General features: G+C 42.8%; 2 protein-coding genes across 2 annotated transcripts; both read left to right on the top strand.

Moving 5' to 3' along the window:
* Nucleotides 1-8,479: 8,479 nt before the first annotated feature.
* Nucleotides 8,480-55,921, top strand: LOC147632672 (acid phosphatase 1-like). The gene is made up of 4 exons (XM_086807477.1): nt 8,480-8,737; nt 25,877-26,345; nt 55,190-55,399; nt 55,641-55,921. Exons 1-4 carry the CDS (start codon nt 8,602-8,604, stop codon nt 55,816-55,818), a joined length of 993 nt encoding a protein of 330 aa, XP_086663603.1. The 5' UTR covers nt 8,480-8,601; the 3' UTR covers nt 55,819-55,921.
* A 35,693-nt stretch (nt 55,922-91,614) lies between these two features.
* Nucleotides 91,615-103,359, top strand: LOC147632673 (mitochondrial import inner membrane translocase subunit PAM16 like 2-like). Its single transcript, XM_086807478.1, has 4 exons — nt 91,615-91,772; nt 101,406-101,493; nt 101,654-101,787; nt 102,775-103,359. The coding sequence occupies exons 1-4, from the start codon at nt 91,770-91,772 to the stop codon at nt 102,895-102,897; spliced, it is 348 nt and encodes a 115-aa protein (XP_086663604.1). The 5' UTR covers nt 91,615-91,769; the 3' UTR covers nt 102,898-103,359.
* The last annotated feature ends 26,278 nt before the right edge of the window (nt 103,360-129,637 follow it).

Genomic DNA, 129,637 nt, shown 5'->3' on the forward strand with positions numbered 1-129,637 from the left:
CCTTTAGACACACACAAGGCTCCTTTGGCCCTACCTCTACACATAGATGCATAGACAAGCCTAGAAGGTCTAAATCTGGCTCCAGCATGGGGACCTCTTCCCCATCATCTCTAAGCTGATTTCCTCAATTTTGAATCTTCTACAAAGGTTGTTTCCTCATCCTCTTCCTCTGATGTACTGCTCTCCTGAATTAACTCCCTTCCCTTGGCCATATCATACTTAACTTGTCTTCTTACAGGTTGGTCTAGCCCCAAAACAATTAGGTTCAGCTCTCCCTGTCTAGGACCATTTCCTGGCTTCTGTTGAGTCTATGGCACCTGCTGGTTTGGCATCTCCTTCCCTCTCCTAACATCTTGTCTGTCTTCTCTCTTGGAGTAGCAAAGAGTAAATGTCACCTCCCATCCTCCTGGGATAATGGCAGTGGGGAGAAATAGACCCCTCTCCATACAATTAAAGCACTAAACATTCATATTGGGTCCTTCTCTTTCCCTACCTCTTAAACAATCCCTGTCTCCTACCCTAGGAACGTTTTTGCCCCCTTGCATGAGATTCAAATTCAGATTCTCCATCTACTGAGTTAGATGATCGATGCTACCCTGCATGAGCTAATCAGTAACCATTGGAACCCTGGAGCAATCCTCCCTTCTTGTGCTTTTCTCTCCCCAGTCATAAGTGGTCTTCTTTCGATTTGGACCTCCCTTTGCTTTTGAGCCATCCTCTATAGCTTCCATTCTTTCTCCCTAGCAATCCTCAAGGCTTCTTCAAAATTCCTTGGCCTCTTCAGCTCCACTTTCTCCCTCAAATCTGCATAAAGAGACTTAATGAACATGTCCTTCTTAAGAAGAACAAGTGGGTGCTTGACTCCCAAAGAAATGCCCCATTTTCCCCACAAATCTTAAAAGTGGTCTACAAACCTGTCACAACAAAAAACATCAGACAAACTGTGCTTTAAACTTTAAATCTCCTGCCATAAAGCATCCGGGGATTCACTTTGTTTGTAGTGCTACACCAAAGCCACTTCAATGTCTTCATATGTTTGACCCTTGGCTGGGCTATGCAAAGACCACCTATTTCCTAAGGTTCTAAACATACTCAACTATTTATTTCAATTCTGGGGTTTGGGGTAGGCACATCTATTGGGCACAATGGTCTTGACACAAAAAAACATATCAACATTTTTTTTAATAAGTTAGTTATAATCCTAGCTTTTTGTTTGTTTTTTTATTTTAAAATATGGCATGGCTTTATAAATACTCCATGCAGTATGGTTGTGTGGGGCAGTAGGGTGACGTGGAAATTTTAGATGTCCTCATCACAAAAGTACGACAATTTTGAGATGTTGCACACTGCAACACAAATGTAAGACAACAAAGAGAGAGTTTTGACTCACTAATGTGAGTTTTAATCGTAACAATTGTAATTCATATTTGTTTGCTTTAACAAAGTGTTATCTTATTATTATGTGTTATTCTTTGTAGATTAATAGATGAAGAAGTCAAACAAGATGGGTTATGTGATGAAAACATTATCTTGGATATTGACATGGAGAATTCATTTTCAAGTGTCCGCATAATTTGAACTCTTCCAAGTGTTAATCTCCTTAAGAGTTTAGTGGAAGAATGTGAATATGAGGGTAAAACAATTGATCTCCTCAAGAGTTGGGTGGAAGGATGTGAATACAAGGGTAAAACAACTGATCTACCAAAGCTTTATGTGCCAAGAATTCTATTTATAAATTGGTAATGGAGGGATGGAGGGGATGGATCTAAAGTACGATGTAATTACATAGACAAAACCACATACGTAAACTAGATCCAACAAAAATAGAATTCTATTTATGAATTGGTAAATGGAGGGATGGAGGGGATGGAGCAAAGGTACGATGTAATTGCATGGACACAACCAAAAATAGATTTCTATTTATGAACTAGTAAATGGAGGGATGTAAAGGATGGAGCAAAGGTACGATGTAATTGCATGGACACAACCACATACGTAAACCAAATCCAACAAAACCTTTGTTCTAAGAAAAAGCTTTTATAGTGAAACCTTTCAATGTATGAATGAAAGATGTTTATTCTTTGCTCGTTTAAAGGTTCCAAATAGACTTTATTGGAAAGGGAAGTTATTGAAGGAGGTTGCTCCAATAGGCTCTCTAGCAATGGGTAGTTTTGGGAACTTAGAGTGCTTCTTTTGTAAGCATGTTCCTCTGTGTGTCGGTGTGTGTATACTACTTTATGCCCAAAGACACTTCACACACTAGACTATTTAAACAGAGGAGGATGCATACACATGAGGTTCCGAAAGGGATGCATAGAGAAAATTTGAGAAACACAAAAGACCTCGTTGCTCGAGTCATTAGCATAGACCACAATGCGGGTCCAAGAAGAATTCAAATTATTATTGCTAGGAAATTAATCTTGAAAGTATTTATAAATGAAGATACAAAGGTGGGAGAACTCATGTATGAGAAATAATTTTTTGAGATGGCATAAGAGCTCGATTAGTGAAGCTTAGCAAGTAAGTGATTTCTATTACTTTTATGTAGTGTAGTAAGATATTTCAAAATTCGATAGCACAAGAGATCCAAGGATTACTGAAGCTTAGTAAGTAAGATTCCTAGTACTTTTATGTAGTGTAGTAAGATATTTCAAAATTCGATGTTTATGGATATACACATTTGTGCAAGCTAAAGTAAATGGTCATGTATAGAGTCGAAAGATTATTCGACCACATGATGAAGGGATAGAAGAAATATTTTTTCAACGTCCAAGAGTTGTCAACAATAGCCACATGTGAGTTCAAGGAAGAAGATGAAGAGGCACAGATCTTATTATGAGGGAATATAAATTTAGTTATGGGTTGAGCATCGAGGGAAGCCTACAATTTTTTTTTGGATTCCAGAGCTAATCAGAATGTTATTCATAGGGTTTACAATAGTGGTGAAGTGATGGTTGGAAAAGAATTCCCATGCTTTTTTCATTGGAGAGATAGTCTTCATGTCCATACAAATAAATATATTTTCTCGCAATATAGAGAGGCACACATTGCAATGTGTGAAAAATGGAGGACAGATAAGACAAAAGATGATTGTCTTATATAATTCAAAAAAATATGTGCTTGGTGGTGAACAATTGATAAAGCTGCATATAAGAGCATTGCAAAACTTTATAGTAGCTGGCTGAGTTGGTGGCATTTTAGAGTAGGCCACTGGGTGGGGACACTTCCTTGTACAAGTGCATAAATGTTCTTTGTTTTTTGTTTTCTTCTCAAAATGAGACCATGTCAAGACCTAAGAGTCATGTGTGTTTGTAGAAGCAGCCCTCATGTTCATGTGCTACATTTATGGAAAGGGTAAACAACACTTTTGCTTGCAAGAATATATATTTTATGTTTTTGATGGTGCTTGGGAAAGATGTGAATAACCATATGCACATCCATCAAGTAAAAATAGCTCAACATGTTTTGAAGGACATGCTCACAAAAGCTATAAAGAGCTACCCTACTACTTCATATTAGGCCAGGCTTCCATTGCCTCTTTTGATGTTCTACTCCTTTTTGGTTGACCAAGAATACGTGGTACATCGTTATTTCTTGATGGTAGAAATAAGAGTATAGGCATCTCCATGTGGTATAAATTTTAACTTTTTGACTTTATCATGAGATGTAATCTAATTTAAATTCTCATAACTAGCACTATATATTTACTTGTTCTTGCTTCAGTATTACCCTTGGTATATTTTTAATGTTACATGATCTATAAAATTTCTTGTTTGAAAAGATAGGCAGTTTAATAAATATGTGAATCTCATTAGTGCCATTTTGCTCGCTCACACACGTTGATAACCCAATATTCTCACTCACTCGTGCTCGCTCCACAGACACACTCGAATTAGAGAAACAACTATCTCAAAAGTAAGAGCCACAAGTATAGCTAAGCCAAATGAAAAGGTGAAACACCTTGTGGAGTGTGCATCATAGTTGGCCTCCTTACTGATGATTCCAAGGGCCTCTCCTTGCAATTTCAAGGGTGAAACAACTTGTGGAGTGTACATCATAGTTAGCCTCCCTGCCCGATGATTCCAACGGCCTCTCCTTATAATTTCAACTTGTTTTTCTCATCGCCGCTAACCCTCTCTTTCTTACAATATGACATATATATTAGTGAAGATCTAATATAGGTCTCATACAACATAGATAGGGATGCACACCCCATTGTCATCATGGCCATATTTCATAATGATATTTATCTTACTGACTACACAATCATGTACAAATATTTATCTTACTGACTACACAATCGTGTACAAATATTCCCAACGCCCTATAGTCCTCAACCTTATATCATGGCATAGAGTACTCATGAACTTTACTATTCTTGATGATCGTGAAGAGATGTATGAACTTTTTATACCTTCCCTCCACACCAGCTATTTTTGAAACCATAACTAACAATTTTGCTTAGTTCTAGACATAGGGATGGCTCGAAGCATATAATACTCACAAGTTCTCAGTTTTATATGAGAGTCACTATATTATCCGTATGGTATACTAAAGGCCTATCAAAATATATATAGATTTCTTGAGCAAATATTAGAATCCTTAGTTTATGATTTTACTATTAAACATATTGAATATCCAAAACTAATAACCCTCAATAGATATTCATATATTGATTAGTACAACCAAGCCACCCACATTTGAAGAAGATACAGAGGGGGATAATACTTACAACTATAGTTATCCAATGCGTTGTCCTCTCACATCTAAACTCCTCCCTTCACATACACCTACCCCTAACAATACCGATGTCTAACCTACTAACTTAGAATCATCTTTTCTTCACTTTGACTTTCCTGCTGACACTCTCACTCCCAAGGATTCATTGGTAGAGCAAGGATGAGAGCAAGCGCTTCCACAAAGATAACACTGCCCTCGCCCACTCCTTAAATATCACATTATCCTAACAAAGATTTTGGAAAAGAATTACCTTTGCAAATTGGGGGCTACAAAAAGATAGAGACAGATGATGACAACCCCAAGATAGAGGAATTTGGCATCCAACCTGAATGGAGGAAAGAGTTCTTAGTAATTCAAGAATATGGGTAGATTTATAAATGGGCATCATTGACGGTTATAGTGGATCTGCTGTGCATGTCGATGGAAATAAAATACACCCCGATAGAGTTTATAGTAGAACAAAAAAATGATTCTGATGTTTGCTATAACTTCCCTTTGTTTGAGCCCGTAAGGTTTAACAACATAGAGAGCGAGAGACAATAGCTCCTAGTGTGGATAAGACGATGGAGAAGGAAACCCAATCCAACCATAGTCGTATCATATGTAGATTTATGAAGTTAATCGTGGTCCTCCTCGACCAGAAGGAAGATGCTATGGAGAATTGTATGACTTATAAATTTTATGCTTTGACATGAATAGGGGTCCTGATGAAAGTAGTTGCTAAAGGTTAGTATCTTTTTTTATTATTTATAACTTTCTTATAGCTTTTTCTTTGGTATGAGCATGCTTTTTTGTTTATAGATGTTAAAAATGTTTTTTTCTTTTCTTCTTTGATTTATTGCATCTTTTTTAATAGAGTTAACTATAAAGACCTGTTTACATTGTATTTGTAACTTCTTTTCTCACTAAGCAAAAATATGATTTATTATCCATAGGAGGCGTGAATCCTTGGGGTAGCCCTTATCTTAATTCTCTTTTCTCACATGTATTTGTGATTTTACTAGTAATGATTGTGTGTATAATTTGGAAATTTTTCCATGTCAATATCATACCCTCACTATGTATTAGCTCATTAATCATTCATATTTGTTTAACTAAAGTTCAATTGTTAGGCTATGATTCATATTTGTTTAACTAAAGCTCATTAATTCTTCCATGTCAATATCATACCCTCGCTATGTATTTACATCAAGCTCGTTAATCATTCGTATTTGTTTAACTAGGCTATGGGTTCCTTTAAATTTATACAAAATATAAGAAGTTTACAAATATATTGCATTTTTATATGCTTATCTACATTTTACTGCTTCAAAATAAATTGTATGGTATAATTGATAACTAATATATTAAAAGCATGCGGTGTACTTAATGGCTAATATAGATTATCTATTTTATGGCCAAGTACAGTTTTCTCAATAATATTGTGACATTGTGCATAGTCTTCACATTTGTAGAGGTATTTATAGTGGATGCCTTGGTACATTTTTTGATATCGACGTGATGCATAAAACTTTACTCTTAAACACCCTATTCTAGCATGGGGGGGGGGGGGGGGGGGCAAGATGAGCTGCGAGTGTATCGTGGATATGGGAAAATTGTTATGCGATTTCTAGTACATATTGATGGGTTGAGTCTACACTACAAAGGGTGGCACCGACTGTGATCGTGTGCGGCACACTGACTGACTGTGCATGACACTGGCGACAGTCATGTCATGGGTGCTTGAGTATACATACTTATATAGATACATGGCCAACACATTATTCTCCACATAGGTCATTAGTCATCATTATGAGTTTATTGCCTAGATATAGTCTCCATCTAAATAGTTCTTGATTAGCCATTGAAGCTCCCTTTCATAGGAGCACATGAGTGTGAGGATTTGCATCTATTGTATCACACTAGCAATACATTATTCTTCTCCATCTCTGTTATTTACAATTTAAGTTCAAAGTTTTATGATGTGAAAGATCTTACTTTGCACTTACTAGTGTGTGATTGGGTAAAATGTAGTTTGTAATATACATACTATATATATTTTCATGTAACATATAGCAATCATAATAATTCACATAAATACGAAAGAGTTATAATTTGATCACAATCCTCCAAAATATCCGGTTGAATCTTAATTTCCAATCATTCCTTCATCACAGTATCTATGGCATTATTGGCAACCAGAACGCTCACCACTTGTTCTCTCAAGGGCCTTTTCAATAGTTCCTAGCTCATAGTACTCGGCAATATAATCACTTATAAAAATCAAGATGGAATCTCCGTTGAAGATCAGCAAGATCAACCAACAGATCAACCAACAGATCCATATAAAAGAGCCATGGACTCATTCGTTGAGGACCAGCAAGGTCAATCAACCAGATCCATGCCCGGTTTCAGAAAACAACTCTTACTCCTTATTCCAATATCTTCCACGATGCACGTGTGGGTATCTTTGGTGACCCAGAGCCCGAGCACCGTATGGTCAGCACCCTCTAGGATCCTTCGCAGGTCACCTAGCGCTTCACTCATAGGCCGCTTCCTTGGTTCCTCATCCACCGTACCGGAAGCTCACCATTTAAATCGACGAACCGAGGCTGGTCAAGACCTCGGCCGACCTTGCTACGCGAGATGTCCTCCATTGACTCTCCGTACAACAGTTGCAACTTTATCAGCAGGTAGGTCTTCACGACCACATTCTCAAGATAGTCAAAATGCTTCCCTAGCATTGTTGACATAAAATAGTCATTTACAAACAAATCACAAATACAGTTTCTATAATGAATTCACATCTTTCCAGTTTGTTCCACATCAATCCATATTACTTAACCCAAACCCAATTCATAAGTGTATCCATTCTTGACCAGATACATAATTTTCCATCCCATCTCATCAGATTCATTCACTTCACATAACATCCATTCCTATCTTTCTTAATTTACATTACGTCTCATCACATCCATTTCTCATTACATCTCAGTCGTACCTACTCCATGTGCCGACCATTATGGGATTACTATCTCCTATAGCATTACATAACATCCATTCCTATCTTTCTTAATTTACATTACGTCTCATCACATCCATTTCTCATTACATCTCAGTCGTACCTACTCCATGTGCCGACCATTATGGGATTACTATCTCCTATAGCATTACATAACATCCATTCCTATCTTTCTTAATTTACATTACGTCTCATCACATCCATTTCTCATTACATCTCAGTCGTACCTACTCCATGTGCCGACCATTATGGGATTACTGTCTCCTCTAGCATTTAGCCTAGTTGGTAGTGTGCTATGCTCCCTATATGAGGTAGTACAAAGCCGCAATGCCTGAACAATACAATAAGAGGGTGAAGGCATTATCCAACAAGTAAGTTGTTCACAATCATAAAAGTGACTAGATAATAAAGTGTAAATTTATAGTTGTCACCTACGTTGATAGGTGCATCTTCTATTATATTATCTATATACTTAGTTGTGCTGGTGATTTTGTACACTGGTCATCAATCCATAATCTATTACCTTAGTTGCATACTAAGAAATTCAAAATTTTTGATGTTTTTATAAAAAATAATAGTTCTTTTAAATATTTTGAGTCTTTAAAAAATCATGTAAAATCACTTCATTTATTCTCCTCATATGCACACGGGAGTCTTAAAAGCACTTGAAATGGGAACCACCTTACCATGCTTTTACCCACATACTTATATATATATATATATTAAATGTAATATAATGTGAAGCATATATACCTGTTAGAAAACCTTAGAAAACCTGGTTGACGCAGGAGAGGAGATCTGCAACGAAACGAGCGTTTCGCCTAGTCGAGGAGAGGGTTTCTGAGTGATAAGAAAGAGCCATGGCATCAGCATCTTCTTCTGAAGCGGAGCAGGATCCGGAGCCCGATGAGCCCTCCACCCTCCCTTCTCCTCCATCCTTCAGATTCGATCAGAACAACATGTCCTCGCAGAGCCTTCTCAGCCGCAATGGTTCAGGTGGGTGCCTGCTTTTCTCTCTTCTCACATGATCTGCCATGTACAATGCACTGTTGCTAGCCAGGGTTAATTAACCCTAGGTTTAGACAATAAACTAACCCTAGGGCAAGGTTTCGCTTTGTAGCACTGCGCCAGGTTCAGGTTATCTAATCCTAGGGCCACGTTTAGTGAACCAGTAGTTAATTATGTGCTATGCGTCAGGGTTGGTTAATTTAATTCATAGTAAGAAATATTTCTGAGATTGAATCGTTTTGTAATAAATAATTCTACTATGTATTTTTTCTTAAAAATTATTTTGTTATATATGTAAGAGCACCTTCACAGAAGTACAGGTACAGATTCTCCCATTGCCATTCACGCAGCCCCAGAATACAAACCAAAGTACAGAAGGTGAAAACTGCTGTAACATCTGTAACAGCAGCAGCAACGTTCTGGAGGTCCTATGTAATCTTCAACATCAACTAGAGCAATAGATGAGAGAATTGACAGCATGAATCCATACATCATTGTCCTTGTAAAAGTAGTAATCCACCAACTATGGAAGGCAGTGAGTCAGATATCTTAAAACAACAGGAGACGTCCAGCAATCTGAGAAAACCACGAATCCCCCATTTTTAACAGCATAACAAGAGCACATCCTTGAGAAGCCATGAGGTAGGAAAAGACATCGTCTAACAATAGGACCTATCAATTCTTAAAAGAAAAACATACCATTTTCATATTATGTCCTAATCATAATTCTAAAATTAAACTCTCTCAAAGCATGTCATGATCTTTTTAGGGTTCGGCTATCTAACACTGTAGGCCATTGATGGCTAGGCTATCTAATCCTTGGGCCAGCTATACACTAGGGATATGCTATCTAAACCCGGGGCAATGTCTGTCAGAATGCACAGCGGAAATGAAGACGACTGCGGTAGAGAGCAAAACGCAGATGAGAGAGGGAGAGAGAAGCTGTATAAACTCTGTATATACACTAGAAAATACTGGTAATGGTCCAGGGCTGCTGGTCGGCCAGCCCAAAACAGGCCGACAGCAGTCCCAACTGCTCACGAGCAGAAAATAGGAGTCGGCCAGAGGTCATCACAGTCGGTCAGAGGTCATCACAGTCGGCCAGACCAGAAAATAGGCAGCCAGCATACTCCTGCCCCACGACCATAGAAAACAGGGGAAAAATGGAGAAACACCTAATGGTCGGGCACACCCACAACAGAGGCCCTAGTGTGTGTAACATGCGGAAGCTCTGGGAGTCTTCTTTCAGCCCTAAACACTCCTGGAGACATGCTGATGCAAAACGCAGATATGGAGAGAGAGTAGAGAGAGAGAGATGTGCTGGAAATTCAGTATATTGATATGGTACAAAAAGGTACCTCTACTATAGCCATAGGCTGCCTTGTACAAAAGGTGAACACCCAAAATCTTGTCCTACTCTAGGACCCTAAGGACCCAATCCCTAGAGGATTGAATGATTACATTGAGGAGCACCTCTGCCCTTTTATAGACCCTTTCGAAGACTTACTGCTGGTCGGCCAGCCTTCAACGCATATCACTCTTTAAACACTGTCCGACTGTGCATTAGATGCCCAGGCGCATTTCTCCATGCAGCCGACACTAAACTGGTACAGCCGACAGCTTATGTTCTCAGCCGACTATCCTTCCATCTCTTCCATGCCTTGATCCTAGTCTCACATGGCCAAATAGCATTCTGTACGCCATAAATCTTGGTCCTGGTTTTATCTGGTTCTCATACTCTTTATCTAGCTGCCTCTTCTGGACCAGTACCTAAGAATGTCCATGGCATCTTCCATGCACATGACATCTAAACTTGATGACGGGATTCCAACATGCTCTTGGATAACTGTCATCATCCCTAATCTTTTCCCGAAGTCCCTGTATCATCCATCCATCCTTGGCAACCCTTTTTCTCTGAAAGTCCGGCCCGTTCTCCAAACCACTCTCTCGGACGAAGATCTATGCATCTGTTCCATCTAGTCCACAATCCATTCCTGCCCCGACTCTGAACACTGTCTTGGTCTTCATTCCTGAGAAATGAGTCTGGCACTCTCACATCGCCCTTGGAGGATAATCCTCCCTTGGGACCGTTGCCCGAGAACCTATCTGGCTCACAGGACTACCATCCCCTTTGGCTTTGTGGAACACCACCAACAAACCTCCTGGGAGTTCTTCCCGCTTCTGTGCTCCTTGCCTTGGGCTTCGTATCCGTGTACTTTCCTGTACCTTGGACCTGTACACCATCATATGGGACTGAATCAGTGTTTAACTTTGCTGAGCCTGATGCTCTGATACCAATGTAACATGCGGAAGCTTTGGGAGTCTTCTTTCAGCCCTAAACACTCCTAGAGACATGCTGATGCAAAACGTAGATATGGAGAGAGAGTAGAGAGAGAGAGATGTGCTGGAAATTGAGTATATTGATATGGTACAAAAAGGTACCTCTACTACAGCCATAGACTGCCTTGTACAAAAGGTGGTGAACACCCAAAATCTTGTCCTACTCTAGGACCCTAAGGACCCAATCCCTAGAGGATTGAATGATTACATTGAGGAGCACCTCTACTCTTTTATAGACCCTTTTGAAGACTTGACAGACTAGCCGACTGCTGGTCGGCCAGCCTTCAACGCATCACTCTTTAAACGCTGTCCGACTGTGCATTAGATGCCAAGGCGCAATTTTCCATGCAGCTGACAGTTTTCCATGCAGCTGACACTAAACTGGTACAGCCGATAGCTTATGTTCTCAGCCGACTATCCTTCCATCTCTTCCATGCCTTGATCCTAGTCTCACATTGCCAAATAGCATTCTGTACTCCATAAATCCTGGTCCTGGTTCTATCTGGTTCTCATACTCTTTATCTGGCTGCCTCTTCTGGACCAGTATCTAAGAATGTCCATGGTATCTTCCATGCACATGACATCCCCCTATGCTAAACTTGATGACGGGATTCCAACATGCTCTTGGATGACTGTCATCATCCCTAATCTTTTCCCGAAGTCCCTCTGTCATCCATCCATCCCTGGCAACCCTTTTTCTCTGAAAGTCCGGCCCGTTCTCCAAACCACTTTCTCAGACGAAGATCTATGCATCTGTTCCATCTAGTCCACAATACATTCTTGCCCCGACTCTGAACATTGTCTTGGTCTTCATTCCTGAGAAATGAGTCTGGCACTCTCACATCGCCCTTGGAGGATAATCTTCCCTTGGGACCGTTGCCCGAGAACCTATCTGGCTCACAGGACTACCATCCACTTTGGCTTTGTGGAACACCACCAACAAACCTCCTGGGAGTTCTTCCCGCTTCTGTGCTCCTTGCCTTGGGCTTCGTATCCTGTACACCATCATATGGGACTGAATCAGTGTTTAGCTTTGCTGAGCCTGATGCTCTGATACCAATGTAACATGCGGAAGCTCTGGGAGTCTTCTTTCAGCCCTAAACACTCTTGGAGACATGCTGATGCAAAACGCAGATATGGAGAGAGTAGAGAGAGAGAGATGTGCTGGAAATTGAGTATATTGATATGGTACAAAAAGGTACCTGTACTACAGCCATAGGTTGCCTTGTACAAAAGGTGGTGAACACCCAAAATCTTGTCCTACTCTAGGACCCTAAGGACCCAATCCCTAGAGGATTGAATGATTACATTGAGGAGCACCTCTACCCTTTTATAGACCCTTTTGAAGACTTGGTAGACTGGCCGACTGCTGGTCGGCCAGCCTTCAACGCATATCACTCTTTAAACGCTGTCCGACTATGCATTAGATGCCAAGGCGCAGTTCTCCATGCAGTCGACACTAAACTGGTACAGTCGACAGCTTATGTTCTCAGCCGACTGTCCTTCCATCTCTTCTATGCCTTGATCCTAGTCTCACACTGCCAAATAGCATTCTGCACTCCATAAATCCTGGTCCTGGTTCTATCTGGTTCTCATACTCTTTATCTGGCTGCCTCTTCTGGACCAGTACCTAAGAATGTCCATGGCATCTTCCATGCACATGACAGTGTGTAATGTACATACAGGAGATGACTGCTAACACCCCCTCTCAGCTCCTGGATGTGGAACCAACCCCCAGTGAGTTGGAGTGCTGCCGGAGCATTGCCTAGGTAGAGTCTTCATGAAGAGGTTTGCTGCATTGTCCTCCGTTGAACAAAACTCTAGCAAGATGTCATCAGAAAAAATCTTCTCACGAACAAAGTGACTCTGGATGATCGTGGGTTCCGCCAATGGAAACCCAATCTCGCCAAGTAACCTCTGCAACCGCACCACCTCGCAAGCAGCACCACAAGCAGCCCGGTACTCTGCCTCTTTAGATGACAAGGCAATAGTTGACTGCCTCTTGTTGCTCCATGAAACAGCTCCTGAGCCGAAGGTAAAACAATAGCTTGATATAAATCTCCCTGTGTCTGGATCTCCTCCCCAATCTGAGTCACTCCAATCGTGGAGTTTGACTCCATCCATCATTCCCCCTCTAGGATCATAGAAGAGTCGAAGATCCTTTATGCGGTGCAGAAACCGCAAGATCCACAATCTTGTGTCCCAATGAGTCTTCAAAGGCGTCCGCAGAAATGAGCTCAACAGCCCCATTGGGAAGCTCTGATGTTCAGCAACCAAATCAATGAACTAAACCACTTCCGATACAAAGAGGCATCAGCCTGCTCACAAGGATCAACTGTAACTTCGGTATACCAAGTCCTGGAACCTACTGAAGACCATACAAGGCCTTTCGAAACCTGTAAACCGATACAAAGAGGCATCAGCCTGCTCACAAGGATCAACTGTAACTTCGGTATACCAAGTCCTGGAACCTACTGAAGACCATACAAGGCCTTTCGAAACCTGTAAACCACCCTCTGAACCCGGAACCTCAAAGCTTGGAGGTTGCTCAACATCCACCTCCACCTGCAAGTCACCATCTGCCACTTGCTTGGCTTTCCTACAAGTCCCCTAGGAAAGAGCTTCCTCAACTGCAAGAGACCCTTCATCCTGAATGAAACGAGACATCAAAGCATAGTTTACCTGTAAAGGCTCCTCCGACTGACCAACGCAAGAATTGGAGTGTTCCTGCCTGCTGCCTGTTAGAAGTCATCTCCTGTCTAGTTTTATACACCAGGGCCTTTGTTGTGGGTGTGCCTGCCCTTATGAGGTGTTTTATCATTTTTCCCCACTCTCCGCATTTTTTCCCTATTTTTCCTATTTTTTCTGTGGCTTGGGAGGCAGCCCATTTGCTGGCCAACTGCTGAACTGGTCCACGACCCCATGTCTGAGGTGGCCGACTGCTGATGATCTGGCCGATTGGATTGTGTGCTGGTCGTGGAGTTTTCACGGCCAGTCGGCTGCCCTACAGCAGGCCGACTACTGATGTGGGGGCATATAAATAGGCCCCCAGCCCCCTTGCCACTTGTGTATCATACCCGGGATTTTCTTGTGTATATAGAGCAGAGTTACACGCCTATATCTCTCTCTCTCTTGTGCTGTGTTTTTCTGCATGCGTTTTGCTCTTGTGTTCCCAAATCTGGTCATCAATCTCCGTTGCGTATTCTGACATGGTATCAGAGCCTAGGCTCTAGATAGTTCTTGGGATTTGTGTGAGCAAGAAGGGGACTGTCGTGTGGCTGATTGGTGGACTGTTTTGGACTGTTCGGGAAGAGGAGAAGCAAGAGGACGGCGGGCTGATTTGCTGGACAGCCACTTGTAGGTATTAGTTCTTCTCTGTTCCCACCCACACACTCTTTTCAGAGTACATCCCCGCAATGGTAGATCTGTTTGAGATGGCCGAGAGGCATGTGAAGATCCCGACACTCCCCACGTTCCCGGTGGACCGTCAGTTGGACGGGAACAACTACGGCATATGGAAGGTTATGATGGAATCTGTTCTGGAGTCTTACGACCTCGCCGATTTCGTCGTTGTTGGGGTTCCACGGCGGGAAGTAGAGGAAGGGGAGTTACCGTCGATCCGGAAGGACCGGGAGGCTCAGACACAGATGTGGGATCGTGTCAACGCCAGGGTCCGTTCGTTTATCTTTCTCAATTGCACACCGCAGGTAATCAATCATGTAAAGCATATGACGCTGGCCAGAGGTATATGGCAGCATTTGGCCTCTCTTTACAACAGGGTATCGCCCATGAAGAGGATTTCCTTGGAAGTATAGATGCGGGTTATGAGCCCTGCAAAGTCGGCAACGATGCGGGAGCATATTAACAAGCTGCAGGCTCTTCAGCAGGAAGTTCTTCAGGCTGGGAAGAAGATATCGTCAGAGGACATGGCCATAACGTTGCTGTCGCACTTGCCCTCTCAGTACTCAGCATTTATTCGTCTTTGATTACCAGTGGCAGGCTCAGCACCATCACGTGGGAGGAGCTTGTGCCCATGGTCTTGGACCAGGCGGAACGATTCACGAACCCTCCTCAGGGTGGAGGTTCGGAGGCCTTAACTGGCCAACGGTCGAAAGGCCGTAACATGGGCAAAGGGAAGGCTTCGTCGGAGAAGTCTTCTGAGAAGAAGTCCGTTACTGACGGCGAGAAACTAAAGGCAGAGAGGACCTGTACTGATTGTGGCGAGAAAGGCCACTATTGGAGGCAGTGTCCCAAGCGGAAGACCGAGAAGGGTGAAGATTCCTCAGCAGCAATCATGAAGACTCCGGCTTTTGTGCACCTGGAGGTGGTGGACACTGATGTTTCATTTTCATCAGGCAGGGAGGAGATTGGAGGACTCTCCGCAAAACGGATACTCGGGAGTGGATTCTAGACAGTGGTGCTTCCAGGCACATGACTCCTTCCCGTTCCGGTTTACAGGATCTCTGCAGGCTTTCTGGTCACATACTTACTGGGGATACATCCACTATCCCAGTTCACAGGGAGGGCAGGATGGAGATAGTTCCCGATGGCAGAGGGGGGAAGCATTCCTCCCAGGTGTTGTATGTTCCGGCACTTGGTTTTCATCTATTGTCAATGCAGCAGGTTTGCAAGACTGGCGTACGAGTGGAGTTTGATGAGCATTTTGTTGCTCTTCGGGACAAAGCAAAAGGCCAAGTGGTTTGGGAAGGCGGAGTGGAGAATGGAGTTTACAGGCTTTCAGCACTCTCTCTCCCAGGTCCTCAGGTTTGTGATGAGTGGCAGTCTGGTAATGGCCACTTAAGTGTGGATACGTTGCAGGTGCAGGCTTTCCGGGACCAGATGGTGGATAGCTTGCCAGTAGATGGCAGCAGTTGGCAGGAACTTTCCAGTATTGATGTTGGTAGTTCTTGTGTTTGTCAGTCAGAGGAAACTGAACAGGTCACTTATGCTCTGATGTCTCGTAGTATTTGGGACAAAGAACCTCCAGTAGATGAAGATGTTCTTTCCACGGGGACCTTTCGGAAAGCTAGGCAGGTGGCAGGTGATTACTTGCAGAAGGAGGTGGTTTCTCGAGGCTTTGTGGTTCCGAATTCATGGGGGGTGGTTGACAGGTTTCAGAAGGCCTTGCGTGGTCTTCATAAGGTTTCCAGGACTTGTTTTTGCACCGTAACAGGTGTTGATCCTTGTGAGCAGTGTGATGCCTTTTGACTCAGAAGCTGTATGGTTCATTGATCTGGTTGATGGACACCAGATTGGACGGGAGCTTCCTGATGAGGCAGTTGAGCTAATGTTTGCGGATGACTCTTTGGGAGGCAGGATTGCGTTTCCTGTGGTTTCTGCGGCATGCAAAGGATCATGGACTCTTGTACACAGAAGGGGGATTGTTGGATGGAGTCCGACTCCACGGTTGGAGTGACTCAGTTTGGGGAGGAGATCCGGACACGAGGAGATCTACTTCAAGCCCAGGAGTAGTTTTACGGAGCAGTAAGAGGCAGTCATCTTTTGCCTTGTCGAGGACAGAGGTAGAGTACCGGGCTGCTTGTGATGCTGCTTGTGAGGTGGTGAGGTTGCAGAGGTTGCATTGCAGGTTTGGGCTTCCAATGGAGGAACCCATGGTCATCCAGAGACACTTTGTTCGTGAACAGATCGTTGCTGATGACATCTTGCTAGAGTTCTGTTCGACGGAGGACAGTACGGTGGACCTCTTCACGAAGTCGCTCTCTCAGGATTTGCTCAGGCGGCACCCCAGCTCCCTGTGGTTGGTTTCACAGCCAGGAGCTGAGAGGGGGTGTTAGAAGTCATCTCCTGTCTAGTTTTATACACCAGGGCCTTTGTTGTGGGTGTGCCCGCCCTTATGAGGTGTTTTATCATTTTTACCCACTCTCCACAATTTTCCCCTATTTTTTCCATTTTTTCTGTGGCTTGGGAGACAGCCCATTTGCTGGCCGACTGCTGAACTGGTCCACGACCCTATGTCTGAGGTGGCTGACTGCTGATGATCTGGCCGACTGGATGGTGTGCTGGTCGTGGAGTTTTCAGGGCCAGTCGGCTGCCCTACAACAGGCCGATTGCTGATGTGGGGGCATATAAATAGGCCCCCAGCCCCCTTGCCACTTGTGTATCATACCCGGGATTTTCTTGTGTATATAGAGCAGAGTTACACGCCTATATCTCTCTCTTGTGCTGTATTTTTCTGCATGCGTTTTGTTCTTGTGTTCCCAGAGCTGGTCATCATCTCCGCTGCGTATTCTGACACTGCCATCATTTGGCAAGCCATCCACCATTTGGTCCCGAAAAGCTTGGTGCTGCAGCGTATCCACATGCAAGTGGTCATGACGAAACTTCCTGTCAAATCCCCGTAGGATCTCCTCGTAGAACGCTCCTGGTACAAGACTCCAAACTTGCAAACAAACCAAACAAACATGACGGGGGTACCTTGACAGCTGTGGGCAAGCCCACAAGTCTTGGCTGTCCCCACCGAGCCACGAGCTGAGCTAACTAGATGGATGACCGACCAATCTCTCCCTCGTGACGTCCCGTTCCGCCACGAAGCTACCCTCGCAGGCCTCGAGACTGCTGTCGGCCTCGGCTGCATGAAGCAGGTGCGCGTCTGCACTAGATCCAGGTTCCTGACCATCGAGCTCTCACAAAGACCCGCGAGACTCTATATGACTAATGACTAACCTTGGCCACCCTTTTGTAGGCTCTTGGCCGGCCATCAGGCGTCCACACTTGGATGCCCGCCCGTCCATACTTGGGTGCCCGTCTGTTCATACTTGGGTGCCCGCGCGTTAGGCTATCCCTAACTTAGGTCGCCAATCAGCCAGCCTAGCTCCAAGCTTCCCCAACCTTGAAGCTAGTCTTATGTGCGTGTAGCACACAGTAGATACACACTGTGCACATGACATACTCCCCTTCCTCTAAGAGCTCACTAAAAAGCAAGGGTAATCTCTCTTAAGAGTAGTCAATGTCTCCCATGTAGCGTCCTCCTCAACACGATCCTTCCACTTGATCTTGTATTCCGTGATAAGCGTATTACGCAATCTTCTTTCACGAAATCCAAGAATCTTTTCAGGTTCGTGTGGAACAAATGTCATGTCCTCGACATCTATGATTTCTTGAGGAGTAACTAACTGGTTTGTTCCACCCAGTACTTCCTTAAGTCTACTGACATGAAATACAGGATGAACTTTCACATTAGAAGGTAAATCCAATTCATATGCAACTGAACCAATCCGTCGTGTGATACGAAATGGTCCACAGTATCTAGGGGATAATTTCGGAGATCGACCTGTCCGTAAAGTCTCGGAATCTTTCGAAACTCGCAAATACACCATCGTTCCTTTAGAGAACTCTCTGGGTGAACGATGTCTATTAGAATAAAATCTGTCTCGGTCTTGAGCACTTCCAATAGATTCCTTCGCAACTTGTAACATTTCTTGCTGCATATCTTGTAAAAAATTACGTGCTGCATCATGCTGAAGTCTTGAGAATCCCACTGTAAGAGGTGATCTAGGTTGAAAACCATACATAAGCATGAAAGAACTAAAACCTGTACTCGGATGCTTAGTACTGTTATATGCAAATTCTAACATAGGAAGATAATCCTCCCATGAACTCTGGTTTTTGGATACATATGCTCGAAGCATATCCTCCAAAATTTGATTCACTCTTTCAGTCTGGCCATCAAATTGAGGATGATCTGAGGATCTCAAATTCAAAGTTGTTTCCAACTTGTCAAAAACAAGTTTCCAAAAATCACTCGTAAACTTAGAGTCCCTATCACTGACTATGTCTTGCGGTAACCCGTACAGTCTAAACAATTGCTCGATAAACTTCCTTGCTAATTGCGTAGCTGTAATGGTCTTCCGGGTCGGTAAAAATCTAGCCATCTTTTTTCAAGCGATCTACCACGACCCAAATAGAATCGTGGCCTTGATTTGTTCTTGGCAATCCGGTAACGAAATCCATGGAAATACTTTCCCATTTATTACGTGGGATTTGCAAAGGATGCAACAACCCAGCATGTCTAAAGCGTTCAACTTTATTTACTTGACAAACTTGACACTTGAGAACATAATCTTCTACATACCCTTTCATCTTTGGCCAATAAAAAGTGTGTTTCACTAACGATAATGTCCTGTGTATCCCAGGGTGTCCAGTAGAAGGGGCGTCGTGACACTCCTTAAGAATCTTGGACCTAATGTCCGGGATCTGTGGTACACAAATTTTGTCATTACGGAATAGTAAACCATTCCGAATCATCCACTGGCCTCCTGCAGCCTGAATGGTAGGCTGTTCAATCATCGAGTCTTGGTCAATCAATGAGCTCCCGTCTTGGATCTTCTGCCAAAATGGACCAAAATAACTATCAGTCCTGCAAAGCCCTCTCAATGACTGAAATAAGTCAGTAGAAATCTCGGTGAACGACAAAGTATTCACCTCTCTAATTCGACTAAGCGCATCTGCAACATTATTCATGGACCCTTTTCTTTAACGAATCTCAAAATCAAAATCTTGCATTAATTCAGCCCATCGAGCTTTCCTTCCTCTCAAATCATCCGCATCACACACATACTTGATTGACTGATGATCAATCAATACCTGGAGCTATATAAATAATGTCTCCAAACCTTGAGAGTGTGAATCACAGTATAAAGCTCCTTCTCAAAGGTTGGCCAACGAGAAGGAGCGTTTGAAGGACTGGTGTGTTGCTCCACCTCATGCTACAAGGTTACATGAACTAATAGGCAAAAAGGGTCTATATCAAAAGCAATAGGTCTACCATCTTGAAATAGAGCAGCTCCGATGGCATAGTCATTGGCATCAATTTCAAGAACATAAGGCCGACTACGGGTAATGCTAAGATAGGTGCTTCCTTGACTTTATCTTTCAAAAGTTTGAAGGCCATATCCAGATCGTTATTCCAAGTGATAGGCTGATTTGACTTACGTCCACAACCTTTCAACAAGTCGGTCATCGGTAGTGTGAGCTGAGAGTACTCCCGTACAGATTTTCGAAGAAAAACAACAAAACCGAGAAAACAACGAAGTTGTTTCGCTGTTCGCGGTATAGGCCAGGCCAGAACCTTCTGAACTCGGTCATAGTCAATGCTCAATCCATCTCTAGTGATTTTGTGTCCCAAGTAAATGATGTCTGTCATGAAAAACTCACATTTACTTAATTTAGCATATAGTCGATTCTGTTTAAGACAATCGTGAGGTGTCTAACGTGATCCTCAAGAGTACGACTATATATCAAAATATCATCCAGGAACACAATCACAAATTTTCCCAAATGTTTACGAAAAAGATCGTTCATCATTTGCTGAAAAGTGGCTGGAGCATTGGTTAACCCAAAAGGTAATACGAGAAACTCGTAATGGCCATACCTAGTTCGAAAGACGGTTCTTTCGACATGCCTTTCATGAATACGTATCTGGTGATAGCCAATATGTAAATCTATCTTCGTGAAATATTTCGCTCTTGCTAACCGGTCAATCAGGTCATCTGATCTAGAGAGAGGATAACGGTTCTTAATTGTCAGCTTGTTCAATCTCTTGTAATCTATACACATTCTCCAGGTGTTGTCCTTCTTTCTCCTAAGCAACACAGGTGCACCCCAAGGTGATTTACTTGGACGGATCTGGCCCATCCTCAAATAATCTTCGAGCTGTATGGCCAACTCATCCTCCTCAGCTTGGCTCATGTTGTAAGTTGGAACACTAACAGGGTGAGCATCAGGGATCAGGTCAATACGATGATCTACTGTCCTTTCATGTGGTAAGCCCGATGGCAGTTCCTTAGGAAATACATCTTGAAACGAATCAAGTATCTTCTGTAATTCTTTGCTTTCAAACACACTTAATTCATTGACATCCATAGAAGGTATGAGAAATGAAGAAAGTGGAATCAAGACACAATGGAAAGCAGTATACAAAGAAGAATCCATTATATTACCAAAATCAACTGTATTTACAAGAGGTCCCTGAGAAGGATGTATACAATCACCTAAGATACTATACTGGGTGTTCCTATGTTCAAAAGAAAAAATATGACTAGACCAATCTATTGGGACTTCAAGAGTATTAAACCACTCAATCCCTAATAACAAGTCTACATGTTCTAGGTGCATAATATAGCATTCCAGAGTATCTTTGTAGTCCTGAATCCGGATCGGTAGTGTCTCCACCTTTCGATACCATACTTGTCGACCTGAAGGTAGGCGTACCTCATCCGTATGATCGCTTGGCGTTGTATCAAGACCCAATTTCTGCACAAGTTTGTAATTAACAAAATTGTGTGAGCTGCCAAGGTCTAGAAGAATGTGGATTCTATGGCCATTCACTTCTCCATAAACTCGGAGAAGATCATGCAAGCCAAAAACTTTAGAGTGGAACATACAATTAGAACATGTACTAGGGCGAGAAAGTACAGTAACTGACGTACCTGTCAAAGACAACTGGTTAGCTGCCTTTGGCTTGGGTCCTGCGTTGGTCTTTGCACCCTTTTGCTTTGGGCACTCGTTATGCATGTGTCCTTTTTCTTCACAGATGAAGCAACGTCCCTCCTCCTTGAGCTTCAAAGTCTTAAGGAGACGTTTCTTCTTCGCTGGTGTCGAAGTTGAATTCTTCGAAGGTTGGTCCGAAGACTTTCCTTCAGTCGTGCTAGCCATTGGTGCGGAGAACTTCCTTTTGTGCTTGTTTCCCCGCTCGGTAACGGGTTTAGACTTGGAAGAGACCATTGTATCATCATAGATACGAGTGGAATGAATGGCTTTGTCCAAAGTTTTGTATTTGTTGTTTTTAATCTGTAAACGGTATGAGTCGGGTAAACCGGCTACGAAGAACCCCAAAAGAGTTGTGGGATCCATCTTCGTAGCTTTCATCTGCATGCCCCTAAATTTCTGGAGATAGACCTCATAAGTGAGGTCCTGCGAGGTCATGGTCAAAGTAGTAAACCGGACAACAACATCATAGTCATCCTCTTTCTTGAGGAATTCTTTCTTGAAGGCGTCTTCGAACTGTGCCCAAGTCATTGGTTTAGGGTTGAGTTCCTTCCACCAAAGCAAAGCTTTGCCTGAGAGGAAACCTGCCGCTAATTGGATCTTTTTCCCATCGTCATATGGATGGAACTGAAAATGAACTTGCCACTTATGTAGCCAAGTGTCCACTATCTCCTTGGTACGTTGCTTTTACTCGCTCCCCGAACTGTTCCGGAGTAATATTGGGGCCTAAAGTAGATGCTAAGGTATCCATACCCGAAAGAGTAGATAGGGTAGTGGTCAACAAAGAGATGGAGTTCTATAAAGCCTGCATTTGCACGGCGATTTGTGCTTGACGTTCCGAGGAAGAAGCTTCGAGAGCATCTTTAAATTCTTGGAAATCTGATTTTGACACATAATCATCGAAAAGATCGGCATCGGTGTCTTTCGTAGCCAGCAGGTCTTCACGTTCGATAAAGGGCTCCAACTTGGATTCTTGGGTCGACATCTTGAAGAGGGCAAGAGGAGAGAAAATATTTATCTTGCACAAGGAGAGTGCTAGAGAGCTTGAGAGCTTGAGAACTTGAGAGATGTGTGGCAAGAAGCCCACTAGAGGGATATTTTATAGACCTTCCGAAAAGCATGTGTGTTTATGCATTGCTTTTGTGTGCTTTTATTTTTATTTTTAAATAAACCATGCTTGAGGGCTTATTGTTATATTTAAAAAATAAAAAAAAACCATCCATGAAGCTTGGTGTATAAAAAAAACTTAAAAAAAAAAAACACAAAAGCTACATAAACTAGTTGCATAAAAGAAAAAAAAAACACATGCTTTTTATTAAAAAAAAAAACACTCTTGTTTTTTAAAACCCCTAAATCGAAGGTTAAAAAACGAAAGCAACTTGTGTTAAAAAAAAAAATGAAGTAAAAAAAAAAAACGATCCGGTGAATGTGTGCTTTCCGCGTTTTCCTGCAGCAACGATAGCGTCAGCTGAAGTTGCTGCTTGCGTGCACATACTTGCCCGCATGTGTGTACCTGCGTATACACGCGTATACCTGCCTGTGTGCCTGCCCGCGTGTTTGAGCTTGCGTGTGTGTACCTGGCCGCAACCGCTTGCTTGGCGTACTTGGCCACCTGCACATCTACATGGGTGCCTGCGCCTGCGCATGCGCTTGCATACAGGTAATCGCGTGGGCCCGGTTGTGCAAAACAGCCCACGTGCCCATGTTTACCTGCCTCGCTGCGTGTACAGGCTACTAGCGTAAACATGCTAGCCTGCCTACACAAACCAGCCCAGCTGTGTATACGTGCCCGGTTGCCTACGCCTAGCGATCTTCACACAAGCTTTACTTTCTCTCTTACAAACAGCAAATTGGTTTTTTCTACTTTTCTCTCTCTTGAAACTGTTTACATAGTTGAAAACACATCTAGCCCTTCTTCTTGCTAAGCAAACCAACCCATACAAGACCAACCCTTCTTCGCGGGTTGCTACGATGAAAAAGCAACACACTGAATCTGAAAAAACAGCAGTATGCACAGAAAAAACAGCAAGCTTCTCGAACTCATACCTTTTCTTCGACGTCTTTTTCTCTACCTACTGACTTGCTCGTTCACGAGGCTTGCTTTGATACCATGGTCAAATCCCCGTAGGATCTCCTCGTAGAACGCTCTTGGTACAAGACTCGAAACCTGCAAACAAACCAAACAAACATGACGGGGGTGCAGGCGTGACTCACCTCCCAACCTGGACAGCTGTGGGCAATCCCACAAGTCTTGGCTGTCCCCACCGAGCCACGAGCTGAGCTAACTAGATGGACGTACCGACCAATCTCTCCCTCGTGACGTCCATTACCACCACGAAGCTACCCTCGCGGGCCTTGAGACTGTTGCCGGCCTCGGCTACATGAAGCAGGTGCATGTCTGCACTAGATCCAGGCTCCTGACCACAGAGCTCTCACAAAGACACGCGAGACTCTATATGACTAATGACTAACCTTGGCCACCCTTTTATAGGCTCTTGGCCAGTCATCGGGCATCCACACTTGGATGCCCGCCTGTCCATACTTGGGTGCCCTCCCGTTAGTCTATCCCTAACTCAGCTCGCCAATCAGCCTGCCTAGCTCCAAGCTTCCCCAACCTCGAAGCTAGTCTTGTGTGCGTGTAGCACACGGTAGATACACACTGTGCACATGACACTGCCACACATCACCTAACCAAGAACCTGTAAAAGGGAGAGTGCCGAGAGTTTGTAAATCCCATTGCCTACTCCGCCTTCCCATACAACTTGGCCCGTCACTTTGTCTCGGAGAGCAACAAAATGCTCCTCAAACTCCACCCGTACCCCAGTCTTGCAAACCTCATGCACTGACAACAGATGAAAACCAAGAGATGGGACAAAAAGAACCTGGGAGGAATGCCTCCCATGGCCATGTCCTCTGAAGATATCTCCTTCCCAGCTTGAAGAACCTCCTGCTGAAGAGCCTGCAACTTGTTGATGTGCTCTTGCAATGTCGAAGACTTTGCAGGATTCATCACCCACATCTGCACTTCCAAGGAGATCCGCTTCATGGATGATACCGTGTTATACAGAGAAGCCAAATGATGCCAAATCCCTTTGGCCAGCGTCATATGCTTTATATGATTAATCACCTGTGGTGTGCAATTAAGGAAGATGAAAGAACGCACACGGGCATTGACACGATCCCATAACTGTGCCGGAGCATCCCGTTCTTTCCGTGTAGAGGGTAACTCCCCGTCTTCCAATTCCGGCCGTGGAACACCAACTACAATGAAATCAGCAAGTCATAAGACTCCAGGACGGACTCCATCATTACCTTCCATATGCTGTAGTTGTTCTCATCTAACTGTCGGTCCACCGGGAATGTGGGGGAGTGTAGTGATCTTCACGTGCTTCTCAGCCATCTCAAGTAAGTCTGCCATCTCAAGGGTTCACAAGGTCTTGTGAAGGGAGGGTGGGTGGGAAAAAAGAAGAAGAAGAGGCTGCAAATAATATGCAAGGTGGCTGTCCAACGGTGATGGCCGCCTTCTACCCGATCTCCAAGTCCCGAACAGCCCAAGCAATCTCCAATTAGCACCTCAAATCAACAAACCCTCAAGCTCCCATTGTTTGCAAGCTTCAAGCCACCTGGGGCTCTGATACCATGTCAAAATGCACAGCGGAAATGAAGACAATTGCTGTAGAGAGCAAAACGCAGATGAGAGAGGGAGAGAGAAGCTGTATAAACTCTGTATATACACTAGAAAATCCTGGTAATGGTCCAGGGCTGCTGGTCGGCCATCCCAAAACAGGCCGACAGCAAGTCGGCCAGGTCATCATAGTCGGCCAGACCAGAAAATAGGCAGCCAGCATACACGTGCCCCACGACCACAGAAAACAGAGGAAAAATACATGGAAAAACAGGGGAAAAATGGAGAAACAACTAATGGGTGGGCACATCCACAACAGAGGCCCTAGTGTATAATGTACAGACAGGAGATGATTGCTAACAATGTCTTGGTGGGTTAGGTAATCTAATCCTTGGAGACTAGGTTTTTGTTATGTGCATTGCACTTAGGCTGCATTATCACAGCTAATTGCAATACATTATAGTCAGGTTTAGCTATGTCCAACTAGGTCAGGTGTATCTATGTGCCATGCATCGGGGTTGGGATTTCTGATTTGCTAACCCCAAGGATCAAGACTAGTAAAATATAGTAAGCATAGTCTTGACTCTCAATTTGTATTTTGAACTGGGGATTTGGGCTTGGTATGGAGACCATATGCTGTCTTGTGGAATGTGCAGGCTATGAAAGTCAATACGGAAGCTTGTTTGGAAGCAGGTTCAGTCTCACAGATGGATCAGGGATCTTTGTATCTTCATTGGCATTGACTATCATTGTTTCAGCTATCGCCATTGTCGGCATTGTTCTCGTTGCAGTAATCATCACGCTTGCTGTGATGTTATCTTCTTGTGAACAAAACTCTACAGCGACTTTAGAAAAGCAAGGGTTTGCTGATCTTTGTTTCAGCTTCCGCCTGAATGTAGAGCTGAACAATGTCCGAGGATGGACAGTTCCTTCGGTATGTGAAAGCGACGTTTTCAATTATATTCATGGGGGGCAGTATACCAAGGATCTTGAAATGTCTGTGGATTCAGCCCGAAGGTATCTGAAGACTTTGGCAGTGGATCGTGATCAGAGTTATGCAATAGTTTTGGACATTGACGAGACTGCTCTTTCGAATTCACTCTATTATGAGAATCATAGTTACGGGTACGTTTCTGTTCTTTTCTTCTTTGGATTGAAGATTAAGGTTCACAACAAATATTGAACTGCAAGATGGACACTATAAAGATGCAAACAATTCTTCCTTAAAAAACTTACAACTATTTAGTGAGGTGACAGGTGTTCAACATTAGCAAAAACGTCAATTATCATTACAAACAGCCTAGGTCAACTTTCATACTATCCAGGTGTGCATACTATTGTAACCCTCAATTGTGCAAAAGTGGTGTTTGAAATCCTTTTGGAATTGTATGAGGACTTTAAGGCTCTGCCCCGCATGAACTAAGTCTTGGCTTAAGCTCAAGGACAGGAATGCTTGTTGCTGCAAGAAACATATTGATTTTGGAAGGGATTTACACATGTTACAACCTTCTGAGACTCAAGCATGTCCTCGACTTGGGTGGCATGGCGACATGATAGTACTGGAAAGTGCAAGTTTTGGGTCAGCAATGTGACTTGTGTATCTTGCATAGAGCTCTTGTGCCTATGTGCTAGGGTTTACAGAGTAAAGCGAGAAGAGAGCAGTGGATCTCAAACACAGCACGCACATAGCCCTAAACTACTGTATTCTATAATGTACATGAAAATTTTTACAACGGAATTTTCTAAGTACAAAAGATGACTGAAAATGTTGACCACAATACTCAGCCCAATGCTCTGCTGTAGTTTTTCCTTGGCCAGCCCTTGTACCAGAATCGCGTTGTAGTCGAGAATACTTGAGGAATGCAGATGAGAATGATGAACACCCATGCATGCTTATATAGTAACCCCCAGGTGCTAGTCAACCAGTAGAGCTGGTCCTCTTGAAGAGGACAAGCCCAAGGCCGTGTATATGCTGGCTGACTGCTGTTCATGCTGGCTGGCAAACACGTGGCACACTGCTGCCTGACGTGCGTGCGGCTGTGAGACTTGTATGCCCAGTTATAGGGCTGTATATGGAGGTGTGCCAGATTCTCCCCCACTTGAATTGCAGTTGTCATCAGCTGCAGGTTGTCCATATAAAGTGCATATCCATAGAAGGAAAAGATCCAAGTAAAGCTCATCCAAGGCACCCAAGATCTTGAACTTTGCGAGATTACTTTGTGGCTAGTGCAAAGGCTCACATTCCATCCACAGTGAAAGAATGTGCACAAGCGGAAGCAAATAAACATGAGACAGAGAAAGATTGCAAGCAAGAACAAGAGCTTTATTAGCTTGAGGTTACAGAGTACAAGAGCCAGCAAATAGGGCAATGAAAAGATGATTGAATGAATAAAAGAGAGCAACTCTTATATACTTGTGCATGAAGTAGTCGGCTGTAGAAAACAGACTGACAGAACTCCACGACAGCATAAGGAGAGATGCAATATTTTAACACCCCCTTTGCATCTTGAAGTGTGCAAAAAAAATAAGAAGAAAAGTGATGACGAAGGTGCGACCATGGACACCTCAGCATGGCCAGTACTAAGTACACCTCAGAAAATGCACATGTCAGCTTTTTGTCTTCAGAAAACATAATGCCACTATAAAGAGCAAAAGAAAATCTGCTTGGCTCCAAACTCAAAGTAGAACTGTGAACACATCACATCCAATAACCTCGAACAAATGAACAAGGAACACATCCTGTCCATAGTCTCTGCTGACCAATAGTTCTGGAACTCATCCGAACCATGAAGGAAACTTGGTTGATCCTGGAACTCATCCGGACCATCAAGTGAACTTGCTTGTCTTTATACTTGGAACTCTGACACACGGGTCCCATGCTCCAGATTTAATATAAGGGAGCTTTTGAAAGCCCCCTCTCTCGCCCACAAGCCGTTTCTGGAAGACAGCACGTGGGGGGATTAGAGCAGGCCACCAGTCATGTTCTATTTAGTCTGTAAGGCCTTGGGAGCTGGGGTTGTCACTAGACGAGTTTGTGTCAGTGTCATGTGACTTGTCTTTGCCCTTCTTTGAAGACTTGCCCTTGTCCTTGGCTTTGGCTTTGCCTTTGTCTTTTGACTGACAATCCTTTGACAGGTGGCCTTTCTTCCCACACTTGTAACACCGACTCCGAGATTTCTTTTGCACCGTTGCGAGTGCCTGATCAAGTCCAATAGACGATGAAACTTTCAACTTCCCTTGTGAAACTAGAATGGATTCCTCTTCCAAGAGGAGAGTACACAGATCATCAAACTGGAGGGAACGTGTTGTGATCCGAACCCGCAAAGCTCGGGAAACCATGTCATGATTTGCAGGAAGCCTGATGAGGAGGAGAGCAGCTAACTGAGAAGAGGTTAGGGCAGTACCCATTGCCACTAATTGGTCATGAATTACCTAACCTTCATCACAAATGACTGCATGGAAGTCCCTGCTGTAAACTCGAAAAGAGCTGACCCAATAGGTTGACAGACCGCATTGTAGAGTCCCGTGTATATAGATCTGTCAGCTTTCTCCAAACAGAAGCAGCACAATCCAATGTTTGCACGGCGGGGGAGACAAGTGCAGAGTGAGCTTTTGAGTCTTGATTCTCCCAAGCTGAAAGTTTTGCGAGAAAGGCATCCTCCTAGTCCTGAGTCCACTTCCTAGAGCTAGTAGGGCGTTTGGGCTTTCGTTCGTGGCCCTAAACAATCTCCCAGTCCCTTGTGCGTGAACCAGACCTTCATCTGTAGCTTCCAGTGATCATAGTTTGAACCACTGAGCTTGTCCTCCTTGTTCGTGCAGGGGGGACCCATGTCTGCCTCAAAGAAGCTATGTCTCAAACAACCTCTGTAACTAAGTAATCCATGTGCTCTCTCAAGCACCTTTCCACAGGATCCAACTAGGGACTAGTAGCCCCCTCTGAAGATGCAGGCTGGACAGCAGCAAAAGAAACCCAAAAAAACACACCACCGGGAACCTCCTACCGGAAGAGGGAGGGGATCTTGGAGGGAGAAGAGCTGATGTGCCACTTGTCTGATGCACTTACTGAATCTGCAGCTAGAACTCCTCCACTTGCCTCTGTAGAAGAAAACGCAGCCTGGGGGCTAGCCGACAGCAGTTGGAGGGCTTGTAGAGCAAAAAACGCAGCTAAGAAAGAAAAACGCAGCCACTGTTTGAAGGATCTACAGCTTGGAGAATCTAGGGAAGCAGAAAACGGAGAGAAGCAGATTGTGTAACAGCCAAAACCTAGGCGTATGATACCATGAAAGAATGTGCACAAGCGGAAGCAAATAAACATGAGAGAGAGAAAGATTGCAAACAAGAACAAGAGCTTTATTAGCTTGAGGTTACAGAGTACAAGAGCCATCAAATAGGGCATTGAAAAGATGATTGAATGAATAGAAGAGAGCAACTCTTATATACTTGTGCATGAAGTAGTCGGCTGTAGAAAATAGGCCGACAGAACTCCACGACAGCATAAGGAGAGATGCAATATTTTAACACACCCCCCTTCAGCACAAAAACCCACAAAGTAACCTCTGGATGACCAACTTTTGCCCAATTCAACACTTTTAATTTGTCCATGAAGACATTGGAGGCCATTGAGTATCCTTCTATCACCCATGGGAAGAACACTCCAAAGAAGGGCCTGAAAAAATTCTGCTATCCAAACTTCATTCACTAATGCATCTGCTGAGATGGATCACGATACTGTCAGAATACGCAGCCGAGATGATGACCAGATCTGGGAACACAAGAGCAAAACGCATGCAGAAAAATACAGCACAAGAGAGAGAGAAATAGGCGTGTAACTCTGCTCTATATACACAAGAAAATCCCGGGTATGATACACAAATGGTATGGGGGCTGGGGGCCTATTTATATGCCCCCATATGAGCAGTCGGCGTGCTGAAAAAGGTACTCCACGACTGTATCAACAGTCGGCCAGCAGCAAATGAGGCCCACGATTGCATACATCTAGTCGGCCAGCATAAAGAAGTCCACGACTGATGTCTGGGCAGTCGGCCAGCTACTGGTCCTCCAGCCGCCTCAAGGCTGCCTCCCAAGCCACAGAAAAAATGGGAAAAATAGGGGAAAAATGCGGAGAGTGGGGAAAAATGATAAAACACCTCATAAGGGCGGGCACACCCACAACAAAGGCCCTGGTGTATAAAACTAGACAGGAGATGACTTCTAACACCCCCTCTCAGCTCCTGGCTGAGAAACCAACCACAGGGAGCCGGGGTGCCACCTGAGCAAATCCTGAGATAGCGACTTCCTGAAAAGGTCCACCGTACTGTCCTCCGTCGAATAGAATTCTAGCAAGATGTCATCAGCAACGATCGATCTGTTCACGAACAAAGTGCCTCTGGATGACCATGGGTTCCTCCAGTGAAAGCCCAAACCTGCAATGCAACCTCTGCATCCTCACCGTCTCACAAGCAGCATCACAAGCAGCCCGGTACTCTGCCTCTGTCCGCGACAAGGCAAAAGATGATTGCCTCTTACTGCCTTGTAAAACTGCTCCTGGGCTTGAAGTAGATCTCCTCGTGTTCGAATCTCCTCCCCAAACCGACTCACTCCAACTGTGGAGTCAGACTCCATCCAACAATCCCCCTCCTGTGTACAAGAGTCCATGATCCTTCGCATGCCGCAGAAACCACAGGAAACGCAATCCTGCCTCCCAAAGAGTCATCCGCAACCATGAGCTCAACTGCCTCATCAGGAAGCTCCCGTCCAATCTGGTGTCCATCAACCAGATCAATGAACCATTCTGCTTCTGAGTCAAAGAGGCATCACACTGCTCACAAGGATCAACACCTGTTACGGTGCAAAAACAAGTCCTGGAAACCTGATGAAGACCACACAAGGCCTTTTGAAACTTGTCAACCACCCCCTCTGAATCCGGAACCACAAAGCCTCGAGAAACCACCTCCTTCTGCAAGTAATCACATGCCACCTGCCTGGCTTTCCGAAAGGTCCGCGTGGAAACAACATCCTCATCTACTGGAGGTTCTTTGTCCCGAATACTACGAGACATCAGAGCATAAATTACCTGTTCAGTTTCCTCTGACTGACGAACACAAGAACTACCAACATCAGTACTGGAAAGTTCCTGCCAACTGCTGCCATCTACTGGCACGCTATCCACCATCTGGTCCCAGAAAGGCTGCACCTGCAGCGTATCCACACTTAAGTGGCCATTACCAGATTGCCACTTATCACAAACCTGAGGATCTGGGAGAGAGAGTGCTGATGCACTGACAACAGATGAACCTATACGCCAGTCTTGCAAACCTGATGCACTGACAACAGATGAAAACCAAGTGCCGGAACATACAACACCTGGGAGGAATGCTTCCCCCCTATACCATCGGGAACTATCTCCATCCTGCCCTCACTGTGAACTGGGATAGTGGATGTATCCCCAGTAAGTATGTGACCAGAAAGCCTGCAGAGATCCTGTAAACCGGAACGGGAAGGAGTCATGTGCTTGGAAGCACCACTATCTAGAATCCACTCCCGAGTATCCGTTGCAAAGAGTCCTCCAATCTCCTCCCTGCCTGAAGAAAATGAAACATCAGTGTCCACCACCTCCAGGTGCACAAAAGCCGGAGTCTTCATGATTGCTGCTGAGGAATCTTCACCCTTCTCGGTCTTCCGCTTGGGACATTGCCTCCAATAGTGGCCTTTCTCGCCACAATCATTACAAGTCCTCTCTGCCTTTAGTTTCTCGCGGTCAGTTTCGGACTTCTTCTCAGAAGACTTCTCCGACGAAGCCTTCCCTTTGCCCGTGTTACGGCCTTTCAACCGTTGGCCAGTTAAGGCCTCCGAACCTCCACCCTGAGGAGGGTTCGTGAATCGTTCCTCTTGGTCCAGGACCATGGGCACAAGCTCCTCCCACGTGATGGTGCTGAGCCTGCCACTGGTAATCAAAGACGAGTAAAATGCTGAGTACGAAGAGGGCAAGTGCGACAGCAACGTTATGGCCATGTCCTCTGACGATATCTCCTTCCCAGCCTGAAGAACTTCCTGCTGAGGAGCCTGCAGCTTGTTAATATGCTCCCGCATCGTTGCCGACTTTGCAGGGCTTATAACCTGCATCTGTACTTCCAAGGAAATCCTCTTCATGGGCGATACCCTGTTGTAAAGAGAAGCCAAATGCTGCCATATACCTCTGGCCAGCGTCATATGCTTTACATGATTGATTACTTGCGGTGTGCAATTGAGAAAGATAAACGAACGGACCCTGGCGTTGACACGATCCCACATCTGTGTCTGAGCCTCCCGGTCCTTTCGGATCGACGGGAACTCCCCTTCCTCTACTTCCGGCCGTGGAACCCCAACAACGACGAAATCAGCGAGGTCGTAAGACTCCAGAACAGATTCCATCATAACCTTGCATATGCCGTAGTTGCTCCCGTCCAACTGACGGTCCACCGGGAACGTGGGGAGTGTCGGGATCTTCACATGCCTCTCGGCCATCTCAAACAGATCTGCCATTGCGGGGATGTACTTTGAAAAGGGTGGGTTGGTGGGAACAAAGAAGAACTAATACTTGCAAGTGGCTGTCCAGCAAATCTTGCTTCTCCTCTTCCCGAACAGTCCAAAACAGTCCACCAATCAGCCACACAACAGTCCCCCTCTTGCTCACACAAATCCCAAGAACTATCTAGAGCCTAGGGCTCTGATACCATGTCAGAATACGCAGCGGAGATGATGACCAGATCTGGGAACACAAGAGCAAAACGCATGCAGAAAAATACAGCACAAGAGAGAGAGAGAAATAGGCGTGTAACTCTGCTCTATATACACAAGAAAATCCCGGGTATGATACACAAATGGTATGGGGGCTGGGGGCCTATTTATATGCCCCCATATGAGCAGTCGGCCTGCTGAAAAAGGCACTCCACGACTGTATCAACAGTCGGCCAGCAGCAAATGAGGCCCACGACTGCGTACATCCAGTCGGCCAGCATACTGAAGTCCACGACTGATGTCTGGGCAGTCGACCAGCTACTGGTCCTCCAGCCGCCTCAAGGCTGCCTCCCAAGCCACAGCAAAAATGGGAAAAATAGGGGAAAAATGCGGAGAGTGGGGAAAAATGATAAAACACCTCATAAGGGCGGGCACACCCACAACAAAGGCCCTGGTGTATAAAACTAGACAGGAGATGACTTCTAACAGATACTTGCTCTCACCAACTCCAATGTATTCTGGTGAAAGAAAGCATAACAAGAAACAATAGTTAATAGAAGTGCTTCACCAAATCTATATTCATCAGTATTGCTAGGCACTTGTATGACTTAGACCACTATTTTCCTGTGGAGCATACTAGAATTCATACATCCTTTGATACACTGAAGAAAAAACTCTAGCTATTGTCGGCACTCTCTCCAAGGAACATGTGTACCAAGTGAAGAAACACCAACTGGCATATCCTCTTGAACCTCTAGTGAAGATATATTTGGTGACATGTCCTCTTGTGGTGTCCTCACAACATCAAAAATCAAAGATACTCCACTCAGCTCAATTGGTACATGAAAAGAGTCCCCTTGGAGAGGCCGCCGAACCAAAGTAACCACCATTGAAGCCAAAGATTCTCCACGTACTATAGAGGGCAATTGTGAAGACTCTCCCTGAGAGATTTGGCTGGAATCTTTCTTTGTTTTTGTGTGTGGCTTGATGCAATGAAGCACCCTGGGTGTGTGCTCAACCTCCTCAGATTTCTCCTCTAAGGTCCTTGGGCAATCCTACGTGATGCGCTCGATATAGTCACACTACTGGCCAGTTGCTTGGCTTGGAACTCATCTTAAGAGAGTCATGTCAGCGACACTCCCCCACTAGAACTTTTGTTATCCTCCGTGGCCTTAACAACTATGTCTTTAGGTAACTCCTTGTCCTCCTATGTTGGGTTGTTGAGTCCCTAACTTGGGACTCTCCCGCATCTTGAGGGTCACAGAAAGATGAACTGCGGCTGAAAGAGCACGGTGTTGATGTGCATGAACATTTGCGTTCAAAACACGGCTAGATAGTCGTTTGTCAATTTTCCCTATTTTTGAGTAAAGCGCTCCCATTGTCTCTTCATATCACGATGATAATCCACGAGAACAAACTCCTTCAAGATTGCCTTGCGTGATTTTCCCAACATGTGACAGAGTGGTGTTTGAGGTGGTCTTCCCACCACACAATGGCGGCACTTGTCAATGCCATACGCACTAAATGGAGCTGAAAACATTGAAACCACTTAATGCCGCCAACTTGGCAGCCATCTCACGGGTCCAATTGGTGACGGCTTCTCCATCCATCTTCCCGTTGAACTCGGGAGGCTTCAAAAACTTAAAAAACCGGGCGCGTTCGTCTTGTGACATTGAGGAAGAATGGCAACGTCCCGACGTCAAGCCGGTGAAGGTGAATGGAAACTATCCGGTTCATCCATACTTGCCTCAAGTGGAGTAAAGAATCCTACTCGGGGTGTTGCACCACGTCGTCTTCAGAATTGCTCGGCGCTTGTTGAGAAGCACAAGCTTAGGTAGTGTCATGTGCACAGTGTGTATCTACCGTGTGCTACACACACGCAAGACTAGTTTCGAGGCTTGGGGAAGCTTGGAACTAGGTAGGCTAATTGACGAGCTGAGTTAGGGAAATACTAACGGGCGGGCACCCAAGTATGGACGGGCGGGCGCCCAAGTGTGGACGTCCGATGACCGGCCAAGAGCCTATAAAAGGGTGGCCAAGGTTAGTTATTGGGATATAGAGAGTCTCGCGAGTTTGTGAGAGCTCTATGGTCTTGGAGCCTGGATCTAGTGCAGACGTGTACCTGCTTTACGCAGCCGAGGCCGGCAGCAGTCTCGAGGCCCACGAGGGCAGCTTCGTGGCGGTATGGGACGTCGCAAGGAGGAGATTGGTCGGTACGTCAACCTAATTAGCTCAGCTCGTGGCTCGGTGGGGACGGCCAAGACTGTGGGCTTGCCCACGGCTGTCATGGTTGGGAGGTGAGTCAGGCCTGCACCCCCTTCTTGTTTGTTTGTTCGTTTGTTTGCAGGATTGGAGTCTCGAACCAAGATCGATCATGAGGAGATCCGTGGGGATTTGACAGTGGTATGAGAGCATACCTCGTGAACGAGCAAGTCGGTAGGTAGAGAAGAAGAGGTCGAAGAAAGGTATGTGTTAAAAAGCTTGCTGTTTTTTCTGTGCATACTGTTGTTTTCAGATTCAGTATATGTTTTTTCTTCATCAAAGAAACCCATGTTGATGGGAGGTGGTAGTCTAAGTAGGGTCGTTGCTTTGCATGAAGAAGAGGTCTGAATCGTTTGTGCAGTCGCATGTATGTAGTGAGAGAAAAAAAGGAAAAAAGCAAGTTTGCTTTTCGTTGAATGTTTGAGAGAGAGAGCGGTTGTGAGACGGAGGCACTGGCGGCTGGCGGATTTGTGCGTTGGCAAGTTTGCAGGCGGTGGCTACCGCGGCTGAAGGCGCCTAAGGCTAGCCCAAGCAGGTGGCCAAGCAGCCAGGCTAGGCCGGCGCCCAGGCCAGGCATGGCGGGCGCCCAGGCCACGTGGCCTTGTGGCCAAGCTTGCGTAGCCAGCCCAGGCAGCGCCTAGGCCAGGCCGGCAGGCGCCCAGGGCTACGCTGCCGTGCTGCCCAGGCCCACGCAGGCAGGCGCAGGCGCAGTCTGGTGCGAAGGTACAGACGCCAGCAGTGCAGCAAGATGACGTCAGCAGTAGCCGGCAGCTCCAACCGACGGGTTAATCCCGGAGATAAGAGAAAAAAAAACGAGGAAAGCCTTCGCCGTTTTAGGTTGGCTTTCGTTTTTTTAAAAGTTTAATTGTTAGAGATTAACCCCCCCTCCCTCCCCCTCCCCTCCCCCCTCCAAGGTTAAACGTGTTTTATTTTTTTTAAAAAGAAAATTGAATATATATATATATATATATATATATATATATATATATTCAAGAAAAAAAAAACACAAAAGCAAAGCAAAAGCTAAGCCTAGCTTTTGGAGATTTTTTAGCTTTTGGGGCTATCTTTATAAACCTCTTAAGTGGGCTTCTTGCCACACATCTCTCAAGTTTTCAAGCTCTCAAGCTCTCAAGTTCCCTCGCACTTTTATTGTGCAAAGATCAAATTTTCTCTCCACGTACCCTCTTCACGATGTCGACCCAAGAATCGGAGTTGAAGCCCCTTGTGGAACGCGAAGGCTTGTCGGCTACGGAAGGTACCGATGCCGATCTTTTTGACAATTTTGTGTCAAAATCAGATTTCCAAGAGTTCAAAGTAGCTCTCGAAGCTTCTCGATGGAACGTCAGGCACAAATCGCAACCCAGATGCAAGCTTTGCAGAACTCCATTGCTCTATTGACCACTACCCTCTCTACTTTCTCGGGTATGGATACCTTGGCTTCAGCTTTAGGCCCCAACATTACTTCGGAACTGTTCGGGGGCGAGCAAAAGCAGCGCACCAAGGAGATCGTGGACACTTGGCTACATAAGTGGCAAGTTCACTTTCAAATTCATCCATATGATGATGGAAAGAAGATACAGTTAGCAGCAGGTTTCCTGTCCGGCAAAGCTTTGCTTTGGTGGAAGGAACTCAACCCTAAGCCAACGACTTGGGCACAATTCGAAGACGTCTTCAAGAAAGAATTCCTCAAGAAAGAGGATGACTATGATGTTGTTGCCCGGTTTTCAGTTTTGACCATGACCTCGCAACACCTCACTTATGAGGTCTACCTCCAGAAGTTTCATGACTTGCAGATGAAAGCTACAAAGATGGATCCCACTACTCTTTTGGGGTTTTTCGTAGCTAACTAATGTAAAACATTGGACGAGGCCATTCATTCAGCTCGTATCTACGATGATACGATGGTCTCTTCCAAGTCGAAACTTATTACCGAGTAGGGGAACAAGCATAAAAGAAAGTTCTCCGCACCTATGGCTAACGCGACAGAAGGAAAGTCTTCGGACCAACCTTCGAAGAGTTCCAGTTCGTCACCAGCGAAGAAGAAACGACTCCTTAGGGCTTTAAAGCTCAAGAAGGAAGGACGTTGTTTTATCTGCGAAGAAAAAGGACACATGCGTAACGAGTGCCCAAAGCAAAAGGGTGCCAAGACAAACGCAGGACCCAAGCCAAAGGTAGCTAACCAGTTGTCTTTGACAGATACGTCTATTCTGATTGTATGTTCAGTTCTAAAGTATTTGGCTCGCATGATCTTCTCCGAGTTTATGGAGAAGTGAATGGCCATAAAATTCACATTCTTTTAGACCCTGGCAGTTCGCATAACTTTATTAACTACAAACTTGTGCAGAAATTGAGTCTTGATACGACACTCAGCGACCATACCTATGAGGTACGTCTACCTGCGGGAAGGCAAGTTTGGGATCGCAAGGTGGAGATGCTTCCAATCCAGATTCAAGACTACACAGATACTCTAGAATGCTATGTAATGCATCTGGAAAATGTAGACTTGTTATTAGGGATTGAGTGGTTTAAGACTCTTGAAGTCCAGATAGATTGGTCTAGCCATATTTTTTCTTTTCAGCATAAGGACACCAAGTATAGTATTTTAGGTGATTGTATTCATCCCTCTCAAGGACCTCTTGTAAATACAATTAATTTTGGAAATATAATGGATTCTTCTTTGTATACCGCTTTCCATTGTGTATTGATTCCACTTTCTTTCTTTCTCATCCCTTCCATGGATGTAAATGAATTAAGTGTGTTTGAAAGCAAAGAATTACAAAAGATACTTGATTCATTTCAAGATGTATTTTCTAAGGAATTGCCATCAGGTTTACCACCTGAACGGGCAGTAGATCATCGTATTGACTTGATTCCTGGTGCTCATCCTGTCAGTATTCCACCTTTCAAGATGAGCCAAGCTGAGGAGATGAGTTGGCTAAACAACTCGAAGATTATTTGAGGATGGGCCAGATCCGTCCAAGTAAATCACCTTGGGGTGCACCTGTGTTGCTTAGGAGAAAGAAGGACAATATCTGGAGGATGTGTATAGATTACAAGAGATTGAACAAGCTGACCATTAAGAACCGTTATCCTCTCCCTAGATCAGATGACCTGATTGACCGGTTAGCAGGAGCGAGATATTTCATGAAGATAGATTTACGTACTGGCTATCACCAGATACCGTGATATGTATTCATGAAAGGCATGTTGAAAGAACCGCCTTTCGGACTAGGTATGGCCATTACGAGTTTCTCGTATTACCTTTTGGGTTAACCAATGCTCCAGCCACTTTCCAGCAAATGATGAACGATCTTTTTCGTGAACATTTGGGGAGATTTGTGGTGGTGTTCCTGGATGATATTTTGATTTATAGTCGTACTCTTGAGGATCATGTCAGACACCTCACGATTGTCTTATCTATTTTAAGATAGAATCGACTATATGCTAAGTTAAGTAAATGTGAGTTCTTTATGACCGACATCATTTACTTGGGACACAAGATCACTAGAGATGGGTTGAGCATTGACTATGACCGAGTTCAGAAGGTTTTGGACTGGCCTATACCGCGAACAGTGAAACAACTTCGTTCTTTTCTCGGTTTTGTTGTTTTTCTTCGAGAATCTGTACACACTACTGATGACCGACTTATTGAAAGGTCGTGGACGTAAGTCAAATCAGCCTATCACTTGGAATAACGATTTGGATATGGCCTTCAGACTTTTGAAAGATAAAGTCAAGGAAGCACCTATCTTAGCATTGCCTGATCCTAGTCGGCCTTATGTTCTTGAAATTGATGCCAGTGACTATGCTATCGGGACTGCTCTATTTCAAGATGGTAGACCGGTTGCTTTTGAAAGTAAAAAGCTAGACGACACTCAATCTCATTGGCCAACCCTTGAGAAGGAGCTTTATGCTGTGATTCATGCTCTCAAGGTTTGGAGACATTATTTACATGGCTCCAAGTTTGTGGTATTGACTGATCATGAGTCAATCAAGTATGTGTGTGATGCGGATGATTTGAGAGGAAGGAAAGCTCGTTGGGCGGAGTTAATGCAAGATTTTGATTTTGAGATCCGTTATCGGAAAGGGTCCATGAATAGTATTGCAGATGCGCTTAGTCGAATTAGAGAGGTGAATACTTTGTCGTTCACCGAGATTTCTACTGACTTATTTCAGTCTTTGAGAGGGCTTTGCAGGACTGATAGTGAAGGAGCTAAAGAAGCTCAGCTGAAACAGTTAGGGTTTCATGTGGAAGACACACACAGAGAAGAAGGGAGAGAGAGAGAGAGAGACATGTGGGGATAAGTCAACTCACAAAGTATGAGTGTGTGACTACCCTATCACACATGTATATTTGCTCTAGTGCACATAGTGCACTTAGTACATTAAAAGTACTAAGTGTACTATGTACTATAAAACTTATGGGCTTGTACACACTATAAGGGTGGGGGAATATCCTCTGTATAACCCAAATCAACCACTAACCGAGATAGCCATAATGCCTCCTTGCAAGCCTCTGTGGTTGCAATATACTCGGCCTCTGTAGTAGATAAGGGAGTGCACTTCTGCATCCTGGATATCCATGACACAGCACCTCCTGTGAATGTAAACACATAACCGGTAGTAGACTTCCGGTTATCTGGATGACCGGCATAATCCGAATCCGTGTAACCATGCACTAATGCATCCTGTTTGCCAAAGCAGATGCACATATCCTGTGTGCCCTTCAGGTATCTCATGACACCTTTCACTGCTTCCCAATGCTTCTTGCCAGGGTTGGCCATGTATCTAGTAACCACTCCCACTGCAAATGCAATGTCCGGCCTGGTAGCAACCATGGCATACATGAGACTGCCACAAGCTGAAGCATACGGAATCTTGGCCATATCAGCCCTGTCACTATCCGAGTGTGGGCTGTCCATAGCACTGAGTTTCACATATGGAGGCAAAGGAGTACTAGTCTTCTTCCCCCCTTCCATATTGAACCTCTGCAAAACTTTGCCCATGTATTCCTTCTGAGACAAATACAACACATGCTGATTTCTGTCCCGAAGTATCCGCATACCTAAAATGTGATTTGCATCACCCAAATCCTTCATATCAAAGGTTTGATGCAGCCTCTTCTTCAAGGCATCCATCTCTTTACGAGATTTCCCGGCAATCAACATATCATCAACATACAAGATGAGGATCAATAGACTGCCATCCAAAGCTTTCTTGGTGTATAAGCAGTGATCTTTGTCACTCCTGAAATCCTGGGATTTCATGAATGTATCAAATTTATGATACCATTCCCTTGGTGCCTGTTTGAGCCCATAAAGACTCTTTTTCAGCTTGCATACAAGCTTCTCCTTTCCATTCACTGCATAACCCTCTGGCTGTTGCATATATATCTCCTCATGGAGATCACCGTGAAGAAAAGCAGTCTTCACATCCATCTGAATCAAATCCAGATCATCATGAGCAACCAAAGCTAATACAGCTCTAAGTGTGGTCATTTTGACCACTGGAGAGAAGATCTCATCAAAGTCCACACCATATTCTTGCTTGAAGCCCTTAGCCACTAACCTGGCTTTGTATCTTGGCTTGGCATCAGGTGCAACTTTGAGCTTGTAAACCCACTTGCATGGCAAAACCTTCTTGCCTGTAGGCAAATGCACCAACTTCCATGTTCCATTTTTGTGCAGAGAATCCATCTCTGACTTCATAGCACGCTCCCAAAGAGCCTTGTCTGCCCTCCGTAAAGGCCTCCTTATAACAAGAGGGCTCCCCACAGTCAGTGAGCATCAAGTAGTCAACCCCTGGAACAAACCTGTCAGGGGGTCTGGAGGGTCTTGTGGACCTCCGTACCCAATGATCATCATTTGCAGGTTGCTGTCCAGCCTGCATATCACCTATTGGTGGCTCCTGTTCCATGCCATAAGGTTGAAAGATCATGCCCGGTATCTCCTCTAACTGTGGGATATCCATAGGGATATCTTCTGCCATCTCTGGCTGTCGATTTGGACCATTTTCAGCACCATTTAAGGGCTGGTTTTGTTGCTGTAATGGCTGATTTACAGCCCTTGAGTGTTGTCCATGATGTCCATCATCATCAAAGATGACTCTGCCAGGCTCCTGTTGCCTTGCAGGCTCCTTATACATGCATGTTTCATCAAAAATGATATCATTGCTGCGTATAATCTTTCTATTCACTGGATCCCAAAGTCTATACCCCATTTCACCTCTGTCACCATATCCTAGGAATATGCATTTGTGAGACTTAGGATCAAGTTTGGTGCGTATTTCCCTGCGTATGTGCACGTACGCAACGCAACCAAACACTCTCAAGTGCTTGTAGGACGGAGGCTTCCCTGTCCATACTTCCTCTGGCACTTTCCCACCAAGCCTCGTGTTAGGTGACCTGTTTATAAGATGAACGGCTGTCATAACAGCTTCAGCCCAAAAACCATGAGGTAACGCAGCATGTGACAACATAGAACGGACCTTCTCCTGAATGGTCCTGTTCATCCTCTCTGTTGTCCCGTTTTGTGGAGGATCATAAGGAGCACAGAACTCCCTCTTGATGCCTTTAGCATCACAAAAGTCCTGAAACTGTTTGGACATATACTCTCCACCATTGTCGGAACGCAAAGCCTTCAGTGTTTTGCGAGTTTGGTTCTCAACATGAGCAACAAACTTCTCAAACACTGAGAATGTATCACTCTTCAAACGAAGAGGATAAACCCACACCTTGCGTGTGGCATCATCAATAAAAGACACACAATATTTTGCCCCTCCCAAAGAAAGCTGAGGCATCTCACATACATCTGTATGCACAAGCTCTAACTGAGTATCTTTCTGTCCAAGAGCTTTCTTGTGGGGGCACTGGAGTTGCCTGCCATATATACAATGCTCACAAAACTGAAAACTTGAGAACTTTAGAGAAGGCAAGTAACCAAAACGAGACAATTGCTCCATTTCTTTGACACTCATGTGTCCCAACCAGCTATGCCACATAGAGATTTCCGGCAGCTCGGTTGCATTTACATTAGCATGTTGACAAACATCAGCATGCATGAAGTAAAGAGTGTCCACCTTAGAGCCTCTGGCAACAACCAGTGAGCCCTTACTAATCTTCCACTTTCCACTACCAAATGTGGTAACATAACCATTATCATCAAGCTGTCCAGTAGAAAACAGGTTCTTCTTGATCTCAGGCACATGCCTGATATCATGGAGCATAAGCTGTGAGCCATCTGAAAACACAAGCCTCACATCACCTCTGCCAAGAATCTGGCATGCATGGTTGTCACCCAAATAAACTACTCCTTCATTGCCAGCAGTATACCTGACAAACAAGTCTCTGCAACCTGTGACATGAAAGGAGGCACTTGAATCAATTATCCACGAGTGCATACCATGACCATCTCCTGCATGGAGTGAATGGGCATCAAGTGAAGACATGAATAGGACTTCATCCTCACTGTCACCTGCATGTGACACATTGACTTCTTCAATCTTGACTCCACTTTTGCCCTTTGGCTTTGCATCTTTGGCTTCATCTTTGTCTTTGTCTTTGCCTTTGCCCTTTTCCTTTTGATCATTCTTCCATTTGTAGCATTGCTTTTTGAAATGTCCCTTCTTGCCACAATAATGGCATTCCAAGTCCTTTTTGGAGCGGGACTTGCTCCTTCCCCGTTCTTGGCTTTTACCCCTTTGCTGGGATCTCCCACGTGCATTCATTGCATTGGACTTTCCAACAGAATTGTTCTTCCTGTTCATCTCCTCTTGAAGGAGAGCACCCTCCACATCTGCATATGACGGCATAGCATTTGAATTGCTAGTGGCTGTCCTGAATGTGTCCCAACTCTCTGGCAAAGTGCATAAGAGAAAGGTGGCTTTGAACTCATCGTCCATTGCCAACTTTTGATTGATGACCTGGCTGACAACACCATTAAACTCATTTAGATGGGTTGTCATAGACGCCCCTTCCTTCATTTGAAGACCTATGAGTTTCTTCAACCAATACACTTTGCTTGAGGCACTTTGCTGGGCATACAAGTCCTGCAATCTTTGCCACATTCCCCAAGCTGTCTTCTCTTCACGTAGGCTGAAAAGTAAAGAGTCTGACACAGACAACATGATAGTGGATCTTGCCAGCTCATCCATATCTTCCCATTCCTCAGCAGTAAGAGAAGCGGGCATTACACCCCTTTCTTTGATGGGCTTGTGCTGCTTCTTCTGGAGCAACACATTATAGCACTGGGTTTGGCAAATGTCATAATTATGTGAGCCTTCAAGCTTCTTGATGTGAAGCAATGAAGAGCTCTCACCTGTGGTTGCCATAGCAATATGCAACCTTTGACAATGCCCGACTCCCTGCAAGATGTGCAAACACTGCACCAAAGCACACACAATGCTCACAGTTGTTCTCCCAAAGTTTATCGCCCACTGCGGAAGCACGAATGCAACTCTCCTCCCACTGAATGTGATAAATTCACCAAAATCTGGTTGCTGCAGATTTATGACAGCACCTTAGATGTGCTCTGTTTCCCTTCCAAAATACTGTACAGCAGTACTAAGTGCTCACCAATGATGTACCAAATCTGTACCGGCAAGTACAGCAGCTGAAAATGAGCCTTTTCCTCACTCAAATCAATGTACAGCCATGCCAAAACTTGTACAAAGTTGTACCAAATCTGTACCAGCAAGTACAGTAGCAAGAAATGCTCTCTTGGCTGTCCAAATGAGTGAAAATCAGACCTTGACAGTCCCCCATAGTCACAAGGGAACGCCGTTCCAAGCTCTTGGAACGGGGGAACGCGTTCCATAGAGATAGCCGTTCCCGTTCCCGTTCCAAAATGGCACCGCAGACCATGTAAGAAATATAAGTGAACTATGTATCATGTAGAACACATCTATGCATTATCATGGCCACTACTGAGATGGTTTGAGGTTCTTTCTTTACTATGCCTCTTTCCAAAGCATTTACAGATATATAAAGTAAATTTATAAACACATTTATGCAATGATGTGGCGTTCCCGATTCCGTTCCCTTTTATTCAAGCTTTTCGTTCCCGTTCCAAACAGTCATCCGTTCCCCAAAACGTTCCCGTTCCCTTGTGACTATGCAGTCCCCACCACTACATACAACAGTCCCGGACAGAAATTAGGCAAAAGCCCCTTGACTGCAAGTGGATTTCTGAGGGTTCAAGGCATAAAAGTCTTCCCTGCTGCTTTGCCAAGCTCAACAAGCACAAAATCTTGAAAAGCCCCTTGATTCAAGATCAATTTTTGATCATGAATGGTACATTAATGCACATGAAGGCATCCAGAGTCTTCACAATGCTTCCCCCTGGCCACATATACATCCAATACATAAAAGCCCCTTGATTTACTGGCACATTGAGTGCTTGACAGGCATCAACACATTGCCCAAAACATCAAATGTCAGTGCCTACATGCAAATTAACCCAATTGGCACAAAAGCCCTTTGATTTGCACTCCAATTTCCTGCAATTTAGCCTGGAATGTGAGATTTCTCACATCATACAGCATGTATGAATGCCCAATGGCACAATTACATCAAATTGTTAACACCCAATTTCCTGCCAATTGACCCGGAATGTGACCAATGTCACCCAATGTTGCCAATTGTGCTCAAATCTGAGCCATTAGGACCTGTACCTGCTCAATTAGGTTGACGTACCGACCAATCTCCTCCTCGCGACGTCCCATACCGCCACGAAGCTGCCCTCGCGGGCCTCGAGACTGCTGCCGGCCTCGGCTGCGTAAAGCAGGTGCACGTCTGCACTAGATCCAGGCTCCAAGACCATTGAGCTCTCACAAACTCGCGAGACTCTCTATATCCCAATTACTAACCTTGACCACCCTTTTATAGGCTCTTGGCCGGTCATCGGGCGTCCACACTTGGGCGCTCGTCCGTCCATACTTGGGTGCCCGCCCGTTAGTATTTCCCTAACTCAGCTCGTCAATCAGCTTGCCTAGTTCCAAGCTTCCCCAAGCCTCGAAACTAGTCTTGCGTGCATGTAGCACACGGTAGATACACACTGTGCACATGACATACTCCCTTCCTCTAAGAGCTCACTCCTGAGCTCACTAAAAAGCCAGGGTAATCTCTCTGAAGAGTAGTCAATGTCTTCCATGTAGCGTCCTCCTCAACACGATCCTTCCACTTGATCTTGTATTCCGTGATAAGCGTATTACGCAATCTTCTTTCACGAAATCCAAGAATCTTTTCAGGTTCGTGCGGAACAAATGTCGTGTCCTCGACATCTATAATTTCTGGAGGAGTAACTAACTGATCTGCTCCACCCAGTACTTCCTTAAGTCTACTATCATGAAATACAGGATGAACTTTCACATGAGAAGGCAAATCCAATTCATATGCAACTGAACCAATCCGTCGTGTAACATGAAATGATCCACAGTATCTAGGGGATAATTTCGGAGATCTACCTGTCCGTAAAGTCTCGGAAGCTGGCTGAAGCCCATACGTGCAACCACCTGGCGTAGAGAGCCTCCACATGATACCCGCCTAGCTGTCCTGACTGGTTGCAGCCCACCTGGCGCCCGTAGAGCGGACTGTAGCCCGCCTGCCTGTAGCCCATGTGCGCAGCAACACCCTGTAGCCCTTGTGCGTAGAAGCCACCCTGTAGCCCTTGTGTGCAGTAGCCTGTGGAGCAGCCGCCCTGCTGTGGCCCATGTGCGCAACAGCAGCCTTGTAGCCTTGTACGCAGCAGCCGCCTGTAGCCATGTACGCAGCAGCCGCCTGTAGCCATGTACGCAGCAACGCCCTGTAGCCATGTGGTGGCCGCCTGGTAGCCATACGCACAGCAGCACCCGTCGCCTGTAGCTCATGCACAGTAGCACCTGACTCCACACGGTGACCACCTCAAGGGGATGCGCCATGCCACACGATGATGATCCACACGTCAACCGGCTCTCTTCAGCTCGCCACCCTTCGCTTAATAAAGAGGCGATTTGCTTTTCTCAAAAACGCCAAAAGCAACAAGACGCATGCTTATAAAAACATAATATTTTTAAGCCTTCAAAGGTTATTAAACCTTATAAACTTTATAATCCTATTTTGTCCCCTTTCACACTTGGGCTGGCCACCAACATGAGTTTCCTTTTCACATCACAGTGTCCATCCCATGCCTGTGCCCACCTGCTTGTTGTCCAGAGAGAAAAACACAAGGTCGTAACAAATGTCATCTAAAAAGATGAAGACACATTTACCAATGAGATCCCGAAAAACTCGAGACATCATTTTGTTGAACGTCGCTGGTGCATTTGTGAGACCAAAGGGCATCTCCACAAATTCGTAGTGGCTACGCTCGGTCTTAAAGGCCGTTTTTGGAATGTTGGCCTTGAAGATCTGAACCTGATGGTAGCCACTCTTAAGATCTATCTTAGAAAAAATCTTTGCACCATTGAGTCGTTCTAGTATGTACTCTATTCTGGGTATGGGGAATCTATTCTTCACTCTGAGCTTCTTGAGTGCCCTTTAATCCACACATAATCGTGGAGACTTATCTTTCTTTTGGACAAACAAAATGGGAGCGGCAAATGGTGAGGAGGATGGTCGGATAAAACCGGACCAGGGTAACTGAGCTAATTGTTGTTCCAGCTCGCTCTCCAATGCCTTAGAAAGGCGGTAAGGAAACTTGCTGGGAGGTTCTGAACCAGGAACCAACTCTATGCGATGGTCCTCAGGTCTACTGGTTGGGAGAGTGGGCGGGAGGTCGTCTCGCAGCATGATGTTGCTGTATTAAGACAAAAGACCAGCCATCCGTTGCTCCCTTGCGGGTGCTACTTGAACTGCATTAGATCGAGAGCGGACGTATAGTAACGCACGCTCTGCTCCTTTTCTGATGGCTCTTTGGGCCTGGATGTGGGAAATGAGGGGAATGCCAGGAATGCTTCGATCCCCGCGAATCATGAGAGGCTTAGGGAAGCCTTCAACGATGGTGAAAGTGTCCTGCCTCCAATTAGGAATGGGTGCATACTGTCTAAACCATTGGATCCTGAGGATCATGTCACACCCTAAGAGAGGGGAGACAATGAAATCCCGCTGGAATGTGGCCCGTTGAACTTCAAACTCAAATTGCAGAGCTGTATGAGTAATTTGCGTACGTAGACCAGGGGTAAACCCGTCAACATCCAAATGATTTGGAACCAAGGTACAGCTCATCTTGGTAGCCAACTGCGGAGAGATGGCATTGTCAGAACTGCCCATGTCGAAGAGGACAATGAACTGCTGTCCCTTTGAAGTGCCATAGGCACGGATGAGAGCCTTTGTCTTGCCCTCAACCTCACCCTCCTGCTTATCATCAAATACTACTGGTGGCACTAAATTCAAAGAGGGTAAATGTTGAACGGCATTTGAGGCCGATGGCGATGATTCTACGGTGGCTACTATGGAAGTGGATGCCGTAGCAGACTTTTTAGCTTGGAATTTAGAGCAATCTTTCTTCCCGTGTCCCACAGTGTGACAGAAGAAACAACGGTTCTTTGTTCGGTACTGTGTCTGTTCATCGGGCTGGAGATAACCTTAGCTTTTTCCTCAGGAGTCTTCTTGGGCGTAGAATCTTTCTTATGGTGCGATTGACCCGAAGAATTTTTCTTTTGGTCCTTTTGGTATTTGCTGCTTTGAGCCCCCTTACCCTGGGTAGATGACTACCTTTGGGGCTTTGGGGTAGACTACTTGCTTGGGCTTACCTGTCAGGATATGCAGCAGAGATGAAGACAAAATCAGAGAAAGTGCACTGCAGAAAAACACAGCAATAGAGAAGGAGAGAGAGAGGCGTGTAACTCTGCTATATATACACAAGAAAATCCAGGAATACCCAATACTACATGTGTGGGGGCAAGGGACCATTTTATATGGCCCCTATGAGCCAGTCGGCTAGCCCAAAAAGCAACCGTCAGCAACAAAAAGCTCACGACTTGCTCATATCTCTAGCCGGCCAGCAAAACTTAGTCGGCCAGCACACAGATGGAGACGTAGAGCAGCAGGGGCAGTCGGCCAGCATACAGAACACTCAGACCAGCAGTCGGCCAGTGTCTGGATCAGCAAGGAGCCACAGAACAGCCTCCCACACCTGGTAAAAATAGGGAAAAAATATGGAGAGGGAAAAAATGAGAAAACACCTAAATTGGGTGGGCACACCCACAACAGCGGCCTTGGTGTAAATATATAGACAAGAGATGACTGCTAACTCCCCCTCTCAGCTCCTGGATGTGAAACCAACCCTAGGGAGTTGGAGTGCCGCCGGAGCATAGCTTGAGGTAAAGACTTTGTGAAGAGGTCCACCGCACTGTGCTCCGTCGAAGAGAACTCTAGCAAGATGTCATCAGCAATGATCTTTTCACGAACAAAATGCCTCTGGATGACCGTGGGTTCCTCCAGTGGAAACCCAATCCTGCGAAGTAACCTATGCAACCTCACCACCTCGCAAGGAGCACCACAAGCAGCCCGGTACTCTGCCTCTGTCATCGACAAGGCAGTAGATGGCTGCCTTTTACTGCTCCATAAAACTACTCCTGAGCCAAGGAAAAAACTGTAGCCTGATGTCAAGGTCCTCGTGTCTAGCTCTCCTCCCCAATCTGAGTCACTCCCTTGGTGGAGTCTGACTCCATCCATCGATCCCCCTCCTGTGTAAAGGAGTCCAAGATCCTTCGCATGTTGCAGAAACCACAAGATACGCAATCCTGCCCCCCAAAGAGTCCTCTGCAAACATGAGCTCAACAGCCTCATCAAGAAGCTCACATCCAATCTGGTATGCATCAACCAAAGCAATGAACCATTCTGCTTCCGAGTCAAGGAGGCATCATTCTGCTCACAAGGATCAACACCTATTACGGTGGGATGCCAAGTCGTGGAAACCTGCTGAAGACCACTCAAGGCCTTCGAAAACCTGTAAACCACCCCCTCTAAATCCGGAACCATAAAGCCTGGAGAATGTGCAACATCCACCTCCTTCTGCAAGTAATCAACTGCCACCTGCCTAGCTTTCCAATAGGTCCCCGTGGAAAGAGCTTCCTTAACTACAAGAATTTCTCTGTCCCGAATGCCACGAGACATCAGAGTATAGGTTACTTGTAAAGTTTCCTCTGACTGACGAACACAAGAACTATCAACATCTGTACTGGAAAATTCTTGCCAATTGCCGCCATCATCTAGCAAGCTATAACTCCATTCTCCACTCCATCTTCCCAAACTACCTGGCCTGTTGCTTTGTCCCGGAGAGCAACAAAGTGCTCATCAAACTCCACCCGTATGCTAGTCTTGCAACCTGATGTACTGACAACATATGAAAACCAAGTGATGGAACATACAAAACCTGGGAGGAATGCTTCCCCCCTTTGCCATTGGGAGCTATCTCCAACCTGCCCTCACTGTGAACTGGGATAGTGGATGTATCCCCAATAAGAATGTGACTAGAATACCTGCAGAGATCGTGTAAATCTGAATGGGAAGGAGTCATGTGCCTGGAAGCACCACTGTCTAGAATCCCCCCGAGTATCCGCAGCGGAGAGTCCTCCAACCTCCTCCCTGCCCAAAGAAAATGAAACATCGGTGTCCATCACCTCCAGGTGCACAAAAGCTGGAGTCTTCACGGTTGCTGCTGAGGATTCTGCACCCTTTTCGGTGTTCCGCTTGGGACACTGCCGCCAATAGTGGCCTTTCTCGCCACAATCATTACAGGTCCTCTTTGCCTTCAGCTTCTCGCGGTCTGCGTCGGATTTCTTCTCAGAAGACTTCTCCGGTGAAGCCTTCCCTTTGTCCTTGTTATTACGGCCTTTCGACCGTTGGCCAGTTAAGGCCTCCGAACCTCTGCCTTGTGGAGGGTTCGTGAATCTTTCCTCCTTGTCCAAGACCATGGGCACAAGCTCCTCGCATGTGATGGTACTAAGCCTGCCACTGGTAATCAAGGAAGAGTAAAATGCTGAGTACTGAGAGGGCAAATGCGACAGCAACGTAATGGCCATATCCTCCGATGATATCTCTTTCCCAGCCTGGAGAACTTCCTGTTGAAGAGCTTGCAGCTTGTTTATGTGCTCCCGCATCGTTGACGACTTTGCAGGATTCATCACCTGCATCTGTACTTCCAAGGAGATCCTCTTCATGGGCGATACCGTGTTATAGAGAGAAGCCAAATGCTGCCATATACCTCTAACCAGCGTCATATGCTTGATATGATTGATTACCTGCTGTGTGCAGTTGAGGAAAATGAAGGAACGGACCCTGGCATTGACACGATCCCATAACTGTGCCTGTGCCTCAGTTCCATCCGAATCGAGGGTAACTCCCCTTCCTCTAACTCTGGCCGTGGAACCCCAACAACAATGAAATCAGCAAGGTCGTAAGACTCCAACACAGATTCCATCATTACCTTCCATATGCCATAGTTGTTCCCGTCCAATTGACGGTCCACTGGGAATGTGGGGAGTGTCGGGATCTTCACGTGCCTCTCAGCCATCTCAAGTAAATCTGCCATTGCGGGGTGTACCTAAAAAGGGTGGGTGGGTAGGAAAAAAAAAAAACTTAAACCTGCAAGTGGCTGTCCAGCAAATCAGTCCGCCTTCCTGTTGCTTCTCCTCTTCCCGGACAATCCAAAACAGTCCACCAATCAGCAACAAAACAGCCCCCCTCTTGCTCACACAGTTCCCAAGATTTATCAAGAGCCTAGAGCTCTGATACCATGTCAGAATATGCAGCAGAGATGAAGACAAAATCTGAAAAATCAAGAGCAACTACACTGTAGAAAAACACAACAATAGGGAAGGAGAGAGAGAGGCGTGCAACTCTGCTATATATACACAAGAAAATCCCGGAATACCCAATACTACATGTGTGGGGGCAAGGGGCCATTTTATATGGCCCCTATGAGCCAGTCAGCCAACTCAAAAGCAGCCGACAGCAGTAAAAAGCTCACAACCTGCTCATATCTCTAGTCGGACAGCAAAACTCAGTCGGCTAGCACACAGATGGAGACGTGGATCAGCAGGGGCGGCCAACATACAGAACACTCAGACCAGCAGTCGGCCAGTGTCTGGATCAGCTAGGAGCCATAGAACAGCCTCCCACACTTGGTAAAAATAGGGAAACAATATGGAGAGTGGGGAAAAATGAGAAAACACCTAAATCGGGCGGGCACACTCACAACAGAGGCCCTGGTGTAAATATATAGATAGGAGATGATTGCTAACCTTACCTCCGTTCAGCATCAGCTCCTGATTTGAGCGAGAGTCAGTGCCCGGCATAAGTCTGAGGCTCAAAATTTCGCATTGGGTACCTAATGGTAGTGTCTAGACCTCGAATAACCTGCTTGAGCTTATCTTCTTCCGATATGCCCAACTACTGGGCCAGTGTAATGAGCTTGTTTGAATAGGTCAAAACAGGGGAACCACCCTGAGTGCTTTGTAAAACTCATCCTCAAGATTGGTCATGTACTGTGGTGGAAGAAAACGGGCTTTGAGATCAGCCATGAAGGTGTTTCAATGAAAACGGACTTGGCTTGTGATGGGGTCTGTGTGAAGTTGTGACCAATGCTGCCACCAAGTAACAGCTTCTCCAGTGAGTTGGGGGGCTGCCACATGGACTTTGTCTTGTGGATCTGTGATTTTAGCTAATGAAAAATGTGCTTCAAATTGATGAGTAAATTGAGTAACTGCAGCATGATCACACTTACCATCATACTTACTAAAATTTGGAGAGGTTCGTATGACGGTGGTGGTAGGGGCGGTGGAGGACCAGGAAGGTGCTACCTGATGAGGGTGTGTAACATGCAGTGGAAGTATTCGTAATTAAGGATCCTGTCACACAAGTCTCACACCGCCTTCTGTATCCTGAGTTTCGCGAGTTTAGTAATCCACTTTTATGACTTCAAACTCTAAGAGATTTAGAGAGAGAGATAAACTGTACACTGTATGGGGTCCCGAATTACCCATTGAAGGGCCTCCTATCCTGTTACTGGAATAGTATTTGCTTTATTACTCTGAAGAGAGTGACTTTGGACTAACGATAAGCCAAACGTAAGATCTCGGAGGACCAAGAGTCGGGCTGAACTTTCACACAGCTGTAGAAGCACCAATGATGATCAATCTCAAGCCTATGCACTCTTCCCAATGGATGTAGGAAGGCTGCAAATCTTCACCAATAGGGTTGTAGCAAAACGATGATATGTGTGTATGCTGAAAACTGTATGTATGTTGAAAACGCAAGGTACTGATGTGCTCCTAGTGGCTGAATGCTGTAGATGCTGCGTTTTGTTGATAGATGGCTGAATGCTTCATGCGTTGATGCTCCTTGTGCTGAAGGGAAACACTTGACTCCAAGTAATGATGATGTGGAATGAGTGATGCAATGTAAAGCTATTTATATGAGCTTTTGATGCTGGTCGGTTGGCTACAGAGCTGGCCGAGTGCATCATTATTGCTACACGACTAGAATAATGTGATAAATGCTGAAAAATGGTAATTAAATACTGCTATGCATAATGGAGTTGATAGTTATATAGTCTTGTGGGTTGACTACCATGAGTATATAACATGCACGTTCCTAAAAGGTGAATTTGGGCATGTTCCTGGATTCATCTAGGTATATAATTCAGCCGTATTAGCAGACATGCAGATTTCACATTGTGAAGTTTTCGTCTGAGTTGCGGCTAGTTGATATTGTTCTTATTCTTTCTATCTTTAGTGGTGCATTTGCCCTATCAGCTACTTATTTGCTGTACTAATTCTTTCTATTTGCTACTTTCCTTAGTGCTAGGCTTCATTATGATTGAGTCTGCCCTGCATCTCCGGAGGTTTGACAGAAACTCAGTACGAAGGCCTTTGTGTGAATATATGCTCTTATGTGTGTGTGTGTGTGGAGTGCGTGTGTGAGAGCATATCTTGATAGCGTGGTGGCAGGTTCATGGCTTCCTAGTAGTCCGCCAATAATTGGGGGTGCTCTTGATAGATCTCCTCGTCTAGCCAAACGGCTTCGTGGTGGGTACCTCGATCTTGGAACTTCGTATAGAACTGACGTATTCTTTGACCGGAACCATGCTTCCAACGATGAAGAAGGATTTACTCAAACTCAATGACTTCTGCTTTGTCTATCACGTCTGGCTGTTGTTCATCTGAAACATTAAACACTTCTGGTCCAACATATGGTTTTAGCCAAGAAACATGGAAAACATCATGCATTGTCCAACTGTTAGGCTACTTTAACTTCATAGAGACATCGCTTATCTTTTTAACTATTGGAAAAGGTCTAAAACCCGATTGGTGGGATCCCTAGGACCATAGTGCTAGACCGAGATGCTAAGTTTACCAATCATTTCTAGAGGACATTGTTTGATGATTTTGGTACTATACTGAGTTTTTCCAGTGTATTTCACCCACAGACTGATGGCCAGACAGAAATCTACAACCAGTTGGCCTTTGATGTGGTGAAGTGTTATGTCCATGATTAGCAAGATAAGTGGGAATCATATTTGCCTTTAGTTCAAGCAGTTTTGAATGATTCATTTTCTTCAGCTATTGGCAGGACTCCATATGAATAGTATTTGGAAGACCATTCTTTCAGTCGATATTGACTAGAATCTCGTCTTCAATACCTGAAGCGAACACAATGTCTTGCGAGGAGATTTGGAATCAATTAAAGATAGGTTGGCTAAAGCGCAGGAGGTCTACACTCAACAGGCCAATAAAGACCTAAAGGATGTGAAGTTCTCAGAAGGAGATTGGGTGTATCTTTGGATTATGAAGCGAAGACTGAAACAAGTGGGCAAGCGATGCCCTAAGTTATCGTTTAGGAGCTTCGGACCGTTTCCTACCCAGAGAAAGATCAATGAGGTGTCAATGAAGTATGGAATGGAACAGGACAAAGTAGGGAACGGGATGGAAATTGAATGGCATGATGTCAAAATACATACACAATCATGAGAAAATAAGAACGGGAATGGGGGAAGGGAAACAGAAACGGAAATGGCACAGATGTTTCTTGTGACTATGGTTGTGCCCTATGTTACCTGTGTGTAATTGACAAGCTGAAATGAGGGATCTATGTGTAGAGGGTGGACTGCAAATTCTGCCAAAACAATGTGATGCAGAATGGAGGATTTGCTACACAAGCATCATGACCTACAACTTTCAACATTTCAATTGAGCTCCAGTCAAGAGATGTAACATCGACTACTGAAAACTGTGCCCCATACATGCCTGCTGATCTGATTAATGAAGCAAAGAGGAGACACCTTGTATCTGTTTGAAATGTTTGTGGAAGCACTGCCTCTAGACGTGCTGAAGATGCATATTTCTTGGCCAATCTTGCCTCTGCGATGGGTTTCTTATGGAATTTTGGGTTTGAGTATACCACACCTAAGTACGTATTCTTTTTCACTTTCCCTACTGGCTGGCTGTCAGTGCAACTCCGTATAATTTTATTAAGGTTGACACTCAAGTCTTGTTCTCTGCAAAAGGAGTGTCATGCATCCAAGTGTGTTTGGGGAGAGAGAGAGAGAGAGAGAGAGAGAGAGAGAGAGAGAGAGAGAGAGAGAGAGAATGCTATCAATGTCTACAAAAGACCAAAGGGTGTATGAGGCCAAAAGTGCTACAATGAATTCTTGAAGTAATTGTATCATGGAAGAAAAGGAAGACAAACTAACTACCTAGATAAAACCATCAGTCAGAAAACATGCTACAAGGAACCATGTTATGAAGTTGTGAAATAGCCCCTCAATGGCTGAGATGTGGTGTGGTAGAAAAATCAGCCCTCAGGTGAAGAGGGAAGGGGCGGTCACTGTGTGAGTTCAACATCTGTGACTCCATATAAGATCTCTATATTTATTGTCTGTGGCGGAGTGTCCCTGTGCCTTTGGAGCATCTCTCACAGATTTGGAGCTGCACTGCGGAGGGTTGCCTCAGCCTTAGTGAACCTCAGCCGTTGAGAGAGAGATCATTGATTGATTGTTTGCTGTGTGTACCAGATCTAAAGGCTTTGTGGATCGCATGTGGGGTATGTGGATGAACAAAACCAAGGCTCTGCCGATTGTTCCAGTGCTAGATCTATACCATGAACTTTATGCCGCAAACTGGAGCATCTTCTTTATTTCGGAAAGGCCAGAGAGTGCATTGGATTTGACTGTACAGAATTTAATCGAATCTGGGTATGAAGGTTGGACATCATTGCTTTTGCGGTATGGCTCCTTTTCCATGAAAGAAAATTTATTGAAGATGTGTTTTATTGTTTTGTAGGCTAGTTGCTTGTTCTCAGGCTTCCATGGTCAGGCCATGTCATAAATGCTTAGGCTAGTAGCCCAAGGCTTAAAGGGTCAAGCCATGGCATAAATGCTTTCTCAAGGTTCATGAATCATGATATTTTTGGTCTTCACACTATCTCTAGGTGTGTAAGGAGCATTCCTTGGGTCTTTTTTGCAGGTCCGTTGATGATTCTGGGTTAACTGTTCAAGCATACAAATCAAATAAAAGAATTGAACTTGAAAAACAAGGATATAGAATATTAACTGTGTTGGGGGATCAGTGGAGTGACATTGTTGGGCCAGCAACGGGGAGTCGAACATTCAAGCTTCCAAATCCCATGTATCAGATTCTTTAAGCAGTATTATTCTGAAAGCAGCTGTAAGACTCCAATGTTTGGAGCTAAGAGCTAATATTTTTGTTTTTTGTAATTTTTGGGTGATGAAAACTACTTTGAGTTACATGGCTTTTTTGGTGGAGCATTTCACAAGGCATGGATGATTGATAGTGAGTTTTTGGCAAGCACCCTCCATTCAAGCCACCTATAATAATGTTTCCTCTTCTTTTTATCATCTGAAAGCAAAAAGAAACAAGAGAAGGTTTTCTCTGTAAGGGGTCTACCTTTGGGTGCACACACTTAGAAAGAAAGAAAGTTATATTATGAGACCATAAGTAATACAACGGTACCATTGAGCCATGGAAGAACTGAAAAGGAACACATATGTGTGTGTATATTAAAATAGCAGATGATAATTATCTTATAATCCCTCCTCAGCCAGTATCAATCTCACGGGCAGAGAGAGAGAGAGAGAGAGGATAGTAAATCCTTTCCGCTCAAATTCTTGAAGCTTTCCTAAAGTATCAAGGCGTGCCTTATTATAAAGGCCAAAAGCAAATTGTGATCGGTTGGTACCCTTTGGTATTACAAATTATAAATCACGGGAGCGTGCCATGTAGGCTTCCTCTCTATTGATTAACTTTTCCTTGTACATAAGCAAGTCCTCATTCTTGACCACCGTTGAGTCTTCATATAACAAGCAATGTGTGTGTGTGTGTGTGTGAGAGAGAGAGAGAGAGAGAGAGAGAGAGAGAGAGAGAGAGAAATAAAGTAAAATAAATATCCAGGAAAGACCTCAAGAGTCTATGAGACCATACGTGGTACAATGATACCATGCATATACTAAGCCATGGAAAACGTAACTGAGAGAATACACTTCTCATCCAATACGGATTTGATGGCCAAGATAATATTTGGCTTCTATGATGAAAGCATGTCATGGTGTAGAAGAACCACTTCGATCTATATTTGCTCAGTGGAGGGTTGTGATGATCTAGTTCAGGGATGTTGACCCACAAATTAGATCAAGATTTATCACCAAGTGCCCTATAGGTCAGATTTTTCGACCGCTAGTCTGTGTGGTGGGCTTTGTTTGATGTGGAGGATGCATGACAATTGAAGAAATTTGTATTGACCCTTCGGGAAGTACATGTCGGGTTTGCCTCCTGGTATGTTGTCTTAGTAAAGCATCCCTATGATGTTTGAGCTCTAGTAAGTACATGCCCATGCATCTCTTTTGCTCATCAAATGGCACATGTACGATTGGACTAAACCCTTGCGGAATAGGTGGTAGAATCCACCTCTATTTGCTCTTCCCTGATGATTCCAACTGGTTGGACTCGTCTCTAGTTAGCCATCATAGATGACTTTATTGCCAGCCTCGGAAGGTGATCCCGATCAAGAGTGTATACATACTAAATGTAGGTGATGGTTTGAAAGAGGGCATCTATGGCAAGTGGGGCCACCTTGAACTCTGCTATTACAACCTTATGTGGCATGCGTGATGGCATCATAAACTGTAGCCTCTCTATGCTCTTCCAAGTAGCCTCCCCTAGCCTTGGTCCCCAAAAAATTGCACCATACGTGGTTGATGGCTGTACCATAGTGTTAAAAAGCTAACACTTGGTGCGAGGCTCTTGGAAGTAGGCTTGGAAACATTGCCTCTCTAGATTGGCTAGGGAAGTGTGGCCTCTTGCTAGTCGATCTAGTCGACTAGTGGGGATGACTAAAAGTGGGGACCCATAAAGGTCACTCCAAGGTTCACACACCTCTTGACAACCTCCACAGGAGCATCCCTATACAAGAAGGATAATCGTGATGCAACATTATAGGATGTGTTAAGGACCATGACTTTGGTCTTGCCAAGGTTTCCAACCAAGGTTGATGGTAAGGTCTCTCTCCATGCAAAATCTCTCTAGTGCATCTAAGTGTCTTCGTAAACCCTCAGCTGAAATTGAGATCAAGACAATGCCATATTCATACAACAATATGGGCACCAGTACATGAGCGAGCAATGATTCTCTGTTGTCCACAAAATACCAACGTCTATAAAGAGTGTAGGAGAGAGGAAGAAACCTTGTTTGACCAATAGTACTGCATATGTCCCCAGAGAGTCCACCTAGTTTGCGAACTCGGCCTATCACTGCCTTGTATAGGGCCATCATACCCCAAATCATGTTGTGGGAGTTCAGGTCTTGTAGATGCCCTAATAGGCAAAGCACTAGTATACATACTGTTTTCGTCGCGACCTGGCCTCCTCTATAATGACCCATACAATGAAGATATGATTCATGGTCGAGAAATTCCTCCTGAATCTCGCCTCACCTGATGCTTTGTACCCGAGCCTCTCAGCCATAGAGTCGATCTCTACCTCTAACATTGCTCCATAGATCTTGGCCAATCATGATGGTCATGTAGTTATCTAGATCCATGGGGTCTCCTACTTTATGAACGGGCACGATGGTATTTGTGGTCCGCGATAGAGGAAAGCCTTCATAGAGAGCGCTATTGAAGAGATTCGCAAGGATGGGAGCAAGCACATGATGTTGGCCATGGGCAAAGTGGTCCACATGCAGATTTTCATGATCTTTTGCTCTCCCATTATGCAACTTTTTTAGTACTTGAGTGACATTCGTGGCATTGAAGAGGAAAGGCAACGTGGGTCATGTGACGTCACATGAAAAACATGTCAATGCAAGGTCATTAGATGTTACACATTCAGATGTATGGAGACCGACCAAGAGACTACAACAATTGTAGGTTGTAGGTATTTTGTTATATTCATTGATGAGATCACACTAGGAAAGTGTGGGCTTATTTCATAAAGGAGAAAAGTGAGATGTTTGATCACTTTCATACATTTAAAACCTTGGCCAAGAAAAAAAAGGCATGCAAATAAAGTGAGGTGTTTGCTCACTTTCATACATTTAAAACCTTGGCCAAGAAGAAAAAAGGCATGCAAATAAATTGTGTGAGATTAGATGGTGGGGGAGAGTATTTCTCCAATAACTTTAGTGATTTCTTGAGAAAGGAGAGAATCAAGAGAAAGTTTATCTGCAACAGAATGGTGTTGTAGAAAGGAAAAATAGGCACATTGTAGAAGTGGCATGTGACTTGATGCCTGAAAAGAATATGCCAGATTAGTTTTGGGCAGAAACAACATCACTATTATTTACATTATGATTGAGACTCCCACTGTTGTTCATGGTATGATGTATGAACATAAGTTTACAGGCATAAAACCAAATGTGTTTCACTTGAAAGTGTTTGGGTGTTTGCATATGTGCATATGTTCCCAATGAAGTGAGAACAAAGTTGGATCCAAATGTAGAGAAATGCATCTTATTACTTATGCTTTTGGAGTAGAAAGTTTATAGACATTATAACCCTATCACTCGTGAGATGTGAGTAAGAAAAGATGTTGTCTTTAATGAGATGTGTAGTTGGTATACACTAATGAAGGCAACAAAAGATGTAGATGTAAGAAGCATAAGTAGAGTGGTTTCTACTCTACATGTGGGGCAACCTCATTACTTCTTACATCTACAACTTCTGTTGCCTTCAATGGCACATACTAGCACATGTGATTGCTTCTCTACATGTGCGGCAACATCTTTTGATAGGGTAAAGGTGTAAGCTATTACTAGACTAGCTAGAGCCAAAGATGGTAAAGGAAGTTAGGGGATTTTTAGGCTTAACAGGATGGCATCAAATTTTAATCCACCGATATGCCAATATTGTTGAGATATCGAGCTCATCTAGTGAGGCGGTGGACACTGATGACCCGCCTGGGGGATAGGCCCCACACTTACACCACTGGCATGGTTGGTGAGATCATAGGTGATATGCGGCCATGGTTGGTGAGATCATGGGTGATATGCGGCCAGTGGGATGACAGGCTGTGTGACAACCATTCTAGAGAGACTGGCATAGTTATAGCACCAGCTCATTTAGTTGGGTTCACACTATAGAGAACCATAGTATGTATTTAGTTGAGTACCTTTTCATATGTGTCTACTCTTATCTTTGTATATGGTGTGTTGAGTGTTGAGTGAAGAAGCAAAAGATTTTCAGTCTCTTACCTTGTGTGCTCTTTTTTTAGGGTTTTGTGTGTGTGTGTGTGTGTGTGTGTGTGTGCAGAAGTTTGAGATGAAGGATCTAGGGGAGCTCAAATATTTCTTGGGCATTGAGGTGATTAGGTCACCACATGGTATTGGATTACTGCAAAGACAGTATGGCTTGGACATGTTGTCCAAGTATGGTATGATAGGATGTAAGTCTATCTCAGTGCCATTGGATCAGAATGGCAAGTTGAGTGCAGATTCACGAGAGATTTTAGAGGATCCTACTATGTATAGGCATATAGTAGGAAGCTTGATCTACATGACGATCACCAGGCCATATTTGAGCTATGTTGTTGGGTTGGTGAGTCAGTTTATGCATGTTCCTCGGAAGCCACATTTGGATGTATTCAGACGCATACTGAGATATGTGAGGTCTACTTTGCATTGTGGACTATTTTATGAAACTGGGATAGAGATATGTGTACATGGGTACACAGATGCTGATTGGGCTGGTAGTATCTCAAATAGAAGATCTACTGGTGGCTTCATGTTTTCTTATGGGAGTGCTGCTGTGACTTGGAGCAGCAACAAGAAGCAGCCTATGGTTGCTCTTTCCAGTACAGAGGCGAGTACAGAGGTGCTGCTATGGCAGCATGTGAGGTAGCTTGGTTGAGAAAGCTACTTGCATATTTGGGTCTATCAATGAGGTAGCTTGGTTGAGAAAGCTACTTGCATATTTGGATAGACAAGTTGTCATTTTCTGTGACAACATTAGCAATATACAGTTGGCCAGGAATCCAATTTTTCATGCTCGCATGAAGCATATAGAGGTCCACTATCATTTTGTCAGAGAGAAGGTTTTGGTAGGAGACATTGACCTTGTTTATGTCAGCACTCACACAGGATCAGGTCGCTGACATCTTCACCAAAGCATTGGGTACAGAGAAGATACGCAGATTTAGGGCTTCGCTTGGTGTACATGACATGGAGTTGAGCTCGAGGGGGAGTGTTGAGATATCGAGCTCATCTAGTGAGGTGGTGGACAGTGATGACCCGCCTGGGGGATAGGCCCCACACTTACACCACTGGCATGGTTGGTGAGATCATGGATGATATGCGGCCAGTGGGATAACAGGCTGTGTGACAGCCATTATAGAGACTGGCTGTGTGACAGCCATTATAGAGACTGGCATAGTTATAGCGCCAGCTCATTTAGTTGGGTTCACACTATACAGAACCATAGTATGTATTTGGTTGAGTACCTTTTCATATGTGTGTACTCTTATCTTTGTATATGGTGTGTACTCTTATCTTTGTATATGGTGTGTTGAGTGTTGAGTGAAGAAGGAAGATTTTCAGCCTCTTACCTTGTGTGCTCTTTTTTTAGGGTTTTGTGTGTGTGTGTGCTTTCAAAGATACAGGGGAGAAGGGAGCTTGAGCTCTTGCAAGCACACACACACTCATAAAACCCTAATAGAGAACACACAAGGTGAGAGGCTGAAAATCTTCTTCTTCTTCTCTCAACACTCAACACACCATATACAAAATCTTCTTCTTCTTCTCTCAACACTCAACACACCATATACAAAGATAAGAGTACACACATATGAAAGGTACTCAACCAAATACATACTAGGGTTCTCTATGGTGTGAACCCAATTAAATAAGCTGGCGCTATAACTATGCCAGTCTCTTGAATGGCTGTCACACAGCCTGTCATCCCACTAGCCGCATATCACCCATGATCTCACCAACCATGCCAGTGGTGTAAGTGTGGGGCCTATCCCCCAGGCGGGTCATTAGTGTCCACCGCCTCACTAGATGAGCTCGATATCTCAACATTAACTGCACTTGTTAAAAAAGATACTCTATTTCGATGGACCCCTATGTGCTAGAGTGCCTTTGATGAGGTAAAGGTTGCATAGTAACAAATCCTATTTTGAAGCTACCAAAGTCTAGCAAGCTTTTTAAAGCATTCTCACTGGTGCTAGTGGATTTGCTATTGGTGGAATCATAATGCAATATAGCAGATGAATCCCAAATGTTGAGGCCACACTAGAGAAATTAAATTGTACACATGCCTTAAAGCTTTGGTGACATTATCTTGTTGGATAAAAATTCAGCTTGGTAACTAATCATAAGAGATTAAAATGGATCTTCACTCAAAGTGATCTCAATATGAGGCGAAGAAGAAGATGGATACAGACTGTTCAAGTGTTCAACTTTGAGATTAAGTATAGATCAAGGAAGAGGAACGTGGTTATAGAGGAGAACGTGGTCAAAGAAGATGGATACAGACTCTTCAAGTGTTCAACTTTGAGATTAAGTATAGATCAAGGAAGAGTAACGTGGTTATAGAGGAGAACGTGGTTGTAGATATGCTTAGCAGAAAAGCCTCCTTTCTTACGATAAGTATGATTTCCAATCCCTTACCCACCGCTAAAATTAAGTATAGATCAAGAAGGGATACAGACTCTTCAAGTGTTCAACTTTGAGATTAAGTATAGATCAAGGAAGAGTAACGTGGTTATAGAGGAGAACGTGGTTGTAGATATGCTTAGCAGAAAAGCCTCCTTTCTTACGATAAGTATGATTTCCAATCCCTTACCCACCGCTAAAATTAGGGTGCTAAAATTAGGGAGAAAATTGTATTAGATGAATTCTTTGCTCCTATCACTGCCTTACTTAAGCACGAGATCAAGACTACCCAGGAGAAAGAAAATTCAAGGGTACATGTTAGAAGATGATTGCTTGTACTTCAATAACTAGCTATGTGTTCCCCAAAAGTGGAAATTTAAAGAGAAGAATATTGAATAAGGCTCAAGACAACCCTATAAGAGGACACTTCAGATAGTTAAAGAATTATTTTTCAATAAAGAAAAGTTTCTTTTAGTTGGGCTCAAGAGTGATGTATTGTAGCATGTCTTTCAATGCTTAACGAGCCAAAAGGTTAAGGTTGTAAAATTGGCAAGAAAGTTACATTCTGTAGACATTTCCCAGATGAAATGGGAATAAATATGGAATTTATCACCGTATTTCCTTCCATGAATATAGGATATTACTCTTTCCTAGTATTAGTGGTGGATCAATTAACAAAGATTACTGACTTAATCCTTGTAAATAAGACATACATCTTCAAATGTTACTAATATATTCAGATTGCATGGATTTCCTCGGAGAATTAAAAGTGATAAATATGCCAAATTTATATCTTGATTTTGGACCATATTTTTTAAAGACATCAGGGCTTAAGGATATCCAATACCTACTTATAACAGAAAATTATGAGATGGATTGCTCAGTTTCTAGAGTGCTCTTGAAGGACATGGTATGTTTTGCACTCCAAGGAAGAAAAAAATTCTAATTTGAAAAGACAACAAGGAATTCAAAGAAGGTGACGTGGTTTTGCTTCACGTAAGACCTAAGAGAAGTTCTCTCTCCTTGGGAAAGTACAAGAAGTTATTAGTAGGTATTTTGAACCATATGTGATTACTCAGAGGATTGGAGAGATCAAGCTTAGTCTTTCCCTTAATGTCTTTCATGTTAGTCTACTAAAGAAGTACGTCCCAGATTCTATTCATATTTTGGATGGCAAGGAAATTACTTTTCTGGCTCAAGGACAAGTAGAACTAGAATTGGAAGCGATCTTTGATGTTAGAGAAAAAGCCTCCTAGAAACATGATCTTAAAAGAATATTTGATCAAGTCCAATTTTTTCCCAACCAAAGATGTCACTTGGAAGAGAGAGGAAGAATTGATGAAGGATTTTTTCTGGTTTTTGTGAGATGAGGACATCTCAATAATTTAAGTGGGAGAGAATGTAAGATACCTCCTACCATGTGATGGGTTATTGCTTTGTATATGATGCATATTCTGGTGACTATAAATATGGATAGAGAAGTGTCAAAATGACAAGGAAAGATCAAGACCCTGAGAAAATAAAATTAGATAAATGATTAGGGTCACTTTTGAGTAGATTAAGGCAGTGTGTGTACACATTTATTGGGACCCTCCCGTGTGCACACGTGCACATATGCACCCCCGACACATTAATTAAGTTAAAGAGGGAAAATACCTTTAGAAAATGTTACAAAAAAATTAATAAGTAAATTAAAGAGTAAAAATTTGATTAATAAAATATTCCCCATACACAAATAAAATATTCCCCTCGACAATTGTAAATGGGAACATGTACATTAATTAAACCTATGCTAAAGTGCAAAATATTGGCCTTGGCAATTGTAAATGGGAATGTGTCTAAGGATAAATGGGTAAGGTCAATAAACTAAGGTTAAATTCTGAGGCCAAGAAAATTAAAATAAATGAAGAGATAACTATGGAGACTATTAGTTGGAGTGATCCGTGTATGTAAAGTACTAGTTCACGTGTATGTGAAGTACTAGTTCACTAAGTGTAAGAGTTAGTTGCACGAGGTAGAGGTTGTTACATGAGAAATGAATGGTTACATGTATAGTTAGCTCCAGTTGTATGAGATATGATGGGCTACCAACCATGAGTTAACTAGCCCTCTAGAAATACATGAAAATTTAAAGAGGATGCGAGATTGTATTATGCATCATTTTCAGTTTTTGCACTTCATTACCTAGTACAATTATTATTTTGCACTTTGGATACCTCAATTGCATGTCTATAAGGACTTGTGAAGTACTCCAACACCTAGGGAAGCTCAAAAAACTCTTGTACTTCTAGGTGGCACATTATTTCATCTTTGGACTCTACTCAAACCCCTAAAGCTAGGCAAGTTGTTTTTGTGGTGTGGTTGTGTAGTGGAGTGGTTTTGGAAGAAATCTCCACTGTTTTTTCTAGTCAATTTTGATGTTTGTATCACCAGAACCGTTAACGTGAACGATCAGGGTGATATTCTGTTTTTCTTTCCTTGTAAAATTTACAAAAATCGTAAAAATAAGGAGCCATTGATTGTGTCTTAAACTCGTATTACATTCTTTATGCGTGGCACAATCATTTTGGAAGCATTTGGGGATAGGTATTTTTCACCCAAACTCATCTCAGTCAACGTGGGAATTTTTCACATGAAACTACGGGAGACAAGTTCACGACATGAACTACTCTCTTCAATCTCACCGCGTGAAATGCTCTCGACATCATCGCTGCAATTAGTGCCACAATTCACGGGATTACCTTGCTAAAAATAGGTAGCCTTATCCTAACACCTCTGACACCACAAGGCTGACAAAATTAAGAACCGTGAACTAGCAGAAAACGTTCACGACGTGAACGATTCATATTTCACGACGTGAGCTAATTCAGATTCTTTCGTGATGTGAACCGATTGCATTTCACGACGTGAACGATTCATATTTCACGACGTGAGCTAATTCAGATTCTTTCGTGATGTGAACCGATTGCATTTCATGACGTGAACCGATTGCATTTCATGACATGAACCGATTGCATTTCACGACATGAACTATTTCTGCAGTTTCACATCTTAACCAGATCTAGCTCACAAACCTGGTATTGTCAGATTAAGGTTAAGGAAGTTCTTGAGACTAGTAAAAATTATAACAAGGTAACGTGGATTTGTGAGTCCAAGGCAAAAATTTTAAACACATGAAAGTGCAAAAAATTGTTCACGACATAAATGTTTTTCTGACTTTTCACATCGTGAACTATTCTCTGCAATCTCATGGCCTCAGAAAACAAGTTCACAATATCTTACTAGAATTTAATTGGGGTAGCAAAATAGCTTATCAAATCATATTCACATGCACTTGAGGTGTAGAATGCTCATCAGAGATGACCTCACTCTTGACGATAGTGCAGCAAATCACCTAGGATCTTCTTATCAAAAGACTATTGGTTCAAGCCACTCAGTAAGCACTCAATTGAGTGTCTTAAGGAATCTAACCACCGTCGAGACTAGTAGTGAAGAATCCATGGAAGAAGGGTTGCGATACTCTAGGTTTGGGGAAGAGGAGAAACCACCCTCCCCTACCAGATCCAGTGGTATCATTGATATAGCCTGAGTATTTTTTGGTCTCCAAACCAGCACGACGAAAAGGCACAATTCGTGGGCACGGGTCCATTAACCAGCATTGGACTTGGTCAAAGAAGGCAAGAATTACCTATCCAACCTTCAAATTCTAGGCTGTCAAACACTGGCACCCCCCGAATGAGAAGAGACATGGAAAGTGCAACCAGGACACGTCAAGTATTCTTCTCAACTTGAGAGGAAGTAGAATTAGATCTGAAAAGGATTGAAGTAGAATGATAGCTATATGAGAATTGAGCTTAAGGTAACAAGAGCTCGATACTCGAAGGGCTAGGGCCAAACAAAAGGAGATGGGAAGTGTGAACTTACTTCAATCACGTGGAAAAGAGCCGGAAATAGTCATGGGCAGGAGTGAGGGAGAAATTCCAAACTTAGAACCCATTGATGAAGAGCCAAGATCGAAGGAAGGGTTTGTAACCGTAGATGAAGGGGATAATCTACCAAGAGAAGTGGGTGAAGTGGAAGACCATCTGTACACCAAGAAGGACATCGAGAAGATGATCAATCATCCCACGTTCTTACAAGACATAGAGCTCTTAATTCTACAAAGGCGTACGGAGGTAACTAATGATGATCCATTCCAAAATGAAGTGGCCGGACCATCCTATAGACCAGAAATGCCTAGAATGGCCAATGCTGGAAGAGGACGAGGTCTAGGTAGGGGGGAATAGCTGCTCAAAGACCACGGGCGGATCCAACCATAGATCTCAATGTGGCCACAAGGACGAATTTGTTGAATATGGCTATGGAAATGGGCCAAGGAATGGTCAAGGAACTAGGCACTGCCCTAGAATCTAGACCCTCCCAAATGAAGCCACACATCATTTCAAAGCTCATCCAAAAATTCTTTGGGGATGGGGATCCGATTCAACATGTCGAGATCTTTGAGTCCACATGCAAAGCCTACGAAAAAGTAAGCGATGTAACCATGATTCATGCTTTCTCCCTGACCCTAGAAGGAAAAGTGCATAAATGGTTCGAAACCCTCAGACATCGCACAGATGATATAATCCCACGTTCTTACAAGACATCGAGCTCTTATTCTACAATGGCATACAGAGGTAAGTAATGATGATCCATTCAAGAATGAAGTGGTCGGACCGTCCTATAGACTGAAAATGCCTGGAAGGGCCAATGTTGGAAGAGGACAAGGTCTAGGTAGGGGGGGAATAGCTCCTCAAAGACCATGCGCGGATCCAACCATAGATCTTAATGTGGCCACAAGGACGAATTTGTTGAATATGGCTGTGGAAATGAGCCGAGGAATGGTCAAGGAACTAGGCACTGCCCTAGATTCCTGACCCTCCCAAATGAAGCCACACATCATTTCAAAGCTCATACAAAAATTCTCTGGGGATGGGGATCCGATTCAACATGTCGAGATCTTTGAGTCCACATGTGAAACCTGCCAGGCAAGTAAGTGATGTAACCATGATTCATGCTTTCTCCTCCCTGACCCTAGAAGGAAAAGTGCATCAATGGCTCCGAACACTCAAACCCAAATATAAGATTAATTTCAAGCAGCTCAAGAATGTGTTTGTGCCAAGCTTTGCCAGAAGTGGCGGCAGATGGAGTCTTGTGGCACAGCTACACAACATCAAACAAAAAGAAATGGAGTCGATGGATATGCGAGACTATGTGTCTCGATTAAAGAACTTGAATTCAAGGTGCAATAAGGTAGAAACACCACCCTTTTGACATGATAAAGCTCGTGGAGTAGCAGATCCCAAGATGCAATCAGAATCAATTTGCAATTTGTATTGTCTATTCTTCCAATCTAATGAACAATTGGTAGCACTTAACCATGATCGACCGAGAATAGCCTCTACCACTGCCTTGGACTTACTTGCCACATAAAAGGGAACTGACATCTGGTGATCCTGAATGGACATCATAATGACACATTTTCCCTCTATAGGGTTATCTTCACCTGAGAAGCTTCGTAAGTCAATAGGAATGTGCACAAGTGTTGGTTGTCCCAAGGCCATCCATGTGTCAAACGAGAGAACATTATAATCTGCACCAGAGTCAATTAAGGTAGAGACAAAGTAGGTAGTCTCATGAAGATGAAGACACACTTGAATATTGAAAGGATTGGTTCATCAGTAGTAGCCAACTGTAAGGCCAACATAGAAGCTTTGCGATGCTCCTTGGCTTTTGCAACTCTAGCTTTAGCCTCTTCTTGAGCCTGACATTTAAGTAGGTCATGTGCTTCTTTCCGTGTGTGTGCAGCATGCATTTGTTGAAGCATGGCTTCAGTTAATGGTTCATTGTATTTCTTGAGACGACTTCCATTAATGAAGTTAGGCATTTGCTCACCTTCTAGTGTCTCTAAACGCACTGCAACACTTGGAGTAAGCTCATTAATTACAAACGATCCTAGGCCACGTTTCTTGAGCTTTCTCTTATGCTTCTTAAGTGTGTACAAGAGCACAAGGTCCCCTTTTTTGAATCGGCCAGTTGTTACATTTCTATCATACCATTGCTTTTGTCTCCTGCTCTCGGCATACATCCCCATTACCGCCAATAAGCGGGTCTCATCAAGCTTTTCCAATTCATCAATGCGTTGTGAAAGCTCATGACCAATCCAGTCCAATTGTTTAGCAACTCGTAGAGTAGGTACAAGAAATTCAATGGGAAGAATTGCATCTAGCCCAAAAGCAAGCTCAAATGGGGTTGTGCCCACAGATGTTTTATAGGCTGTCCTATATGCCCAAAGAACTGAGAACTTTTGCTCCCAATCAGTCCTATGTCCCTCAACAATCTTTATGAGTGCTGTGCAGAGAATCTTGTTAGTACTCTCAGCTTGTCCATTGGTCTGGGGATGATAGAGTGCAGAACGCTTGTGAATTACCATAAATTCTTGAAGCAAAAACTCTATGACCTCATTCACAAAGTGCACACCTTGATCACTAACAATTTCAATAGGTAAGCCATAGCGTGTAAACACGTACTCATACAAGAACTTGGCTATGGTTCTGGCATCATTTTTAACTGTAGCCTTTGCCTCTACCCATTTGGTCAAATAGTCAGTTGCGACTATAATATATTCGGCATGCGTGTGACGAGCTGGAGGTTTAATGGAACCGACAAAATCAATACCCCATTTTACAAAAGCACGTGTGCTTAACATAGGCCGCAATGGCATATTGTCCTTTGTGATGGGAGGTTTGGTCCTTTGACAATCGTCACAACATTTTACATATTCTTCGGCATCCATTTGTAAGGTTGGCCACCAAAGCCCAGACCACCTAATCAACTTAGCTGTGGTATTGCCCGAAAAGTGTCCACCCCCAACACCTACATGTGCATGAGTCAAGATTTTCAAGTAGTCAGCTTCACATACACACATGCGTAAGTTGCCATCCTTGCCCCTCTTGTAGAGTTGGCCCTCTATCAGCATATAGTTTGCCGCTTCAACTTCAATAGCATGCTTTCTATATTTAGGAATTTTTTGATCAGTATGACCATGCTGAAGATAGTCCACAATATACTTACTCCAACTTGGTGTAGTTGAAATTTGGAATAATGTGACATTATGAATTGGTTGTTGAATTTGACATGAAGCATAGTTACGAACAAATTTTTCAGCATCCGCATGCATGGTAGGCCACCATTGCCCATCCTGAGATATACGTCGCACACAAGTAGTAGCTGATGCATGGATTCCACCGATACCCGCATGTGCCCATTCCAAGATCTCCTCATATTGGTCAGGGTTAGGTATAAGCCGCAACACTCCATCATTACCCTGACGATATAATCTCCCTGAGATTAACTTGAATGGTCGCCATAGGTCCACATTAGGACCCGCTAGTTGTATCTGCCCACTTGTCAAAATTTCTAAGATGGATTCAGACCATTTAGGAGCTGTCTCTCCAAGGAAAAGTGTTGAATCTAACATATCATCATCCACACCCACAGGAGGTTCGCCAGAGGTGATTCGAATGATCTACCCTAAGATGAGTTGTTCCTTTTCGGACTGCCACTTCAAAATCAAACTCAAGAAGGATGACAAACCACCTCACAATCCTTCCAGTTGCACAAGGCTTATTGACCAAATATAGCAATGCTTGATGGCCCACAAAAAATATGAATTTGTTTGCCAAAAGGTAATGGCGAAACTTTTTCACTGCATATATCATGGACAAACCTTCTCTTTCTGTTGTGGTATAATTCTTCTCAGCATTGTTCAACTGTCGACTAGCATATGAGATTGGAAAATCCTTATTATGTTCTCCCGTCGATTGAGCCAAAATACATCCAATTGCAAAGTTTGAAGCATCAATATGGACATGAAAGATTTGGTTCCAATCTAGTGCCCGTAAGATGGGTGCAGTCACTAATGCTTGCTTCAACTTTTCAAAGGATTCCTCACACTCATCAGTCCAATTAAACTTTACAAGAAGAGCATATAATGGTCTGGCTAGGACAGCATACATGTAGATGAATTGATGATAATAGCCACAATGTCCCATGAATGTTTGTACCCCTTTAGGGTTGATAGGCCGAGGTAATGAGACAATGACATCAATTTTATCCATATCTGTTGAAATCCCATTGCGAGAAACAATATGGCCCAAAATTTTTCCTTGTCTTACCATGAATTTGCACTTGTCAGGATTCAAGCATATACGATAAACTTGACACTTTTGAAACACAAGTTTGAGGTGTTCTATGTGATCATCACGCTCTTGTGAGTGAACACATAAATCATCTATGAAGATCTCAAGAAATTACCTAAGGTACTCCTTGAATACATGACTCATTAACTGCTGAAAGGTTGCTGGCGCATTTGTTAGACCAAATGGCATAACACGATAGGCAAAGATGCCATCTTCAGTAGCAAAGGCTGTCTTGTGTTGATCCTTTGGATCAATTGACACTTGATTGTAACCGGAGAATCCATCCAAGAAACTATATGCCTTTTTCCTTGCAACTCGTTCCAGAACATGATCCGTGTGATTGGAAGTGGGTAATGATCACGTACAGTAGCTTCATTTACCTTCTTGAGGTTTACACATACTCGAAGTTTTCCTTTTTGAGGTTTACACATCCGTGATTGGAAGTGGGTAATGATCACGTATAGTAGCTGCATTTACCTTCTTGAGGTTTACACATACTCGAAGTTTTCCATTTTTCTTGGGCACCACTACAATAGGGGAGACCCATTCAGTGTGTTCAATCTCATAGGGGAGACCCATTCAGTGTGTTCAATCTCATAGATAAATTCTGCCTCTAAGAGCTTGTCTATTTCTTCTTTTATCTTTCGTGCAAAATTCTCATTGTAAGTATAAGGACGTTGCTTGGAAGGCTTTGCATCCTCTCGCAATGGAATTGTATGCTGACATATGCTTGGATCAACTCCTTTGAGGTCTTTATAACTCCAAGCAAAAACATCGCGATACTCCTTTATTGTTTGAATTAATAACTTCTCCTCATCTAAGGACAAGTCTGTGGCAATCCACACATAGCGAGGCTCTTCTCCTGGCGGCTTAGCAATATCAATTTTTTTTGCATCTTCTGGACCATCATATGAAACCCCTGGCATGCTTAGCTTTTGTCGCATGGGTTGTTGAAGAACAATCTTCCGATCTTGAAGAGTGTATTGTGTGAAGTTGGGGGGAACATTGAGACCTTGTTCTTGTCCACTTGAGTCGTCACTCATTGAAGACCATGCGGTTTTTAGCTCTCCTTTGCAATCTTTGCACTTCCGACATTCTCTTTTGAATCGGTTTTAGACTTGAGTTTTGGTTTTTGTTTCTTCGTTTTTTTGTGATTTTTGCTAACAGTTTTTAACTTTTCTCCTGGTTGGAATCCATCTGATAGTTTTACTTGGTCTTTGATACTATCTTGTGCTTGGACGTAGTATAGATATCCATTCTTTCCTGAGAAGTGAGGTGGTGGTCGAGAGTGTTCATTCTTAAACTCCTCCTTTTCTTTTTGTAGTCTCTCACGTCATTCCCTCTCTTCTTGTTTATGGATTCTCTTATGGCTCTTACAGCATTTACGTTTAGGTCGGCTTCGAGGGATCTCTACTTGAACCTCCCTTCCTCTCAAGAGCAGGCGTGCCTTTCCTAACTCTTCCTCAGGGATTATCACATCATTATCAAAATCAGAGTCCCATCCATCTTCCTTATCAGTATCATTAGCAGATTCGAGTGTTAAATCCTCCACTGAGACTTCCTCTACATGCAGTGCTGTTGTGGATGCATCCACAGTGCTGTTGTGGATGCATCCACATAGTACAAAACATCTAGAAGGTCACGTGGTTGTACCATTCGTATAGGAATAATGTCATATCCATCTGAGTTACAAAACTGAATCGGCTTAGGTAAAGCACATGTCGATAATGTTGCAAGGACATGACTCCATTCTAGTGGATCAATTAAGTGCTCAGGGAAGGGTTGTGGAATGTATGCCTCATCTGATACACTTCGATTACCCTTAAGTCTCTCAGTGTTGAAATCCCTACATGAGGCTCCACACATCCACAGATCTTCTCGCCCATCTGACAATGTAACTCTTGAGCCCTCAGATGAAGCAGAATCAAACTCATCTACTGGAGACCTTGTTACATCATGATATGAGTGATTCTTTAGGTTGACCCTTGTGATGACAGAATCATGTCGGAGGTACAAATAATTGTATCCCCAATCTTGAATCATTTGAAATTGTCGCATGAATGGTCTACCCAATATCACTTCATAGTTTGGATGTTTTCCAAAATCCACTACTGCAAAGGTGTGCTCATATTCAATCCCACATGTGGTGACCAATATGTTCTCAAGCAGCCCAAGGGGATGTTCTAAGCTTCCATCTGCTAGCTGCAAGCGCATCCTGGTACTCCTAATAGCTGGTTTGCCCCAATATGTTCTCAAGCAGCCCAAGGGGATATTCTAAGCTTCCATCTGCTAGCTGCAAGCGCATCCTGGTACTCCTAATAGCTGGTTTGCTCCACTTTTCCCAAATGGACCTTGTCACAATGCCCACTCCTGCACCACTATCAAGTATTGCAGTTGAAGCTATTTTTCGCACTTCTAATGGGAGGGTAGCATTTCCCTGATCGTCCTCACAAAATTTTCCTACTTTGTTGATAGGAACTGGCATAACATGCTTTGTCTCAGGGTGTATAGTACAATGATGGTGACCCTTTTGTAGCAATACCTGCTCTGACAAACATGTGGCAATATCATTCCACAACTCAGGTCGAAGCTTTATCAAATCAAGCAAAGGTAAGGTACAAGCCACTGGTGCTGACAAAATAGCTTGCACGATACCCATATCCATCTCCTTTGTCAACCTTCTATGCATGGAGGTTATCCTCAAGGTTTGAGAACAGTTCTCATATTCTCCCAAATATGATGGTAAGGTTTTCATTGTATGCTTACTTCTAGGAGAAACAATTGTTTGAACTTCCTCCTGGATGCTTGGGCGTCTAAAGTTGTTTTCTGTGCCCCTGGTAAAATCCACCTCAGAGAATGGAGGTGAAATAATAGAGGACATATTCTCATTAACTTTCTCATGAACTACTGTCCACATCTCATTTGCCATGTCCTCGTTAGCATCAATAACTTCATCATTGCATGGGAAGGCAAGGCTAGGTGGTGGTAGAATACCTTCTTTCAATGGGGTGGCAATTGGTGTAGACTTCTCGCTATGAGGTTTGTGAGATCAGCTCACTTTTCATTTCTCAACTTGATGACACTTCTGGTATGGTTTCTAATGTTGGCTTAAGAGAGGTTGGGCCCCGAGGGATAGGTGGAGGTGGGCCCTCAAGTATTGATTGAGCTTCCCTAATGAGTTGCTGATGTACAGCTAGATTGATCTTCTCCTCACGAGGGTTTGGGTATTCTTGAAGCTTCTTGGGTAGCTCAGATAAAGCTGCAATGCGACTCCTATGAGCATCAATGATGGCATCTAGAGTCTCGTTCATCTTATCCACAAAAATAGAACCCCCAGAACTATCCTCGATCGTACTAGCCTCATCATGTTTAGCACTAGGCCTAGGTTGAGGTTGATGCTCCTCATGCACTTCTTGGGATGTAAAAGCTTGATCCCTCATGTTTTGTTTAGAGACTTCTTGAGAACTAGTGGATGTACTTTTAGTTCACTTGTTGCAGTTCTTTTTCCTCCTAGTGGTCCTTTTTCTATTGGAATGTAGGGTCTTGTCCACTAGATTTGCCTTTGCATCCCTAGTTCGGGGTGCCTCATCAGTTTGCATTTTGGCATTTCGTGTCTGTGATCTAGTCATGACTCTAAGTGGCATGACATCCTCATTCTCAGGATGAAGGTGGCGATGGAACTGCCCCTACAAAATTGAGTGAGACCTTTGGTTGAGAGGTGTCTTCCTCATGTGGTTTCAGCAAACAATCCTTTGGGAAGTGTTCTACACAACACCCTAGACAATATCTTTCAATTGGTGGAAACTGTGGTACTGTTGTATTGGATCGAGCTCCTTGCCTTGAGCGATGTGGACAATCACAAGCCCAATGGGGTTCTCCGCACTCATAACAGGTAACAGGGGCCCATTAGTTTGGCTTCTACTTTCCTTTGCTGCCATTGACCTGAGGGGCCTGGAGTCCTAGATTGGTAGCCACCTAGCAATATCAAAGAATTTTGTTCTGCTGGTTGAGCCTCTAGTGCTTGGCTTGGATATGCGGGACTTTCAAAGAGACTTTCCTTGGATGAATATGATGCATATTCCTCCTCCACATAGCCTGGGTTTACCAAGTCTCTACACATATTTGAATTATCGTAGTCAACAACCCTCACAGGAGCAGTCCTAGGAGTAGGAGGTTGAGCTCCAAGAACAGGTCGTGCTTGCTCTTGTGCCATTGGTGGCTTACGTTCAAAATTAGTATATTGTTGATGCATTTGTGGAGCCACTCCACCCCTTTGCTGCTCACGCTCTTGTCTCATTCTTGCAATGCGAGTACATTCCTGTGTGGTGTGGGTAAAGTTCCAAGCACAGGCCTGGCACCACTTCTTTATGGGTTGGTTTGTGACTAGAGGAGAAAAGGTATTACATTCTTTGGTTTTATGGTTACTGCCACATGCTCCACAAAGATGAGGACCTGTAGGTAGTACACTCCTCATTCGCTGCTGCTGCTGTTGTGGCTGCATGGGTGGGCGATAGGTTTGTCCCAATCTCCTTAGTACTAGGTTAGCTATTTGGTCTGGATTTACTAGCGCACTAGACCCTAAACTTTGGTCATCACCCCACTGATCTCTAGGTTGCACCTTAGGGTCAGAACCATCTTGGAATTTGAAGTTATCTGTGAAATCCATAGCATCATGGCAACATCATTGAAATTTGTATGCTTCTTTGCATAGAGATGTGTATGCAGTGTTGAATTTTTGAGTCCTTTTAAGAGGAGAGAAATTAATCGACTCTGGGTGGGATTCTCATCCTCTGGGCAACGATTAATGTACTGCTTCATCCTATTTACACAATCTCTAACACTCTCAGTCTCGCCTTGCTTGAAAGAGTAGATGTTTGCTACCGTGTCATGTTGAATCCCCATCAAGGAAAAAGCAGCAATGAATCTCTCTTCCAGAACTTGTAAAGAAGATTTGTCTGAAGCCTCTAGTGCTTGAAACCAAGCAAGGGCCTTTCCCTCAAGAGTGATCCCAAATCCTTCAATTTGAGTATGCTTGTCAGTCAGCTCGAACTGCTTGCCTAAATGCTGCTACATGGTCATATGGATCTCCCGACCCTTCGTACTTCTTTACCAGTTTCTGAAGAGTTGATGGCCTTACTTGTCTTGAATACTCATCATAGGGCCTATGGCCTCTCACTCTCAGTGGGAATTGTTCCTCTCTTTGGTAAGATGGTCCACATGCGTCCCAAATTCGTGTGGGTCCCCTATTACCTGCCTCACCAACCCCCTCCAAAGATCTTGTTACCCGCATTTCAGGAGGTGCATTTATGGTGGGAGGCCGAGTTGGCTCCCCTACCCTCCGATTGTCATAGTGAGAGAAATGTTGTTGTGGTGTGATCTGCGATCGCACTTTTGGTGCAGGATAATATCTTGGTGTTAGAGTTGGGCTACTTGCAGTGGTCCACTTTGATGTTGAGGGTTCCTCTCTAATGAACTCTCGTAGGGGAGGAGCAGCAGTTTCTCCACGAAAGGCTGTCTCTCCTAGTTTAGCTGTATTTGTTGTTGAGAACACTTCCATGAATAATGGTTGTCCTTTCCACGTAAGCTCTCGAATCTCCTTCCAATCTAAGGTTCGGTATTCATTGGCCCATTTATCAACGATTCGGTTCTTGTATTCTGCAAGCTTCTCGACTACCACCACAAGTGCTAGAGGAAGATCTAGCTCTGGCAATCTCGTTGTGGCATAATATCCCTCTAAAGAGTCCTTATAGACCTCTTGAAGTGGGTCATCCTGTAAGACCTTTGTCACTGGAATTTGTCGTACAAACTCCCATTGGTTCTCAGCCCCCTGATCCATTTTGCTCTTGCCTTTCCTATCCCTTTCCAAATTTAGATCTACAAGAAGTAAATCATCTATGGATGGCTTTGAGGACTGGGCATTGGATGGTCTTGGCATGTCCGGCTTAATGAGCCAATCATCTCTAGACTCCCTTGCTCTGGAAAGCTTTGATAAGTCTAAGAACTCGCTTTTAGAGAGCTCCCCTAATTTGTCTACATTCTCTGGATGATAGGTGACTTCGTAGCGAACACCATCTCCACCCATGTACATGTTTCCTTGGTCATTGACTAGAGGTGCTCTATCAAGTTCTGAGAAAAAGTCTGCGATCTTAACAAGATACCGTTGTTGTGGATCCCTAAAGATATCAGGTCCTTGAGCATTCGTGTAGACATATTGAAGTCTCACATTGAGTGGTAACCCCATGGTGTCGGCTTCAAATGGATTAAAAGATCTTGTGGGTGTCCTATTTGGGGCTAAGGGATGACTATTTGACGGCCCTAGATTGTCCATGGACAATGAGCTAGTTGTTCTGGAAAGGGTATCAGATAGGGATTCGGAAAAGGTTTCAGCAATATCTGCCAAATTTCCTATCGATTGGGTCCCACTTTCCTGCGTAGGTACTCTAGAAGGTGCCCTAGGCCCTATGGCAGTGTCTATATGACGTCCCGACCGCAAGTGCATAAGGTCAAATTTTAAGGTTTTTTTTAAACAAATATATATATATATATATATATATATATGTATGTATTTTTTTTATTTTTTATTTTTTATATAAACCCTACCTAACCACTAAATGCAACTAACATGTATATGTGTGTAACTATCTATTTTTTTAATTATTATTTTTTGATTTTTTTATTTTGATTTTAATTTTTTTTACTTTTTTACTAATTACACAAAAATACTAATTATGCACAAAATTACAAAAATTTAAAAAAATGCAAATTATGCAAAAAATATGGACTCAAAATAAAACACATAAATTTTTTTTTATTTTTTTTATTTTTTATTTTTTTATTTCTTTCTTTCTTTCTTTTCTTGTTTCTTTTAAAAAAAATATATTTTTATTGTTTTATTTTTTTTTCTTTTTTTATTGCAAAGAACATGAAAATTAACAAAAAATAAAAAATAAAAAAATAAAAAATACTAACCTTTTTCTTCCTTATGGCATTCGGATCATGCGCCGGCTCCTTTTGCATCGCACGTTTCCTTGCGTCTTCTCTGCAGTCTTCACCGCCAGCTGGCTCCTCCGCACGCTCGCCTCCTTCACACCTCCACTTTGCTGCAGCCCATCGCCTTCAAGGCTTCTTCAGATGCCGCCTCAGATACAACCACCCCACCTTCGCTTTCTTTTACTGCTGCGCCACCGCCCGTGGGTGAACTGACGTGTTCGCCTCCCACACGTCCTTAGATGCAGCCGCCTCAGCTGCTGCCGGCTTCGGCCACTTTGCCTTCCTCCGCACCTTCACTCTGTTGTGAAACGAAGGAGATAAGATCTGAGAGAGAGGATGAAATGGCCGAACACTCTCTAGGGAAAGGCGTGTGCTAAGACGCCTTCCACAGAGACGACACAGACACACAGCGTACGCCTGCTCAAAAGAAGTGCTGGCTATGGCGACAACTTCACAGACTTCTCGCCTCCACACGGCCGACTAAGTCAAAACTTGGCCCGCAAAAAGACTTCACAAGATTACTGAGGCTCAGGGAAGGGAGGCTGTAGCGAGACGAGCATAGGAGGAAGAAACAAGGCATTTTGAAGAGCTGAGGGATGCCACAAGGATGGTAAGGGAAACCACTATTTTTGAACTTCTCACCACCAAGGACTCACGCATACAAGAGTTGGAGCACCAACTGGCCATCTAGGAACACAGCCAAGCAATAAGAACAAACTGACAAGATGCGACTACTCCTTGAGCGAGCCTCGAAAATAGATTTGCTGCCAGTAACTCCTCGAGCCCCTCCTCAAACACTAACTCTCTTTTTGTCTACACTAACCCTCTCTTTACTTAAATATGATATCAATCTATCTAATGACCTAAGCCTAGCAGAACTAACACTAATTAAACAAAATATAGAACGTGATGTTGATCCTACTGTCATCATGGGAATTTTTCAAGGGGACTTAGTACTGACTAATCCTAAAGATATTTTCTTCTATCCTTTGCACTCCATTGGGCTCAACCTTCGTAGTTGGTGTTGGGTGATATAAAACTCTGGCATCCTGGACAACAACGTCAATAAATTAGACCTGTTTGTTCCAAATGATATTCCTGAAACACCGGCCAACCACGAGGCTGTAGCCCACAGTTATCAAAGGATCATAAGCCATGGGTGGTTAGAGGTATATAATACTCACCAACATTTAAATCTGTGTGAGTCCACATTATATCATCCTTTTGGTATTCTCAAACTATATTAAAATATCCACAAACATCTAAAAGCCATGTTAACCACCGTACTTTATAATTTTGATAAAACACATATTGAGTACCCTAACATATCTCCTGAGGATATCACTGAGCTAAAAGAATTTATGAAGCTCCACAAACCCAGCCACCCACCCCCTAGTTTAGGAGAGGGTCAAGAAGAAGCATCAAGTTCATCACCTAACCCTACTTACGCTGTATATTCAAATGTCGCAAGTAATTTACTTAATCCATATCCAAGTGCTCCACCTACTAACAAATCTCAGGTTGATTGTATATTTTCTAGACTTCTTTCTCATCCCTTAGAGTTTCCAACTAACACTCTTGCCCCTGAGGAGTTGCTGGCACCTAGCCCGTCTCCACCCACAGCCAACTCAAGAGGTTAGTCACACTCTACTACAAGATGCACTTAATCCATTTACTGATGATTCTATTCTTGAGTCCTTGTCTGTAGGAGTACGAAGGTTTAATAAGAGCCGGGAATCCTCTACTCAAGCCAAAGCTCATGTTCAAGGTGTTAATGCAAATAACACTCTTTGAACCTACTCGGTGGATTCTACCCGAAGCCTATTCAGATGTCACACCAATGAAGCAACCGTATGTACTGTACCCTCTCCGAGCACCAAGACCAAAATTAGAAGAGCTATTGCCTTTGGCTGGAGAGGGCACATTATGGTCCAATGTAGCACGACATACAAAGTTTGGAAACCCACACTTGGCAGATCTACTAGAAATCAGAATTGTTACATTTATGATCAGTTTACTGCTTCCGCAGGTGGAGAAAGGCTAATCCAGTCCACATAAGAGGGGGTTATACAACAACGATTGTCACAGATGATGCCAACCCCGAACTGGAAGATTTCGGTATACAGCCGGATTGGAGGAAAGAGTACTTTACAATTTCATAATATAGCCATCAATATATGTGTGCACCACCAACACAGAGAGTAGACCCTTTGTACATGCCACTGAAGAGAAGGTGAACACCATTGGAGTTTCAAGAGGCAAAGCAAAGGGATTCACATGTCTGCTATAGCTTCCCTATATTCTTGCCAACAACATTTATAGATATAGGAGAGCAAAGAAAGCAACTGTCGAATTGGATACATGCATGGCGCCGTATTCCAGACCCGACAATTGTGGCCACTGTTCGATTGTTGAAATTGATTGTGGTCCTCATAGATCAACCACCCAAAGAAAGATATGATGGATATGAAGTTGATTAGCTGCAATTTGACATGAATCAAGGACCAAGTGACATAGATGCATGATGTTATATTATCATCACCTAAGGTGTCTTCTAGCATACATGCATGTCACATTCGAGGATATGGTTGACACAGGGTTCTAGAGATCACACGCTGCATTCAGAAGAACCCTTAAAAAGCTTAAGGTGTCTTTTAGCATACATGCATGTCACATTCGAGGATATGGTTGACACAGGGTTCTAGAGATCACACGTTGCATTCAGAAGAACCCTTAAAAAGCTTCAGTCACACCGGAACTTCTATTGTCACGAGTTCAGTGACCAAGTCTTTTGACCTCAGTAACAGGTTCTGAGGACAGAACCTACAGTAGGGGGGGATGTTAATCCCATTTTGGATTAACAAATATGCTCCTCCATTTAAGGACATTAATAAGTGGCATGCAAAGGCACTATAAAAGTTGTACATTATGAGATATTGGCCACCCAAGGTGTTAGTTAAGTAAGTTTTGGGCGCTCAAGTGTGAATAAGGGCCAATTGTATATAAGGCATTTTCTCATAAATGAATGGACACAATCCCCCTTTGTGCTATGAGAGTTCTTGATTCTATCTTGAGATAGAGCATTCTAGCACTTGTGCCTTCTCTATACTTGTATATAAGGCATTTTCTCATAAATGAATGGACACAATCCCCCTTTGTGCTATGAGAGTTCTTGATTCTATCTTGAGATAGAGCATTCTAGCACTTGTGCCTTCTCTATACTTGTATGTTGTATGCTTGTATTGAGGAGTGAGAGAGAGAGCGAGAGAGATTGCCTTGTGTGGTGGTGTGAGCGACTCTATGGTGACAGCGTGGAGGTGGAGATTGGAGGTTGGAGCTTCTCAAGTGAGCTTGGAGACCTCAAGGGACACAAGTTTGAAGCATTGGTAAGTGCCCTATGACAGTTGTGTTCTATTGCTCTTTTCCAATGGTGAATGCATTGAGTTCCTTCTTGGAGGTGTGGTATTCCATAACAAACCGTTCTAAACTATTTCAATTTTGTTCATGTCTTAGTTTCAACTAATGCAAGCTATTCCTTAAACTCTCCAAAATCTTGAGACTTTTTCTTAAGAAAATACACCCAAATCTTCCCACTATTTTAATCTATCAATGTGAAAAAATAGAAAGAACCTCTAGTATTCATCTTTTCCATAGAGATAAACATGTACAAACTAAAGAGGAGCCTTGGCCCTAAAACTATCCTCTTGTAGAAAGGGTTTTCAATGATGCTTACCTATCACATGCAAGCTTCACATACATCCGGACTATCAAAAATTGGTCACAAATGATTACCTAGCTTACCTTTTTGCATCTTTGAAAGAGTCTACATATTGAGATGCCCATATCTCTCATGCCAAATTTTTTGTTACCCAAATCATTCTGGAGTGTAAACGTAGAAATATCATGCAAGTTGTTCCTTTGAATTCCCTTTGCAATGACCTTATCATCTCCATCAAGAAAGGTTGCACCATTCTTGTTGAAGTGAACCTGCAAGTCACGGTACATGAGATAGCAAAGAAAGAAAGGAGGTTTCTCTTTATATCTGGAACCCAAATAACATTTGAAAGACTTTTTATACAACCTTCTTTAGACATAAGTGAAATGGTACTTGAAACTTTTATTGGGCACTTTGCATCATTTCTCATTGCTACTATGATGTCATCTCCCACGTGCTTTAGGGAGGAATACCAATCTTTGCACTGGTCATGTGCTAGAAACCCCACTGCCAATGATCCAGGAATCATGTGCTATAACATTAACTGTCTCACTATACAAACTTCTTCAATAGCAACAAATAGCTCTATTTCTATAGCATGACCGGAGTCTTCCTTGGTCTTAAGAGTGCCATTCTTAGCATCTCCTTGCTTTTTCTTGTATTCTTTAGCTATGTGCCCTTTCTTATTTTCACAATAAAGCATATAACCTTTTTCTTCTTATTTAAAGAGTAAGAATCCTTACCCTTCTTCTTTGTGTTGTTAGACAGAGAAAGCCTGGTCCCCACCATTGCGACTTTACATCCACATCCCCTCATCCCAAAGTAATGAGCTGAACTCCTCGAATGCGAGAGGAGTAGGCATGACACCAATAATCAAAGATATAACAAAACTATTGTACTTAGGTAGTAATACCCTTAGATAGTGAGATGAGTGAGATCCGAGGAGAGCACACTCATACTAATTGCAATTATCTGGTCATGGAGATATTTGATTCTATGGTGAGAAACACCCCCACCATTTCACCTTCATTCAACTTCTCTTGTTGAAGCTAATTTTTGAGATTTTGAATCCTTGAGGGATTTAGTACAACAGAATGATACCATCATTTTTTAAACTACAAGACTTGGCAAATGTCAGGTCATTTTGCTACTATGCATGCTGTTGTATTCACTGAAGCGGGAGTTTCTTATCATTATTAGAAGTGAAATTTTGATGCCTATTGAGCAAAGAAATAACGTTGCTTAGGCAGCGTTATTATGCTATTATAAATGCTACTCAACAACGAAAATAAACCTACAAAAAAAAAAGCTAGGTCAGACTGGAAAGTTCTCACACAACTCCCCAGGCTACCCTAGCTTTTAAAAAAACTATCTGTTTGAGCTTTTTAAAAAAAAGAGATAGTAAAAAGAAGTGAACAAAGACATATATTCACTAAGTTCAAATATGTACAGATTATTGATAAGGCTTTTAGCCATATACAAAATAAAGTTAAAGGGATGACTAATCATCATCCTCATCTTCATTATCATCCTCATCTTCAAAATCACTTTCTTTATCTATATAGTCTTCTTTATGTGTGAAACGTATCCATATTCTATTCCATGTTCTAACACAAAAAAGCTCAAAACTTATAGAAAAATCACACATACTTCAGAAAACAAAGAGATTTTCAATAAAACCATATTCGTTTATAAATCCAAAGTAACAATGATATTCATCAATACAAAAATCTCAAAATCAAAGAGAGAATCACCAATAAAAGATCTAGCCAATAGGGCCTTTCTCTGACGCCCATCCATCCAACCACCACTCTAGACGTTGCGGCTATCTCGGGTATACCTCTAGTAAATCTCGTCCACTCTGGGTTCTACCAACAAATGGCTCCTAGAGGGCATAAATCACAATCTCTATTCGGCATTCCCTATCTAAGGATGGCCGGCCCGAATCTCAAAATCTCTATTTTTCTATCTTGTAGAAAATGCTCAAGGCTCTAAAAGAAGCCCCAAAAAAATAGTCGACAAGAATTAGTAGATTTTCATGCACGAAATCGTTAAAGATAGAAAATCTCTTCTAAAAACATGCATTCGAACCAAATTAGAGAAGATACATTTTTTTATTTTAAAAAAACACTGGAAAGTGGTGTCGGATTCGTTTTGTGAATACCGGTCACCCCATGCGGAATCTCCCAATTATATGAACATGGACTTTATTCGTCCTGTGATGAACTAACTTTCTTTAATTCATCTCTCTGACAAATAAAGTTATCTACACCCTCATGCAAGACCGTTACTAAAAAATTAAGGGTCAATTTGGTGTCCGAGTCTCGTTTCGGGCGCTCGTTGCGGTTATATTTACAATGTAAACCCCCATATGAGTTTCCTTTAGGCTAAACCACTCACTATGCTTATACATTATTTAACATGGTTAAGTATATAATAGAAATTTTATACAAATGACACCATAAAACATGCATAAAAAGTTCCAAAATTGACATATCTAAATTACTAAATTTGTAACCAAACTTAATCTTTTATGTCCTCTAAGTATTTCCTACTTTTCAACATTAAATATAGATGCTAAAAATCACCGAATCAAATGGACCCAAAAATACGTACATATGAGTATGTTACAATGTGCATAGTCTGGGTTCTCTTCACTCTCCTACATATATGCACACATGAATAAGATAACTATTAAATAGTAAAAGAGAACATATACATGAGAAAAAGACACATATATTACTTACCTCATTATCTGTAGTTCTCAAAATGGACTTATTCAAGGGAACACCTTACACACGCATCCATGCCCACAATTGTTTTCGGGGAGGGCTATATACCCATAGTCATATTATTCCTTTATTGGGGGGGACCAGCAACCTCCCTCTAAAGAAATAATAAAATAGAAGATAAAACTATATTTAAGAGAAGAGTAAAATAGAAGACCAAATTAGATTAATGTATAGAGGTCATAATGCATATTGTATAGAGGCGGAGGCATAAAGACCTTATTATTAAGCCTCTATGCATAAGGCTTAAACATTATTCTTAAGCCTTATACATAGAGGTTTTATTCTTAAGCCTCTATGTATTATGCATAAAGTCTTAAGCATAAAGCCCTTATGCATAAGGATTAAGCCTTAAGCCTTATACATAGAGGCTTTATGCTTAAGCCTCAAAGCTTTATGCATAGAGGCTTTATACATAAAGACTTCATGTATGAAGCTATAATGCATGTTTTATAAGGCTTCATGCATTAACCCCTTACGCATAAGGCTTATGCATAAAGCCCTTATGCTTAAGCCTCTATGCATAAGGCTTAAACATTATGCTTAAGCCTTATGCATAGAGGCTCAAGCATAAAGCCCTTATGCTTAAGCCTTATGCATAAAGCCCTTATGCTTAAGCCTCTATGCATAATGCTTAAACATTATGCTTAAGCCTTATGCATAGAGCTTCATGAGCTTTATGCACATGAAGCTCTATGCATAGAGAATTTATGCATAAAGCCTTCATACATAGAGGCTTAAGCATAAAGCCCTTATGCATAAGGCTTAAGCATAAAGCCCTTATGCATAAGGGCTTCATGAGCTTTATGCACATGAAGCTCTATGCATAGAGAATTTATGCATAAAGCCTTCATACATAGAGGCTTAAGCATAAAGCCCTTATGCATGAGGCTTAAGCATAAAGCCCTTATGCATAAGGCTTAAGCCTTATGCATAGAGACTTTATGCTTAGGCCTCTATGCATAAGGCTTAACTATAAGGCTTAAGTCTTAAGTCTCTATGTATTATGCTTAAGCCTTATGTATAGAGGCCTTATGCTTAAGCCTCTATGCATTATGCATCCACAAAATGAATGCATTATGCATCCACAAAATGAATGCATAATGCATAGAGGCTTAAGCATAAAGCCTAAGCATTATGGCTTCATGCATCAAGCCTTTTATGGTTAAGGCTTATGCATTATCTCCAATGAATGCATAAAAGCATAAAGGCTTCATGCATGAAGCCTCAATGAATGCATAAATCATAAAGGCTTCATGCATGAAGCCATAATGCATAAAGGCTTCATGGATAGAGCTATAATGCATAAAGGCCTCATGCATAAAGGATTCATGCATGAAGCCATAATACATAAGCTTCATGCATAAATGCTTCATGGATAGAACCATAATGCATAAAGGATTCATGCATGAAGCCATAATACATAAGGTTCATGCATAAATGCCTCATACATGAAGCCATTATGCATAAAGGCTTCATGCATAAAGCCATTATGCATAGAGCTTCATGAGCTTTATGCAAAGAGGCTTTAGTACATAAAGACTTCATGCATAGAGGATTAAGCATAAAGACCTTATAAATAAGGCTTAAGACTAAAGTCATCATGCATAGAGCTCTCGATGCATGTCGATAGCTACTGACATGCCTAGGTAGCACCCGATATGCCTAGGTAGCTCCTAGTGCATGATGCTGGTAGTTATCGGCATGCATTGGGAACTCTTGGTGCATGCCAGTAGCTACCGACATGCCTAGGTAGCACCCAACATGCATTGAGAGCTCTCGGTGCATGTTAATAGCTACCGACATGCGCACCCGACACAATGGGAGCTCTCATCAGTGCATGCTGGTAGGTATCGGTATACTTAGGCATGCATTGGGAGCTCCCGGTGCATGTCAGTAGCTACTGTTATGCCTATTGCGTGCATTGAGAAACACCTGGTAATTATCGGCATGCCTAGGTAGCACACCCAGCTAATACATAAGCCTTATGCATAATGCTCATACATATTATGCATAGGCCTCATGCATACTATGCATAAGGCTTATGCATAGAATTCATAGCTTGCACAAGGCTATGCATTCATAGCCTACATAAGACTGTGCATAAGTCTCATGCATATACCTTATGTATAAGACATCATATATATGAGGCTTATGATGTATATGATGTCTTATGTATTAGCCATATGCATAAACCTAATACATAAGCCTCATGTATGCAGCTTATGCATAAGGTCTATGCATGAGCTTATACATAAGCCTTATGTATGTAGCTTATGCATATTAAGGTTTATGCATGAGGCTTATGCATAAAGCTTATGTACCTGGCTTATGCATTAGCCATATGCATAAAATTTATACATAAGGATTATGTATAAAGCCTCATGTATAAAGCTTATGCACCCGGCTTATACGTTAGCCATATGCATAAAATTTATACATGAGGCTTATGCATATGGCTAATGAAATGTGTAAGTCTCATGCATACGTTTTATGCATAAGCCTTATGCATAAGCCGCATACATGAGGTTATACATATGGCTAATGCATAAGCTTTATGCATTCATAAGCTTTAGGCATTAGCCTCACATAAATATAAATGCATGAAGCATATGGCCAACTCTTGCATAGCTCTCTAAAGGCTATGCATAGAGGCTTATGGCTAATGTATAAGCCTCATGCATGAGCTTTATACATGAGGCTTTATGCACAAGTCTCATATTCATAAGCCCCGTGCATAAACCTTATGTATAAGCCTTATGTATGAGGCTTATGCATATGGCTAATGTATAATCCTCATGCAGAGCATATGGGTAATGTATAATCCTCATGCATGAGGCTTACACACTAACCTTATACATGAGGCTTATACACCAACCTTATGCATATGGCTAATGCATAAGCTTTATGCACTAGCCTCATGCATGAGGCTAAGGCATATGGCCACCTCTTGAGAGAAGCATAGCTCTTAAAAGGCTATCTATAGAGAGGAGAAAAAATAACAAACCCTAATCTTAAAAACCCTATAACATGTGAAAGCATAAGAGAGGAAACATAAAAGAGAGAGATCTCTTACCTTATGAGGCTTGTATATGTCAATAACCTACAAAATCAAACCAAATAAAGAAAAGAAGTATTAGTAACCCTAATCTTAACCTTAATAGAAAGCATATACAAAACCCTAATCTTAATAAATTTCTTAATGAAAGCTTTTGCATAACATAGAAAATCAATTGAATCTTTTTTTCCCCTTCTCATTGAAGCTTAACACTAACCCCTCTACATAGAAACCCTTCTCATCGAAGCTTAATCCTAACCCTAACCCTAACCCTAACCCTAACTTCTACATAGAAACCCTAATAGAGAGATTTAATTGAGAGCTATTGGCATCAAATCTCTCTATTAATGTTTGTATATAGAAGCTAGGGTTAGGATTTAGCTTCAATGAGAAGTGAAAAAGAAGAAAAGAAAAACTTAAAAGAGAGGAAACATAAGGAAAATACTGACAAGAAAGCTTTTATGGAAAGCTTGTTTGCATAGGAGATGAAGAAAAAGAGAAGGCATACCTTGCTTAAGCTTGAGAAGGATAAGGTAGGAGAGATAGGAGCGATAAATTAGACACAAACTTACAAAAAAACCCAAGGTATCAAGGTTAGGGCATTCAAATGATAAAATTGATGTGGTAGCAAAAGAAGCATGACTACTTTTTCCAGGCCATGCTGTTGATGATGAGCAACGTTTTGTTTTTTTACAGTGTAGCAGCGTTTTTTCACTACTAGAAACACTGGTGTGAGCAGCGAAAATACACTGGTGAGCACACTGCTCAACAACATTTTTTCGCTACTCATCAGTAGTGTTTCTAGGCAGCAAAAAGCGCTATTGAGCAATGTTTTTTCACTACTTAGTGTTGAGAAGTGTGGTGAGATAGAGCACATACAGAGGCAGGGAGTGAGTAAGTGAGGAGGAAGCCATATGGCAAAAGTGGATTATCCCACATGCAAGGACCAAGAAAAGATGTGTTCTACTCATATAAAAGGGGTCATTTTCAAGCAATGGAAGTACAAGAACTTGCACACATCTCAAGTCTTAATCTATTAACCTAATTGTGCTTGAGTCTAATGCATACACTCATCATAATAAGCACCATCCACCGTAGGCTTAAGTTAATCATGTGTGATTAGTATGTGCTTGTGTCATTAGGCGAATTAGTTTCTTGTAAGAGGTACCATGAATCTTAACATGGTATCAGAGCCTCCTTCTCTCCTTAGAGCTTCTCTTAATTATTTCATTTAATTAATTTCAGCTCATTAGTGTGTTTAAGCCACTAATAACAAGCTTATCTCTTCTTCCCTCTTTGTGGCTAGATTTTGAACTCTTCATTCTCCCAATCCCTTCACCATTGCCCAAGCCACTTTAGGAGGTTGTTCCTTAGGTTATTGCTAAGCTACAACATGGAGGAATCACACGAAATCGCCGCTAGTGGGCTAAAAATTGTAAAAAAAATGCCACCTGGTCTTTTGCTCCATTTGTCGTCCATGTTCACAATCAAAGCAAGCCCTCTTAGGTGAAGTTTAGCAATGGTATGAGTTGCCCACTGCTCAAGTTTGGTGCCATTTCATCCATTGTGTGAGTCACAACAAGAAAAAACACAATCAGCTACTTTAGGTCAAATTTGGGAAGTTTGGGTGCATTGAGCTAAAACCCTTGCTTGTGTTACTTCTTCTCATCAGGTACAACAACTCCATGTAAAAAGTCCCAATTATTTTGCTATCCACAAGCTTAGTTTGGGCCTCCACTTTCTTGACTATTTAATCATTGTGATTAAGACTAGTCAAGGTGATTAATATTAGTAAAAATTGGGTGAAATTGGAGATACAAGTGAGCAATTAGAGTTGCATTTAGTGTGTTTACACATCAAAAGCACTAATTTTGCATTGGCACTACCATCAGAAAGCTCTAGAAGCAAAGAATTAGAATTTGAAAGCACACGCACTACTTGCATTTCATCCTGTTTAAAGCATCCACATTTGCCAAGTTGTATGAGAATAGACACTGCCAATTGAAGCATCATAAGCTCATTCAGTAAGATCTTCTCATTATGGCAACATCAACAAGCATTACCTCGTATGCAGAGAAGTTCAATGGGGAAGGGTTCCACACTTAGGCTACACAAATGAAGTACCTCCTAATGCATAAGAAATTGTGAAAAGTCACTAAGGAATTATGTCGAATGCACCAAGTGAAGGGTGGGTTGAAAAACATGAGCAAGAATTGTCACTCATTGGTTTACATCTTCACGCAAGGCTTATTCATCACATTGACTCTATGGAACGCGCAAAAGATGCATGGGATTCATTGAATCTCGTGTTTGGAGCTAAGGCAAAGAACCATGAAATTCACTTAAAGATTGAATCTAGAAATGAACTTTAATAAATCTTTGGCTCCATTTGTCAATAAAATGAAAAGCATCATGACCCAGTTAAATGGCATAGATGCTAGGATTGGAGATTAAGATGTAGTTGCAATAATCTTAAAAAGCATGCCAAAGGAATACAATGCACTTGTTTCAACCTTGAAGAATCTAAAAGTGTTAGCATTTGATGAATGTGTCTCCTCTCTTTTGGAGAAGGCAAGAAAATTAAAAGGAAGCAATCCTAGCACTGTTGAGCATGCATTGTTCAACAAAAGCAATTTGAAGTGTTATAATTGTGGCAAGAAAGGGTACTTTCAAAATTAATGCAGGTTCAAAGACAAGCCAAAGTGTAACTTTGCCTCTTTATGAGAGTACAAGTCTTAATCTTGTAACCTAATTGTGCTTGAGTCTAATACATACATTATGAGTGTACTTAGGCACCATCCACCGTACGTTTAAGTTAATCATATGTGATTAGTATGTTCTTAGTGTGTCATTAGGTTAATTAGATTCTTGTAGGAGGTACCATGAATCTTAACACTTAGTAGCATTAAAAGCCTCGACATTTTTCCTTCCAAAAACGCTATTAAAACGCTATTGTGCTCCTGATGTGTTATAGTGATTTACGGTCTCGTATTCCTGGCTCTGCCAAAGTCTATGTTTCTACACCTATGGAGACATGTTAAACCATGGTTACACATTGCCTTCCACACTTGGACAAGGTTAGCACAATAGGTGGTTCAAGGTTGTCATTTGCATCTCTCCTTAGTGGTGAGTGAACATCAAAACCAATGACGGTGTCTCAAAGCTCATAGGAGGAAAGAATAGCCTTAAGCTTAAACTTTTAGAGAGGATAATTGGTGCCATTAAGCTTTCCATCAACATTGAATAATCATGGGCGGGGTCTTGCAGAAGATGTCATTTCTCTAAGGGACTACTACATCAATTAGAAAATAAGTTTTGTACCAAGCTGGAGCTCTGATTCCATGTAAAATAGAGCACATCCATCACCCTCAGAAACATCATGAGGGTGGAGCATTTGATACATGAAGCTAGAGGAATTTAACTTATTCAGAGTTTCAATTATGATGTCTCATTAAACATGTGATAGTTTACACTACTTCAGTTATGTGTATGCATGTTGCTTGAAATCACGTCTTGAAACACTTGTTTGCACATTGTGTTCATGTGATAGATGTGTTGTTTGCTTGTTGAAGCATGTGAAGGTACCATAGAGGTTTATGGATTACCATGTGGATATCATGTCACAGGGTGCATCGCACGAAGGTGGTCGTTTGAGACCTTGACTCCTCTCGACCAAAGGTACCACAAATGTTCATCGATTACCGTGTGTGAATATCATCCCGAGGGGTGTGTTGCATGAAGGTGGTCATTCGAGACCTTGACTTCTCTAGACCAAAGGTGGGTATGCTTCTCTGGCACAATTGGTGTGATGGACAAGGAATCAGCTTCAGGTGATTCGGGCAGGGTGGTGCTTGGTGTCTAGGTATGGAAATAGATATACGTGGCCCTTGATGCTAAAACTGGAGTGTGCAAGATTTTAGGATAGGTGACGGCTGGTAGAAGCAGCTCCTTGGATAGTGGGATTGCAAACTTTGGTGAATGTGAGACATGTGGACTCCTCTATGTGCTTGTCTCCACAGAGATCCATGAGTGATTGGGCTCATCACAGCGGTGCATGACACATGTCATCCTATTTGAAGATCAAACATTGGTCTAAGGAAGTGGTCTAAGTAAAAAAAGATCAAACATTGGAAAGTGGTGGCAAGGTGGACCCGAGTTTGTGGGGGGACTTTCCAAAATGAAACCAAATGGTATCTTAAACGTACTTATGATGACTTTTTGAAATCTACTCTAGTCTTGGAGCTATTTTGAATTGTTATCGTCAATCTATGGGTATTTTTTGGAGAATTGCATACTCTTTGTCTGTCTATGTCTCTCTCTCTCTCTCTCTCTCTCTCTCTCTCTTTGGGAGCTCGACAACTACAAATACACACACGTGTGCAACTATGTATATGGAAGATTATGTAGAATGTTTTAAAACTTTTCCATAGCATTTTTTTTTGAGAAAAGGGAGTTTCAATCATTATTTTATCCATTACACTTAAAACAGTGTGAAAAGGGAGTTTCAATCATTATTTTATCCATTACACTTAAAACAGTGTGAAACCTTGAAGTGGGTTTCCCACGGTGCAAGGCGTGCGAATGGGCGGGTTATTCGTTGTTTGGGCATCAAGGGAAAGAAAGAACGCTCTGCTAATACGCTAATACAGAGGGGGTTCCATTGAATCATCTAGCAAGCAGATTTTGATATACATACAGATGGTAACCCCTTTCTTTGTGCTAGTGCGTTTTTTTTTCTGATGCTAAATCAGAGAGAATTAAACTTTGTAATCAACAGTTAGGATTCTTCCTGTCTTGGGGAAAAACCCTTAATGCTGTCAAAAGAAATAGAGAAAAAAAATGTCACTAAACTCTCATGGAATACCATGCTGGTATGGTCATTCTAGCTTTTTGTTTATGGTAATTGGGTTTTGTTTTGGTTTTGATGTTGGGTTTTTTTCTGACTGCATCTGCTTTGCATCAGTGGAGATAATGTTTTGTGATATGGGGATTATGTTGGCATGACTGTGCCTGAAGGTGTAAGGAGATGCTAACAGACTTAAGCTTTTTGTGATTAACTTGAAGTAGATGCTTGCATCAGACTGGTGGCGGTGCACAGCACGAACAGGGCGGCGGAGTGGTAGAGCATATTGGCGGCAACACGAATAGGGCGGAGGAATGGCAGGGTATACTAGCAGGAGTGTGAATAGGGGGGTGGCCACTAGCGCGCGGTGTGAACAGCGTGGCGGAATGGCTTGTGAAGGTAGCGTGAGCCAGTCAGCGGGTGGAATTGATAGAATGTGCAGCGGAAGAAGGGAAAGTGGAAACACAGGGGGGGGAGAGAGAGAGAGAGAGAGAGAGGAAACACAAGTGAGAACCTGCTCTCAATATCATCATCCAAAGGAATGCCAAGTACACCGCTCCTCTGGAAGAAAACAACCATGTAGGCTGCGACGTGCTGCTCCAAATAATGGTTCCAAACCCAAGTGTAAGAACACTCCCCGAAGTCGTATGTCGTGTATCCAGCCTGGAGAAGGTATGAAATACCTCATAACCAACCAAGATCATATCCTGTAGATAATCAATCTTGGGAGAAGCAAGCTGCTCCTCACTGCAACCTCAAAAGAAAGAGTCAATTTGCTCCAACTCTGTACCAAGAGTAGCTAAATTCTGTACAAAAGCATCCTCTGAAAAGATCGGCATCGCAAGATGTAAAGACTTTGTAGAAAAGATGGGGTCCATCTGCTCAAACTCCGTACCATGAGTTGCCCAATGCTATACAAAAGTACACGCCACTGAGGTGGGCATCGCAAGATGAAAGACTCCACATCCCCCTCTGAAAAAAGAAGTCGTCGGACTGGTACAAGCCCAACCTAATTCTGATCCAAATCCAAAAAACTCTGGAAAGTACCACTGTGTCCCAGGCATGGTTAGCAACCACAGATCCAAAGCATCCCACTAGGTCCAAAAGTCCATCCTCCAAAACAACAAATCTGCACACCGCATCAAACTACTGGTAGGGGGAGGGGCTGTTAGCAGTCATCTCCTGTCTGTATATTTGCACCAGGGCCTCTGTGTTGTGGGTGTGCTCGCCCGATTTAGGTGTTTTCTCATTTTTTCTCACTCTCCATATTTTTTTCCTATTTTTCCCTATGTTTACTAGGTGTGGGAGGTTGTCCTGTGGTTCTGGGATTGGTCCAGGTGTAGCCGACCGGTTTTGCTGCTCCTTGTCTCTCTCTGTAGCTAGCCGACTACACACGTGTGGTGGCCGACAGATAGGAGTTGGCCCGTTGTCATTTATGCAAGTCGGGTGTCCTATGTTGCTGTCGGCTGTCCTTGGCTGTAAGCCGATTGGACCATAGGGGCCATATAAAAAATGGCCCCTTGCCCCCACACATGTATCATTCAGTTTAGGGATTTTCTTGTGTATATATAGCAGAGTTACACGCCTCTCTCTCTCCTTCTCTATTGCTGTATTTTTTTGCAGTGCACTTGCTCTTGTGTTCTCAGATTTTGTCTTCATCTCCACTGCATATTCTAACATGGTATCAGAGCTCTAGGCTCTTGATAAATCTTGGGAATTGTGTGAGCAAGAGGGGGGCTGTTTTGTTACTGATTGGTGGACTGTTTTGGACTGTTCGGGAAGAGGAGAAGCAAGAGGAAGGTGGGCCAATTTGTTGGACAGTCACTTGCAGGTTTAAGTTCTTCTTTTTTTTCCACCCACCCACTCTTTTTAGTTACACCCCCGCAATGGCAGATTTACTTGAGATGGCTGAGAAGCATGTGAAGATCCTGACACTCCCCACGTTCCTAGTGGACCGTCAGTTGGACGGGAACAACTACGGCATATGGAAGGTATTGATGGAATCTGTTTTGGAGTCTTACGACCTTGTTGATTTCATTGTTGTTGGGGTTCCACGACCGGAGTTAGAGGAAGGGGAGTTACCCTCGATTCGGAAGGAACGTGAGGCATAGGCACAATTATGGGATCGTGTCAATGCCACGGTTCGGTCTTTCATTTTCCTCAACTGCACACCGCAATTAATCAATCATATCAAGCATATGACGCTGGCCAGAGATATATGGCAGCATTTGGCTTCTCTCTATGACAGGGTATCGCCCATGAAGAGGATCTCCTTGGAAGTACAGATGTGGGTGATGAATTCTGCAAAGTCGTCGTCGACGATGCAGGAGCACATCAATAAGTTGCAGGCTCTTCAGCAGGAAGTTCTCTAGGCTGGGAAAGAGATATCATTGGAGGATATGGCCATCACTTGCTGTTGCATTTGCCCTCTCAGTACTCAGCATTTCACTCTTCTTTGATTACCAGTGGCAGGCTCAGCACCAACACATGGGAGGAGCTTGTGTCCATGGTCTTGGACCAGGAGGAAAGATTCTTGAACCCTCCACAGGGCGGAGGTTCGGAGGCCTTAACTGGCCAACGATCGAAAGACCGGAACAACAACTAGGGCAAAGGGAAGGCTTTATCGGAGAAGTCTTCTGAGAAGAAGCCTGATGTAGCCCGAGAAAAATTGAAGGCCGAGAGGACCTGCAATGATTGTGGCGAGAAAGGCCACTATTGGAGAAAGTGTCCTAAGGGGACCGGGAAGAGTGCTGATCCTTCAGCTTCAACTACAAAGACTCCAACCTTTGTTCACTTAGAGATGAGGGACTCAGATGCTTCATCTTCTTCGAGCGAGGAGGCAGTTGGCTTCACCGCAAAAGGATACTTGGGAGTGGATTCTCGATAGTGGTGCTTCCAGGCACATGACTCCTTCCCGTGACTTCTTTTTGGATCTGAAACGGTAGTCAGGTCGCATTTTCATTGGCGACAATTCCACAATTCCGATACACAGTGAGGGCCGGATGGAGATCATTCCCGATGGCAAGGGGGATAAGCATTCCTCTCGTGTTCTTTATGTCCCAGCACTTGGTTTTCATCTATTGCCAATGCATGAGGTATGCAAGACTGCTTCCGGGTGGAGTTTGAGGAGCATTCAGTTGCTCTACAAGACTGCGAGACTGGCCAGGTTGTTTGGGAAGGCGGCGTGGAGAATGGTATCTACAAACTCTCTGCACTCTCCTCATTGACAGGTTATCAGGTTTGTGACTTGTGGCACTTTCGGTTTGGCCACTTAAATGTGGATGCGCTGCGAGCGAGCTTTCCGGGGCCAGATGGTGGTTGGCTTGCCAGATGTTGGCGGTAGGCAAGGGCGTTGTAGTTTTTGCATACGTGGTAAGCACCACAGGGAATCCTTTCCGAAGCAGGCTTCCAGAGGCGGGCTTCGAAAGCGTTGGAGTTGGTTCACACTGACTTGTGTGGACCTATGCAGACACCATCCTTGGGAGGATCTCTATACTTCATGCTGCTTGTTGATGATTGTTTTGGATTCACATGGGTCTATTTCCTTTCTCAAAAGGACCAAGCCTTTGCTTGGTTCAAGGAGTGGCATGTGATGGTGGAGAAAGAGTCTAGATTGCTGGTGAAGACTCTTCGGTTTGACAAAGGAGGTAAATTCTCTTCAAATGCTTTTGTGAGATTTTGTGCAGATCATGGCATCAAGAGGGAATTGGCCAATACAGGTTCGCTATCAGAGAATGGAGCGGTAGAACGCAAGAACAGGACTGTGGTGGAGATGGCGAGGACGATGCTGGAGCATCGTGATCTTCCTCGTCCACTTTGGGGAGAGGCTGTGGCTACAGCTGTCCATATCCTCAACCGGTCTCCGACGACTTCAGTACCTAACATGACTCCCTTTGAGGCATACTTTGGCGGGAAACCTGATGTCTCCCATTTCCGTGTTTGGGAGTGATGTGTATGTACACATTCAGAAGAAGCAGAGGGGGAAGCTCGACTCCAAGTCCCAAAAGCTTATATTTGTGGGATATAACTCTCTTTCCAAGGGATACAGGTTGTTTGATCCAGAGAGGAATGAGATTGTTGTCAGCAGATATGTGGTCTTTGATGAGCATGTTCCGGTTTTCACTGTTGATGAGCCGCCACTTCTTTGAGACCAGAGGATTCTGAGATTCCCAGTCTATTGTTCCAGCTAGACAATCTCAGTCAGTTCAGGAGGTTGAGCCCGCAGATGGAGGTGAGTCCCCGCAGCAATAGGAGGCTCCGCGTTCTGTTCGAGTACCCAGGTGGTTAGTGGACACCCTTCGGGAGTCAGGTGTCACGGAGCTTCCCTCCGAATGGACCATAGAGGACGGACCTCGAAGATCGCACAGAGTCCGTGACAAAAGTCATTCAGCGGAGCTTTTAGAGGTAAACTATGCTTTGATGTCTCGTATCATGCGGGACAAAGAGCCCACTTCCGTCAAGGAAGCCCTTGCACAGGATACTTGGAGGAAAGCCATGCAGGTGGAACTGAATGCCATCGAGAAGAACAACACTTGGGAGTTGTTACCGAGGCCTAGAGGACGGACCTCGAAGATCGCACAGAGTCCGTGACAAAAGTCATTCAGCGGAGCTTTTAGAGGTAAACTATGCTTTGATGTCTCGTATCATGCGGGACAAAGAGCCCACTTTCGTGAAGGAAGCCCTTGCACAGGATACTTGGAGGAAAGCCATGCAGGTGGAACTGAATGCCATCGAGAAGAACAACACTTGGGAGTTGGTACCGAGACCGTCAAAACAGTCAGTCATTGGTGTCAAATGGGTCTTTAAGACCAAATATGCGTCAGATGGGTCGGTGGACAAACACAAAGCCAGACTCGTGGCTAAGGGTTATGCTCAGCGCCCAGGCATCGACTATGAGGATACCTTTGCACCGACAGCGAGGATGACCACGATTCGGACCGTTCTTGCCCTTGCTTCTTCTCCGAGGTGGCCTGTGTATTAGATGGATGTAAAATTTGCGTTCCTTAATGGTGACCTGCAGGAGGAGGTGTATGTTGAGCAGCCTCTAGGCTTTGTGGTTCCAGGATCAGAAGGGATGGTTTACAGGTTACGGAAGGCCTTGTATGGTCTTAAACAGGCTCCCAAGGCTTGGAATCAGAAGATTGATTTCTCCTTTCTCCGGACTAGATTTCAGAGATCAATTGCAGATCCCAACCTGTATCTCTTTCGGGAACGCGGCATGGTCATGTTAATCATCCTTTATGTGGATGATCTCATTCTCACGGGCGGTCATGTGGAGCACATTGGAGTGACAAAGGCTGCCTTATCAAAGGAGTTTGAGATGACCGACATAGGCTTACTCCACTTCTTCTTGGGATTGGAGATCTGGCAGACCTAGAGGGGGTTTTTTGTCTCTCAGTAGCGGTATGTTCATGAGCTTCTTGAGGCCTTTGGGATGGAGAACTACAAGCCTGTTATGTTGCCGATGGACCCGAACACATAGCTGACAGTGAATGATCCTTGTGAGCCAGTTGATGCCTCTCTGTATCGGAAGCTAGTTGGTTCATTGATCTGGTTGCTAAACACTAGATTGGACTTGAGCTTTTCAGTGGGGCTGTTGAGCTCATTCATGCAGATGCCGTTGAAGTCTCATTGGGACGCATGATTGTGGATCTTGCGGTATCTGCAGAGTACGAAGGATCTTGGACTCTTCTACACAGGAGGGGGGTTGATGGATGGAGTCCGACTCCAAGGTTGGAGTGACTCAGATTGGGGAGGAGATCCAGACACGAGGAGATCTACATCAGGCTATAGTTTTACCCTCGGCTCAGGAGCAGTAAGAGGCAACCAACTATTGCCTTATCATCGACAGATGCAGAGTACCGGGCTGCTTGTGGTGCTGCTTGCGAGGTTGTGTGGCTGCGGAGGTTGCTTGGTGAGATCGGGTTTCCAAAGAAAGAGCCCACAGTTATCCAGTGCGATAGCCAGAGCTGTATGGCTATTGCTCGGAACCCGGTCTTCCATACCCGGACCAAGCACATAGAGATACAATATCATTTTGTACATGAGAAGATCTTGGCTGGTGACATCTTGCTTCTTTATTGTTCAACGGAGGACAATGCGGCGGACCTCTTCACGAAGTCTCTACCTTAGGCTATGCTCCAACGGCACTCCAGCTCCGTGGGGTTGGTTCCACATCCAGGAGCTGAGAGGGGGTGTTAGCAGTCATCTCCTATCTGTATATTTACACTAGGGCCTCTATTGTGGGTGTGCCCGCCCGATTTAGGTGTTTTCTCATTTTTCCCCACTCTCCATATTTTTTCCCTATGTTTACCAGGCGTGGGAGGCTGTCCTGTGGTTCTGGGATTGGTCTAGGTGATAGCCGACTGATTTTGCTGCTCCTTGTCTCTCTCTATAGTTGGCCGATTGCACACGTGTGGTGGCCGACAGACAGGAGCTGGCCGACTGTCATTTATGCAAGTCGGGTGTCCTTGTTGCAGGCCGACTAGACCATAGGGGCCATATAAAATGGCCCCTTGCCCCCACACATGTATCATTCAGTATTCGGGATTTTCTTGTGTATATATAGCAGAGTTACACGCCTCTCTCTCTCCTTCTCTATTACTGTATTTTTTTGCAGTGCACTTGCTCTTGTGTTCTTAGATTTTGTCTTCATCTCCGTTGCATATTCTGAGAGGGGCATCCTTAGAAGCATCACAAAGAGAGGCAGAGGTAGACTCCTAACAATGAGGAAGGGAAGCAGGAATATAAACTGTAATGGTAACAAGATCCCAAGAATCAGCAAACAAACAAATGATCCATGTGTAAGGATCACACCTCACAAGCAAAACAACCTCCTTTCTCTGCAAACACTGCGAAGAACACATGCTCGGACAAAATAAACTCCGCTCAGGATCTCTGAAAAGATCACTACTCTCCTCCAAAATCTGTAAACTCCTGTTACAGAAGAAAGTCTCCACAGATACAAAACAGTTCCCGAAACTGATCCTAACGTGAAGTAGCTGGAGATAGGTCCCCTCTGAGTATAGAAAACTCCTGTGGGAAGAAAAAATGCAGGCAAGACTCTGTTGTCTAGCAAAAAACAGCACTCCACCGCCAACAGAAGGCAAGGAACATGAAGAAACCGGGTAACTGCGAAGGCCAAGAACAAAACACAGGTATAGATGCTCCAAAATCAGCAAAACGCTGACTGAAATCAGAAATTCAGTATCCTCCTCAAGGACCAAACTGCCTCCAAAGCCACAATCCAAACAAGAAACCCCCTCTGCAAGTGATCTGTGTCCACTGGAGAAGAAAACGCAGCCAAACAAGGGCTACAAACCTGAAAATTCAGGCCAATTAGTGTCCACACCTCCTATGAGGAAAAACGCTGAAGAGAAGGTACCTTCGGGTCCAATAGATGAAGCCCAGGTGAAGGTAAAGCTACCAGTAAGAGCAGTTTAGAAAAATGCAGCAACCATGGTTGCAAATCTGAAAACGCTGAGGTATTCGGGAAAAAGGGCAAACTCTGGAAACGCACAAGAAATAGGTACACCCAAGCCTCAGATCAGCAAATCGGCATCAGAAAACCTGAAGGAGAAAAAACGCAGCATGTAGGCTGTTGCTGTCCTGCACAGAATAGGCAGCCAGCCATAGTCGCAAGGGACGGGGGACGGGGACGGGAACGGGATGGGGGACGGCCGTATGTAGGGAATGGGGACGGGGGTAGGAACGGCACTTAAAAATCACTTTGTCGGTGCCACCCACTCGCCTACACGGGCAAAGCTCGCATGCCCATGGCCGTGCACTGCCTCCATGAAAGTTGAGGGAGAACTGTGAGGGTGGGTGGGGGTGTGTGTGCACTGTGTGTGTGTGTGTGAAACTTGAGAGAGTGTGTGTCTTGAGAGGCTAGAGCTTGCTTGTGCGAGAGCTTGAAACTTGAGACCTTGGCCCTTGAGGCTTGCTGCTTGAGGGAGAGTGTGTGTGTGTGTGTGTGTGAAGAGCTTAAGCTTGAAGTGTGAGAGGGAGTGTGTGTGTGTGTCTTCTTATAGGGAGGGAGGCAAGAGAGAGGCCAAGGCCCAAAGCCTCAAAGGCTCAAGGCCTATGAGCCAAGGCTAAAGGCTCACGAAAAGCCCTCCCCAAACAGCCAAAAAAAAAAGTGATCGTTGCCCAAACATCAACCTGGGGTGTTCCCATGCAGCCGTCCCTCACAACCGTCCCCTCCTGGATCCGTCCCCGGAACGCCGTCCCTTGTGCGAGAGCTTGAAACTTGAGACCTTGGCCCTTGAGGCTTGCTGCTTGAGGGAGAGTGTGTGTGTGTGTGTGTGTGAAGAGCTTAAGCTTGAAGTGTGAGAGGGAGTGTGTGTGTGTGTCTTCTTATAGGGAGGGAGGCAAGAGAGAGGCCAAGGCCCAAAGCCTCAAAGGCTCAAGGCCTATGAGCCAAGGCTAAAGGCTCACGAAAAGCCCTCCCCAAACAGCCAAAAAAAAAAGTGATCGTTGCCCAAACATCAACCTGGGGTGTTCCCATGCAGCCGTCCCTCACAACCGTCCCCTCCTGGATCCGTCCCCGGAACGCCGTCCCTTGTGAGGGACGCCCAGTTGGGGACGTCCGTCCGTCCCCGTCCCAAAGTGTTCCCGGGACGGCATCCCCCCGTTCCAAGGGTTTGTCCCCTCCATCCCCTGTGACTATGCAGCCAGCACTACAGGGGGGGTAGATGCTGCTGAATACTGAAGACTTGCTGCAAAACTGCTGTAGACAACACCTGTAGAAAAACGCAGCACTCCAAGGTGCTGCTGGTGAAACTTGTAAAGGATGACCACGGGCTGCAATGGAGAAGCGCCCGGAAGAGGCAGGTGAGCAGCAGCAAACCTGAGAAGAAAAAATGCAGATCTGTCCATCTGCTGAAAAATGCAGAAACGCAGGAGGTAGAGGAGGGAGCATCCAACACTGAAGATCGCCGGCGCTCTAATACCATGATAGAATGTGAAGCGGAAGAAGGGAAAGTGGTAACACAGGAGAGACAGTGAGAGAGAGAGAGAGATGGAGAGGAAACATAGGTGAGAACCTGCTCTCAATATCATCATCCAAAGGAATACATGCCCCAACAAGAGGGGAGAAAACCTCGTATGTGAGGGACTGCAGCAAACAATGCTAAGCAAGCAGTGAATAATGAGGGAGGCAAGCCAGCTATATATATGCCCATATGAAGGCAGCCGACTAGGGAAAAAAGGTCCTCCACGACTAGGGGAAAAAGCCCAAGACTCCATAAAATGGGGAATAATACGGGAAAACATATGTGAGGGGTCACCAGCCCCTATAGCTAACATGGTCAGCCCTAGAGGCTAAAATAGGACACCAAACATGAAGCTAGCAACAAGGAGATGATGTCTAACAGGAATGGTAGCCACTAGCGCACACAGCGCAACCACAGCTTCATGCCATGAGAGAATGTGACAAAGAGAGAGAGAGAGAGAGAGAGAGAGAGAGAGATGAACTTTATCTTGAATTGCAGGCAGGGAAAATCATTGCAAATCTAATCCTATTGGGATCGGGGGTTTTGCTAAGAGCATTTTCTCAAGCTTACCGTCAAGCCATTGCTAGTAAGATAAATTTCTGCAGCAATGCACTACTTTGACAAAGACCAATCTGAAGTTAATTTTTCATTCATTCACAGTAACTATCTTTAAACACACTACTTTTATTCTTTTGAGAAATCTGTGCAACATGCTTTTTGATATTGTTAATCAATTGTGTGTTAAGATGCGTCGAAGACGGGTGTTGCACAAGAAACAATGCAAAATCTAGCCGCTAAGTCAAGCAAGGCGATGACTGAGCAGGAAGCAAGAATGATTTTGGGTATAAGTGAAAACACATCTGTGGAGGAGATGCTACAGGTGAGTGGAGTTTTTGGAATCTCTTCCTACTACAAAAGATGGTGATTTTAAGTTATTTTTTACAGTTCCAAGTGTCAGGGGGGCATTTCATGAGAGGCTAATTTATTGTTTTTTAATGCATGCATTTGATGCAAGAAAATAGAGCAATGTGTGATTGCTCTCCAAATCATGTGGACTGTATGTAATGTGTAAAGCTTTTGGGTTTCCCTAACATGCCAACTTTTGTTGATAGTTTCCTTCATGAACTTACGTTGGGTATTCCAGTAAGATCTTTCTCTGAACTCTTTTTACTCTTCTATGATTCTGTAGAAAGATATGATGAGTCTCTATGCCAAAATAGTGTCCCCCTGGTAGTAAGTAGTCCACATCTATGCCGCCTGAACTTAAGGAGAAAAAGACCCAAACATGTAGAGAGTGCTCCTCATTCTCAATGTCTTTGAACTCACAAGTTGATAGACTCTACAGGATTCTGCAACTGTGGATCACCATTAAGTCTAAATTGTATCTTCACACTGAATGTGCCTTAAGATATCCAATAGAAATTATCATATCACAAGGCACATGACTCTGTTTATATCCTGGTCACCAAAACCTTTCCTTGGAGATTGGTGTAATTTGTTCCACGCAGATATGTAACTTAGTGGGAGGGTGACACTATTTTGGCAAATGTGTGGCTAAAACAAGTATGTAGCCCTGAATCTTGCCCTTGCCTCGAGAACATTTTGTGTAACCAATGTCTTGCACTGTGACAAGTATTCTCAAACGAATAGTATTTTCTCATCCTCTGATGTGCACATGTATAGTGATACCAATAATGTTTCCATCCCTCTTCTCCAAGGCTTTTTCTTCATGCACTGCAGTCAATTTGAGGGTCACATCCCTATTGTTGGTGTGCAAGTCTTTTCATGTGCAATGGGCATGTAGGGGGGACAGAAAGACATTGTGTTTTCTAAGCTCTTGACGTTGGATTTCAATGTGTTTCTGCAGAAGTATGAAAATCTTTTTGAGAGGAATGCAAAGTCTGGCAGCTTCTATTTGCAGTCGAAAGTCCAAAGAGCAAGGGAACGCCTAGAAGCTGTACAGCAGTCAAAAGCTAGTGAAAAAGCTTAGCATGAGGTGACATGATATAGTACTGAAGTGTATGAGGTTTTGTGCAAAGAGGGTTATAATTGCAGGAATTCATCATGGGCAAAGTCATCTCATTAAGTGCCATTCCATTGTGCATATAACAAAGCTAAATACATTGAAAGTATTTCATTTTCAATGTTTTCTACCGGTTGAAACTGCTGTCACTACAAAATATTGCCCATTGTAAAAGACTCTGGCTGACGGGGTCATCTGTTTAGATGATCCTTGGACTGTTAGGAGTCATGTGATATAAAAATTGCAGCCTGCTTAGATGATCCTTGGACTGTTAGGAGTCATGATATAAAAATTGCAGCCTGCGGGAAATCCTTGCAATGCCTGCACCTCCTTTGTGACAAACCAAGTTCAAAATGTGATGAACTGGCTAACTCAGGAGTCTGCTTGGCCAGGGGCTTGAATGAAATAAATTCGGGTGTTTTCAATTAATCAACGTGCACATTTCTGGGTTTCACTGGGCAGTGGATGTGCTTTCTCTCTTCGTCCACCTGCCTTGCAATCATGTGTAAACCATCGTCTTTGGAGGCATGTGTTCCAGAGTAATTAACCAATCAGAGCCCTTCATTACCTCTGCGTTCTTGCCGGCTAAGCATGATGTCAAGCTGGTGAGAGTTCTCCAATCAGCATTTGAGAGACACTGTTCACCGATAGGAACTCCAGGAAACACGGCCCCTTGAAGGGATGACAGGTCAAGGTTGTTTCCTGAAACAAGGTTGGCCTACAGGCCTCCTCTGTTCCAACTGGGTATAGTGAAGGCAAGAAGGCTCCCTATTCCATAATGTGGAGGTGAAAAGGATGGGCATTGGCAATGTAGCATTGATGGAAGGGTGCATCATCTCAACAAGCTTGAACCGCAACTAAGAAGCATCAAATTAGAATGATTGTGTGTGTAAACATTGTTCATACATTGTTCTAAGTCAATGATTAGGGCTTTGCTTGAATAACCTTCAAATGGAATGTCAAAGGTCCTGACCTTTGGACTGTTCACAACTGTTCATATTCTATATCCATTATTATAATCAACATATATGAACTTAGTCTATAACCATACAATGAAGTAACATCTAACAATGGAATTTGTCGCTAAAATTGAACATTATTCTCCTCTTAATGGTCAACTTGTTTTCTTGTACACCAATCATACCTCTGAAATACTCAAACTTGCGTTTTTAAGCGTCTTTGTAAGAATATTTGTAACTTTTTTTTTTTGGTAGATCAATAGACAAGTTTCACTTCTTTTGCTTGTATCTTTTCGCGAAGAACTTCAATATGCTTTGTCTTGGAATGATTCAAGGTGAATACAGCTTTGGTTGCCACGAAATGTTTATAAGATTTCTCTCTCCAGTTTTTGAGATGTAAAGGTGTATGAACTTTATCTTCTGTCTCTTATAATCATTGTTCCTCAGAAATGGAAAAAGATATTGTTTTACCCAATTTTAGTCTAGAGAAAAAATGTTTAAAGGTAATTCAAAATTGAGATATTTTTGGATACAATCATTCTCCTGATATCTAAAATGAATTTCTCTGAAACAGAAGCTCAAAATAAACTTTTCAATGTGCATTGGGAATTAATTGAATATGTGTGTAAGAGACTTTAGCTTAAGGGTTTACATTTTTAAATTTTTTTGGATTAAGGTTTAAATAAAGTTTCAAAGGGTCAATAGGATTAATCTAAGTGTTGGGATGATAAAAATACAAAGAATAAAAAAAAAAACCAAAAAAATGAGAATGCTCATTTAAGATGAAGAGTTGACTGAGTACAGGGATTATTAGTTAAAAATATTGGTATATTAGTAAAAAAATGAGATTTTGATAAAATGATGTATTTTTAACACCTCAGTAAGGAGAGAAAGTCACTTGAGGTAGGCGTCTTTTTTATCATTATTACTTGGCTTTTTAATTAAAAAAAATCAAGATATTTTATCTCTCCTCTCTTAGTGTAAATTGGATAAAAAAGGAGGTCAATTGATCTAAATCTTGTCTGATTTAGGTCAAACTGAAGCTCAAAGGCTCTAGAACCCAGTTGGACTTGGTTAGTGGCCTCTCTCACCTATAAATAGACCCCCATTCTTTTATATTTTCATCTTTGAGCAATACCATGCTAGTATTATCTCTTATCCCTCTAATTTGCCTCTTCTCTTGAGAGCTTTGAAGCTTCTCTATTCTCTATTCTCTCTTGGAGATTATCCTTCCTTTCTTAGTGGCCAAGGACTTGCTTGGGAGCTTCACTTCTAGCCAAAGAATCAAGCCAAATTCAAAGGTAAACTTAATTTAATAGTTTTTTTTCAATTCTCTCAATGATTTTCTTCTTCTCAATCTCTCTAAAGCTTGAGAAGCTTTCAAAGCAATGATTTTTTTTTCTTCAAATCAAGCTTTTCAAAGATTCATAATGTCTAATTAGATTAATGTTAATCTTTATACTTAATTATAATTTTTTTTGAAAAAATCTCTCATGAAAAGAATAATCACTCTTTATGGCTAGATCCTTGGTAGAAGGATAATTCTTGATGATAATCTCTTTATCTTAATCCAAACTCTTAGCTTGAGAAGCTAGAGAAAGATTAGTTATTTTTATGATTTTTAATCCAGAAAAAATTATGATTAATTCTTTTTAACTTGTTTATGATATAAAAAAATCTTATTAACTCATTCTAAATTGAAAGTGGATTATGCTAACATTTTTAGAAATGAGAAATGGTTATTTTAGATTAATCAAGAGAATTAATCATAATTATGGTTATAATTATGCTATATATGCATAATTTAATTTTAGTCTAAAAGAGGAGTTTCTATCATATTTTCATTACAAGTATTCATTTTAAAATAAAAAATTAAATATTCTCAGTAATTGCAGTGAAGTTATAGCAAAAATTTTCAGAAAAAAATATAAATCTTATTTTTATGCATGATTTTAATAAGGCAAAAAGAGGAATTCTTATCATATTCTAGGCATAGATATTTTTATGCTAAAAGAGGAGTTTTGAGCATTATTCGATAGTCAGAAAAATAAAGAAGGTTATGCACAAATTTTATAGAATCATTCAATTTATGAGAATTATAAAAATGATTCATTTAGATAAATGGATTAGTGTTTATACCAAAAGAGAAAATAATGGATTAGTATAATTAATTTTATAAATCCCATGAATCTTTTATTCAAAAAGAAGAATATTGAACATATTTTATTTTAAAAAATTTGAGAAAGAATGTGAAAATATTGAATGGATGTGAATGGGTGAATGGATATAGGAATAATGTGAATGGATGTGAATGAATGTGAATGGATGTGAATAAATATGAATGGATGTGAATGAATGTGAATGAATATAGGAATGATGTGAATGGACATAGGAACGATGTGAATGTAAGTGAATGGATATAAGAATGATGTGAATGAATGTAGGAATGATGTTAATGAATGTAGAAATAATGAGAATGGATATAAAATGATGTGAATGGATATAGGAATGATACGAATGGATGTAGGAATGATATGAATGGATGTGAATGAATGTAAGAATGATGATAATGGATGTGAATGAATGTAGGAATGATAAGAATGGATATGAAATGATGTGAATGGATATAGGAATGATGTGAATGGATGTGAATAAATATAAGAATAATATGAATGGATGTGAATGAATGTAGGAATGATGAGAATGGATGTGAATGGATGTGAATGAATGTAAGAATGATGAGAATGGATGTAAATGGATGTCAATGAATGTAGGAATGATGTGAATGAATGTAAGAATAATGTGAATGGATGTGAATGAATGTAGGAATAATGAGAATGGATATGAATGAATGTAGGAATGATGTGAATAGATGTGATATGATGTGAATGGATGTGATGTGAATGAATGTAAGAATGATGTGAATAGATGTGAATGAATGTAGGAATGATGAGAATGGATATGAAATAATGTGAATGGATGTAGGAATGATGAGAATGGATGTAGGAATGATGAGAATGGATGTGATAATGTGAATGGATGTGATGTGAATGGATATGAATGAATGTAGGAATGATGTGAATGGATGTGAATGAATGTAGGAATGATGAGAATGGATATGAATAGATGTGAATGAATGGAAGAATGATGAGAATAAATATAGGAATGATGTGAATGGATGTCGGAATGATGAGAACGAATGGATGTGAATGGATGTGAATGAATATAGGAATGATGTGAATGGATGTGAATGATGAGAATGGATATGAATGGATGTGAATGAATGTAGGAATGATGAGAATAGATGTGATATGATGTGAATGGATGTGAATGGATATGATATGATGTGAATGGATGTGAATGGATGTGGTATGATCTAAACGGATGCGAATGGATGTGATATGATTTAAATGGATGTGAATGGATGAGAATAGATGTGAATGGATGTGATATGATCTGAATGGATGTAAAAGGATGTAAATGGATGTGATATGATCTGAATGGATGTCAATGGATGTGATGTGATGTGAATGGATGTAGGATGATGTGAATGGATGTGATTGGATATGGAATGATGTGAATGGATGTAGGATGATGTGAATAGCTATAAATGGACGTGGAATGATGCAATGTGAATTAATGTAGAAGAATGTGGAATAATGAGAAATGATGTGGAAAGATGGGAGTTCTTTGGAAACTGTATTTGTATATGAAACTTGCTTTTTAAAAGACTGTTTTATGTCAAGAATGTTGGGGAAGCATTTTGACTATCTTGTCGACTAAGGTCGTGAGTACCTAAGTGAGAAGGTTGCAACAGCTGACGGAGAGTCAATGAAGGACGTCTCACGTAGCAAGGTCTTGACTAGCCTCGGTTTGAGTAAAATAGTGAGCTTCCGGTAACGGTGGATGAGGGACCGGCCTATGAGTGAAGCGCTAGGTGACCTGCAAAGGAGCCTAGAGGGTGCTGACCATATGGTGCTCGGGCTCTGGGTCGTCGAAGATACCCACGCGTGCGTTGGGGAAGAACACGGGCATGGATTTGGTTGATTGGCCTTGTTGGTCTTCAACGAATGAGTTCATGACTCTTTTACATAGATCTTGTTGATTGATCTAGCTGATCTTCAATAGAGAGTCCATCTAGATTTTTATGTGATTATATTCCCGGTACTATGAGCTAGGAACTATTGAAAAGGCCCCTGAATGAGTAGGTGGTGAGCATTCTGGTTGCCAATGATACCATAGGCACACCAATGAAGGAATGATTGGAAATTGGACTTCAAGCTAGATATTTTGGAGGATTATGATCAGTGATACTATGGTTTCATTAAAAGTTTGCTTTAAAGATAGTTGAATCTGTGAAAGGCAATTTCATATTGGATGCGTAAGTGGTATGTCTGAAATGTATTTTACATGAATCTGGCTAGGGGGCCTGGGAACTCTTTTCCTTGGTACCCGGGGGACAAAACATAACCAAATTTCTAAATGGATCCTATCAATACAGTGGTTGGGCGATTGGCTAACCCATGGGATTGGATGGGGTTAGGCTGGACTGATGGATTTCTAAAATAAAATTCAATTCTATTTATTACGATAGTTGAAGTAAATCACGGATAATCCATGTTCTATGGAAAAGAATCAACGGCTGTGCCTTTTGACGGGGAATAAAGCATTGGTATGTACGGTCCAAGTACAAGTTCCTCCCTTGATCCGGCCATGTGACCTACGGGTTCGGTTGAAATAAAAAAGGGTAAATTAAGGCTCTTGACTACATTAGAATAAATTTTCCGTATCGCCTATGCCTTCTAGGCGAGGGAAGTTTTTTTGGGTACGGTTTTGGGAGAACCGAGGGATTAGTATCTTGTCAGGACATCCGTGGGCGAGGCCCGGAGTGGGAGTCTCTGCCCTGTGCATGAAGTTGCTACTTCCGCTGCGTGCCAGCACCCCTGAATTCGATGCGCAGAGGGGGCAGGGATCTTTCAATGTCAAAGTCGGGTCTTCTTGATTCTCCACCATGATCTTCGTAAGTAATCTTCTAGTCAAACACACATTCACACACCGCATTCTTGGCTGAATTATACTCCGTTTCAATAGAAGATATATATTACAATTGTTTGCTTTTTTCTTCTCCATGAAATAGACGTGGAACAAAGAGAAAATACATTGGCTTTTGATCATCAATATTGTTTGCCCAACTTGCATCACAATATCTTGAAAGTATCAAATCACAAGATGCTCTGTACTCAATACAAAAATTAAAATCGCCTTGTTGAGATACTTGAGTATATGCTTTGTTGCTTTTCAATGTGACTTTTGGATTAGCTTTAAGTTGACTTATAGTACTCACATTGTAAGTTATGCCGGGACGAGTAATTGTCACATATATCAAACTTCCAACGAGTCTAAAAATAGTATTGTTGATTCAATCGAAGTAGAAACTAGTTTACAATCCTTCACGTTGAATCTTTTTAACAACTCCTTGATTGAGTCAAAAACATTCTTGAATCCTTTCTCTAAACCTCAACTCCAAGAAAGTAATGAAGCACACCTAAGTCTTTCATATTAAACTTCTTTGAAAGAATTTGCTTTACTTTGTCAGTAAGAATATTGTAGCTACGAGTGATATTAAGATCATCCACATATACAAGAAGTAACACAATATCACTATCTTTGTGTAAGATATAAAGCTTTCCATCACACTTCTAATGAATCCATTTTGGAGATATTCATTTGGAGCTTCAAATCATACAATGCTTTTGTCAATTTGCACACAAGATGTTCTTTTTCTTTTACCATGTAACCCACTAGTTGTTGAATGTAAACTTCTATTCAAGAAAGCCATTGAGAAATGCACTCTTCTTTATATCCATTTGAACAACATTATGATTATAATATATAGAAATGGCAACAAGAACAGTTTAAATTGTGTTCATTTTAAAACAACTGGAGCAAAATATTAATGCCTTTCTTTTGAACATATTCTTGTGTTGTTGGTCTTGTCTTGTCTTTGTCAATGTTACCATGAGCTTGTAAACCCATTTGGTTCCAATTGCCTTCTTTCCTTTTGGTAATGGGACAAGCTTTCATGTATTCTTTATCCATTGTTTTTTCATTTCTTAGTTTGACATGCTTCTACATAAGATGGTTCAATGTTTTAAAACACATTTCTCATTAATGCAAAATTCACATACCTCTTTATCTTTCTTTCTCTCAAGACACGCTTTGAAGGTCACTAGACTCCTATTGATCTTGCTATCTTCAATCTTCTTAAGTACTACTTTGGAGGCTTCTTCAGTACCTTTGCATGTGAATCCACTTTGGGGTCATTTGCCTCTTCCCTTGAGCTATTTTTTGGATTGAGTTTTGTAGTGATAACATGTCTTCATGATGTGCTAAACCATTCATATTATCACCTAGATCAAAACTTGATATTTCATATCATCATCATTATTAAACCAAGATAAAGAGTTGCTATCCTATTTTTTATGTGAAAATTCAACATTCTTGTGTTCATGAAAGATTAATGATAATCTTCCTCTCATGGAGGATCAAACAACTTGTATGCTTTTTATTTGATTCATAACCAACAAATTTGCACTTCTTGGACTTTGCATCAATCTTTATTCTTCATTCATCCAGTATATACACATATGCATCACATAGCAAAACTCTCTAATGTGAAATGTGTTGTTTGATATCTGAGAGGAGGCATATCATCTAATGCTTTTGTTGGAGATCTCTTTTGTAAATACAGTACATATCTTCTAGCACTTTTGTTGGAGATCTCTTTTGTAAATACATTGCTATTTGGACCGCTTTAGCCCACTTGTTTAAAAACCGTCACTAAGCTTACTTTGTCATTATATGCATCTCCTCTATTATTCTCAAAACCTTTATTCCCTTTCTAATTTTATTTTTCAACTTTGCTTTGACCTCTTTAGAATACTCAAAAGCTTGTGACTCGTGCTTCAAGGAATACACCCAACACTTTTGTGAGTAATTATTAACAAATGTAACGTAAAATAATGAATCTCCATGAGAGTATTGGTGATGGTCCCCAAATATCACTATGGATCATGTTAAGCACTCCTCTTGCTCTATATGTATCATGCTTTGGAAATAGAGCTCTTAATCACTTTCCCCATCATGCATTGCCCACAAACACCTGAATTCATTGGAAGATAAAAAACATACCTTTTTCATGAAGTAAATGAATATCTTCGTAACTCAAGTGTCCAAACTTTTCATGCCACAATTGACTTTTGTCATTTCTTAAAGCTACTAAAATAGTATCAAGAGATTTCATCATTTCTTGCACCACAAGGGAGAAACAACCTTAAAGTTGTTCTTTATGTCTTTGATAAGGCGCCACTCTTTGTAAAATTCCACTTTCATATCTTGATCAACCTACAACATTCCACTAGAATCTTTGTTGATTCCAAATTCTAGTGCATCTTTGACATGTTCTTTCTCACAAGAAGGAAGTTGAATCAAGATATCTCCATATCCCTCAATACCTTGAGTACTATTATCTCTAAGAGTAACACTATTGCAATCCTCTTCCACAAAACTTGAAAACCAATCTTTATGTTAAGTCTATGAGAAGATGCACTGGAATCAAGAAACCTCTCACCATTCACTTGAGCTGAATTGTTTATTTCCATGAGTAACATTTCATTTTTGTGATATATTTGATCAACAAAGTTAGAAGACTATCTTCCTCAATTGAGAAAATTCCTTTGTCTTCACCTTCATCCATTAACATTTTATGCATGTTGCTTGATGCGAAAATTCCTTTCAACATGTCCTTAAGGATTTTCCACAATCCCTATCAACATGTTCTTCTTTTCCACAATAACAATGAGATTTGATGTGGAAATTTTTTGCTGTTGCCATCGATGCCCAAAAGAAGTGTTCTCACTTTGCCTTTGCATATGTCAATTATTGGAAGAATCTGAAACTTCTTCAAAGTAGGGAGTGTGCTCAACGGACCATTAAAGCTCTCCACACTTTAATAACTGGGGGCTAGAGAATCAAGTAAAATAGTTACCATATGAACATCAAAACTTCATGCAAGGTCATGACATTCCTCTTTAAGGTTTGTCAAGAAAGACACCACCAACTGTTGCCCTTTCTTCTTTAAATAACTGGGGGCTAGACAATCAAGTAAAATAATTACCATATGAAAATCAAAAAATTCATCTCTAATCATGCAAGATCATCACATTCCTCTTTAAGGTTTGTCAAGAAAGACACCAACTGGTGCTCTTTCTTCTTTAAATTATGAATCTTTTTCTTCAAGTAAACAAGTTGTATTATTGCTTCATAAACATTGTAGAGGGCTTTATAAACCTCCACTAGGGAATTGGCCAAATCTATTTATGAAATGATATGGTCCTGCATAGATATACTAATCATACTAATGCTCTTGGGGCCTTTCGATCAAACTCCAATACCTTTTGTTGAAGCCCAGCCTTAAATTTTTCTTTCTCTTTAGGTGTGTAGTCTTATCATCATCAAGTGAGATCCATTCTTTGATTTTAATCACCCTGTTCTTAGGTGTCTTCCAAATGTATTTGATAATGTTTTCCATCCAACTTACTATTGTTATGCAACACTAAAACATTTCACCTACCTTTCACTAAAGGTGCAAATGAAGTGATCTTACCAGTAGTATATTTGATAATAGCCACGGTCTCTTGCCAAACTAGCACTAATATGGGTGGATACGTAATGATCCACACGTCAAATGATGCGGACTTCTTGTGAGGTTCTCTTCACCTTGGTTGCCATCTTTGAGCTCCTAGATTGTGCTTGATCAACTTGTAACTGAGGGAGATGACTCTTGTTGTTATCTCACCTATGCCAATGTCCCATTCTGGGGAGGTCGAGAAGAAAAGTCACCAGAGAAAGATAGATACTTCCCAGTTGATAATAGAAACCATTGAATATGCCATTAACATTTTCCAAATCAACGTATTTGTATGATTTTAAAGAGGAATTTGGTGTGAGATAAAGAAGAAACAAATACACCTTCAAGTTGCATGCAAACCCTTCAAGATTTTTTAAAATGATTTACCTTAGAGGAGACTATCTATAAATCAAATATTAGATTGCCATTAAGTCCCATGAGTCTAATATTGATGAAAGAAAGAAGGACCTAACCCAAGATCAAGGGGAGGAAATTAATGCCATGCTGAAGCTTTTCTTCCCCACATGGCCCATAAGCTCGGATACCAATTTGATAGAATGGGATCACCAAATCACCAAATATGCATCATCACAACAAGCTTGAATCATAACTAGGAAGCATCAAATTAGAATGATTATGTGTGTATACATGTTTCATGCATTATTCCAAATCAATGACTAGGGATTTACTTAAATAGACCTCACATGTAATCTTAAAGGGAATCGTTGGATTAACCACTCTTTAAACTAATCATAACTATATATTGACCTTTGGACTAACCATAATTGTTCATATCCTCTACCCATTATTATAATCAACATATATGAATATTAGTCTACAACCATATGAAGTAACATCTAACAAATAGATATATAATTATTATCCTTCATTGATGCCTTATGTACGTAATTTCTATCCTTCATGGTTGAATTGTACCATGTTTTAACTTAAGTGATTCGAAAGTGAAACAATTAAGGCACTATATGAATGTGGTTATATGTACATAACTTCTAGCCTTCATAATTGATTTGTACCATGTTTAAATTAATTGATTCAAAAGTGGAAGGATTTAGGTACTATGAAAGCATGCTATTGTGCCACAAGAGACTTATTCTTTATTTCAAACTAAGAAAATTTAATTCGCCTAGTGTATGAATTATCTTCATTTTTAAATTTAACATTTTCCAAGTTCCCTTTTCAAGGTTGGTTTTCAATTAAGGATAATTTGATAAGGTGTTTGAAATTGGATTTCAATTAAGGATCATTTGCTAAGTTGTTTAAAGTTGAGATTGTCATTTTGCATATGCTTTAATTTGCTTGGCTCTGTGTTAGTGATCTATCTTTCTTCCTAAACTCCTTGAGTGTTCATTGTTTTTTATTTCAAATTTTTAATGTTCCCTTGTCAAGGTTGGATTTTAATTAAGGATAATTTGATAAGGTATTTAGAATTGAGATGATCATTTTTGCATATGCTTCAATTTGCTTAGCTCTGTGTGTGTTTCTCTCCACTTCTTTCTGCAATTCAGTGCTTTGTATTGTGAAGATCTTGGTTCTACTATTGTGTTTTCTTACGCTAACAATGCTCATAGTGGAAAATTTATTTCCAAAATATGTAACACAAACTATAGGACAATATGTTAAAGCAAGGGAGGATATTATAGAGATGCAAATGAAAAGGGGTAAGAGCAAAAGCAAGGGAGGATATCATAGAGATGCAAGTGAAAGAGGTAAGAGCCAAAACAAGGTTAAAAACCCATTAAAAACCCATGGAATCACCTTCTATGAGAATAGAAAATGTGGCAATTTATGTTTTAAAGAAATCATAGTTCTACCACAAGGGAGAAACCGGCATTGTCTTGCACAAGACTTAGAAATGTGGTCTATTTAGACATCAAACTTCATCTATGGAGACATGAAACTTCAAAAAAGAAGCAAAGAATGATGTCATAAGTCGAGAATTTATTAGGATTCCACACAAAGGTATAGAACTTTAAAAAGGAATGCTACCCTTGAGGAAACCACAAGTTTGACAAGCAAGAATTGTAAAGAAATGAGTTTAGGTTAGCTAGAGAAAAAATCGGGTATGTCTTTTCTCTGAGCGTCTTGGTCTGAGCACATTTTTCTGAGCATGGCCTATATTGTGATTTCGTAGACAATTTTATCATAACATCACACCATTTAGTCATAAAACTACCCCAAGAAGATACTATATACATTTCTACCCCACAAAGATGCCGCTAACATCACACACCTTTAGTCACATCACACACCCTTTAGTCATAAAACTACCCTACAAAGATGCTATATACATTTAATTACATTTCTTTCCAATAGTATTTAGGGATTATAAGATCCCTTTATTCACAAAACTACTTTTCATGTCTACTTCATTTCAACACCCTCCACCTACATCATCCATCATTCATACTATCATGATAGATAGTGATGATGAAATGATTGCAAGTCACATGGTGAAGAATTTAGGGTGCAAATTTGCATGCATCTATGCCGAAACATTTATTAGTTTGCAAGGAGATACTTCAAGATTCAATTCACCATGATGATCATTTGTACACAACTCATAGTTTTGACATTGAAACCTTAATTAAGATATGACATGATTATCACATCTCTAGCAAATAGAAAAAGTTTTATGAAACCAACATGCTCAAAATTGAATATGCGATATTGAGATTAATATTCATGGTGGGTACTCACATGATGTACTAATAGTTCTTCAATATGATTACTACATCTCTAGCAAAAATGAAATAGGTGCAAGACACCACAAAAGTTATGCATGTTCAATACTAGGGCATCACAAGCAAAATGAATTGCTTGAAGGGAAAAACTCATGTCAAATCACTAGACTCAATCTTCTTTACTAATGTCATCCACATAGATATTGCGACGATGCCTTCTCTCTTTGATGGGGGCATTGAATGCAATGTCATTACACATCATCTCAGCCATAGCACCTGCATAAGAAGGCAAAAAGCTAAAATAGATCAATCAATATCAATGCCTCATTGATAATAATATTCTCCAACAAAAGGTTTAAAAAGATAAAACACGAGAGTAACATACTTACTAGTCGTCTGGAAGATTAACAACCATTTCCACATCTTCGGAATCATTTAGAGTCCCATAGTTGCTTAACACATTTCCCTTTCCTTTCTGTCCATCCAAAAATGGTTGCAATACAGAATTGCAAATGTCAGGATCATTCTCAATAGATAAGCATGCTCTCCCAGAATGCACGCATGCTTTTTGCATAGAACCAGTCCCAGCACCTAAGTCCACCACATGTCCAGAAATTGGACACAAGAACTCCAAGAAGTACAACATCATGCATGGAGCCTTCTCCAATGCACCTCTCCATGGAATACTCTCTCCATGTTTTATAGTCTGCTCACTTGTTGGTAAATAATGATGAAACAAACTACTTCCAAAAGCAATGCCCAATTTGGTACCAACCACGGAAGCATTTCCAGGATTACAAACACAAGACATACCAGCCCGATGAAGAAGGCATAAAACCACAACATCCACCTAAAGATAAGAAAAGAATTAAACATATACTTAGTACAAGCCATTTCATTATACGATAGCATAAATTCTTTCAACAGGTCATTGTATGACAATTGTCTCACCTTATGATCAATACCACCAACTTTGATTGTGCAATATGCATCCAAGCATTGCATGTACATTCGACATGCAAACTCCAATCTACTGATCCTAGCATAACGCTCAACCAAATGAAGAACATGAGGAGCACACATAACTAGGATCCAGCCAGAATCTGAAACAAATGTGGCCGCTACTAGCAAGGAGTAGCATACATGGTCCTCTGTTAATAAATTCCAAGATGGAGATGTGGAATCCTCTACTCCAAGAGCTTCTAGCTGTGTAGGCAGATCAATAATGACAAAATCTACAGCCCAAGCAACACTCTTACCATTTCTTGTTTTTCTTTCACCTCCAAGACCCACAAAGTATTCCTTCATGTATATAGGCTTGTGTGAAGTTTGAGACAGACAATTGCTTCCCAAACTCGACATAATCATAGCACCAAACCTTGCAATGTGAAGCATCACATGTGCCACTCTGATTCAAAGTTAGAGAGGTCAATGGAATGTACAAAAAGCGGACAGACCTATCTTTCCATTTACATCCTTTCAGAATGGGTGTAGACTGCAGTACCTGCACATCTGTATCCACACCACATATGTAAAGACACAAAGTGATAACAACATATGTTACACAAACAAATAACAGCTTGAAAAAAGATCAAGAGAACTTACCATTATTAGTACTAGGATTTTTTGGTGGCCTACCACCCTTCTTTAGTTCCATACTTGAATCTTTGTCCTTTTTAGTCATCTTCTCAAGTGTTTTTTGAACCTCAATGACTGCATCATCCTCATGGACTGAATTTGAGCTTGATGAACCCATCTCTCCCTTTTTATGCTGTGTGTACAGCTCTACCTCCTCCTCGATGCAACATCCTTTTTTTATATCGAGCCACCACCACGGGCAGTTCTTTCTCTCCCACTCAGAGAGCACTTGCTTCCCTTCTTTTTCTATCATGTTTGGAGAGTACATACAGAATTTTAAGTCCTGAATTTTTGTCCATACTCGACATATGGGCAACAATTTTTCAATCTTACCAACAGCTTTTAAGGATTGCAAGAATCTGCATACAATAAGAGTCTTAGTACAAAAGCGAAATACTTAAGGATGGATTTTTAATTGAAAAGGAAAAAACATGTATTGCTTACCTAAATACCAATCGTCGAGATGCCCTCGTCATCTCCATTTGTCCTGTTGTAGCTGTAGCAACAGTCATTGAATCCTTTAAATCTTCATAAAGTTCAAGTCTGTTCATTGCTTGTATTTCCCCAAAATACTCTCTCAACGTAGGATCTTGAGGAAGCACAAAGCTAGCTTGTTGACTAGCAACCAAGACCTGAGAGAGTAACCTCTCAGATTCACAAAGCAACTGATCCATCCATGCCTCTTTCGCCATCCACTTTATGAATTCTCTATCAGCTTTTGGCATCCCATAACTTGTTCTCAAATTTGAATCTGACCCTAAGATTCTGAGGGTTGCTAGTTGTGTCTCCTTTGAGACTTTTGCAATGGAGATGTTATACAACTTTTCCAATGTGACAATGGATGATTTATCATCAAATGGGAGGCTCCACAAGATATTAAACCAATCTTCACCATTTGTTGGTTAAAGAGTATTATATTGTTGTGTCAGTGGTATGGCTATTAAAATTGGTGTGCATCTTAATGGCTTGATTTATATGCTCTCTGGTCGCTGTGGTTTCCATGTGGTTGCAACAATAGTTTGTTTCTATTAGTAGCTCAATGACCAATTCAATGTCTTTTTAGCGAGCCAAGTAGTATGAGTTTTGTAGTGATTTTTTATATCCGCACCATTCATTTGAAAATGCTTTATTTGCAATAGTCATTTTTAAACTTTTTTAGTCTTCTTTGTTCTGTTCATTATAGAGTTGCACTATGGTTTCACTCTTCTCTTTAACATTACATGCTCGCTTAACATCATACCATGCCCCTACTTGCTCACTTTCATAAGGACTTTATTTCTACTCACTGCTCTATGCTCACTGCTCTTGGCTCGCTAAATAGACGCACCCGTGCCCAAGGGGTCCTCTATTCCAAAAAGAGCAGGTTTGGGTAGGACATCACACGTCCAACATTCGATGGGTGTGAAACTTTGCGAGTGGGTCCATGGGTTGGCTCCCCCTAACTCAAAAATTTTCACACCCATCAGATGTTAGATGGGTGTGATAGTGTGTTGCTGTCTGCTCTTTTTTGTATAGTGCCCAAGGGGTCCCCTGTGCAAAAAAGAGCAGGTTTGGGTACGACATCACATCTGTCTAACATTTGATGGGGGTGAAATGTTTTAAGTGGGTCCATGAGTCTTCTCCCCCCAGTTACAAAGTTTCACCCCTGCCAGATGGGCATGATGGTGTGTTGTCACCCGCTCTTTTTTGCATAGTGCCCAAGGGGTCCCCTATGTAAAAAGAGCGGTTTTGGTTAAGACATCACACCCGATCGGCATCTAGATGGAGGTGAAACTTTACAAGTGGCAACACATCACGCCCACCCAGCATCCACACGCTCTTTTTTACATAGTCCCCAAGGGGTCCCCTATGCAAAAAAGAGTAGGTTTGGGTAGGACATCACACCCATCCGATAGGGTGGAACTTTGTGAGTAGTTCCATGGGGGCTACTCCCCTCCCTTATAACGTTTTGAACCCATTGAATGCTGGACGGGCATGACGGTGTGTTGCCACTCACTTTTTTTTTTTTTGCATAGTGCCCAAGAGGTCCCCTACTCTAAAAAGAGCGGGTTTGGGTAGGACAGCACACCCATTTGACATTTGATAGGGGTGTGAAACTTTGGAATTGGTTCCATGGGACATCTCCCCCCAACTCGTAAAGTTTTATGCCTATCGCATGTTGGATGGGCATGACGATGTGTTGCCACCTGATCTTTTTTGCATAGTGCCCAAGGGGTCCCCTATGCCAAAAAGAGTGGGTTTGGGGAGGACATCACACCTGGCCGATGTCAGATGGGGGTGAAACTTTGCGAGTGGGTCCATGGGATTGCTACTCCCCCACTCGCAAAGTTTCACCCCCAACCTACTAAGAGAAAAAGATAAAAGATATATAGGGACAAATGAAAAGCAGCCTCATAATATATATGGGTAGAAGATATAAACTAAGAGAAAGATAAAAAATAAAGAGACCTAGATACAACAAAAGAGAAGGAGGAGGCTCCAATATCAATCTACAAAATCTCTAGCTTTGAGGGTGTCCTAGATGCTCACATGTTTGTGTTGGGATAGGGTCCATCGTGGAGACCAATGAGCAATAGAGTATACTCAAGGTCACCACAAATACATCACATAGACATATACCAATGGAAAATGTAAAGAGGAGAGTATTTCCACAAGGGACCACAAGAACAAAAAGCATGGGCAGAATACTCTCCACTTAGCTCTCTTGTAGCTCTTAAGTGTGAGTAGGAGACCCTGATTATATAGGCTTAAGAGAGGGAGGCACCTAGGGCCCTTGAATCTCTCCACCTCCCTTAGATTTCTCACTAGACTCACCTAAAACGTGATGCCCCAATCATAGGAAGGTATCTACTAGACCTACACCCAGTTACTCTAGTAATTGAGCCTACACTCTAAGGTATCACGAAGGAAATCTCACTAAGAATGGATGCTAGATCACATATTTTCTAACACCTTCCCTTGATCAAGCATCCATACCACACAGGGTGTGCTTGGATCAGCTCTACCACTAAGATAACAAATTGCCCCATATGCTATAAGATGTCATACAAATGTAATGTCACCAAACAAATGTAGCATACTGCCACTCATGCTTATTTGAAGAAGTCCACAAAAGTCTTGAATAGAAGCATTTTCCCACCCATGCTATCTTCAAGAATAAATCATCACAAAGAAGCCACAAAGAAGTCACCAAGTCGATGTAGACACCACCAAGGTAGTCATCATGAATGAAGTCCCATCTAACATATAGGAATGCAACCACCACCAAGATTTGATCTCCATCAAGAAGTCGATGAAGTTTACAACCACAAAGTATCATGATCTTACATAGATACCATAAAGGAGTATCACCAAGGATCTCAACAAAGGAGATGTGCACAATACCATTAGGACTTGTTTGGGGTCTTCTTGGGCCCTTTTATTTGGACACTTAGTGAAATGCTTAAAATGCTAATCAAGCTTTGACCAAGCTAGTGGCCTAGGCCTGAAAATGCATTTTTCCTTTTCTACAAAAAAGAAAATAGGCCAAAAGGTGATCTAATCATTAGATCTTCTGTCCTTGGGAAGGAATATGGACCTAACTGCCTTTTTGTCTTGTAGTGAAGTACCTTTCACAAAGAATGTTTGAAAATTTTCGTCACTTTGTTCCCTCCCTTTTTGGAGGTGCTGCAGATTCCACTCTCTCTCTACACTCTCTCTCTAAAATGCGTTTAGGGTGTTTTACTTGGGTAAGGGCTTCTTTTTCTCTCTCTAGGAGCCATGGCCTACAGATCTGGACCTCCTACTCCATCATCCTCTCCACCAGCTCTCATGGAAGAGCTCACCATCCCCTCTTGTGAAGGTACAGATCTACACATCCTTGCAAGCTGAAGCTCTCCATCCCCTCTTGTGAAGGTACAGATCTACACATCCTTGCAAGCTGAAGCTCTCCATCTCTCACTAGCAAGCTCTCCATATCTATCATCCTCTCCACCAGCTCTCATGGAAGAGCTCACCATCCCCTCCTGTGAAGGTACAGATCTACACATCCTTGCAAGCTGAAGCTCTCCATCTCCATCACTAGCAAGCTCTCCATATCTATCTCCTCAAGGCCTCCATTTCCATCTCTGTATCCATCTGCATCTCCTCCACCTCCATCTCCATCACCATCTCCATCTTCATCTCCTCCATCACCATCCACATTTCCATCCTCCACCTCCATCCTCCATCTCCATCATCTCCATCACCATCCACATTTCCATCTCTGTATCCATCTACATCTCCATCTCCATTTGCTAGGTACAATGGCTCTACGGGACATCACCAACAAGCAATCAAAGTTTCGCTTGCACGTGGACTTAGACGAGGAGTATGCCACAATGCGAAGTAATCGAACGAAGGGATGTATTCCTGCTGAGGTGCTACGACTTCAAGGTGCAAAAGCCATTGATCTTTGGACTGATGGAAGCATTTATCCCCTTGATCCACAGACTGGTGCACCTCCCCCTTTTTGTAATATCACGCAGGTCGTACGCTTCTTGGGTGATGGTTATAATGGTTTCTTAGGGTACTGTCAGAGGCTCTATTCTTTGTACTTGCAGGAACTCTCAAATCAAAATCACCTCAGGAAGCTTCTAAAATTATGCAAGGCAGAAAAGGAAGAATGTGCGTCAACTTTCATGGCCACAAAGGAACATATGCTGGCTCGAGTCAAGGATCTAGAGAAGGAGGATGCAGAGCAGAAGATGAAGCTTGATGAAGGTGTGGAAAGCAAGGATCAAGCTATAGAGAACTATCTCCGTCTTCGAAACTCAACTCGGAACCTTCGCCGACGTGTCGATCATTTCACTCACCTCCCCGTGGGATATAATGCAAGGCAGCGAAAGCGCAAGCCTCTGAGTCTTCTTTCCAAAGATGGGGGGGCTCGCAAGCGACGTGTGCGTCAAACAAGGTAATCACAGCTTCAAAACTAGCATTACATTCCTTTTTCATATAGTTATGTCATTGACTCTGAACTATGTGATGTCCAGGGAATGTGCTAAAGTAATATTAGGTTGTTCCAATACTGAGGAGTCTATCCTTGAGCACATTATTCCAGAGCAGAAAGTAATCAATATGATAACCAATCCAGTAAATGGTGCGTTGTGTGACAGGATTCAAAAGTATTTTCTCAAGGAATTTGAGCAGATTGTCAGTCCCGTTGACATGCTCAGTGTGTGCGACACAACAGGTATCAGTGATGACTGATAAGGGATACAGGGCTTTGTATACTTGCATCACAGCACGTCTACGAGGCAAAGGAATGACACGATCTATACTTCCAACACCATACACTATAGTTATGGCAAGGAAGTCAGCAAACAACAATATTGCCGACTTGCTAGGTGGCTACAGATGGGTGGATGGTAGCATGCCAATGTCAAATTCAAAAGATTTTGCTTACAACAAGTTTAATAATGTTTACGTCGAGGTGGAGGCGCTTCAACGAGCTATGATTCAGTTTTATGATATGACATTAGAGGAGACGGATGGAAAGGCTATATTTGTCCTCAAATTGGATGAATGTCAGGTTGTAAAGGGCCAAAGGGTGGAACGTACTAGTCTGACACTCATGAGCAGGGCATTGAAGCGAAAGAGCTTAGACGGCGAAGATGAAACAGGTGATGCGGAGAATAACTTGCACACAAAGCGATGCAAGCAAGATTACTTTGGAGTGCAGTCTGAGAAGAACATATGGTGGCAGGCGGCATGGACCCTTCCACACGAGGACCATGACAGTCTGAGGTGGTACTTCACCTGTACAGGTATTCAAGGAGTGATACACAGGCAATCAAATGGTGAAGTCTTGCATGTGCCTGGCACTGGTCACTTTGAAATAGAGTGGCACCTTGGTGGTGATCTCAAGACCCTCAAATGCATGTTGGGAACTAAAAGCGGTGCTAACACTTTGTTTCCATGCATCTTTTGTTGTCATCCAAGGATGCCAAGTGTCGCAGTGGGGAAAGCCAAACAAGCAACCAAGGTGAAAGATCGTAAGCAGGCAAGTGCAAAGGGCTCAAATCAATTACAAAAAGGGAAGGGTATGCACGTCTGGCTCAATGGAATTATGAGCTGCAATCAAAGCAAGGCACCATCTCGCGCAGAGGAGGATGCTACTTGGAACCCTATTCTTTCAATTTCACTGTCGCGAGTACATGTGTGTACCTTGCACGCAAGACTTAGAATTCTGGACAAATTGTTGATGCTCCACATCAATTATGCTTGGAACATGGAGCCAGAGTCACGGCGAGATCAGGGCATCCAAGAGCTTGAAGTTGTTTTATCATCCGTGGGGCTTCACGCAGGTGCTGTCACCCTCTCTAAGGATCACAAAAACCCATCAAGTACCCAAGATAACCCTAATAAGATATGTATGGGTGGTGCAAAAGCAAGACACCTGCTCTCAAACTATGGTGAGGCTGAAAGCCATACACATTTTGAATTATGGAAGCAGATTTGTGATGTAACAACCTATCGAGGCAATGAGGCGACACTAGGATTGAAGCGTGCACATGTGTGGGAAGCTTGTGATGAGATGATGAGGCTTCTTGAGCGCCCGTATCTTGATGAAGCAGAGATAGCTACATTCAAGACTTCGATTGACAGATTCACAGAAGAAATGATCGATGCTTGGGGGGAAACTCATATAACACACTACATGCATATTCTCTATGCGCACAGTTCCTTCTTTCTAGATGAATATGGGTCTCTTGCACTCTGGAGCAACCAAGGCATGGAACGATCACATTACCAAGCCAAGGCGGCCTATTTTAAGAACACGGGTCATGGTGGTGGCAAGGTTTGCAGCAATGCGTTTCAAGAAATGTTCAATTGGTTTTACTGTGCACTTACTGGGAGAAAGGCCCAAAAGCGAGCCGGAAATTTATCTTTGAGGCGCAAAATCATGAAGGTGGTAGGTGCAAGGCGAAAGAGAAGGGTGCAATGCGTTAATGGCACGTGAAAGAGCGAGGCAATGGCACAGTGGTCGACTAAGAAATGGCCGCGTGTGGTTACCCACCCAATAATTCTTGTTCGCCACTTTTTGGCGCGTTCATTGTAAATTGACTTTTTTTGTAATTTTGGCCCCCTATAAATATCAGTGAGTTTTATAGTCATTTTTAAAAGTCTTGACTTGTGAGTTCTCTCTCTTCCTCTCCCCTTGACTCTCTCGCTCTCTCTCTCTCTCTCTCTCTCTCTCTCTCTCTCTCTCTCTCTCTCTCTCTCTCTCTCTCTCGCTCGTGCACTAATATCTCACGCACATGGAGCCCCCAAATGATCCTCCCTCCAATACGCAGGATGACATTTTCAAAGACCTTGGGCCCTTACCGGTGGCACATAGAACTGAAATCCCAAACATTTACCCACAAGCCCAAATGGATCTGGAAGCTGAGCGTGTGAGGCTTGAGTGAGAGGCCCAAGAAGCCCAAGAACGCCAAGAAGCGGAGAGATTACAGAAAGAAGAAGAGGACATGGAGGCAGCTGAGAGAGCAAGAAAAGAAGCCGAAGAGACCGTCAGAACACAGGAGGAGGACGAGGCAGCAAAGAAAGCACAGGACGATGAGGCTGCCAAGAAGGCGGAAGAAGACGAGGCAGTTAGGAAGGCGGAGGCAGATAAGAAGGCTGTAGAAGAAGCTCAAGCCGCCACAAGCAACGAGAGAAGATTAGCATTCTTTGCCTGTGGAGGAGGATTGGCTTAACAAAAAAGCTCGCGGATTTGTTGCTGACCTGCGAATGGCCGGATATGAAGATGACACAATTTTGGAAGCGGCTATACAAAGTCTTCGAGCAGAATATACAAAGAGGAGAAATGAAGACACAGTAGAAAGGGAGCACCTACCAAGTAATAGGATTCTCAATGCAATGCTAGACAGAGTCTTGGCTCGTGCACTTGGTAAAGGAAAGAGAAAACTCTCAGCTGAGGACGTAGAAAATAAGAGACAGAAGCTTGAACGAGAAGCCAGGGTAGCAAACACACGGAGGCTTCGTGAGGAAAAAGAAAGGAAAGATGAAGAGGAGCGAGTAAGGAAGGAGGCAGAGCAGAGAGCAGCTCAGAAGACTCCATCTGCAAAGGCAAAGAAAACTCCAACACCTGCAAAGGCTAAGAAGGGGAAAACCATTCCTAAACGCACAGAACCCCCTTTCGATAACTTCCAAGAGCAGCGACAAAAGTTCAAAAATGACACGCCAGCTTGGACTCGCCACGCGCAAGCACCACCGCCCCCAACAACGCAGAAGAAGCAAAGGTGGAGACCAGGGACAGTTGCCCTTAGAGAAATTCGCAAATATCAAAAGACCTGCACACCAATTATTCCGAAGGCACCTTTTGGGCATCTCGTCAAAGAGATTATCCACGACCAGTGCCGGGATGTCAAACGTGTGCAAGCGGAGCGGCACTAGGCGCTCTGCAACAAGGTGCCGAGGATATTTTGGTTTCACTTTTCCAAGATGCGGTTTTGTGCATGGTGCATGTAAAACGTGTCACTTTGAAGCCATCTGATCTTCGTCTAGCTAGGCGTATCCGTGGAGAGGACGCTCTCTTTCACTAGATAGGGGAAGCCTTTGTAATGCAACAAATCCGTGTTTTGTAATCTCAATTTGATTAATGAAAAACCATGTCTATTTTCAAAAAAGTTATTTTCTATTGCAAGTGATTGTCGTCTTGTCAAGGTAATTGTAGTCTTTTGCATGTAATTGTTGTCGCTACGTACATTTAACCTCATGTGAACGCTCGTCTGCCACCACCCGTCCGACTTTGGCTCGACTCGACGGGCCGATTTCTCCTGCGTATGGCCCCAAAAGGGTAGATCAGATGTGCAGGGTGCGCCGAGGCCGGAGGGGGGGCCCGTGGGTCGCGCCGTGGAACCTGTGTGCCACGGAGCGACTTTTGCCTGCTTGACCTGGTCAAGCAGGCAAAAGTCGCTCCGTGGCACACAGGTTCCACGGCGCGACCACCGCCAGGTCAAGCAGGCAAAAGTCGCTCCGTGGCACACAGATTCCACGGCGCGACCACCGGCCCCCCCGTCGGCCCCGGCGCACCCCGCACATCTGATCTACCCTTTTGGGGCCATACGCAGGAGAAATCGGCCCGTCGAGTCGAGCCAAAGTCGGACGGGTGGTGGCAGACGAGCGTTCACAAAAATTGATTGAAACATCACGACAACAACATATAAACACATCAAGAAGATAAAACTTAAAATCAGCTCGAAAAACATCTTGATGTTATTAATTGTTTGATTTTCACAAAAGGCAAATAAGTACATTGGATCTAGCCAACTCGCTTGATGAGCTTGGTGAAAGCCTTGTGGGTGAGAGTCTTTACTGATGGTTTGTCACCAATGCGTTCGGCTATCTCTTTGGCATCAGTGATGCCTTGTCCAAGGCTAAGGCCATAAAATCCTAGGAAAGACCCTGCACTTTTATCACCAAAGCTATAGATAGCTGCTTCCCTATTTACAAGAATACATTTATGGGCATTTTGGGCTATAGGGGCTTCAGACAAGATGGCGCTTAGGGCTCTGCACTTCAAAAATTCAACTTGCGCATCATTTGAAAAGTCGTTGTGAATCACGCAAAGCATCTCGGCATTGAAGCTCGGGATGTAGTGCCATAGCGCAGCATCTTTCCCCTCCACCTCCTTTCGTGCTCCACCCTTTCGGCTTGCGAACCAGTCCATTTCTCTTGCGGTCTACAAAGTAGATAGAAAAATGAGTTGACTTCAAAAAATTACAAATTAAGAAGGGAAGAAATTGGGTGTACTACCTCAGTGGCATCATCATGATCTGCAAGGTTTGCATCACTAATATTGATGCTCCCGAGGCTGACGGAATCTGAAATGGCAAGCGGCTTGTGAGGGGCAAAGCTAGTTTCTGGCACACTCTCGTAGAAATCCTTGCACTAGGATATTTGTACAAGAGTCTCTGCCACAAGGGACTCTATTGAGGCATGATTTTCCGGGAGCGCAAGCACCTTTGTGACATCTGCGGAACTGAAGTCAATGCGGATGTCATCATCTTTGGACGGCTGTTGTGTGTCTCGCATGCCCGCGTACATAGCAATGACTGAGAGAGTTTCATCCTGGTGCAGCCCAAGGACATGGGCGATGTCATCCAAAAATAAGAACTCTACACCTTCTACTATGATGGGGTGTAGAGTTCGCACTTCGAGCTCTGGAACTTCATCCATGACATCGTCCCCTTCGATGTCCCGTTTCACAGCCTCAGCTTGCGGCTCTTCCGCCAGAGTCACAAGTGCAAGAGATGCTTCTTGCACTGGGGTGACAATCTCCTCCTTTGGGTCAGCTTCCTTGATCAAGAGATAAGGTGTGGCTTTCTTTGGAGGAGTGGCCTTCCTCTTTCCCTTGCTTTTCTCTGTTCCCTCCAAGATCAGGAGGGCAAGAGTCATGTCCCACCTCAAAAAACTTGTGCCGATGTTGCCCATTCCAAGACCTACCAGGTTATCTTCTTCCTCCTCCCTTAGATATGTGCTACTAAGGCCTTTGAGGAATCTTGCAAGCCTAAACCTAAAATTTTTGTCCGCTTTGTAGGTATGCTTGATAAGATCCACAGGCACCCAAGTCCCCTCCTCGTCTTCAAAGTTGACACAATATTCAGCCATGTATGTGTCCATGTAGCTAGTGAACGCCCCAAACACGTCATTATGGAGTTCGACGGTGCCTTCCATGTCAATAGATGTCTGAAAGATGGGTGCAAGCTTCTCGATCAAGTGACCGAGGTCAAGCTTGTGCAATTGAGATAGGAGAGCTTGGGCGGGGGTGGCCATGCTTGAGTAGCGAAGAAGGTGAGGGGACCGCAAAGATGCCGAGAGTGAGGAGATGAACTCAAAGTGGCCAAAAGTGACTTATAAAGAGGTCTTTAAAACTTTTTTTATGTTTAAAAATTCACTTAAAACCTCCAAAAAATAAAAACACGCGACATAACTTAAAAGTGCACAAAATTGAACGCAAATTGCGAGTAGCCAAAATTGTTTTGAATTAATCTCTCAAAATCTGTTACATAACTTGCTTGATATGGATACATCTAGGGAAGGGAATGCTTTTACAAAAGTAAGATGCCTCTTTCCTCTTACGTAGAGGTGTGTTATCAATCACAAATGAAAAGTCACCTTTCTTAGTGCAAACCTAAGGCCTAAGTACTCCCTTAGGTTCGCCATATTCCAATCAGCATTTACTACGATATCCCACACATCAGCTTGCGTGCTAACATGTACATCAAGCTGTTCTGCATCGTTGATGTCCGAATCGAGTGCTTGCCATTCGCCTCCAGTCAGCTTCCAACGTCTGTAAGGAAAGATAATAGAGAGTTGTTGCTTTCCAAGCTGGTACCGAACGACCATCTTCTCCGTCACCACCATGCACTTTATCTTGTCACCCTGATGTTGAATAACCTTCAAATCCCACGAAGGTGGCAAAAAGGCACTCATTACTGTGCCTCCCTTTGCAATCCACATTGTAGGAGTCCGGTGAACATCAGCCTCCTTGAACAAAAACACAAACAAATGTAAAGGCATGAAGAACGTGAGAGTCGCACGATGTGACCCATAGGTGCACTTCATTGCATTGCACACATTAATCTCAATCCGACGTCTGGTTAGTGCAACCAAAGTATTGTCAGGCTTTGGCCAATCATGGTCCGTGAGACTTGGTGTAGGGAGCCTCCGTAGAGTCCCAGAACCATCTCTTGACATGGGTACAATATACTCTGCATAAAAGAAGAAAACTGAGCGCTCTAAAAGCTCTGATGCCGAACAACCAGTATATAGTAGCTTGCGGATTTCAAAGTGGTGCGCCTCAAAGGTTCCAGAAAGGGCCTCTAAAGGCTCCCATTCCACAAATGTCGACGGAAAGATGTCTGCACAGAACATTACAAGAACACACTTGAAAAAATCAAGCTTCCGTAGTAACATGAAATGATATTAGCATGTCTCAGTGCAGCCCATAAAACAAGAAGCACAAATAAAACTTACAATTTGCAGGAAAGCATTTGTGATTGGCATTGTCAACACGGAGTTGCGATGCCTTGTACACGTGTTGGATCATCACCTGCTTGCTTCCGTCAGCCCCCTGCTTGAGATCCACTATGCGACCCTTCCAATAGTGTGACTTTAACCCTATGTATCTGCGAGAGACTTTGTGGGCTCCCCTTGTGCTTGGACGCATCGTCACACCCACATTCCTTTTGCAAAGGTGCTTGTAACCCACAAGCCAGTGTCGTCTTGTTCGTTGCTGCTGCTAAAGGACTCCACCCTTGAACGAGGTCGGCGACTCATTGTGCTTGGCTAACCGATTAAGCTAAATGCTACGAAGTTGTAGGTGTGTGAGAAGATCTCTGCAACCTAATGCTAGCAGAGCATATAAGCTGGCAAGAGGAGTCAAGAATGTGTATAAGCTAGCAAGAGGAGAGTGAAGAATGTGTGCAAGCAAGAGAGGATGGACTTGATGGGGAAAAAAGTGGACTGTTTTCCAAGCTTTCCATAGCCAAGAACATCTCTGCAACCTAATGCTAGCAGAGCATATAAGCTGGCAAGAGGAGTCAAGAATGTGTATAAGCTAGCAAGAGGAGAGTGAAGAATGTGTGCAAGCAAGAGAGGATGGACTTGATGGGGGAAAAAGTGGACTGTTTTCCAAGCTTTCCATAGCCAAGAGGAGAGTGAAGAATGGGGGAAAAAGTGGACTGTTTTCCAAG

Source organism: Cibotium barometz, chromosome 13, assembly GCF_041138505.1.
Source record: "Cibotium barometz isolate CiBa-2024 chromosome 13, ASM4113850v1, whole genome shotgun sequence".
In the NCBI taxonomy this organism is placed as follows: Eukaryota; Viridiplantae; Streptophyta; class Polypodiopsida; order Cyatheales; family Cibotiaceae; genus Cibotium; species Cibotium barometz.

Bases quoted from the DNA above. Each gene is read 5' to 3' on its own strand.
- LOC147632673 (XM_086807478.1), top strand. The intron at 101,494-101,653 runs GTAAGATAAATT...TTGTGTGTTAAG, and splicing joins TTACCGTCAAGCCATTGCTA to ATGCGTCGAAGACGGGTGTT. The intron at 101,788-102,774 runs GTGAGTGGAGTT...GTGTTTCTGCAG, and splicing joins CTGTGGAGGAGATGCTACAG to AAGTATGAAAATCTTTTTGA.
- LOC147632672 (XM_086807477.1), top strand. From the start codon at position 8,602: ATGGCATCAGCATCTTCTTCTGAAGCGGAGCAGGATCCGGAGCCCGAT. The intron at 26,346-55,189 runs GTACGTTTCTGT...TGTGTGTACCAG, and splicing joins TATGAGAATCATAGTTACGG to ATCTAAAGGCTTTGTGGATC. The intron at 55,400-55,640 runs GTATGGCTCCTT...TCTTTTTTGCAG, and splicing joins TGGACATCATTGCTTTTGCG to GTCCGTTGATGATTCTGGGT.